Source organism: Nicotiana tabacum, chromosome 23 (assembly GCF_000715075.1).
Source record: "Nicotiana tabacum cultivar K326 chromosome 23, ASM71507v2, whole genome shotgun sequence".
Classification (NCBI taxonomy): Eukaryota; Viridiplantae; Streptophyta; class Magnoliopsida; order Solanales; family Solanaceae; genus Nicotiana; species Nicotiana tabacum.
In genome coordinates this window covers 120,073,599-120,217,777 of record NC_134102.1, presented here as the reverse complement: position 1 = coordinate 120,217,777, position 144,179 = coordinate 120,073,599, and the positions used below count along the sequence as shown (strand labels likewise).

The 144,179-nt window shown below is 39.9% G+C and overlaps 5 protein-coding genes and 1 long non-coding RNA gene across 6 annotated transcripts; all 6 read left to right on the top strand.

Annotated features, from left to right (window-relative positions):
- The first annotated feature begins 65,257 nt into the window (after positions 1–65,257).
- On the top strand, positions 65,258–68,890 carry LOC107787791 (large ribosomal subunit protein bL19c). Its single transcript, XM_016609396.2, has 5 exons — positions 65,258–65,506; positions 65,600–65,896; positions 66,058–66,144; positions 66,246–66,379; positions 68,617–68,890. Exons 1-5 carry the CDS (start codon positions 65,483–65,485, stop codon positions 68,723–68,725), a joined length of 651 nt encoding a protein of 216 aa, XP_016464882.1. The 5' UTR covers positions 65,258–65,482; the 3' UTR covers positions 68,726–68,890.
- A 4,336-nt stretch (positions 68,891–73,226) lies between these two features.
- On the top strand, positions 73,227–78,611 carry LOC107787792 (vesicle-associated protein 2-1). Its single transcript, XM_075245828.1, has 8 exons — positions 73,227–73,271; positions 73,951–73,966; positions 74,737–74,807; positions 74,911–74,992; positions 75,692–75,801; positions 75,902–76,021; positions 77,551–77,625; positions 78,285–78,611. The coding sequence occupies exons 1-8, from the start codon at positions 73,227–73,229 to the stop codon at positions 78,417–78,419; spliced, it is 654 nt and encodes a 217-aa protein (XP_075101929.1). The 3' UTR covers positions 78,420–78,611.
- A 1,357-nt stretch (positions 78,612–79,968) lies between these two features.
- Positions 79,969–92,450, top strand: LOC107787793 (uncharacterized). Its single transcript, XM_016609398.2, has 15 exons — positions 79,969–80,545; positions 80,630–80,691; positions 87,810–88,823; positions 88,917–88,983; positions 89,080–89,142; positions 89,672–89,735; positions 89,860–89,953; positions 90,044–90,127; positions 90,207–90,296; positions 90,391–90,418; positions 90,717–91,238; positions 91,337–91,398; positions 91,636–91,745; positions 91,833–91,920; positions 92,007–92,450. Exons 1-15 carry the CDS (start codon positions 80,107–80,109, stop codon positions 92,310–92,312), a joined length of 3,093 nt encoding a protein of 1,030 aa, XP_016464884.1. The 5' UTR covers positions 79,969–80,106; the 3' UTR covers positions 92,313–92,450.
- Positions 92,451–93,702: 1,252 nt separating this feature from the next.
- On the top strand, positions 93,703–97,094 carry LOC107787794 (bax inhibitor 1). Its single transcript, XM_016609399.2, has 6 exons — positions 93,703–93,955; positions 95,172–95,315; positions 95,437–95,528; positions 96,208–96,394; positions 96,497–96,652; positions 96,804–97,094. Exons 1-6 carry the CDS (start codon positions 93,839–93,841, stop codon positions 96,855–96,857), a joined length of 750 nt encoding a protein of 249 aa, XP_016464885.1. The 5' UTR covers positions 93,703–93,838; the 3' UTR covers positions 96,858–97,094.
- A 14,674-nt stretch (positions 97,095–111,768) lies between these two features.
- On the top strand, positions 111,769–114,414 carry LOC142177483 (uncharacterized). The gene is made up of 2 exons (XR_012705955.1): positions 111,769–112,424; positions 113,765–114,414. It is a non-coding gene; the product is annotated as an uncharacterized LOC142177483 (long non-coding RNA).
- Positions 114,415–139,528: 25,114 nt separating this feature from the next.
- LOC142177352 (uncharacterized) lies at positions 139,529–140,059 on the top strand. The gene has a single exon (XM_075245827.1). The coding sequence runs from the start codon at positions 139,529–139,531 to the stop codon at positions 140,057–140,059; it is 531 nt and encodes a 176-aa protein (XP_075101928.1).
- The last annotated feature ends 4,120 nt before the right edge of the window (positions 140,060–144,179 follow it).

Below are 144,179 nucleotides of genomic sequence, written 5' to 3'. Positions count from 1 at the left end.
GATGAATTTGGACTTGGGCGTATGTCCGGATCGGGTTTTGGATGATCCGGGAGCGTTTCGGTGCCTATTGTGGAAGTTGGCATTTGGGGAGAATTTTATAAATTTGGGTCGAAGTGCATTTCAATGTTATCAATGTCCGTTTGGGATTGCAAGTCTGGGAATAGCTCCATATGGTGATTCTGGTATTGGGATCTCGTCCGAAAGTGGATTTAGAGGTCCGTAGGTCATTTTGGAGTCATTTGACTAAAACTAGAAATTTGAAGGTTTTTGAGGAGTTTGACCGGAAGTGGACTTTTTGTCGGGGTTAGAATCTGATTCCGGAAGTTGGATTAGGTCTATAATGTCAAATGTGACTTGTGTGCAAAATTTGAGGACAATTGGATGTGATTTGATAGGTTTCGGCATCGATTGTAGAAGTTGAAGTTTCCAAGTTCATTAAGTTTGAATTGGGGTATGATTTATGATTTCGATATTGTTTGATGTGATTTGAGGTCTCGAGCATGTTTGTGTTATGTTATGGGACTGGTTGGTATGATTGGACGGGGTCCCGGGGGCCTCGGGTGTGTTTCGAGGTGCTTTCGGACCAAAACAGAATGATTTGATGCTGTTGTATATGGTATCTAGTATCCTTCTTCGCGAACGCGAAGGGAGTACCGCGTTCGCGAAGAGGAACTTTGAGGCTGCTAGGATTTGGCCTTCACGAACGCGAAGGTTGAGACGTGAACGCGATGAAGAACTTGAGGAACCTACATGAACGCGAGTGGGGAGTTGCGAACGCGTAGAAGGAAATGAGGACTGGGCCTGAGGATGTTTGGTCTATGCGAACGCAGGGCTGGGTATGCGAACGCAAAGCAGTGAGGGCGGAAAGCTTCACGAACGCATCGTGAGGAACGCGAACGCGAAGGGGAAATTGGGTGCAGTGTGTCTTTGGCCTTCGCGATCGCGATGGTCTTTCCGTGATCACGAAGAAGGGCGGACCTTGGGTAGTGAAGTTTTATATATGGGATTTGGCCATTTTCCTCCACATTTCATTTTGATTGGGCGATTTTTGGAGCTTTTGAAGAGGAGATTTCATCATCTATTATGAGGTAAGTAATTCCCGCACATTATGAGTTAAATACATGGTTTATATATGGATTTAGACATGGAAATTTGTAGAAATTGTGGGGTTTTGTTAGGAAACCTAGAAATTTATATTCTTGGATTTTGATCACAAAATTTGGGCATGAAATGGGGAATAAATTATATATTTGAGTTCGTGGGGTTATGGGTAAAGTTTATCCTCGAAACCTTTCAAAATCCGGGCACGTGGGCACGAGGGTGATTTTATCAACTTTTCGAACGGAGTTGGAAATTGTTATAAAATGATTAATTATGAGTATTAGAGTATATTTTGATTCTGTTGCGTCATATTTGACTAGTTTTGGAGCGACAGGCATCAGTTTGAATTGTCGGAACGGCTTTGGAGCCCGTTATGGAATTTCAGAGCAAGGTAAGTCTCCTTTCTAACCTTGTAAGAGGGAATTAACCTCATAGGTGAACTAAATTATTGTGTGCTCTATTTGTGGGGGCTACGTACACACGAGATGAAGAGAGTCTATACGTAGCTATTAGCTATGCCTATGTCCGGGTAGTTTTAGGCTCACATCATGCCTTGTTGATATTGTTATTAATTTATTTTTATTGTCTTCCTTGAGAGGGAGTAAGATTGAGTTTGCTTATTAATTGTTTTGAAAGGAGTTGAAATTGAAGAACGTAAGATTTAAAAGGGTTCATTTGAACTTTGTAATTTCGAAAAGGATTGAGTAATGCTATAATAGCTTAAGAAATCTATGTGTAACCGCGTTGCATGTATGTTTCGCGAGCGGGGTAATTTCCTTAAAAAGCTACAAGCTGAATTTCCCTTATTTTGAAAAGAATCAAGAAAGAGATATGATTTTGATGTTAAATTTATATTTGACCGCGTCGCAAGTATGATCCGCGAGCGGGAAGATTATTTAAATTTATATTTGACAATATCGCATGTATGATTCGCGAGCGGGGTATTTCCTTTTACCACTCTTATGGGATCGAGTCGTTTGCCTGTAAAGAGGAAAATTGTACTACGTATTTTATACTTGTTTGTTTCATATATTTACGTTGTCTCATATTCATTCACTTCTTTACTGTACCTGATATTATCGGATCACTAGTAAGTGTCGAAGTCGACCCCTCGTCACTACTTCTTCGGGGTTAGGCGGGATACTTACTGGGTACGCATTGATTTACGTACTCATGCTACACTTGCTGCACATTTTTGTGCAGGTACACATATGTTTAGCGGCCTTGTGGGAGCAGAGGCACGATTATGGCGGGGACTTAGGTGAGCTGCAATCTATCTGACGCTCCGCAGCCAACAGAGTCTCCTTCAGAGTATTGTATTTTCTTTCCTGTCCAAATTTGTATTCCGGACAGTTATTGTATTTTATTTTAAATTCCTAGAAAAGGCTCATGCACTTGTGACACCGGGTTCTGGGATGATTATGGGATGTTCAGTGTTGAAATTGGAAAACCTTGCTATTTATTCTGTAAATTCATCTTTTACTAGATAAATTGAAGTAAATTTTACGATTTCAAAAATATTAAATGAGAATTTAATTAACTATTTAGTGTTGGCTTGCCTGACAGTGGTGTCCGGCGCCATCACGACCTCTAACGGATTTTGGGTCGTGACAATATGGTATTAAAGCACTAGGTTCACTTAGGTCTCACGAGTCATGAGCGGGTCTAGTAAAATCTTGCAGATCGGTACGGAGACATCTATAGTTATCTTCGAGAGGCTACAGGGTTGTTAGGAGCACCTTCTTGATTCTCATCGTGCGATTTGATTCCTTTGAGGCTTATGCCTTCATTTCCTTCCCATTCAATCTTATACGACATGAAGCGCTTGCTATCGATCGAGAATTGAGGAATTGTAATGGTACTACAGATGCGATGCGGGATGTTTCTCCTTGCCTAGTTAATTGGGCTATTGTCGTCGCCTTGCGGAAGGATATTCTGTCATTTTAGCTCAGTAACTGTACTTCTGAGATGCTTTGAGGCTATGCACAGGTTGCTATGATGCTCATGAGTTGTAATCGCACGGTATTGATGTTATGGTAGGATGCTTGCCTATGTGTCGGGGCAGTGAATGACTTGGAAGGAGGTTTACTTAGTGCATGGTTTCGAGATTCAGTATCTTATTTCGGCGGAGGAAAAGCAATTGGCCTATGAATGTCCAGATTTAGGTTGATGTTGAAACGAGGCTTGGTATTTTCTAGTGTGATGGAATCTTCATCCGAGGTGTGGTGTCGTCGTTCCTGATTGAATGTGTTAAGTTCGCCGGTGTTATGATTCTCTTCGATTCGACTTTGGGCAGGGTAGCATATGGGTTCTGTGGTAAGATGACTACACGCATTAAGAAAGTTTAGAGTGATTTGGGATTCATGGTGGACCGTGACTAGGTCTACAGACTTGATTTGGAATATTGGCTGAGATATTGAGGAAGATTGGGTGTGACAGGAGGGAGGTTCTTGATATGAAAAAGGTTACAACATGACTTTGGATTGGAATGTATGGTTGCACCTTTAGTTGATGTCCATGAGGAGTGAACGGACCTGTACAGCTGGTAAATGAGCACGGGCTCAGGATGTGTTACTGATTTTGTAGTTATTGTACCTAGTGCAGCGGCATTGGATAATGTTGGCATGGAATTTCCACAGGTGGGTTATCTCTTGTGAGCAGGTTATCGGTTACGTGGTGTTGATGGGGCTATCATGAAAGAATTCTACTGGTTATCCGTCAAGATGTCAAATATGTGAATGTGGTTAGTGATTCAGAGTATTCATGAAGGGTCAAATGGAAGGATTTCTAGCAATTTGGCGAGTTGGTTGTGCAAGATCGGTTCAACGATGAAGAAAGAATCTTGTCGGGTTCTAGAGTTATGCAATGGTAGCTTCAAGCTAAGTGGGAGAGTTCCACCGCCTACAGTTGGATTGCATGGTCGGCTAATTGTGAGATTTCTGGTTATCGACATATTGGTGGGATATTATGACTAAGGAAAGGGGTCATCAGTGGTGATTTGGGCAAAGCATTTGAGGAATGTGTGCTATAATTGGCCTTATCGATTCATGTTCTGGCTTTGGGAAGACTCAGAGTTTATGTTTCATATAGATGTGATGTACAAGGAAAGCGATTCAGTCGGGTGCTTATTGAGAGAGTGTTCATGTGCTAGCAGAGCCTTGGAGTGTTCTATGTTACCTTCGGTCTGCGGTGTAGTATTGGAGGAATGAGAGCAAATAACTTCAGACTCATAGAGGAATTATCAGAATGGGTGTACCAGTTGAATATGTGAATAAGCCCACAAGGAGGGTATGAGATGGTTCGTGGGATTTGAGGTAGCATGGTCTCGTGATTCAAGGCCACTCAGGATGAATGCGGATTGAGTTCGTTATATGTTGACTAGAGTTATTATTATTTCTAAGACAAGTTGAGGATAAGTTAGAAGAAGTCGGATCGGTTAGACATGGTTGAATCGGCATTATGGTGGCAGTGATCAGTTCCTCCAGCGTGATTATATTATGCATGTGATTTGTGGCGGGACGTGCGAGGCTTGACGACCGCCGTAATTGATTGTATTTTGATTCATTCCAGTATTATGGCATGTTATGTGTAGATGGATCCCGGAAGAGTTATGGTGGTTTAGACCACTACTTGAGATTGGTATTTTTTGCGGATATGAGAATTTAGTCACGTGTTCCAGTGGTTCTATTGAAATGAGTTAAGTAAAAGGTTTCTATATGATGAAAGTGTTTACCCTATTAGTGGTTCAGGAGTTATGATGAAATTCTTGTACTCTTGCGTGTTGGCGTGATTTAGTGCATCAAGTGGCATGGGATTCGAAAGTCGAGGATTCGAGATTGCGGTTCGGTGTTGTCAAGGATGTCATGAGCTCGGATGAGCAGGAAAAAGTATTTAGATGTTTAAAATAAGATGGTATTGTTTTCGATGTCACCTAAGGTCGATGTCATGTGTAAGAGGCCTTGTGTATTGATTTGTGGATTCTTGATTTGCTTTACAGCTTTAGTGTGGTCGGTGGTATGGATGTGCAGACTTGTTACCTAGTGCGGAAGATCGTGGGAGCGTATCCCATGGGAAGAAGGTACAAGTGTGACATGTAGTCACTTGATTGAGTGAATATTGAAACCAAGTATGAAGATTGTAGTAATATCGCTGATTCGAGAATCTATGCCTGGAGGGCGCTCGGTTCACTTGGTTGTGGACTATAGAAGTTTGTTCCGGTTATGATGGTTGTTCTTGTGTGTTATGGGAAAAGGGGTTATTATGGATCCTTGAAAGGTTATTAGCCTAGTACGGTGCGATCAGAATCAGCTTGAGGTTAGTGGATGGATTTAAATATGAATATGGGCTCTATATCAAGCCGGATGTGTTCATTTCAGCATAGTGCTCCTTATGGAGGAGTATTCGGGTGTTGGATGTCGTTTCGTCGTCGGCTATTTCATGTAATACTATATTGTGCCGTGTGAGTTGTGAAACGGCTTGGTAAATTTCTTATGTGTTGAGGTTCCGCATAGCGATGGAGTTATGTAAGCAGGATGGCTCTCGAGATTCAAATCATATATCACACCTTAGTTGTGCTTGAGTCTTGTAGCGTATGGCACTATATGTCTCCCCAGGGATGGTATTATGCACTTAGCGTGCTTGTGGCCGATATTCAAGTATTTGGTAGTAATGAGCATTCTAGCTCGGTAAGTATCTCTTTATGTAGATTTTAAGTGTGGATCGGGTGACACGCCGCCATGGGTATGTTGTTTGGATTGGGTTGCACGCCGCAACAGTGGAATGTTGATTACAGTCCCTTATATCTAGTTTCGTGTGTTTTGTTTTCCATTTTCTGGGGAAGGTCCATAATACCTTTTCGGTTGTATTGTAGTTGTGTGGGTTGAGTAGTCCCTTCTAGAGATTCATTTTCCTTATGTATCACGTTCGAGTTTATAACTTATTGGCACATTGCGGCATCATATGAGACTTCTGGTCATGTCTGGGGTGGCTTGTTTCCTGAGCAACTTATACTGGGTGAGACGAGATTTTTGGATCTAGGATCATTGCGATCGGATTATATGGAGTATATTAAAGACCAAATACCATTATTTGGTTCATAATGGGGTGATGATTCTAGTCAAAGGGAGAGATTCAATGATTTGTTGACTCTGCATTTGGTTATGAATTTCTACACATCCCTTCCGTCGTGGCGGTATTGCAAGAGTTGGAACAAGACTTATATATGTCATGAGGTACATTGTGAGCATCAGATTCGTGGAATTTCGGCTATTGTTATCAGAGGATGTTATTATGGTCATGTGAGTTATGCAGTGCATAGTGTGAATTCAGCAAAGGTATGCAATCATGTATCGGTGCATCGTGTAGTGATTGATACGGTGTTCGTATGATGGGAACATGCCTGGCAGAGAATTGTAGATGTTGGAATTGGACTCTAAGGCTTATTTGGCTAACTAAAAAGGGAGAATCTTAAGACTGGCTCGAGCTAGTGTGCTCAACTAAGTTGTGGCAGCACGGGTAAGTGCACGAGGTATTAAACAGTGATTTCGGACAACTCCAGCGCAGTTCTTAGCACGTTCGAGGACGAACGTATGTTTAAGTGGGAGAGAATGTAACGACCCAATAGGTCGTTTTGAGCTCTATTATGTCGTTCAACAGTTTGAGGCCATGTGCAACTTCTCTTCAGGTATTATGACTGGTACGCGTGGTCAGAATTGAAATTTTGGAAGTTCAGAGTTGATTTGAAAAGAAAATTCTCATTTCGGAAACTTTAAGTTGGAAGAATTGACTAAGGTTGGCTTTTTGAGTAAACGATCTCGGAATCGAGATTTGAAGGTTCCAACAGGTTCGTATGATGAATTCGTACTTGGACGTATGTCCGGATTGGCTTTTGGATGACCCGGGAGCATTTCGGTGCCTATTCTGGAAGTTGGCATTTTGGGAGAATTTCAAAATTTTGGGTTGAAGAGCATTTCAATGCTATCAATGTCCGTTTGGGATTCCGAGTCTGGGAATAGCTTCGTATGGTGATTTTGGTATTGGGAGCTCGTCCGGAAGTGGATTCGAAGGTCCATAGGTCATTTGGAGTCATTTGGCTAAAGCTAGAAATTTGAAGGTTTTTGAGGAGTTTGACCGGAAGTGGACTTTCTTATATCGGGATCGGAATCTAATTCCGGAAGTTGGAGTAGGTCCGTAATGTCAAATGTGACTTGTGTGCAAAATTTGAGGACAATCGGACGTGATTTGATAGGATTGTAGAAGTTGAAATTTTAAAGTTCATTAAGTTTGAATTGGGGTGAGATTCATCATTTCTATGTTGTTTGATGTGATTTGAGGTCTCGAGCAAGTTTGTGTTATATTATGGGACTGGTTGGTATGATTGGTTGGGGTCCCGGGGGCCTCGGGTGTGTTTCATGGTGGTTTCGGACCAAAACGGAATGATTTGTTGCTGCTATATATGATATCTGGTTTCCTTCTTCGTGAATGCGAAGGGAGTCCCGCGTTCGCAAAGAGGAACTTTAAGGCTGCTGGGATTTGGCCTTCGCGAATGCGAAGGTTGAGACGCGAACGCAGTGATGAACTTGAGAAACCTACGCGAACGCTAGTGGGGAGTCGCAAACGCGTAGAAGGAAATGAGGGTTGGGCCTGAGGATGTTTGGCCTACACGAACGCGAGGCTAGGTATGCGAACGCGAAGCAGTGAGGGCGGAAAGCTTCGCGAACGCGTCGTGAGGAAAGCGAACACGAAGGGGAAATTGAGGGCAGTGTGTCTTTGGCCTTCGCGATCGCGATGGTCTTTCCGCGATCTCGAAGAAGGGCGGACCTGGGCAATGAAGTTTTATATACGGTATTTGGCTATTTTCCTCCACATTTAATTTTGGTTGGGCGATATTTGGAGCTTTGGAAGAGGAGATTTCATCATCTATTATGAGGTAAGTAATTCCCGCACATTGTGAGTTAAATACATGGTTTATATATGGATTTAGACATGGAAATTTGTAGAAATTGTGGGGTTTTGGTAGGAAACCTAAAAATTTGTATTCTTGGATTTTGATCACGAAATTTGGGCATGAAATGGAGAATAAATGATATATTTGAGTTTGTGGGGTAATGGGTAAAGTTTATCCTCGAAAATTTTCGGAATCCGGGCACGTGGGCCCGAGTGTGATTTTATCAACTTTTCGAACGGTGTCGGAAATTGTTATAAAATGATTAATTATGAGTATTAGAGTATATTTTGATTCTGTTGCGTCATATTTGACTAGTTTTGGAGTGATGGGCATCAGTTTGAATTGTCTTAGCGGCTTTAGAGCCGGTTATGGAATTTTGGAGCAAGGTAAGTCTCCTTTCTAACCTTGTAAGAGGGAACTAACCCCATAGGTGAACTAAATTATTGTGTGCTTCTATTTGTGGGGGCTACGTACGCACAAGGTGACGAGAGTCTGTATGTAGCTACTAGCTATGCCTATGTTCGGGTAGTTTTAGGCTCACATCATGCCTTGTTGATATTGTTATTAATTTATGTTTATTGTCTGCCTTGAGAGGGAGTGAGATTGAATTTGCTTATTAAATGTTTTGAAAGTAGTTGAAATTGAAGAACGTAAGATTTAAAAGGGTTCGTTTGAACTTTGTAATTTCGAAAAGGATTGAGTAATGCTATAATAGCTTAAGAAATGTATGTGTAACCACATCGCATGTATGTTTCGCGAGCGGGGTAATTTCCTTAAAAAGCTACAAGCTGAATTTCCCTTATTTTGAAAAGAATCAAGAAAGAGATATGATTTTAATGTTAAATTTATATTTGACCGCGTCGCAAGTATGATCCGCGAGCGGGGAGATTCCTTAAATTTATATTTGACCGCGTCGATCGTATGATTCGCGAGCGGGGTATTTCCTTCTACCACTCTTATGGGATCGAGCCGTTCGCCTCGGTAGGATTTATGTACCACAATCTCATGGGAGCTGGCCGTTCGCCTCGGCAGGTTAATAGATGCATCTATGGTTCGCGTCGTTCGACCCTCGGCAGTGCACAGTTTACATTTATGTTGGATCGGGCCGTATGCCTCGGCATTTCCTATATATATATTATCCTTATGGAATCGTGCGTAACGTTTGGCAAGAAGCCAGTGTATCTGAGGGTTTTTCCCTGATTTGGATTATGACAACCTCTTTGATAAAATCCACTATATCTAAATATATGCTCTGGTTACGGAGGGAACTTGCTATATATATATACTCCGGTTACGGAAGGAACTTGCTAGTTGAAAGCGTGAGTAAATTGTAAAGAGGAAAATTGTACTACGTATTTTATACTTGTTTGTTTCATATATTTACGTTGTCTCATATTCATTCACTTCTTTACTGTACCTGATATTATCGGATCACTAGTAAGTATCGAAGTCAACCCCTCGTCACTACTTCTTCGGGGTTAGGCAAGACGCTTACTGGGTACGCGTTGATTTACATACTTATACTACACTTGCTGCACATTTTTGTGCAGGTACACATATGTTTAGCGGCCTTGTGGGCACAGAGGCGCGATTATGGCGGGGACATAGGTGAGTTGCATTCTATACGACGCTCCGCAGCCAGCAGAGTCTCCTTCAGAGTATTGTATTTTCCTTCCTGTCCAAATTTGTATTACGGACAATTATTGTATTTTATTTTAAATTCCTAGAAAAGGCTCATACACTTGTGACACCGGGTTCTGGGATGATTATGGGATGTTCAGTATTGAAATTGGAAAACCTTGTTATTTATTCTGTAAATTCATCTTTTACTAGATAAATTGAAGTAAATTTTACGATTTCAAAAATATTAAAATGAGAATTTAATTAACTATTTAGTGTTGATTTGCCTGACAGTGGTGTCCGGTGCCATCACGACCATTAACGGATTTTGGGTCGTAACAACATGGTATCAGAGCACTAGGTTCACTTAGGTCTCATGAGTCATGAACGGGTCTAGTAGAGTCTTGCAGATCGGTACAGAGATGTTTGTACTTATCTTCGAGAGGCTACAAGGCTGTTAGGAGCACTTCCCTTCTTGATTCTCATCGTGCGATTTGATTCCCTTGAGGCTTATGCCTTTATTTCCTTCCCATTAAATCTTATGCGACGTGAAGCGCTTGCTATTGATCAAAAATTGAGGAATTGTAATGGTACTACAGATGCGATGCGGGATGTTTCTCCTTGCCTAGTTAATTGGGCTATTGTCGTCGCCTTGCGGAAGGATATTCTGTCATTTCAGCTCAGTAACTGTACTTCTGAGATGCTTTGAGGCTATGCACAGGTTGCTATGATGCTCATGAGTTGTAATCGCACGGTATTGATGTGATGGTAAGATGTTTGCCTATGTGTTGGGGCCGTGAATGACTTGGAAGGAGGTTTACTTAGTGCATGGTTCCGAGATTCAGTATCTTATTTCGGCGGAGGAAAAGCAATTGGCCTATGAATGTCCAGATTTGGGTTGATGGAGTAACGAGGCTTGGTATTTTCTAGTGTGATGGAATCTTCATCCGAGGTGTGGTGTCGTCGTTCTTGATTGAACGTGTCAAGTTCGCCGGTGTTATGATTCTCTTCGATTCGCCTTTGGGCAGGGTAGCATATGGGTTCTGTGGTAGGATGACTACACGCCTTGAGAAAGTTTAAAGTGATTTGGAATTCATGGCAGACCGTGACTAGGTCTACAGACTTAATTTGGAATATTGGATGCGATATTGAGGAAGATTGGGTGTGACAGGAGGGAGTTGCTTGATATGAAGAAGGTTACAACATGACTTTGGATTGGAATGTATTGTCGCACCTTTAATTTATGTCCATGAGGTGTGAACGGACCTGTACAGCTGGTGAATGATCACGGGCTCAGGATGGGTTACTGATTTCGTAGTTATTGTACCTAGTGCAGCGGCATTGGATGATGTCAGCATGGAATTTCCACATGTGGGTTACCTCTTGTGAGCAGGTTCGCGGTTGCGTGGTGTTGATGGGGCTGTCACAAAAGAATTCTACTGGTTATCCGGCAAGAGGTTGAATATGTGAATATGGTTAGTGATTCAGAGTGTTCATGAAGGGTCAAATGGAAGGATTTCGAGGAATTTGGCGAGTTGGTTGTGCAAGATCAGTTCAACGATAAAGAAAGAATCTTGGCAGATTCTAGAGCTATGCAATGGTATTTTCAAGCTAAGTGGGAGAGTTCCACTACCTACGGTTGGACTGCATCATCGGCTAATTATGAGATTTCTGGTTATTGGCATATTGGTGGGATATTATGACTAAGGAAGAGGGTCATCAGTGGTGATTTGGGCAAAGCATTTGAGGAATGTGTGCTATAATTGGCCTTATCGATTCATGTTCAGGATTTGGGACGACTCAGAGTTTATGTTTCATATAGATGTGATGTACAAGGAAAGCGATTCAGTCGGGTGCTTATTGAGAGAGTGTTCATGTGCTAGCAGAGCCTTGGAGTGTTCTATGTTACCTTCGGTCTGCGGTGTAGTATTGGAGGAATGAGAGAAAATAACTTCTGACTCATAGAGGAATTATCAGAATAGGTGTACCAGTTGAAGATGCGAATATGCGCACAAGGAGGGTATGAGATGGTTCGTGGGATTTGAGACAGCATGGTCTCGTGATTCAAGGCCACTCAGGATGAATGCGGATTGAGTTCGTTATATGTTGACTGGAGTTATTATTATTTCCAAGACAAGTTAAGGATAAGTTAGCCATGGTTGAATCGGCATTGTGGTGGCAGTGATCAGTTCCTCCAGCGTATTGAGTTATGCATGTGATTTGTGTCGGTACGTGCAAGGCTTGGGCGGTCGCCGTAATTGATTTTATTTGGAGGAATTCAAGTATTATGGCATGTTATGTGTAGATGGATCCCGGAAGAGTTATGGTGGTTTAGACCACTACTTGAGGTTGGTATTTTCTGTGGATATGAGAATTCAGTCACGTGTTGCAATGGTTCTCTTGAAATGAGTTAAGTAGAAGGTTTCTATATGATGAAAGTGTTTACCCTATTAGTGGTTCAGGAGTTATGATGAAATTCTTGTACTCTTGCGCATTGGCGTGATTTAGTGCATCAAGTGGCATGGGATTCGAAAGTCGAGGATTCGAGATTGCGGTTCGGTGTTGTCAAGGATGTCATGAGCTCGGATGAGTAGGAAAAATATTTAGATATTTAAAATAAGATGGTATTGTTTTCGACATCACCTAAGGTCGATGTCATGTGTAAGAGGCCTTGTGTATTGATTTGTGGATTCTTGATTTGCTTTACAGCTTTAGTGTGGTCGGTGGTATGGATGTGCAGACTTGTTACCTAGTGCGGAAGGTCGTGGGAGCGTATCCCACGGGAAGAAGGTATAAGTGTGACGTGTAGTCACTTGATTGAGTGAATATTGAAACCAAGTATGAAGATTGTGGTAATATCGCTGATTCGAGAATCTATGCCTGGAGGGTGCTCGGTTCACTTAGTTGTGGACTGTGGAAGTTTGTTCCGGTTATGATGGTTGTTCTTGTGTGTTATGGGGAAAAGGGTTATTATGGATCCTTGAATGGTTATTTGCCTAGTACGGTGCGATTAGAATCGGCTTGAGGTTTGTGGATGGATTTAAATATGAATATGAGCTCTATATCAGGCCGGATGTGTTCATTTCAGCACAGCGCTCCTTATTAAGGATTATTTGACCGTTGGATGTCGTTTTGTCGTCGGCTATTTCACGTAATACTATATTGTGCCATGTGAGTTTTGAAACGGCTTGGTAAATTTCTTATGTGTTGAGGTTCAGCATAGCGATGGTGTTACGTGAGCAGGATGGCTCTCGAGATTCAAATCATATATCGCACCTTAGTTGTGCTTGAGTCTTGTAGCGTATGGTGCTATCTGTCTCCCCGGGGATGGTATTATGCAATTAGCATGCTTATGGCCGATATTCTGGTATTTTGTAGTAATGAGCATTCTAGCTCGGTAAGTATCTCTTTATGTAGATTTTATGTGTGGATCGGGTGGCACGCCGCCACGGGTATGTTGTTTGGATCGGGTTGCACGCCGCAACAGTGGGATATTGATTACAGTCCCCTATGTCTAGTTTCGTGTGTTTTGTTTTCCATTTACCGAGGAAGGTTCATAACACCTTTTCAGTTGTCTAATTAGTTGTGTGGGTTGAGTAGTCCCTTCCAGAGATTCGTTTTCCTTATGTATCACGTTCGAGTTTGTAACTTATTGGCACATTGTAGCATCATTAGAGACTTCTGGTCATGTTAGGGGTGGCTTGTCGCCTGAGCAGCTTATACTGGGTGAGACGAGATTTTTGGATTTGGGATCAGTGCGATCTGAATATATGGAGTATATTAAAGAGCAAATACTATTATTTGGTTCATAATGGGGTGATGATTCTAGTCAAAGGGAGAGATTCAATGATTTGTTGACTCTGCAGTTGGTTATGAATTTCTACACATCCCTTTCGTCGTGGAGGTATTACAAGAGTTGGAACAAGACTTATATATGTCATGAGGTGCATTGTGAGCATCAGATTTGTGGAATTTCGGCTATTGTTATCAGAGGATGTTATTATAGTCATGTGAGTTATGCAGTGCATAGTGTGAATTCAGCAAAGGTATGTAATCATGTATCGGTGCATCGTGTAATGATTGATACGGTGTTTGTATGATGGGAACAGGCCTGGCAGAGAATTCCGGATGTTGGAATTGGACTCTAAGGGTTATTTGGCTAAGTAAAAAGGGAGAATCTTTAGACTGGCTCGAGCTAGTGTGCTCAACTGAGTTGTGGCAGCACGGGTAAGTGCACGAGGTATTAAACAGTGATTTCGGACAACTCCAATGCAGTTCTTAGCACGTTCGAGGACGAACGTATGTTTAAGTGGGAGAGAATGTAACGACTCGACCGGTCGTTTTGAGCTCTAGCACGTCGTTCAGAAGTTTGAGGCCACGAGCAACTTCACTTCAGGTATTATGACTGGTACGCGTGGTCGGAATTGAAATTTCGGAAGTTCAGAGTTGATTTGAAAAGCAAATTCTAATTTCGGAAGCTTTAAGTTGGAAGAATTGACTAAGGTTGGATTTTTGAGTAAACGATCTCGGAATCGAGATTTGAAGGTTCCAACAAGTTCGTATGATGATTATGTCCGGATCGGGTTTTGGATGACCCGGGAGCATTTCAGCGCCTATTGTGGAAGTTGGCATTTCGGGAAAATTTTATAAATTTGGGTCAAAGTGCATTTCAATGTTATCAATGTCCGTTTGGGATTCTGAGTTAGGGAATAGCTCCGTATGGTGATTCTAGTATTGGGAGCGCGTCCGGAAGTAGATTCGGAGGTCCGTAGGTCATTTTGGAGTCATTTGGCTAAAGCTAGAAAGTTGAAGGTTTTTGAGGAGTTTAATTTGAGATCGGGGTCGGAATCCGATTCCGGATGTTGGAGTAGGTCCATAATGTCAAATGTGACTTGTGTGCAAAATTTGAGGACAATCGGACGTGATTTGATAGGATTCGGCATCGATTGTAGAAGTTGAAGTTTCAAAGTTCATTAAGTTTTAATTGTGGTGTGATTCATGATTTCGATGTTGTTTGATGTGATTTGAGGTTTCAAGAAAGTTTGTGTTATGTTATGGGACTGGTTAGTACGATTGGACAGGGTCCCGGGGGCCTCGGGTGTGTTTCGGGGTGGTTTCAGACCAAAACGGAATGATTTGCTACTGCTGTATCTGGTATCTGGTTTCCTTCTTCGCGAACGCAAAGGGAGTCCCGCATTCGCGAAGAGGAACTTTGAGGCTGCTGGGATCTGGCTTTTGCGAACGTGAAGGTTGAGACGTGAACGCGATGAAGAACTTGAGGAACCTACACGAACGCGAGTGGGGAGTCGCGAACGCGTAGAAGGAACTGAGGACTGGGTCTGAGGATGTCTGGCCTACGCGAACACGAGGCTGGGTATGCTAACGCGAAGCAGAGAGGGCGGAAAGCTTCGCGAATGCGTCGTGAGGAACGCGAATGCGAAGGGCAAATTGGGGGCAGTGTGTATTTGGCCTTCGCAATCTCTATTGTCCAACTCGACTGAGCTGAAATCCAACACATGAGCCAGGTCACCGTGATACTTCCGGAGCATAGAAACATGGAATACCGGATGAACTCCTGCTAGACCGGGAGGTAAGGCAAGCTCATAAGCAACCTCCCCAATACGCCGCAACACCTCGAATGGACCAATGAACCTTGGGCTCACCTTGCTCTTTTTTCCAAACCTCATAACGCCCTTCATAGGCGAAACCTGGAGCAAGATTCGCTCTTCAACCATGAATGCAACATCGCGAACCTTCCGATCCGCATAACTCTTCTGTCTGGACTGGGCTGTGCAAAGTCGCTCCTAAATCACCTTCACCTTATCCAGGGAATCCTGAACCAAGTCTGTACCCAATAATCTAGCCTCGCCCGGCTCGAACCAACCCACTGGGGACCGACACCGCCTACCATACAGAGCCCCATACGGTGCCATCTGAATGCTCGACTGATAACTATTGTTGTAGGAAAACTCCGCAAGTGGCAAGATTTGATCCCACGACCCTCCAAACTCCATCATACACTCACGTAGCATATCCTCTAATATCTAAATAGTGCACTCGAACTGTCCGTCCGTCTGAGGGTGAAATGTTATGCTCAGCTCCGCTCGAGTACCCAACTCATGTTGTACGGCCCTCCAGAACCGTGATGTAAACTGCGTACCCCGGTCAGAGATGATAGATACCGATACGCCATGAAACCCAACGATCTCGTGGATGTAAATTCGAGCCAACTACTCGAAAGAATAGGTAGTCATCACAGGAATGAAATGAGCTGACTTGGTTAGCCTATCCACAATCACCCAAACTGCATCAGACCTCCGTTGAGTCTGTGGGAGTCCAACAACAAATCCATAGTGATCCGCTCCCATTTCCACTCCGGAATCTCTAACTTCTAAAGCAACCCACCTGGTCGTTGATGCCCGTACTTCACATGTTGGCAATTTAGACAGTGAGCCACATACTCCACTATGTCTTTATTCATCCTCCTCCACCAGTAATACTGCCTCAAGTCTTGATACATCTTTGCGGCACCCGGATGAATGGAGTACCGCGAACTATGAGCCTCCTGAAGAATCAACTCTCGCAAACCATCTATATTGGGCACACATAACCAGTCCTGCATCCTCAATGCATCATCATCCCTAATAGTGACGTCCTTAGCATCACCGTGTTGGACCGTGTCCTTAAGGACAAGCAGATGGGGGTCATCATACTGACGCTCCCTGATACGATCTTAAAGAGAAAACCGAGAGACCACATAAGCCAATACTCGACTCGACTCAGAAATATCCAATCTCACAAACTGGCTGGCCCAGGCCTGAACATCCAACGATAATGGCCTCTCTGCTGCTGGTGGATATTCTAAGCTCCCCAAACTCTCTGCTCGGCGACTCAAAGCATCGGCCACCACATTGGCCTTCCCGGGATGGTACAAAATGGAAATATCGTAATCCTTGAGCAGCTCCAACCACCTCCGCTGATGCAAGTTAAGATTCTTCTATTTGAACAGATGCTGCAAACTCCGGTGATCGATGTAAATCTCACAAGGTACACCGTACAAATAGTGTCGCCAAATCTTCAAGGCATGAACAATAGTTGCTAACTCAAGGTCGTGGACAGGATAGTTCTTTTCATGCACCTTCAGCTGTCTGGACGCGTAGGCAATCACCCTACCGTCCTGCATCAACACCGCACTGAGACCAATCAGCGATGCATCACAATATACCGTATAAGACACCGAACCTGTAGGCAATTTCAATGTTGGGGCTGTAGTCAAAGCTGTCTTGAGCTTCTGAAAGCTCTCCTCACACTCCTCTGTCCATCTGAACGGAGCACCCTTTTGGGTTAGCCTGGTCATAGGTGCTGCAATAGATGAGAAACCCTCTACAAATCGATGGTAATACCCCGCCAAACCAAAAAAACTCCGGATCTCTGTAGCTGAGGACGGTCTGGGCCAACTCTACACTGCTTCAATCTTCTTCGGATCCACCTGGATCCCATCACTCGATACTTCATGACCCAAGAATGCCACTGAGTCTAGCCAAAACTCACACTTTGAAAATTTTGCATATAGCTTCTTTTCTCTCAAGGTCTGAAGCACAGTCCTCAAGTGCTGCTCATGATCCTCCCAAGTCAGGGAGTACACCAGAATGTCATCAATAAACACAATGATGAATGAGTCAAGATAAGGCCGGAACACACTGTGCATCAAGTGCATAAAAGTTGTTGGGGCATTGGTCAGCCCAAAAGACATCACAAGGAACTCACCGAGTCCTGAAGGCAGTCTTCGGGATATCTGGCTCCCGAATCTTTAACTGATGATAGCATGAACGTAATTCAATCTTGGAAAACACTCTGGAATCCTGTAACTGATCAAATAAGTTATCAATACGAGGCAACGGATACCTGTTCTTCACTATGACTTTGTTCAACTGGCGGTAATCAATACACATCTGCATAGAACCATCCTCCTTCTTCACAAATAAGACAGGAGCACCCCAAGGTGACACACTGGGCCGAATGAAGCCCTTATCAAGCAACTCCTGTAACTGCTCCTTCAACTCCTTCAATTCAGGAGGAGCCATACGATATGGAGGAATAGAGATGGGATGAGTGCCCGGCAACAAATCAATGCCAAAATCAATATCTCTGTCGGGCGACATGCCCGGAAGATCAGCTGGAAACACATCTAGAAAGTGCCTCACTACTGGAACTGACTCAACTGTAGAGGTGTCAATACTGACATCTCTCACATAAGCTAGATATGTGTCACACCCTTTCTCAACCATTCGTTGAGCTTTAAGAAATGAAATAACTCTGGTGGGAGTATACTCTAAGGTACCTCTCCACTCTAATCGCGGTAATCCTGGCATAGCCAGCGTTACGGTCTTAGCATGACAATCAAGAATAGCATAATGGGGCAACAACCAGTCTATACCCAAAATAATATCGAAATCTACCATACTGAACAATAATAAATCAGCTCTGGTCTCAAAACCACTGATAACAATCAAACACGACCGATACACGCAGTCCACAACAAGAGAATCTCCCACAAGAGTAGACACATAAATAGGGGAACTCAAAGAATCCCGAGATACACCCAAATACGGGGCAAAATAAGAGGACACATAGGAATATGTAGAGCCTGGGTCAAATAATACCGACGAATCTCTATGAAAGATAGAAACAATACCTGTAATGACAGAGCCAGAAGCAGCTGCCTTTGTACGAGCTAGAAGAGCATAATATCTGGCCTGGCCTCCCCCTCTAGGGCGACCTCGACCTCCCCAAACTCCACCTCGAGCTGGCTGAGTAGGTGGGGCGATAGCTGGTGCTGGAATCATAGCCTGAGTACCCGGTGGAGCACGTGGTGGCTGAGAAGTCTATGGAGGTGCACCCCTCCTAAATCAGGGGCAATCCCTCACCACATGGCAGGTGTCACCACACTCAAAACAACCCCTCAGAGGGCATGGCTGATGTGACTGACTCGGGCCAGGTCTGCTGGACTGGCCGCTAAAAGCACCCCAAGCAGGAAGCACACTAGATACTGGCGGTGCATAATAAGGCTCCTGGGGCCTAGTATGGGCTGGAACACCACTGGCAGCTTGAAGAGTTGAATGAACGGGGAGACTCACATAACCCCTACCATGTCGAACTGTAGCTGGGGCACGAGTAGCTGTAAGTGCCAGACTCTTGATACCTCTTGGACTCCCTCTCCTCTCTATCCTGGGCAAGCATGCCCTTCAATCTCCTAGAAATACTCACAACCTGATGGTAAGAAATATCCATCTCCAACTCCCTAACCATACTAATCCGGATAGTGGGGTGGAGTCCCTCAATAAATCGCCGAACCCTCTCTCGAACTGTGGCAACCAAGGCCGGTGCATGTCGGGCCAAATCACTGAAGCAGACTGCATACTCTGACACAGTCATAGCACCCTGGCACAGCTGCTCAAACTCCGTGCGCCATGAGTCCCTGAGGCTCTAAGGGACATACTCTCTCAAAAATATGTCTGAGAACTGGGTCCATATAAGTGAAGCTGCCTCATCCGGACTACTCAACTCATAAGCATGCCACTACTGATAGGCTACTCCTCTAAGCTAGAAAGTGGTAAAAGAAATCCCACTCGTCTCTGCTACGCCCATAGTACGGAGAATACGATGACACTCCTCCAGAAAATCATGAGCATTATTTGTAGCCAATCCGCTGAAGGTAGGTGGGTGGTACTTCTTGTACCTCTCAAGTCTGAGCTGCTCCACCTTAGAAGCGGTTGTCCTAGTCTCACGCTGAACTGGAGCTATCGACTGCATCGGTAAAATCTCTGGAACCTGGTCGGCCTGAACCCGCTGCTCTAGAGTATCAGCGACAGGAGTTTGTGCTCCTCCCCCGGCCTGAGATGTGGCAGGAGCAAGTGGAATCAATCCAGCCTGAGCTAAGGTGCTGAACATGCTCAGAAACTGGGCTAGAGTCTCCTGAAGAGCTGGTGCAACAACATGTACCTCAGGTGTCTGTCCTCCAGCTGGAGCTACTGGGGGCTCCTCTGTCGCCGCGCGTGCGGGTTCTCTGGCTGCACCGGTGGTCGTCCTCGGCCTCTACCCTAAACCCGGCCTCTCGCGGCTCTAGTAGGGGGCACGGGTGCCAGATCATCAGATCCTCCGGTACGAGTCCTCACCATCTGTGAGAAAGAATAGAATACAGAAGTTTAGAATTTTTGATGTCAATGAATTTCGCACGACAAGGAATCAAAGAAGTATAATTCTTCCTAACAGTTCCATAACCTCCCGAAGATAAGTACAGACGTCTCCGTACCGATCCTCGAGACTCTAATAAACCGGCTTGTGACTCACGACACTTATGAACCTAAAGCTCTAATTAGGGGTGGGCATAAAATCCGAAAAACCGAATTCCGAACCGAACCGAATTAATTTGGTATTTCGATTTCGATATTTTGGTTTATTTAGGTACAGAAATTTCAGTATTTCGGTAATTCGATACGATATACGATATTAGATTTTTAATATTTCGGTATTTCGGTTTAGTCAAGCTCAACTTTATTTTTGTTGCTGCATAGTTGCAAATGTCGTAGATCACAACTTTTACTGTTGTCAGGTGACTTGTTTATCACCCAATATGGGCTGGGTTAATCCATGGGGAGCCCTGATATTTCCAATCAGTTTTAGTTTATTAACAGTCCATTTAGATAAAATCCGAATGATTGCTTAAAACACTTGCCTATCTTACTAAAATGAAATCTGCATTGGTATATCCAAAATGGTTATTTTTTCTTTGTGAAATGTCCCAAAGTGATGACTAGTCTTATAGCAAAACTTGATTTTACCTTTTTTGTACAACCTTTTCCCCGTTCTATTCTAAAAATATAGAAATAGAGAGAGTAAATTGTGTACTGATGTCTTATTCAATACTAAGGTGTTAAATAATTATATTCTTGACTATCATGCAATAGGATATTTGGCATACATGGTGTACTGGTGTTAATGTAAATAATTTGTGACTGAATAAGCATAATTCGGATGTAACAACATAATATTCTTAAATATAGCATCTCTACTCCTAGAATTTTAAAATATTGGAATTTAATTAAACATTAAGAATATAAAATATGTAGAGAGCACATAGCTTTATTTACAAAATAGATGCATAGAAACTACTCTTGTTCTGAATTTCCTAAACTTTCAATAATATTCTATAAACGTGTTTTATACATCATGACCTTTGCAAAAGATACTTACTTTATTTCAGTTTTTGTATAAAAAGAATCGTAAATTAAAGTTTTTTCGTTATCAAGCTGACTGAACTGTACTATTACGGATTACAGTGATGCTCCGTATTACGTCGTATGTCCCTACGGCCGGTGCCTTCATTGAAATACTCTTGTCTGAAATACTCTTGTCTAAAAACCTAATATGCAATTCTACCAAGATCACACTTTTTGTGCCTCAGGTGAAGCTTTTTGACCTTTTGTTTGGGTTATCAAGTCATCGAAAGCTTTTTTCTACAGATACACCAATTTATGTACCATTTTTTTTTAATTAAGAAACAAACAAAAATTTTGATTCTATATCAGATTGATCTTTGGTGGAATCTCAAACAACATGGATTACATTAGTTAATGGAGTGGGGGAGACACTAAAGATTTGGTTTAAACCGAAACCGTACCGAACCAAAATAAGAAATATCGAACCGTACCGAAATATTTTGGTACGGTATTTGGTATATACAATTGATAAACCGAATACTGAAATATCGAACCGAAATTCTTAAATACCGAACCGAAGTACCGAATGCTCATCCCTAGCTCTAATACCAACTTGTCACGACCCAAACTCCCTCCGTATAACGTCGTGACGGCACCTAGTCTCTACGACTAGATAAGCCTGACAAATTGCGAAAAATAACAAACGAAAGTAAAACTTGGAAAATAACAGCAGTGGATAATTGAATAACTAGTAACAATGCAACTCGGCACGTACAATAATCAATACTCTATAAATACACAGTCTTCCCAAAATCCGGAACATCACGAGTCACAAGCTACAGAAGAAAAACCAGTATCTCTATACACTAGAGTCTAACAAAAGAAGTACGGAAGGTAAATGACATAGGAGAGAATAGAGGAGGACTCTGAGGTCTGCGGACGCGGCAGATATATCTTGAAGTTTTCGTACAGCAGCAAGCACTCTCAGCTAATAGCGGGGCTGATAAGAAGTACCTGGATCTGCACACAAAATATGTGCAGAAGAGTAGTATGAGTACACCACAACGGTACCCAGTAAGTACCACGCCTAAACTCAGTAGAGTACTGACGAGGTCAGGTCCGGACCCTACTGGGATATAATAACAAGACATATGATATAATAAAAATGAAGTAAAACGGAGAATTTAACATAAGGAATTCACAAAAAAATAACAATACACAAAAAATATGATAACAATAGGGGCCCTCCCGAGATACCGTCTCGTAGTCCCAAAAGTAAATATGCAAGAAGATATCCCAAGATACCGCCTCATAGTCTCAAAAGTAAATGTACAGGGAGAACTCCCGAGGTACCGCCTCGTAGTCTCAAAAGTAAACGTGCAGGGAGAACTCCCGAGGAACCGTCTCGTAGTCTCAAAAGTAAATATGCAGGGAGAACTCCCGAGGAACCTCCTCGTAGTCTCAAAAGTAAACACAGAGCTCAATCTGATAAATACAACATTTAACAGCAAGATTTCTATAGTTATATTAATAAAGAACAAGGAAAAATAGGAAGTCAACTAGGCATGCTTCACATAGTTCAATTAAGTAGTTAAAGCACATAGACATGCGATATTAGACTAAACAGGATAGCTACACATATTGGAATAGCTCAATTAAGAATGAAAACAGACTAATACTCATTTAAATTGTATAACCCAATTTAAAGGAAAAGAAAAACATATTACTACTCAGTAAAATAAATCGGATTTTACAACAAATATCTCATGTATGTACTCGTCACCTCACATACACGGCGCTCACATATCACAACAGTACCAAATCCTAAGGGGATTTCCCCCACACAAGGTTAGGTAAGCCACTTACCTCGAACCAAGCTCAATCAACCGGTAACAATGTCTTTTCCACGAATATCCGACTCTGAATGGCCCAAATATAGCCAAAAATAATTACATATCATAAATACAACTATAATAAACTAATCTAATTAATGAAATCAAGACTTTAACAAAAATTCCGAAATCCTTCCTAAAAGGTCGACCTGGGCCCATGTCTCGGAACCGAGCAAAAATCACAAAATCCGAAAGCCCATTCACTCATAGTCAAACCATACCAAATTTATAGAAATTCGACCTCAAATGACCACTCAAAACCCAAAATCAAACTCTTCAATCCCTAGCCTCAAACTCCCAAATTACACCTTAAATACACACTAACTAGGTGAAAAAATAAATGGGGACACAAGATTATGGATCAAAAATAAGCACAGGGGACTTACCTCAAGAAACCCATCGAAGCTTCTCTCAAGAAATCGCTAAACCCGAGCTCAAAATGTTAAGCAAAAATCGCGAACCCTTGCATTTAAGTGTTCTGTCCAGAAATCTCGCACCTGCGGGTCCATAGTTGCACCTGTGACGCCGTACCTGCAGAATTTCCATCATAAATGCGGAAATGACTTAAAGGTAATAGGTCTGCATCTGCGAGCAATGGGCCGCACCTGCGGAATTCTTCCGCTTCTGCGATCCCTCACGCCCAGGCCCCTTCCGCTTCTGCGCTCCATCTTCCGCATCTGCGGATGCGCAGATGCAGTTATACCTCCGCACCTACGACCTCTGGCCTCTTCCTTCCAAACCGCACCTGCGCCCATTGGCTCGCTTCTGCGGGCTAGCATATGCGGTCAATGTTGCGTAGGTGCGATTACACCAAGTGCAGCTGCTTCAGCTATTCTTCCAAAATCAAATTTGATCTGTTAACCATCCAAAATCAACCCGAGGCCCCCGGGACCTCAACCAAACATACCCACTAGTCCTAAGTCACCATATGAACTTATTCGAGCCCTCAAATCACATCAAACAATGCTAAAAACACGAATCACCCTCCAATTCAAACTTAATGAACTTGAAACTTCAAATTTCTACAATTGATGCCGAAACCTATCAAACCACGTCCGATTGACCCCAAAGTTTGCATACAAGTCATATTCAACATTACGGACCTACTCCAACTTCCGGAATCGGATTTCGATCCCAATATCAAAAAGTCCACTACCGGTCAAAATCTCCAAAAATTTGACTTTCGCCATTTCAAGCCTAAATGAGCTACAGACCTCCAAAACACAATCCGGACACGCCCCTAAGTCCAAAATCACCTAACGGAGCTAACGAAACAGACAGAACTCCATTTAGGACTCATCATCACATAGTTCCGACTACGTTCAAAATCCTAAGACTTAAGATTCCGTTTAGGGACTAAGTGCCCCAAATCATTCTGAAACCACAACGACAACCTCCCGGTAAGTCACATAAGCAGAAAAAGGTACGGGAAAAACAGTAAACAGGGGATCAGGGCTATTACTCTCAAAACAACTGGTCCGGTCGTTACAGAAACACCGCGTCTGCGATGATTTCTTCGCACCCGCGGTAAAACTTCCGTACCTGCGATGTCCGCGCCTGCGATGGATTTCTTCGCGCCTCCGGTCTTCGCACCCGCGGCAAAATTCTTCGCACCCACGGTGCCTGGCCAGCCCATTTATTTCCGCTTCTCCGACTCACGCCTCACTTCCGTGAGCTCACACCTGCGGCCCTCTTTTGCGCAGGTGCGATCGCACCAGATACCCAACTGCTTCAGCTCCTCCTCCAAATCCAAATTCGATCCGTTAAGCATCCGAAACTCACCCGAGGCCCCCGAGACCCCATCCAAACATACCGACGAGTCTTAAAACATCATACAAACTTAGTCGAGCCTTTAAATCACATCAAACAACGCTAAAAATATGAATCACCCTCCAATTCAAACCTAATGAACTTTGAAACTTCAAACTTCTACAATAAATGCCGAAACCTATCAAATCACGTCCGATTGATCTCAAATTTTGTACACATGTCATAATTGACATTACGGACCTACTTCAACTTCCAAAATCGAAATCCGACCCCGATATTAAAAAGCCCACTCCCGGTCAAACTTCCCAAAAAATTTCAAATCCACATCTGGGCACGCCTCTAAGACCAAAATTATCATACAGAGTTATTCTCAGACTCGAAATCCTAAATGGACATCGATAACATTGAAATACACTTCAACCCAAATTTATGAAATCCTTTCCAAAATGCCAACTTCCACAGTAGGCGCCGAAACGCTCCCGGGTAGTCTGAAATCCAACCCGGACATACGCCCAAGTCTGAAATCATCATACAAACCTGTTCGAATCTTCGAATCCTGATTTCGAGGTCGTTCACTCAAAAGTCAAAATTTGGTCAACTCTTCCAACATAAAGCTTCCAAATTTAGAATTTTATTTCCAAACCAACTCTGGACTTCCCGAAATTAAATTTCGACCACATGTATAAGTCATAACACCTGAAGTGAAGCTACTCAAGGTATCAAATAGTAAAATGATGCGCTAGGGATCAAAACGACCGGTCGGGTCGTTACATTTTATGTTTGATCGTTTTTTTATCATATTTCTTTTATGTTTCTGATATTTACGAAATATGATCCACATAGTATCAAAAACTATTTTCAAGAAAATTATATGAAAATAACAACTCCAAGATAGAACGATAAAAAATCATGAAATGCAGCAGATTATACAGCTTGTAAAAATAATTGTGCATCAAATAATTGTCCTGTATAAAATACTGGATAATATGATTTCACATGATATATCTCCAGCTTAATATACAGGAAGCAAAAATTTTGAAGTCTTTAATTTCAGCAAATTGTTATGGATATAACTTCTCCATTGTTTTACACTCCTCTATTTTTTTATAATATACTAGCTTATATCGCTTCATAAGTAGCATTTCCAGCATAATATACAGGAACCATTAATATTTATATACTAGAATAGCATCAATAAAAAATATAAAATCTAACTTATTATACATAAAAACACACCATGAAAAATATAAACTCCAATCCATTAATCTTTATTTCAATCAATAAATTGCTTGAATTCCATAAAAAAAATTTGGATTGTAGACATCCAGGATAAAATACTGGATAATATGCTTTCACATGATAGATTTCCAGTATAATATACAGGAAGTATTTAATTCGAGCAAATTGTTATGGATACAACTTCTTCATTATTTTACACAGCTCCATTATAATATACTGGCTTATATCGCTTCATAAGTAGCATTTCCAGCATAATACACAGGAAGCAAACAAAAATAAAAACTCCAGCTAATTATACTAGAATAGCATCAACAAAAATTATGAAATCTAACTTATTATACATAAAAACACACCATAAAAAATATAAACTCCAATCCATAAATGTAACGACCCAACCGGTCGTTTTGATCTCTAGCACATCGCTCGATGGTTTGAGGCCATGAGCAGCTTTACTTCAAGTATTATGACTTGTACACATGGTCGGAATTGAATTTCGGGACGTTTGGAGTTGATTTGGAAAGAAAATTCTAAATTCGGAAGCCTTAAGTTAGAGGAATTGACTAAAGTGTGATTTTGAGTAACGATCTCGGAATAGGGATTTGAAGGTCCTAGCAGGTTTGTATGATGATTTCGGATTTGGGCGTATGTTCGGATCGGTTTTTGGATGCCCCGGGAGCGTTTCGGCACCTATTGTAGAAGTTAGCATTTTGGAAGAATTTCCATAAATTTGGGTTGAAGTGCATTTGAATGTTATCAATGTCTGTTTGGAATTTCGAGCCTGGGAATAGCTCCGTACGGTGATTCTAGTGTTGGGAGCGCGTCCGAAAGTGGATTTGGAGGTCCGTAGGTCATTTTGCGGTCATTTGGCGATTTTGAGAAGTTCGGCCGGGAGTGAACTTTTTTATATCGGGGTCGGATTCTGATTCCCGAAGTTGGAGTAGGTCCATAATGTCAATTATGACTTGTGTGCAAAATTTGAAGTCAATCGGACGTGATTTGATAGGTTTCGGCATCGAATGTAGAAGTTGAAATTTCTAGAGTTCATTAAGCTTGGAATGGGATGCGATTCATGAATTCGACGTTGTTTGATGTGATTTGAAGGCTCGACTAAGTTCCTAATGTGTTTTAGGACGTGTTGGTATAATTGGTTGAGTTCCCGAGGGCCCCGGATGGATTCCGGGTGGTTAACGGATTGAATTTGGAATTTGAAGAAGGGTTGAAGCAGTTGAGCATCTGGTGTTACCGCACCTGCGTGAAGAGGGCCGCAGGTGCGATCCCGCAAGTGCGGGAAAATGGCTCGCAGAAGCAGAAGGGGCAGGCTGCTGAGAACCGCAGGAGCGGAAAGATTTGCGCACCTGTGAAGGCGCAGGCGCGAAGAAGGTAACGCAGGAGCGTACGCACTGATGCGCCGCATGGAGCGCAGGTGCGAGAATGTTAGACCGAGCTGGAGCAACACCTGCTATGAGATTTCCGCAAGTGCGGGACCGCAGATGCGGCCAAGGCACCGCAGGTGCGAACGTCGGGGCTGGGCAGTGTGTTCTTTAAAAACGAGGGCTTGGTTCATTTTCACCCCATTTTCTCCATGAGAGCCGGTCTTGGAGCGCGTTTGGAGCTCATTCTTTGTCATCAATGCCAAGGTAAGTGATTCCCACTTATTATAAGTTAAATACATGGTTTGTATAAGGATTTAAACATGAAAATTAGTATAATTGTGGGGGTTTTGGTAGAAGACGTAGAATTTGGTATTTTTGAATTTTGACCACGAAAGTGGGCATGGAATTGAAAATAAACTATATATTTGAGTTCGTGAGATTATGGGCAAAGTTTAGCTTCGAAAATTTTTGGAATCCGGGCACGTGGGCCCGAGGGTGATTTTTATTGACTTTTCGATCGGGGTTAGAAATTGTTATAAATTGGATTATATTGAGTATTTGAGTATATATTAATGGGTTTGCATAATCATTGGCTAGTTTTGGAGCGTTGTGCATCGATTCAAGTTGTTTAAAGGGCTCGGAAGCCAGTTATGAAACTTTGGACCGAGGTAAGTCTCCTTCATAACCTTGTAAGAGGGAATTAACCCCATAGGTGGATTAGATGAATGTTTGTACCTAATTGTGGCGGCTACGTACGTACGAGGTGACGAGAGTCCGTACGTAGCTACTATTATGCTATTGTCCAGGTAGTTTAGGACCCGTATCATGCTATACTTGGAATGTTTGTGCCCTTACATGCTAATATAATTACTTAGTCATGACAGAAATTGATAAAAGAATTGTATAAGGTTAAATTCACTTACTTGAAGTTTTGTGTGAGATACTTAACTGTAAATGAGAAACTTGTATTTTTTTAAAATAATTGTTATTTGTGGATCGGGCCGAGTGCCTCGGTAGTAAATAGATGCATCTATGGTTCGCGTCATTCAACCCTATGGCAGTGCACAATTTAAATATTTGTTGGATCGGCCGTACAAACTCGGCATGATTTGCGCATGCTTGTATTGCTTGCCTTGAAATTTATAAATAATGATATTGCCTTCTCGGCCTGAGTTAAATTGTTAAATAATGGGAGATAAATTTGGAGATTTCTTAATTATAAAAGAACTACTTACTTACTTCAAAATATTGAGCATGCAACCGTTCATATAATCCATACTTAATTATATCATTGATATCCTATTTATAGCCCATAGTAAGTGTCGAAGTCGACCCCTCGTCACTACTTCTTCGGGGCTAGGGGATACTTACTGGGTACGCGTTGATTTACGTACTCATAATATACTTACTGCACATTTTGTGCAGGTACATATATGACTAGTGTCCTTGTGGGCGCAGAGGCGCAGTTATTACAGGGAATTAGGTGAGCTACATCTTATGTACGACCCGCAGCCAGCAGAGTCTACTTCAGAGTATTTTATTTTCTTTCCTGTCCAAATTTATATTCCGGACAGTTATTGTATTTTATTTTATATTCCTAGAAAAGGCTCATGTACTTGTGACACCGGGTTCTGAGAAAATTATGGGATGTTCAGTATTAAAATTAGAAAACATTGTATTTATTCCATAAATTCATCTTTTACTATATAAATTGAAGTAAATTTACGATTTCAAAATTATTAAAATGAGAATTTAATTAACTATTTAGTTTTGGATTGCATGACAGTGGTGCCCAGTGCCATCACAACCTTTAACGGATTTTGGGTCTTGACAACATGGTATCAGAGCACTAGGTTCACTTAGGTCTCACGAGTCATAAGCGAGTCTAGTAGAGTCTTGCGGATCGGTACGGAGATGTCTGTACTTATCTTCGAGAGGCTACAAGACTGTTAGCGTAATGTCCCGGCCGGTCGTTTTGAGTATTATAGCCCTGTTTCCCCATTTACTGCTCAAATTGTGAATTACAGTTGTTATTTGGCTTGCCGGGGTAATTGGTTTGGTCTGGTGAGGTTTTGAAATGATTTGGAGCACTTAGTTCCAAGATTTAGAATTCAAGTTGAAAAGGTTGATCGGATGTTAACTTATGTGTAACGACCTGGAGAAATTTTGCTAAGGAAATTAAGGTTTAGTGGTGCCGAGGTAGATCAATTAGTACAAAGATTATAGAAACGGCTCAGACTTTTTGGGTTGAACGATGCACCGATATGTAAAGGAAAATTTTGTCGAAAAAAGGACATTTCTGTGACCACTATGCGGTCGCAGAATCACTCTGCGAACCGCATAATGGTCGCAAAGTGGATCAGGAGAGGGGCAAGATTTGAGGAAAATCTGAGGTGCACTATGCGACCGCAGACCTGTTTTGCGGTGCATTATGCGACCGCAGAACAAATATGCGGGCAGCATAATGACCGCATACCGGGTCAGTAACGCCCAGCTTTGGAGGCCAAATTATGCGGCGGATATGCGGACCGCATACCTGTTATGCGATCGCATAACTGCATCTGAGCTTCCACTCTTTCTAATTTTTTACCCGACCCAACTTCGATTTATAGCCCTTGAAGCTCATTTTTTAGCCAAAATCTGATATTTTAGAGAGAGGTGAGAGCATTTTAGAGAGAAAAAGTGAAAACTTAGTTATTTATCCATCAATTCATGTTCAAGGTTTGAAGATTTCACAAGGATCTTGCTAGGGCTTCAAAGAGGTAAGAATTTATTTCCCTAATTCTTCAATTTCGGATTTGGAGTAAAGATGGGTGATTAATAGTATGATTCTTGGGTGTAGAGTATCATATATACATATCAATAAGGTTGTGGAAAGATTGTTAAGTTCAAATGGGTAAGGATTGGGTTGAAAATGGTAGAAATCTTCATAGACTTTAATTGAAGATTTGAGGGTCGAGTTGATGTCGGATTTTGGTAAAATTTATATGGTTGGACTCGTGGTTGGATGGGCGTTCATATTCTGTAACTTTTGTCGGGTTCTGAGATGTGGGCCCTACGGGCGATTTTTGAGTTAATTTCGGATTTTATTGGAAAAATTAGTATTTCCTTATTGAATTAATTATAATAATTTGTATTGATTGATTCGAATTAATTGTGGTTAGATACGAGGCTTTCGGAGACCAATTCTCGTGGCAAGGGCATAGCGGAATAAATAATTACACGGGTTGAGATAAGTAACAATTATAAATCTGGTCCTGAGGGCATGAAACTCCCGATTTTGGTATCATGTGATTATTCTGGAGGTGGCGCACATGCTAGGTGACGGGCGTGTGAGCGTGCACCGAGGGAATTGTGACTTGGTCCATCCCGGGAAACTGTAAAGTTGAATAATTTATTGTTAGCTATATGATCTCTATGTGTTGAAGAAATTTGACTATAAATCATGTTAGAAATCATGCTTAGGCTATGTTATAGTATTGTTGAGACATGTAGAGGTCGCTTGCTTATTGAATTATTTGCTAATTGATGTCTTGTACTCAGTCATGATTTTTCTTGCGTATTATATCTCAGTCTTTCTGGATATTTGTTGATATACTATGTTATCTTTGTTTGGGCTGATCTTTGTGATTTCTGAGAGCCCGAGAGACTTGAGAGGTTGAGGACTGAGTAAGGCCGAGGGCCTGTCAGTGAGGTAAGGATATTATGGAACGTGAGTTGTCCGTGCAGGATATTATAGCACGTGAGTTGTCCGTGCAGATTATGGCGCTTGGGCTGTAGGAGCCCCTCTGGAGTCTGTACATACCCCCAATGAGCGCAGGTACCCATTGAGTGTGAGTGTTGAGGGCTGAGAGCCGAGTGGTTGAACTGTTGTGATGAGCTGAGTGGCTGTTGCCTGAGAGGTTGTACTTACTTTACATTTGTTGTTGCACTTGGTTTCTATCTGTCATTGTTGTAAAATCTCTGAAAGAATTTATATCCGGATTATTTGAAATTGAACTGTATAAAATTGATTTGACTTAAACTATCGGATTTGAAAGCATGTCTATTCTTTGCAGGAACTACTGAAAGTGAACTATTACTGTGTAGCTCGTCATTATCTTCAGTTCCTTAGTTATTATTGTTACTTGCTGAGTTGGTTGTACTCATACTACACCCTGCACTTCGTGTGCAGATCCAGGTGTTCCTGAACATAGCGGGTGTTGATCATTTCGCGCAGTTGACTTTCAGGAGATTTTGAGGTAGCTGCCGTGTTCCGCAGACCTTGTCTCTCCTTCTCTATCTCCTTGTTTACTGTATTTGGTCTCAGACTATTATAGACCGTATTTTCCAGACTTGTACTCATATTAGATGCTCATGTACTCAGTGACACCAGGTTTTGGGAGTGTTGTATCGGAAATTGCTAGATCTTTGGTATTGTATTAAACGTTATATTTTTTAAAATTTAAAGAAAATCATGGGTTATTGATGTTGTCGGCTTGCCTAGTACTGAGATAGGCGCCATCACAACAGGTTAGGATTTTGGGTCATGACAGTTAGGAGCACCTCCCTTCTTGATTCCTCATCGTGCGGTTCGATTCCTTTGAGGCTTATGCCTTCATTTCCTTCCTATTCAGTCTTATACGACGTGAAGCGCTTGTTATAAATTAGGAATCGAGGAATTTTAATGGTACTACAGATGTGGTGCAGGATGTTTCTCCCTTCATATTTGATTGGGCTATTGTCATCGCCTTGAGGAAGGTCGTTCTGTCATTGCAGCTCAGTATTACTAAGGTTTTGATGTTTGGCATTGATTGTTATGACGATTCGTGCATTACTATCGCACCGTGTCTGTGTAATGGTAGGATTCTTGTCTATGCGTCGAAGCAGAGAATGACTTAGAGGGAGGTTTACTCAGTGCATGATTCAGAGATCCAGTATTTTATTTCCGGCGAAGGAAAGGCAATCGAACTATGAATGTTCAAGTTTGGGTTGACTGAGTAGCAAGACTTGGTATTTCGAGCATGGTGGAATTTTCATCTGTGATGTAGTGTCGTCGCCCTGGATTGAATGTATTAAGTTCGTTGATGTTATGGTTTCCTTCAATTTGCCTTGGGGAAGGTTATTATAAATGGTGCTGAGAAAGCGGCTGTCAGAGGTCGCAGTGTGCAGTAGTTCAGGATCGAATCGGCATTCCCGATATTGATGGCTCAAGAAAGATGATTTCCGAAAGGGTTTAAAGTTGGTAGCGATCTATCGGTCCAAGTGCTACAGAGGTAGATTTTGATTTAAGGCAACAACAAGGCAGCGAAGGATGAGGAAGGACATGTGGGAGGCGTCTTGTGGTGGTTAAGTTCCTAGAAGGTCAAGTGCGAGAAGCAAAAGTCGAGTAGTTTCTTAAAGGAGAGGGTTTGACCAAAGTGGGAGAGTGGCAAGGTAGCATATGGGTTACGGGGTAGGATAGTTACACGTCTTGAGGAAAATTTGGAGTGATTGGGATTCATGGTGGACAGTGACTAGGTCTACGGGCTTAATTTGGAATATCGGCTGCTATATTGAGGAAGATTGGGTATGACAGGAGGGGGTATCTTATTATGAAAAAGGATACAACATGACTTTGGATTGGAATGTATTGTCACACATTTAGTTGATGCCAATGAGGAGTGAACGGACTGGTGTAGCTGGTGAACGAGCTCGGACTTAGGATGGTCAACTGATTTCGTAGTAATTATACTCGGTGCAGCGTTGTTGGAGGATATCGGCTGGAATTTCCACAGGTGGGTTATCTCCTGGGAGCAGGTTAGCGGTCGCGTGGTGTTGATGAAGCTTCTGCGAAGAATTCTACTGGCTACCCGGTAAGAGATTGAATATGTAATTGTGGTTAGTGGTTCGGAGTGTTCATTAAAGGTTAATAGAAGGATTACGAGGAATTTGGCAGGTTGATTGTGCAAGATCATGTCAATAGGAGATAAGGAACCTTGGTGGGTTCCAGGGTTATGCAATGGTAGCTTCAGGCTAAGTGGGAGAGCCCCACCGTCTATGATTGGATTGTGTAATTGTCAACTAGTGCAGTTTCTGGTTATCAGTATATTGATGGGTTGTTATGACTAAGGGAAGAGAACATCAGCAGTAAATTGAGCAAAGGATTTGAGGAATGTGTGCTATATTTGGCCTTTATCGATTCGTGTTCAAGTTTGGGGAAGACTTAGAGTCTAGGCTTCGTGTGGAAGTGCTGTATAAGGAAAATGATTCAGCTGGGTGCTTCTTTGAGAGGGCATTCATGTGCTAGTGGAGCCTTGGAGTTCGATTATGTTCAGGACCAAGTCAGAGTGGGTGACTCTCAACAATGGTCCTAGTAGGTTCAAAATTTAAGTGTGGTGCCTAAGGATTTTGAGTCTGTAGTATGGTTAAGTATTGATCTATTGCAGCGGATTATAAAAGTGACTTGGAGTGTTCTATGTTATCTTCGGTATGCGGTGTAGCAATGGAAGAATGGGAGAAAATAACTTTGGAATCGTAAAGGAAATATTAGAATGGGTGTACTAGTTGAAGATGCGAATGTGCGCACAAGGAGGGTGTGAGATGGTTCGTGGGTTTTGGGGACAATGTGGTCTCGTGAAATGGGATCACTCGGGATGAGTGCGGATTGAGTTCGTTATATTGATAAATGAGCTGTTGTTATTTCTAAGGAAGATCCAGAGTAAATTAGGAGAAATCGGGTTTGGTTAGCAATGGTTGAATTGGCATAATGATGGCAATGATTAGCTCCTTCAGTGTGTTGGGTTATTCATGTGATTTGTGACGGTACGTGCGAGGTTTGACGGTCGCCGTAACCAATCTTATTTGGAGGCTTTCGAGTATTATGGTCTATTATGTGCAGATGGATCCCGAAGGGGTTATGGTGGTTTAGACCACTACTTGAGGTTGGTATTTTCTACGGATATGAGGATTTTGTCGCGTGTTGCGATGGTTCTCTTGGAATAAGTTAAGTAAAAGGTTTCTATGTGATGAAGTATATACCCTATTAGTGGTTGAGGAGTTATGATGAAGTTCTTGTACTCTTGCGCATTGGCGTGATTAAGCGCATCAAGTAGCATGGGATTCGAAAGTTGAGGATTCGAGATTGCGGTTCAGCGTTGACGAGGATATCATGAGATCGGATAAGCAGGAAAAAGTATTTAGATATTTAAAGTAAGATGGTATTATTTTCGGCGTCACCTGAGATTGGTGTCATGTGTAAGAGGCTTTGTGTATTGATTTGCGGGTCCTTGATTCGCTTTACAGCATTAGTATGGCCGGTGGAATGGATGTGCAGACTTGTTATCTGGTGCGGAAGGTCGTGTGAGCGCGTCCCACGGGGAGATTGTATAAGTGTGACATGTAGTCACTTGATTGATCGAAGATTGGAGCCAAGTATGTAGATTACGGTACTATTGTTCATGTGAGAATTTATGCTTGGAGGGCGCTCGGTTCATTTGATTGTGGACTGTGGAGGTTGTTCCGCATATGATGGTTGTTCTTGTGTGTTATGGGGAAAAGAGGTTATTATGAGCCCTTGAAAGATTATTAGACTAGTACGGTGCGATCCGAATCAGCTTGAGGTCCGTGGATGGATCTAGATATGAATGTGGGCTCTATATCGGGCCGGATGTGTTCATCAGCTTAGAGCTCCTTGTGGAGAATTATTCGGACGTTGGATGTTATTTCGTCATCGGCTACTTCATGTAATACTATATTGTGTTGTGTGAGTTGTGAAACGGCTTGTTAATTTCATGTGTGTTGAGGTTCCGCATAGCGATGGTGTTGTGTGAGCAGGATGGCTCTCGAGATTCAGATCATATATCGCACCTTAGTTGTGCTTGAGTTTGGTAGTGTATGGCATTGTCGGTCCTCCCAGGGATGGTATTATGCACTTAGCATGCTTGTGTCCGATATTCGGGTATTTGTTTTGTAATAATGAGCATTCTAGCTCGGTAAGTATCTCCTTATATAGATTTTATGTGTGGATCGGGTGGCACGCCACCACAGGCATGTTGTTTGGATCGGGTTGTGCTTCGCAATAGTATGATGTTGAGTACAGTCCCCTATGTCTATTTTCGTGTGTTTTGTTTTCCATTTTTCTGAGGAAGGTTCGTAACACCTTTTCAGTTGTCTAGTTAGTTACGTGGGTTGAGTAATCCCTTCCAGAGTTCATTTTCCTTATGTATCACGTTCGAGTTGGTAGCTTGTTGGAACATTGTGGCATCACATGAGACTTTTGATCGTGTCTGAGGTGGCTTATTACCTGAGCAGCTTGTACTGGGGTGAGACGAGATTATTGGACCCAGGATCAGTGCGATCGGATTATGTGAAGTATAGTAAAGAGCAAATACCATTATTTGGTTATAATGGGGTGATGATTCTAGTCAGGAGGAGAGACTCAATGATTTGTTGACTCGGCAGTCAGTTATGAATTTCTACACGTCTCTTCTGTCATGGCGGTATTGCAAGAGTTGGAAGACTTATATATGTCGTGAGGTGCATGGTGAGCATCAGATTCGGGGAATGTCGGCTATTATGATCAGAGAATGTTATTATGGTCATGCGAATGTTGCGGTGCATGGTGTGAATTCAGCAAAGGTATGCAGTCGTGTTCCGGTACATCGTGTGGTGATTGATACGGTGTTCGTATGTTGGAAGCAGGCCTGGCAGAGAATTCCGAATGTTGGAAGCTTATTTGCCTAAATAAAAGAGAATATCTTCAGATTTGATAAGCTAATGTGCTAAACTGAGTTGTGGTAGCACAGGTAGGTGCACGAGGTGTTAAACAGTGATTTCGGACAACTCCAGTGCAGTTCTTGGCACGTTCGAGGACGAACGTATGTTTAAGTGGGATAGAATGTAACGACTCGACCGGTCGTTTTGAGCTCTAGCACGTCGCTCGACGGTTTGAGTCCATGAGAAGCTTCACTTCAGGTATTATGACTTGTACGCGTGGTCGGAATTGAATTTCGGGAAGTTTGGAGTTGATTTGGAAAGAAAATTCTAAATTCGAAAGCCTTAAGTTGGAGGAATTGACTAAAGTGTGATTTTGAGTAAACGACCTCGGAATCGGGATTTGAAGGTTCCAGCATGTTCCTATTATGATTTCGGATTTGGGCGTATGTTCGGATCGGGTTTTGGATGCCCCGGGGGCGTTTTGGAACCTATTATAGAAGTTAGCATTTTGGAAGAATTTCCATAAATTTGGGTTGAAGTGCATTTCAATGTTATCAATGTCCGTTTGGGATTCCGAGCCTGGGAATAGCTCCGTATGGTGATTCTGGTGTTGGGAGCGCGTCTAGAAGTGGATTTGGAGGTCCGTAGGTCATTTTTGGGTCATTTGGTGAAAGTTGGAAATTTGGATAATTTTGAGAAGTTTCACCGGGAGTGGACTTTTTGATATCGGGGTCGGATTCCGATTCCGGAAGTTGGAGTAGGTCCGTAATGTCAATTATGACTTGTGTGCAAAATTTGAGGTCAATCGGACATGATTTGATAGGTTTCGGCATCGAATGTAGAAGTTGAAATTTCTAAAGTTCATTAAGCTTGGATTGGGATGCGATTCATGAATTCGACATTGTTTGATGTGATTTGAAGGCTCGACTAAGTTCGTAATGTATTTTGGGATGTGTTGGTATAATTGGTTGAGTTCCCGAGGGCCCCGGGTGGATTCCGGATGGTTAACGGATCGAATTTAGAATTTGAAGAAGGGTTGAAGCAGTTGAGCATCTGGTGTTACCGCACCTGCGTGAAGAGGGCCGCAGGTGCGATCCCGCAGGTGCGGGAAAATGGCTCGCAGAAGCAGAAGGGGCAGGCTGCTGAGAACCGCAGGAGCGGAAAGATTTGCGCACCTGCGAAGGCGCAGGCGCGAAGAAGGTAACGCAGGAGCGTACGCACTGATGCGCCGCATGGAGCGCAGGTGTGAGAATGTTAGACCGAGCTGGAGCCACACCTGCTATGAGATTTCCGCAAGTGCGGGACCGCAGATGCGGCCAAGGCACCGCAGGTGCGAACGTCGGGGCTGGGCAGTGTGTTCTTTAAAAACGAGGGCTTGGTTCATTTTCACCCCATTTTCTCCATGAGAGCCGGTCTCGGAGCGAGTTTGGAGCTCATTCTTCGTCATCAATGCCAAGGTAAGTGATTCCCACTTATTATAAGTTAAATACATGGTTTGTATAAGGATTTGAACATAGAAATTAGTATAATTGTGGGATTTTTGGTAGAAGACCTAAAATTTGGTATTTTTGGATTTTGACCACGTAATTAGGCATGGAATTGAGAATAAACTATATATTTGAGTTCGTGAGGTTATGAGTAATGTTTATCTTCGAAAATTTTTGGAATCCGGGCACGTGGGCCCGAGGGTGATTTTTATCGACTTTTCGATCGGGGTTAGAATTGTTATAAATTGGATTATATTGAGTATTTGAGTATATATTAATGGGTTTGCATAATCATTGGCTAGTTTTGGAGCGTTGTGCATCGATTCAAGTTGTTTGAAGGGCTCGGAAGTCGGTAATGGAACTTCAGAGCGAGGTAAGTCTCCTTTCTAACCTTGTAAAAGGGAATTAACCCCATGGGTGGATTAGATGAATGTTTGTACCTAATTATGGGGGATACGTACGTACGAGGGGACGAAAGTCCGTACGTAGCTACTATTATGCTATTGTCCGGGTAGTTTAGAACCCGTATTATGCTATACTTGGAATGTTTGTTCCCTTACTTGCTAATATAATCACTTAGTCATGATAGAAATTGATAAAAGAATTGTATAAGGTTAAATTCACTTACTTGAAAGTTTGTATGAGATACTTGACTGTAAATGAGAAACTTGTGTTTTCTTGAAAATAATTGTTATTTGTGGATCGGGCCGAGCGCCTCGGTAGTAAATAGATGCATCTATAGTTCGCGTCATTCGACCCTCTAGCAGTGCACAGTTTAAATATTTATTGGATCGGACTGTACGACCTCGGCATGATTTGCGCATGCTTGTATTGCTTGCCTTGAAATTTATAAATAATGATATTGCCTTCTCGGCCTGAGTTAAAATGTTAAATAATGGGAGATAAATTTGGAGATTTCTTAATTATAAAAGAACTGCTTACTTATTTCAAAATATTGAGCTTGCAACCGTTCGTATAATCCATACTTAATTGTATCATTGATATCCTATTTATAGCCCATAGTAAGTGTCGAAGTCGACCCCTGATCACTACTTCTTCGGGGTTAGGGGGGATACTTACTGGGTACGCATTGATTTACGTATTCATACTATACTTGCTGCACGTTTTGTGCAGGTACATATATGACTAGTGGCCTTGTGGGCGCAGAGGCGCGGTTATTATGGGGACTCAGGTGAGCTGCATCTTATGTACGACCCGCAGCCAGCAGAGTCTCCTTCAGAGTATTGTATTTTCTTTCTTGTCTAAATTTGTATTCCGGACAGTTATTGTATTTTATTTTAAATTTTTAGAAAAGGCTCATGTACTTGTGACACCGGGTTTTGGAAAAATTATAGGATGTTCAGTATTGAAATTGGAAAACATTGTATTTATTCTGTAAATTCATCTTTTACTAGATAAATTGAAGTAAATTTACGATTTTAAAAATATTAAAATGAGAATTTAATTAACTATTTAGTGTTGGCTTGCCTGACAGTGGTGTCCGGCGCAATCACGACCTTTAACGGATTTTGGGTCGTGACAATATATATTTATTTCTATCAATAAATCACTCAAATCTAGCGGAAAAAAAACTGGATTGTACACATCCAGGATAAAATACTGGAGAATATGCTTTAAGATGATAGACCTCCCGCATAATATACAAGAAGAAAAATTTTAAAGTATTTAATTCCAACAAATTGTTCTAGATATAAATTTTCCACTGTATTATAATATACTGGCTTATAGTGCTTCATAAGTAGCAATTCTAGCATAATTTACAGGAACCAACATAAATAAGAAACTCCAGCTAATTAAACTAGCATAGCATCAACAAAATTATGAGATCCAACTTATTATTCATAAAAACATACCATAAAAAATATAAACTCCAATCCATATATTTTATTTCAATCAATAAATCGCTCAAATCTACCAAAAAAAACTGGATTGTACACATCCAGAATAAAAAACTGGAGAATATTCTTTAAGATGATAGACCTCCAGCATAATATACAGGAAGCAAAACTTTAAAGTATTTAATTCCAGCAAATTGTTCTAGATACAAATTTTTCATTATTTTACACTTCTCCATTATAATATACTGGTTTATAGCGCTTCATAAGTAGCAATTCCAGTATAATTTACTGGAAGCAACCAAAATAAGAACTCCAACTAATTGTACTAGAGTTGCATCAACAAAAATAATGAAATCTAACTTATTATACATAGAAACACACCATAAAAACTATAAACTCCAATCCATTAATCTTTATTTCAATCAATAAATAGCTTCAATTCCATAAAATAAAACTGGATTGTACACATCCAGCATAAAATACTGGATAATATGCTTTCACATGATAGATCTCCAGCGTAATATACAGAAAGCAAAACATTTTGAAGTCTTTAATTCAAGCAAAATATTTTACATATCAATCAACAAAGTATTCATATTTTATATATGATGCAAAAACTAAGTTTATGAATGTATTTACACTTAAGGATAACCAAGTGCTAAAGGACATTTACAAAAGTTATTTTCATTCTCTCCATAATCATCACCAACCACCTCTGGAGGAGTTGAATACCCTGATTTGTGTTTCCAATATGCATGTCCCCATAGACTTAAACCAAGATAGTCACGATAATATTTGATTGTAGTGGGCACAAATGTCATAACATCTTCACCCTTCATCAACATATCAACATATCTTATAACAAATGCACCACAACTTTTGTTTCCTTTATGTTTTGGTGCTTCTTTCCAGTGAACCACAAATGGTTCATATACATGCCCAAATGTAGGATGCAAGTCACCAAATTTACAATGCTCCAAAATCACAGGAATGAAATGATTATAAGGAAGAACCTGCTCCACTATAACATTATACTCATCGCTTTTATACACCGAATCATATACATCTATGGTCTTTTCATTCAAGTCTAATACTGCCAGAAAATAATGAGTGCTAGAATCTAATGGAATTTCACCATTTACCAAAACTACAGGAAGTCGAACCGGACAGAAAACATTTTTAACAGATGTTCATGGAATCCCACATTTACGATTCTCACCCAATATATACTAACAAAGCCCAAATTCCAGTCCGGAAGGGTCATTCCAAAATTCAAACTCATTCCACCCTTTTGGATTATTAGTCCAATCCTTATATGCAAGATCCAAAGTATCGTCAAAGCCCGCATCAGTTGTTGTCGAAGCAAATGGATAGTCATTGATGTGATATATATGCTTCTTCCTCAGATAATACAATAAAACATTTATGTTCTGAATAAAAAACATAAATAAATTTATGTCAAATATAATACAAAATAAAATCATGAATTCACAACGTAAAAGAGATATGCATACCATATCATGAAAACAATATGTATCATCTACAATCTCTTTAAAGAACATTCTTGACTGAATTTTCTCATTGTAAAGTTCATATGGCTTTGCTTGTAGTAAAGGATGTACTTTGTAAATATCAGTTACTCCCCTAAAAAAACATAGACAGAACAAATATGAAAAATACAATAACAAAAGAATTATTAATAACATCTAAATCATATAAAAATACAATAAACAAATCGCAAAACTTACTTTGGAAGACGACTTTTTCTCTTGTGTTTCTTTTAAATATGTTTCAAAATTTTCCTCCACCTTTCTCATTACTTTCCAATAATGCCAGCAACATTTACGAACATATTTCAAACTCTAATTAACACCTTCACTTGTACCCTTATATGGAGATTTTAAATGCCAACTGGCATTACGAATTCTTTTTCCTCTATCAAGCAGTTCTTCTACTACATATGCACTTTTTCCAAACTGTGTTACTTGTCCTCCTGCAACTTATTTGCCTTTATAGGAGCCAAAATTTACTTTTTCATTTTCAGCTTCTACCTCCTTTATATTTTTTATTTCAGATTTCAAAGTGGGTTGCAGATCAGAATGATCATCCAAGTGAGCAACAGGCTTAACAATTTTAAGAGCAGAAACATAAACTCCCTAATCCACACTTGAATATAAAATAATCTTTTTATCAGAATCATTTTTCTCCATATCAGCAGCAACAAATTGTTCAGCAGGGTCATTATCAATAAAAGCACTGATGTTGGTAGTACCATGATCTGCTGCATTATCACTTGATTGACTTGACAGAGTCAAAAAATTAAAATTAGGGCACGAATCCACATATTTCCTCTCTTTTTTCTATTATACGATAATTTTCGCTTCTGCAAAAAAAAAACAAAAAAGAAATGCAGAGATTAAGGTCCATTATAATATTTTACAACTGTTAAATAAAATAATAAAACTGCTCACACTAACCTGCTGAATCTTTTCAATAATTTCATGAACAGTAAGAGGTGCTTTTTCTATCAACACCCTTTCATTTCCTTGCAGATTACCTTCACTTTCTTGCATGCATATATCAGAAAGAGTTGCTAGACCAGTAGATACATGTTGCCTTTCCTTTGGTCCAGATGGTGCGTTCAAGTTTGATATAGAAATATGTTGTTCCTCTTCAGGTGAATCCAAAATTATATTCCGAGGTTCAATATCGCGCAAAATAGCTTCAACATCTGTACCTCCTGTTACAGCATCTGTTCCACTTCCCTGAGAGAGTACAAGTACGCTATTTTGCAAAATATTTTGACTGGACTGAGGTATGAAATGCGCATATGTCCCATAATTTATTTTTCTAATAATAGCATCAATATTTATACCAGTTGTGAGATCGGTTTCATCTGGACTACAGTGTGCTCTTTCTTCATCACAAAAAGGACCTTTCACTATATCGGATCAGTACATTTGATATTTTGTCCATCGTAGACTGATTCAATATCCATGGCTGATAGCATTGATGACGCAGCTCCGCTATTTTGCTTATTATCTTGACTGCACTGTGGTGTTAAAATTGGATATGTCCCATAAACTATTTTTTCCATGATAGCAGCAACATCCGTACCAGTTGATCGAACTTGATCAGGTGCACTACATTCTACTCTTTCTTCATTACAAGGAATTTTTACTGAATTTCCATCACGTCCTGCATGTTCATTAGTAGTTTCTTCATCACAAGAACCTTTCACTAAACGTCCAACAACTGCTGCAGCTTCATCAGTACCTTTATTATTTTGTCCTCCATGGATTGATTCAATATCCATGACCGATGGAATTAATGATGCAGCTGCGGTATTTTGCAAAATATCTTCACTACACTGTGATGTAAAAACATCATATGTACCGTCAGCTATTTTTTCAATGATAGCATCAACATCTGTACCAGTTGAAAGAACTAGTTCAGTTGAAAGAACTAGTTCAACTGCAGTACAGTCTGCTCTTTCTTCATCACAAGAAGGACTTTTCAGTAAATCTCCACCAGCTACTGCACCTTCATCGCCACCTTCTTTATCTCGTCCTCCATGAACTGAATCAATATCCATGACTGATGCCATTGAGGATGCAAATGTGCTGTATTGAAAAACATCTTGACTGCACTGTGGTGTAAAAAGTGGATATGTTGTCACGACCCAAATACCTAACCAGTCGTGATGGCACCTATCGTGGAACTAGGCAAGCCGACATTCTCAATATGCTTTAAATATATAACAGAAGTGAACTAAAGCAATTAAACTAACTGAAGGTTTATATAATAACGGGGTAAAAACCCAAAACACAAATGCGGAATGATAGCCCGACATCAGGGTGTCACTAAGTCATGAGCATCTAACAACCAATCTAGAAAATGGAGTCTACTACAGTCTGTGCCAAATGCCAATACAAGAGAGAAAAGATAATAAGAAAGGAGAAACAAGGACTGCGGACGCCGGCAGCTACCTCGCAAGTCTCCTATAATTAGCCCGCGCACGAAACTCAGCGACCGCCAGAACAGTACACACCTGGATCTGCACATAAAGTGCACGGTGTAGCATGAGTACAACCAACTCAGCAAGTAACAGAATTAAATAAGGAGCTGAGAAGCAGTGACGAACTATATAAAAAAAATACAGATCATTCCAAAAGTTTTCAGTAAAGAGTAAACATGCTTTCAAGTCCGGTGATATAAGTCAAATCATTTCGAGCTCAAGTAAAATAGATATGAATCTTCCAAAAATTTCACAACAACAACAGATAACAACTAAGTGCAATAATAAATAAAAGCAAGTACAGCCTCTCAAGGCAACAGTCGCTCAACTCATCTCAACAGCTCATACTCACGGCCCTCAGCCCTCAATACACACTCTCAATAGATACATGCGCTCACTGGGGTGTACAGACTCCGGGGGAGTCCTTCAGCCCAAGCGCTATATTGCTGCGGCGCGCAGCCTGATCCATTATTGTTGCGACGTGCAACCCGATCTAATACTTATTGCGGCGTGCAACCCGATCCAATATACCTCACAGCTCGCAGCTCGCAGCTCGGCACTCAGGCCCTATCTCAGTCACTAACCTCTCCAACCCCTCGGGATCACAAAATATCATAATAATTTGCCCAAACAGAAAATACAACAGGTATCAACAAGAAATTAGAGTGAATGGAGATATAACACACAAGTAATATTGTGACTGAGTACAACACAACAATTAGCAGTCAATTCAATAAGTATTCGACCGCCGCGGGTCCCAACAGTGATATCATATGGACTAAGCATGGTTTCTAACATGAAAGGCATTCAATTGCTCAAAGACAAGGAAAAACAAATAATAACAATGGCTATTCGACTTTACAGTCTCACGGGACGGACCAAGTCACAATCCCTCACGGTGCACTCTCACACGCCCGTCACCTAGCATGTGTGTCACCTCCAAATATTCACATCATACAAATTCTCGGGGTTTCATACCCTCAAAACCAGATTTAAGACTATTACTTACCTCAACCGCACAGAAATCCTACTCCGAAATGTCCTTGCCTCTCGAATCGGCCTCCAAATGCCCCAAATCTAGCCACAAACAGTACGAGGTAATCAATATTGGCTAAAAGGATCAATTCCAAAAGAAGACTACTAAAATATAGTCCAAAATTCGAAATCGGCTCAACCCGCCCCCCGGGCCCACATCTCAAAACCCGACGAAAGTCACAAAACCCGAAAGCTCATTCACTCACTAGTCAAACCATACTAAATTTATCAAAATCCGACCTCAATTGCCCCTCCAAAACCCCAACATTCAGTCTCAAATTCCCAAGCCCTAATCTCCCAAATCTCACCTCAAACACTCACAAACTAGGTGTGAAATCAGTGGAAAAATACCATTATTGAAGATAAATAGGCACAAGGAACTTACCTCAGTGATTACTCTGAAATCTCTCTCGAAATCCCCAAAATCCGAGCTCAAAAATGATGAAAATGGTGAAAACTCTCGAAGTGTTCTATTTATAGGTTTTGCCTAGACTTATCGCACTTGCGGCTCCATTTTCGCATATGCGGGCAAAGCCCCGCTTCTGTAGAAAAATCCCTATACTCAACCCCCGCTCCTGCGATCCAGTGACCGCATTTGCGGTCTTCACGGGTGCAGGAAATACATTGCACCTGTGATCCAAACTCGCACTTGCGCCCCTAAATCCGCTTCTACGACCATCGCAGGTGCGGGAATGCCATCGCACTTGCGTCCTCTGCCTAGGCCCTCCTCAGCCGCATATGCGGCTCCTCCTTCGCTTCTGCGGGCTCGCACCTGCGGTTCCCACTCCGCTGGTGCAGTTACACTAGTAGCAGCAGCTTCAGCTACAATTCCTCAACTCCCATCAAGCCGTTAACCACCCGAAATAACCTCAAGGCCTCCGGGACCTCAACCGATCATACCAACAAGTCATATAACCCCATGTAAACTTAGTCGAACCTTCGAATCACTTAGGACAACATCAAAACACCAATTACACCCGGATTCAAGCCTAAAGAACTTCTAATCTTTCAAATTCCACAAACGACATCGAAATCTACCAAACCACGTCCAATTGACCTCAAATCTTACACACAAGTCAAAAATATCACCACGAACCTATTCCAACTTCTAGAAATTCAATCCGACCCCGATATCAAAATTTCCACTGCCGGCCAAAATCGCCAAAATTTCAACTTTCGCCAATTCAAGCCTAATTCTTCTACGGACCTCCAAATCACATTCAGGACGCGCTCCTAAGTCCAAAATTACCTAACAGACCTAATGGAATCATAAAAATTCAAATCCGAGGTCGTTTTCCCACAAGTCGATGTCCGATCGACTTTTTCAACTTAAGCTTTCAATTAAGAGACTAAGTGTCTCAATTCACTCCAAAATCACTCTGAACCCAAACCAACCAATCCGGTAAGACATAATACAGCTGTAAAGCACAAAAGAAGCAGAAATGGGGGAAACGGGGTTATAACTCTCGAAACAACCGATCGGATCGTTATATATGTCCCATCAGCTATTTTATCCATGATACCATCAACATCTATACCAGTTGTGAGAACTGGTTCAACTACATTACAGTCTGCTCTTACTTCATCACAAGGACCTTTCACTAAATTTCCATTAGCTGTTGCAACTTCATCAGTAACTTCTTTATTTTGGGCTCCATGAACTAAATCAATATTCATCAGTAACTTCTTCATCCTGTTTGTCACCCGACAAATGAGCAGAATCTCTATTAGAATAATTCTCTCCACCAGCATCACCACCTAAACAATTTAGATCAACATCTCTATCAGAATATTTCTCTCCATCAATATCATCTCCTGGTTCATTACTTTCACTATTTCCATGTTCATTACTTTTGTCATGTTTTTCCTTTGAAAATCTGGAACAATCTCTTAATTCATTCCTTTCATCTTCATCATTCAACAAGCCATGATGATATTTATGTTTACTTCCTTCATTAAAATTTTGAATGAATTGTAAAACTATATCAAGATTCTCATTAATAACATGTAACAATGAATAAATAATATTAACATACAATATATAATTATACCAACAAAATCAACACTAAAAAAAAAAAAGAAGCACCAAACTAGTTAATTACCTTAACAGACTTATCAACATGTGTCTTCATCTTTTTTCGAGTAGCTTTAATATTTTTCTTCATCTTTTTCTGAAAATTAACCTGATCTGCACGTATAATGTCTTCAACTTTGGCTGATACCCCCTGAAAAGAAAAGAAAAATGAAAGTTTTAGTTTCTCTGCTAAGAATTTCAGCATCATAACACAGGAACATTCTTATCGAGTGTAAAAACAATTCAAGAAGGCTAGCATATAATTTTGTATTGTAGGTTATTAGAATTGAAAAACATGGTGAAATAAAATATATTATACTTATCCAGTATCATATAATAATAGAGTATATTATGATTATCCAGTATATTATACTAATCTAGTATACGATAGTAGAAATTAATTATAATCAAGACTAATTAAAATCAGAGAAACAACAACTTACATTCACAATGTCGCTAACATTAACTTTTGATGAATGTTGGAGAAGATATGATGGATTCACCTTGAAAACCTTAAACTTCTATTAAATAAACAAAAAGATAAACAATTAGATTAAAACAAAATATATGAGCAAAGAAATATGATAAAATGTCAAATACTATTAACTTACATTTGCATTTGTAAAGAAATCATTATAAAGTGTGTCATATTTTGGACATCCAATGCTTGAGTAAGACAACATCCTAATTGGCCCCCCCGATCCTTATATTTTGAAAATTGACGGAAATCATTAAACACTTCCATTATCCATACATTGGACAAAAATGGGAATTCAAGCGCCGTATAAGATGGGATCCTACCAATTGGTTTCTTTTTCACTGACTCAGTTGTTAGAAGATGAGACAAATTATCAATAAACTCATCAAAACAGAAACTGCCCCATGGAAAAGAAACACAAAGCTCTTCGTCGTCTATGATTTTCATAGAATGATCACTTATATTTCGACCTTCAAATTTACCCAATAGAACGACTTCTAGTAGATAAATCTGAGCAAGCTTTACTGCATCTTTCGCAAACCTCGACATCAACACATACATCATATGTTGTACCATCACGCAATCGAGACCGCTTTTGCCTAAATTTATACAAAGTCTCTACCTTCAAACCCTTTTTCACTTCAGAGAAATACCGTTCCTTCAAACGGTTCACTCTAGCGTCAACGAAACTATAATTGGATGCCTCAATCTTAAGTCCGGTAATAGTGTGGAAATCATCTTCTGTAAATGCTATATCATGCCCAAAAACTTTAAAAACCATTTTGCTTTTATTCTTGTAGAAAAGTTGAGATAACAACACACAATGAGTCAACTTCCCTGAATGACTCTATCACGACCCCAAATCCACTAGTCGTGATGGCACCTAACCCAACCCGCTGGGTAAGCCAATTAACCTCTAACCAATTTCAATAACAATTAATAAAGCGATTAAGTAAAGAAATATCTAAATCTTATACATTCTCCAAGAACTGGTAATACAAATCATGAGCTTCTAAGAATAGAGTTTACAAAGCGGAAATGACATAAATACATAGTCTGTTTGAATAGTACATAAACAGAGTTTTATAGATCTAAATCTACCACGAACAAAGGGCAGCTACAACCAGGACGCAGGTACATCTTCAATCCAGCTGCCATCGAACACAGCAACATCAATAGCCAATATCTGCACGTAAGGTGCAGAAGTATAGTATGAGTACAACCGACCCCATGTAATCAATAAGTAACAAACCTAACCTTAGGTTTAAAGTAGTGACGAGCTTGCACCAAGGTCGGGTCCCAACTTCAATAACCAATAATAGTTCATAAACACATAAAACAAGTAATACCAGAAGTAACTCAACAATCAAATGTTCAACAAAAACATGATTTCTGAAAATAGTTCCGCCTTTCGAGTAATTCAATGAAAACCCAAATCATTTACTAGAGTTACCAAAAATATGAATAAGTTTGAAAATAATAATTTTTCCAAAATCCTTTCCATAATAAATAAGATGTTTCATTTTCTTTCCAGATAACCACTGTAAAACAAATGCATCACTATGCTCATCTGTCAACATGTGTGAGAAATCATGAATGATGTGATACCGTACAGCATGAGAAAAATACATCTTTATGCATGTATGTCATGTGTGCATGTCAACGCAATATATCTCAGATATGAACTCATGTACTCACACTCTCAAAGTACTCAATCTCACTGTCTCGCATTCTCTCTCACTATGCTGCGGCGTGCAGCCCGATCCATATATATATAGTCGAGTGCGCTCACTGTGGGTGTGCAGACTCCGGAGGGGCTCCTACAGCCCAAGCACTATATTGCTGCGGCGTGCAGCCCGCTCCAATATTGTTGTGGCGTGCAACCCGATCCAATATTATTATGGCGTGCAACCCGATCCAATATATATATATATATATATATATATATATATATATATATATATATATATATATATATATATATATCCCGCCTTGTTGTGGCATGAAACCCGATCCATATAAAATATAATCAATATCATATGCTGCAGCGTGCAGCCCGATCCCAAAATATCACTCTCACTCAGGCCCTCGGCCTCATTCAGTCATCAATCTCTCCAGTCTCACTCACGGGCTCACAATGCCATGAAACTAGCTCGATAACAATGATATGATGTATCAAGAAAATACTAAGACTGAGATATACTATGAATAAATAAATATGACCGAGTACAATATATCAATGAAATCAGTGAGATGACAGCAAGAAACGACCACTATTGGTCCTTACAATATCAGCATAAAGCCTAAACATGATATTTAGCATGATTAACAGCTACTTTATCACATGGTGATAACACAGATATCAACAAAATAGGGCCACTATACAATGCCATGGAAATAACGGAATCACAATTCACAGGGTGCACACCCACACGCCCGTCACCTAGCATGTGCGTCACCTCAATACCAATCACATAACACGTATTTCGGGGTTTCATACCCTCGGCACTAAGATTAGAAGAGTTACTTACCTCGAACAAGTCAATTCCAATATCGAGCAAGCCAAGCGATGCTCCAAAATGCCATCCCGCGGGTTCTGGCCTCTAAATGGCTCGAAACTAACCAAAACCAACTCAAATACATCAAACAATGCTAAAAGAACTAATCCCGATCGAAAAAGATCAAATCTTAAATCAAAAGCCCAAAAACGGCCAAAAGGGCCCGCATCTCGAAACCCGACAAAATTTACAAAACCTGAAATCCCATACACTCACGAGTCTAACCATACCAAATTTATCAAAATCTGACACCATTTAGTCATCCAAATCCCCAAAATCCACTCTCGTATTTTCAAGCCCTAAAACCCCAAATTTCACTTCAAAATCTCACTAATTAGGTGGGGAAATCAGTGAGGAAACATGTTTTATGATCCAAAACGAGTACAAGAAGCATAGCTCAATAATCACCTCGAAAATCTTCTCCAAAATCGCCTAAGTCCGAGTCCAAAATGTTAAAATAAGACTAAAATTATGAACCCTTGCTTATAAACCTTCTGCCCAGACTTTTAACATTCGCGGGCCTATTGTCACACCTGCGACGCCTCATATGCGGTGAAAAATGCCGCTTCTGCAGAAGTCACTTGAACCTCTAGGGCCCGCACCTGCGCTCCAGGTTCTGCACCTGCGAACGCACATCTGCGGCCCTGGCCTCGCTTCTGCGGAGTCAATCACTCCTAGTTGTCCCCGCACCTACCTCCACTTGTCCGCATCTGCGCTACCGCATGTGCAGGAATTTCTTCGCACCTGTGACCCCTGTTCTCCATGGCTTGCTACGCTTCTGCGGCCAATTGTCCGCATCTGCTCCTACTCTTCCGCAGATGCGGAAACACCATAACCAGAAATCTTAGCAAAATCCAATAATGAAGTGATCTGAACCCCGTCCGAAACTCACCCGAGCCTCTCGGGACCCCGTCCGAATGTACCAACAAGTTCCATAACATGATACGGACCTACTCGAGGCTTAAAAATACAAATAACAACATCAAAACGATGAATCACACCTCAAATCGAAATCTATGAACTTTGAAACTTCAAACTTCCACAACTGATGCCGAAACCTATCAAATCACGTCCGATTGACCTCAAATTTTGCACACAAGTCACATTCGATATTATGGACCTGATCCAACTTCCGGAATCGGAATTCGACCCCGATATCAAAAGGTCCACTCTCGGTCAACCTTTCCAAAATTTCAACTTTCATCATTTTGAGCCAAATTCAACCACGGACCTCCAAATCACAATCCGGACGAGCTCCTAAGTCCAAAATCACCCAATGGAGCTAACGGAACCATCAAAATTTCGATCCGAGGTCAAATTCTAAAAAGTAAAACTTGATCAACTCTTTCAAATTTAAAGCTCCCTAGTTGAGAATCATTCTTCCAAATCAGTCCCGAATAACCTGAAAACCAAACCGATGATTCACACAAGTCAGAATACATTATATGAGGCTACTCACGCCTGTAAACTACCGAGTGAAGTGCATATGCTCAAAACGACCGGTCGGGTCATTACATCCTCCCCCACTTACACATACGTTCGTCCTCGAACGTGTCCAGAGTTGTTCTCAAAGCCATCAAACTGCCGTATAACCTTGCCATGCACATAACCGGGGGTAATCTCACGTCACCCTATCCCATATAGGCCCGACAACACAACATAACTGTAGTTCCTTAATTCAACCTAGCCCATAAACCTTAGAATCCAATTTCCAACATCCACAATTTTTATAAGATTAGAATCTCGCATCTACACACTGTATAAGTCTGAACAAGTTGTACCAAGCCGCAACCATAACCCAAGATACAATCGCATGATATACCACATAACTCAAATACTCGAAGCAATGATTTCTAATCACAGTAGCTGCTCAAACAACCCAATTCCGGTAATAAACCTCATGTCAAACCAAACCTCGTCCTAAAACCTTCGTATACTGTCGATGATGAAAGAAACACGCGAAACTCATAACCATTTATCAGACCAACAAGTCATAGAGCTCCGTCTCCTTCTACAAGAATTATAGCCAATTTCTAAGCTGACTTTCGATATTATCCTTCCAAATATACCACAATCAAATCCTATAGCATCCATTCTAGGTCCAATGACCTCATCTTATCCAACACGACCACTCTAGTGACATGCAGCTCCCATACAATCTAAAGCCACAACCTGTGCAATCCGTGCACCAATAAGCAACATTCCAAATGTACTCAATCATGGAAAAATAACTCAAACGAGAGAACCGTCCCGCAAGCTCATCAAGTACCACCACCACGAAATGCTTAAACCCATCACACACTATAGAACCATAACACACGAATCTAACACAAAGGATCATATTTCCACATAACTCTGCTATAACGCGCGACCCTATCCAAATACTGGTCCATATGAAATACCTCAAGCCACCCTGCTAAAAATCAATAACCATGCGCAATTCGACATCAAGTACTCAAAGTGCATTACCATAACCACGGAGAAGCAAATGACACCATGCCCCACAAAACCCAAAAGAACATAACCAATACTCCATCAACCAAGCAATACCCAATACTCTTCTCGCTTAAATTCCGCTATAAGGCCACAATAGAACCGCACCAAGTGTGCATACAGCCAACGAATCACAAACCCTCGTAGCATAGCAGAGTAACTCACAGAACCTATCAGAAACCGAATAAGCTCAACACCAACCGAATGGTACATCCCTCAACAATACCAGTATGGAGCCAACCAATCTGGCTTGGTGTAGAATACACATCCTGATTGGGCCTACCAATGGATCCCCAAACCAACTCCGGGCACCCATAATTAGATAAATAAACCTCTGAAAGCCCACAATGACTGAATCATAACACATACTATTATCTGGCTAGCTTCGGCCATGACCTTACAGTCCACAACCATGAAATAATCTGCTCCTGAGAACTCCAGTCTCCAAATCCATAAAACACACGAATCAACATAGCTTATCCCAACTCCACTGCCAGAATATCTAACACATCTCTCATACACGATCATCCCATGAGGAATACTTCTAAAATTCTTCCGTGCCACATAGCAAAATTTGAATATCAACAGTCGATCAACCAGAAGAGTGTCGCAGTACCAGTGAAGTATCCATACATCAAAACACATTGCCCCTTCTGAAATGTATACTCTCATCAAGCCATACCGATTAGTAATATCATTTACCTAGTCATCTGAATCCGTCTATGCTGCCTACGAATTTATGTCCTTCCCTTCAAAACTGAATTGTGACCTTGCACATGCAAATCTCAATCCCACACTACACACCGCGTCTACCATGCCATCCTATGAAGAGTATCAAAATCTCATAATCAACTCTGAATCACAAGCAGAATACATACCCGGTCAGTCAGAAACCTTCCATTTGATCTCATCTCGGAGAAACTCCCAATACGCAACATATTCCTCACACCGGTAGGAAATATACTCCTCAAATCGTGGTAAAAACCATTGAGAACTCTTCGAAACCCATTTGCACACAACCAAGCTATCAGAACCGAATCTCTCTAACTCAACCCAGCCGTGCAAGTCGCCAAAACCCAAGAGCATTGCCACGAAACACTTGTGGAGACTAGCCACATCGTAAGTACCCAAGGAACCGATTATATCCATTACTGTGCTAACCTAACCTACAACCAAGTTGTCCTATTTCTCCAGGTCCTTTCCAAATTGCCTTCAAATTGATACTTTTCCTTGCTAGAACACCATGATCCTTAACCAAAATTCACCACACAAGAGGCCCTAGTATAAAACCACAACGCCCCAAGGCCCATAAGCCGCTGACTCCTCTCTTAAGCACCCCAAAACGCCACAACCGCGGCACCCACTCTAAAGAGACCTTATGTGAACCTAAAACTATTTTTTTCATATTCTTGATACTGAATTGCATAATCCACAATGATATAAAAATGCCACAAGTCTCGACACCATCCCATGCAAATATCGGATCCTAGCCATATACCAATCCGAAATTCTCAATTTCTACATATAATTCTTGAACCCATTAGAACCATTCTCGAGAGTCATCCACTCTACTCAAATATCAATTAAACCAACCAAACGGAACGAATGACCTGTGCCCTATTAGCACACCAATACCCAAGGGAATAAAGAGTAACCCACACTCTTAAGCAACTGAGCAAATTCCTACTCCATGTACACTACATCCTTTGTGAATAACCACTCAATTATTTTATGATTCCCATATACCTATAGAGTGCAATACAACTTGTATCCAGAAATTTCTTTACCCGAGTCATCTTCGATCTCAACCCCTGCAGTCATAGCTGATTCACTAATATACCCCGAACCAAAACCAATACCACACACAACTGTGCAATCAACTCGTCGATAGCAGACTCCCCCACTTGTCTCAAAGCCATGGAATAAAACATCTGACTACTTACAATAACCATACCCTATTACTACCATAATACCACAATGAGATTCTACTAAATCCTTCATCCGCTCATGCAACACAAAACATCTAGTACCTCAAATCATCTGCAAATCTCGCGTTCATCTTCGTGATGGTTAAGCCAACTTCCACAGGCAATCCAAACTCAAATTGCAACATATATCATTCACTAGTAAAATAGAACTCTCTACAAAACTTCATAAGGACCACATAACCTCAGGACACCTCGCAGGAGATAATCTACCTGCTCTGCCTCAAACTGACATCTCTCTATACCCTTCCATAGTCACGACTACTACGTAATCACTTAATCTTCTTAATTTCGAACTCATCAACAAGACATTAGAATCTACTTTACTCCACAACTAAACAACATGAGAGATCCCTCAACACACCAATAACTCGAGACCATATGCCAAATCAAGACAGAAATCAAACACCCCATAGTCCTTTCTACCTCTCAAGTAAACTCTTTTTGTCACATTCGAACGATCAGAACACATCTCGCAGTCACATCATACTCACAACATAGCCATTTCACCATTCATCGAGCCACAAATTCCTCTAGTTGGGATATTACCGGACAAATGAGTCCAAATATACAAGTTACCACTGAAGTTACCGAGCTCAAGCTGCGGTCTAACCATGGCCTCAAGTCCTCAAGACTGGCCCATCACCAAAACACAGAATACACATCTCAAACCTCGTTCATAGAATCACAAGCCAGCGATGCACATCTGATACCGAGCGCTCATGTGCGCATACGAATGCGTGGAAGGAATTCAAAGAGTTATACTTCAAGCTGAATCAGTGTTGCACGATAAGGAAAGAAAGATGGGAAGTATATCCTAAATGTCTTGTAGCCTCTCGAAAATAGGTATGGATGTCATCATACCGATCCACAAGACTCTACTAGACACTTGCTCATGACTTGTAGAACCTATGAACCTAGAGCTCTGATACCCCATCTTGTCACGACCCCAAATCCACTAGTCGTGATGGCACCTAACTCAACCCTCTAGGTAATCCAATTAACCTCTAACCAATTCCAATAACAATTAATAAAGCGATTAAGTAAAGAAATATCTGAATTTTATACATTCCCCAAGAACTGGTAGTACAAATCATGAGCTTCTAAGAATAGAGTTTACAAAGTGGAAATGAAATAGATACATAGTCTGTTTGAATAGTACACAAACATCGTTTTATAGATCTAAAGCTACTACGAACAAGGGGCAGCTACAACCGGGATGTAGGTACATCTTCAATCCAGCTCCTATCGAACACAGCAACATCAACAGCCAATAGCAGCACGTAAGGTGCAGAAGTGTAGTATGAGTGCAACCGACCCCATGTACTCAATAAGTAACAAACCTAACCTTAGGTTGAAAGTAGTGACGAGCTTGTACCAAGGTCGGGTACCAACTTCAATAACCAACAATAGTTCATAACAACATAAAACAAGTAATACCAGAAGTAACTCAACAATCAAATGTTCAACAAAAACATGATTTTTGAAAATAGTTCCGCCTTTCGAGTACTTCAATTAAAACCCAAATCGTTTACCAGAGTTACCAAAAATATGAATAAGTTTGAAAACAATAATTTTCCCAAAATCCTTTCCATAATAAATAAGATGTTTCATTTTCTTTCCAGATAACCAGTGTAAAATAAATGCATTACTATGCCCATCTGTCAACATGTGTGAGAAATCATGAATGATGTGATACCGTACAGCGTGAGGAAAATACATCTCTATGCTTGTATGTCATGTGTGCATGTCAATGCAATGCATCTCAGAGATGAGCTCATGTACTCACACTCTCAAAGTACTCAACCTCACTGTTTCACATTCTCTCTCACTATGCTCAAGGCTCAGCACACTCAATCACTCAGCGCTGTATAATACCCGTTGCGGCGTACAGCTCGATCCACACACACACACATACACACACACATATATATATAGTCGACTGCGCTCACTAGGGGTGTGCAGACTCTGGAGGGGCTCCTTCATCCCAAGCGCTATTGTCATGCCCCAACCTCGGGAGGCGCGACTGGCGCTCAACCGAGTGAACCCGATCGAGCAAATATGTTAGATACTTTCTACCTAACTCACCCATGATAAGAAAAGGCATGTTTGTTATTAGCTAAATAGTAGAAGGACCATATGCATAGACATTACTAAACCATTTCATTTTTGCTACTTCCTGTTAAGCTTCAAAAGGCATACATTTCGTGATTTAGTGGAATAGAAATCCAAAATACAACATAATCCGTTTGACCTTTCTAGCACCCACGTACAACCCACATAGTGTCTACGGAGCCTATAAAGATACAAAAGAGAGTCAAGATGGTGTCGGCAACAAGGCCTCGGCTATACCTCAAAAGTGACCACAATATAAACAAAAGGTATAATACATGACCCCGGAATGAAATGGGGCTCACCGATTTCGCTGAGAAGAGGATGCAGCACTATCTGTAATCAACGATGTTTGCTATGCAACCAGTTGCATCTATTTAAAGATGCAGTGTTGTAACGACCCGGCCGGTCGTTTCGAGAGTTATAGCCACGTTTTCCCCATTTTTAATTCTTTTTGTGTTTATCAGCTATATTATGTTATATCAGATTAGTTGGTTAGGGTCCGGAAGGAACTTGGAGTGAAATGAGACACTTAGTCTCATAATTGAAAAATTAAGTTAGAAAAGTGAACTGGATATGGAACTATGTGTAAACGATCTCGGATTTGAATTCTAATAATTCCAATAGCTCTGTATGGTGATTTTGTGCTTAGGAGCATGTCCTAAATATTATTTGGAGTTCCGTAGAGGAATTAGGCTTGAAATGCCGAAAGTTTAATTTTTGAGAAGTTTGACAGGGGGGTTGACTTTTTGATATCGGGGTCGGAATCCGATTCTGAAAATTGGAATACCTCTGTTATGTCATTTATGACTTGTGTGCAAAATTTGAGGTCAATCGGACGTGATTTGATAGGTTCTGGAGTAGTTTGTAGAAATTAGAAATTTCAAAGTTCATTAGGCTTGAATTGGGGTGTAATTCATGGTTTTAGCATTGTTTGAGGTGATTTGAGGATTCGACTAAGTCCGTATGATATTTTAGGACTTGTTGGTATATTTGTTTGAGGTTCCGAGGGGCTCGGGTGAGTTTTGGATGGTTAACGGGTTGGATTATGGACTTGGAACTCTGTTGGAATTTTTCTGACGCACCATCTGGTTTCCTTCATCGCGAGAGCCTCGCGTTCGCGAAGAGGAACTGAGAGGCTGGCAATATTTGCTCTTTGTGTTCGTGAAGAGAAGAACGCATTCGCGAAGGGTGGACTGGGTGTGCATCACGAACGCGAGAGGTGTTACGCGTTCGCGAAGAAGAGAGGAAGCAGCCAAGGACCCCAGACAATTGGTCTACGCGTTCGTGTAGTGAGGGGGAAATGAAGCATCGCGTTCGCGATGGGTTGGACGCGTTCGCGTAGAAGGCATTGAGGCAGAGGCATTTTGTGCTTCGCGAACGTGAGGGTGATGTCGCATTTGCGAAGGAGGAATATGGACGAGAGTTATTTTGTGCTTCACGAACACGAGGCACTGACCGCATTCGCGAAGAAGAAAAGTCTGGGCAGTGAGTTTAAGTTCTGAAAATGGCACTTCGTCCCATTTTCAATTTTTGACGATTTGGATCTCGGGTTTGAGGCTATTTTGGGTGATTTTCAGAGAAAACAATGGGGTAAGTGTTCTTAACTCAATATTGGTTAAATTACCCGAATCCATGGTTGTTTTTATCATTTAATTGGTGAATTGAGTTGGGAAAATTTGAAAACCCTCTTGGTTTAAATTGAAGATTTGAGGGTCGAGTTGGGGTCGGATTTTGGTAAAATTGGTATGGTTAGACTCGTGGTTGAATGGAATTTCGGATTTTATAAATTTTGTCGAGTTCCGAGGCGTGGGACCCACGGGCAATTTTTGAGCTAATTTTTGAATTTTTATGGAAAATCATTATTTTCTTATGGGATTAATTCTAATGAATTTTATTGACTGAAACGAATTATTTATGACCAGATTCGAGGCGTTTGGAGACCAATTCACGAGGAAAGGACATTGCGGAATAAGAATTTCACAGCTTGAGGTAAGTAACGATTGTAAATCTAGTCCTGAGGGTATGAAACCACAGATTTCGTATCATTTTACTACTTTGAGGTGACGCACATGCTAGGTGACGGGCGTGTGGGTGTGCACCGTTGGGAATTGGTGACTTGGTCCGTCCCGTAGCAACTGTTAAGTTGCATATTTTGTTGAAACTATATGATACTCATATGTTTTAGAAAGAGTTTCTGTAAATTGGGCTGAATGCCATGTTTGGGCCTTGCGCCAGTGCTGTTTGGACCCTTAGGGATTGTTTCTTACTATCCTCTCATTATTTTCGATTGAAAATCTATACTCAGTCATGTTTATACTTGTTTACCGCATAACTCAGTTTTATGACTCTATTTTGAAGCATATAAATGTTTTGGGCCGAATGCCCTGTTTTACTGAAATGCCCGAGTGGCTTGAGAGGTTTATGACTGAGTGAGGCCGAGGGCCTGATTTTGTGAGGATGAGTGTGGATAGAGGCTGCCTGCCTGCAGCATACTTTATTATTATAGCACGTGAGTTGTCCGTGCAGCACGTGAGTTGTTCGTGCAGCACGTGAGTTATCCGTGCAGCACATGAGTTGTCCGCGCAGATTATAGCGCTTGGGCTGAAGAAGCTCCTTCAGAGTCTGTACACACCCCTAGTGAGCGCAGGTACCTACTGAGTGCGAGTGCCGAGTGCTGAGTGACTGGGAGGTATGAGTGATTGTGAGGTATGCCCGAGTGGCAAGAGTGATTGTGAGGTATGTCCGAGTGGCACGAGTGACCGTGAGGTTAGCCCGAGGGGCTGTATATGAGTGATGTTTTGCCCGAGGGGCTGTTTATGATTTCGTCATTTTTGCTCACCTTTGCATTTTTCCTCTGTCTGAAAACTTTTGAAAAATATCTTTAAATGATTTTTACTGGAACTGGGTTAAACGAGATGTTTTGATTCAAATCCTGATTTTAAAAGCATGTGGTATTTTACTGAGATTTCCCAATATGAATGTTATATACTTTATTGCTCGTCACTACTGCTCAATCTTTATTTATTGTTGTTACTTACTGAGTTGGCGTACTCACGTTACTCCCCGTACCTTGTGTGCAGATTCAGGTGTAGCTAGACACGGTATCGGTTATTGAGTGTTCTGGTCGTAGATTTTCTTGGAGATAGCAAGGTAACTGTTTGGCGATCGCAGCCCCTGCTCTTCTCCCTCTTATCTTCCTCTAGTTGTATTTAGTTATTTTCCAGGCTGAGTTAGCCTTGATATTGTTAGACAGTTTGTAGTAGATGCTCATGACTAGTCACACCCCGATGTCGGGCTTTTCATTCTGCACTTTTATTTTGATTGGAACTCCTTTACGAAGGTTTTTATGTTAAATAACCTTGAAATTATCTTTGAAATGAAAAAATCGATTTGATTTGGAAATGAGTCGGCTTGCCTAGTTCCACGATAGGCGCCATCACGACAGGGGTTAGTTTGGGTCGTGACAAGTGCCCCCGGCAAAAGGGACATTAGTACCGTCGAATAGCACTAGTATGTAAAGCTAAACACCAACTCAATAGAATGAATAATAATACAAGAAAAACAGTGAAGAATTCGATAAGGGCTTCAAATAATATAGAAACAACAATGTTAAGGATCATATACATTTTCAAGTCAATTTCCTTATTATTAGGCTGGGTGACCTTTAATACCAATATTCCACAAGTTACAATACCTCCGTATTCTTACATGGAGCCCGATCTCGGCCCGATCGGCTAGGCCATCTCATTTGATACATTACCACAATTTCATTATAATTTCCAGCATAATACCATCATGTGTGCGTCATGGCGTCCGATCACGACCCGATCGGTTAGGCCATCTCATTTGAGACATCAACCATTTTCATAATTTCATCCACAATACCACCGTGTTCTTACACGGAGTCCGATCTCGGCCCAATCGGCTAGGCCATCTCATTTGAGACATTACCTTTTTCAGTCAATCATCTCACATCGTACTCTTTTTGTATACTTTAAGTTTATTGGCACTAGGGATCACAATTACAAAGTCAATCTTGGCACTTGGCCGTATTTCATAGTTCCGGTCCCTTTTTTCCACATTCAAATATCATTATCACTATCAACATCAATAGGGCTACCTATGCAAGACATTAATTCACATATGAGCAGTTTGGGAAATCTTAGGCACATAGAGGCCTTTCATACAATTTGGTATAACAACCTTTATTTCGGTCTTGACATGAAGTTTTAACATTCCTAACACATATTCCGCATTTTGAACATATTCTCAAATGGAAAGATGACATGATGAAGCATTTAGAATAAACATTGAACAAACACCCTTCGACACAACCACATTAGGAATAGCCAATTCAATAATGATCAAGGACTTACTCCAGTTACATGAACACCGTGGGGTTCGATTCTAAGAAGAAGAGGGTTTAGCCAACATACCTCAATCGTGCTTCTCAAACTCTAAAATTACCCACAATTCTTAGCAACTTCAATCTATTTTAGAAATATAACAAGTTGGACCAAATTAGGAAGATGAACATGGTTTTAGCTCATTTGAGCATATTAACAAACACTAGGTGTGCAGTTTTAAGGCCTTTTTTGTAGAAGATTCCATCATTTCCCCAACCCATTCTCTATCATTTTTAGCTCACAATCTTCTCACATACTACAAGGATACATGCATGCATAGTAAACACTCTCATCCCTATGAATTACCTTACTAATGGCCTATTCTAGTTACATTTTAAAATTAAGAGTTTGGGTGATAGAATCTTACCTCTTAGGAAGAAGACCTGGGTGCCTCTCTTGATAATCTTCAAGATTTTAAGTGAGAATTGAAGAGCAATGTGATGAAGATCACTTCTCCCTCTAGGACCCTCTCTCTCACTCTAAAAATATCAGAAAATATGATCAAAATGGTCTATGGAATGTGTTTTAACGGAATAGGGTCGGGTTTAAAAACTCCAAAATTGAAGCTTCGAAACAGGTTCTGCGGTCACATAGTGGTTATGCGGTCTGCGAAATGACCGCGAAAATGGGTGCCAGAGCTGGAAAGAAACTGACCTGGTCTGCAGTCACTATGCGGCCCGCAGACCAGTTCTGCGGTCGCATAATGCACCACAGAACGGTTTCGCAGTTGCATAGTGCACCACAGAACGGTTCTGCGATCGCATAGTGCACTGCAGAACCTCCCTCCGAAAAATCCCAAGGCGGGATATGCGGCAAGAATGGGGCCCACAAAATGGTTATGCGGTCGCATAATGGCCTCAAAATTGGGCATCAAAAATGCCCCAGAAATCTGCCCCACTCTGCGACCAGTCTGCGGTCCGCAAAGTGGTTCTACGGTCGCAGAAATGCATACTTTTGCCGAACATTTTCCTTCAACTCCCCAACGCACTGTTCAATCCAAAAATTCCGAACCTTAATATAACCTCTACGCCTATTTTGGCATCACGGAAATCGGGTTTTTAGGAAAAATTTTACGGGGCCTTACAACTATATTGCTGCGGCGTGTAGTCCGATCCAGTATTGTTGCAGCGTGCAACCTGATCCAATATTGTTGCGGCGTGCAACCCGATCCAATAATATAACCCGCTTCAATATTGTTGCGGCGTGTAACCTGATCCAATAATATATATATATCCCGAAGGCTTGTTGCGGCGTGCAACCCGATCCATATAAAATATAATCAATATCATATGCTGCGGCGTGCAGCCCGATCCCAAAATGTCACTCTCAGTCAGGCCCTCGGCCTCACTCAATCATCAATCTCTCCAGTCTCACTCACGGGCTCACAATGCCATAAAACTAACCCGACAATAATGATATGATGTATCAATAAACAACAACTGAGACTGAGATATGATATGAATGCATGAATATGACTGAGTACAATATATCAATGAAATCAGTGAGATGACAGCAAGAAACGACCACTATGAGTCATAACAATATCAATATAAAACTTAAACATGATATTTAGCATGATTGTCAGCTTAACTGATTTATCACATGGTGATAACACAAATATCAACAAAATAGGGCCACTATACAGTGCCATGAAAACTACAGAATCACAATTCACAGGGTGCACGCCCACACACCCGTCACCTAGCATGTGCGTCACCTCAATACCAATCACATAACACGTATTTTGGGGTTTCATACCCTCAGCACTAAGATTAGAAGAGTTACTTACCTCGAACAAGTCAATTCCAACACCGAGCAAGACAAGCGATGCTCCAAAATGCCATCCCGCAGGTTCTGACCTCCGAACGGCTCGAAACTAACCAAAAACAATTCAAATACATCAAACAATGCTAAAGGAACCAATCCCGATCGAAAAGGATCAAATCTTGAATCAAAAGCCCAAAATCGGCCAAAAGCCCAACCCGGGTCCGCACCTCAAAACCCGACAAAATTTACAAAACCCGAAAACCCATACACTCATGAGTCTAACCATACCAAATTTATCAAAATTTGACACCATTTGGTCATCCAAATCCCCAAAATCCACTCTCGTATTCTCAAGCCCTAAACCCCCAAATTTCACTTCAAAATCACACTAATTAGGTGGGGAAATCAGTGAGGAAACATGTTTTATGATCCAAAACGAGTACAAGAAGCATAGCTCAATAATCACCTCGAAAATCTTCTCCAAAATCGCCTAAGTCCGAGTCCAAAATGTTAAAATAAGACTAAAATTATGAACCCTTGCTTATAAACCTTCTGCCCAGACTTTTAACATTCGCGGGCCTATTGTCACACCTGCGACGCCTCATATGCGGTGAAAAATGCTGCTTCTGCGGAAGTCACTTGAACCTCTAGGGCCCGCACCTGCGCTCCAGGTTCTGCACCTGCGAACGCGCATCTGCGGCCCTGGCCTCGCTTCTGCGGAGTCAATCACTCCTAGTTGTCCCCGCACCTACCTCCACTTGTCCGCATCTGCGCTACCGCATGTGCAGGAATTTCTTCGCACCTGTGACCCCTGTTCTCCATGGCTTGCTACGCTTCTGCGTCCAATTGTCCGCATCTGCTCCTACTCTTCCGCAAAAGCGGAAATACCATAACCAGAAATCTTAGCAAAATCCAATAATGAAGTGATCTGAACCCCGTCCGAAACTCACCCGAGCCTCTCGGGACCCCGTCCGAATGTACCAACAAGTTCCATAACATGATACGGACCTACTCGAGGCTTAAAAATACAAATAACAACATTAAAACGATGAATCACACCTCAAATCAAAATCTATGAACTTTGAAACTTCAAACTTCCACAACCGATGCCGAAACCTATCAAATCACGTCCGATTGACCTCAAATTTTACACACAAGTTACATTCGACATTACGGACCTGCTCTAACTTCCGAAATTGGAATCCGACCCCGATATCAAAAGGTCTACTCCCGGTCAACCTTGCCAAAATTTTAACTTTCGCCATTTCGAGCCAAATTCAACCACGGACCTCCAAATCACAATCCGGACGCGCTCCTAAGTTCAAAATCACCCAACGGAGCTAACGAAATCATCAAAATTCCAATCCGAGGTCAAATTCTAAAAAGTCAAACTTGGTCAACTCTTTCAAATTTAAAGCTCTCTAGTTGAGAATCATTCTTCCAAATTAGTCCCGAATAACCTAAAAACCAAACCAACAATTCACACAAGTCAGAATACATCATACGGGACTACTAATGCCCGTAAACTACCGAGCGAAGTGCATATGCTCAAAACGACCGGTCGGATCGCTACAGACTCACTTCATTCAACTCTAAAAACTTCCCAAATACATTGTTCTTCAACACATCCATTTGAGTTCCGGACAAAAAGGATGAAATAATTTACTTAAAATTTCGATCGGCTTTCCAATAACAATCAGCAGGAAACCACTCCTTAAAGTCATAAAATCTATCTCCCTCCTAAAATTAAAATACAACACATATAAGCAACATTTCATATAATTTTAAGATAAAAACTTGAACATTTCAGGAATACGTACCTTCAATATACTACTTGAAGATTCCATTTCTATAAAATCATGAAAACAAAGAATATTACAAATTAGACTAGTAAACACGATCAGAATCCAATATATAAAACATAACTAAAGTATAAACAGAACTCATTTAGTATAAAGTACTGAACAACAAAGCCTACAGATGACAGTCTTCCAGTATATTATACTGGATCAAATTAATTAGAAGCAATAAAACTCCAGAAACAAATACTGGGGTATAAAGAAAAAACATAATCAAAGAACATAATAAAAAAAGATAAATAATCATTCAAAAAAAGTAATCACAAATAAAACAAAACTCTAGTCTAAACAGAACTCATCCAGTATAACATACTGGACAACAAGCTTACAGATGGCAGATTTCCCGTAAAATATACTGGAATCAAACAAAACTCAAGTATATTATAATAATCATAAGTATAACATATTGGAGGACAAACATTCAGATGACAGACTTCCCGTATAATATACTGGACAAAATTTATTATAAAACTCCATAAACAAAAAAACATAATCAAAAACCATCCAGTATAAAATACTGGGAAACAAGCATTCAGAAGACAGATTTCCCGTATAATATACTACACCAAATTTATTACAACAATAAAACTCCATAAATAAATATTGGTCTAGAATTAAAATACATAATATACTGGAACTAAATTTATTACAAAAAAAAATCAAATTTATAAATATGAAGTCCATCACATTGTTCTGGATTTCAAGTTTTAACAAGAACTCGAGAAATCTATAATGCAGTTGAAGCAAAAAAAAATACTTAAAAATTAACCCTAATATACAAAGACAAAAAAAATATTTGAACAACTTATCAAAATAAATTACGCAATGATTACAACATTAAAACATAAAACTAATAACATAGTGACAAAATTATCAGAAATAAGAGAACTACTGAACAGAGAAAAAAATCGTAAATGTTAAAATACCACAAATATTTAAACGCTAACAGTACGAAAATCAAACTTAAAACTAACGAAACAACAATAACAACGAAAATTCAAACACATTATTGTAAAAACAATACTCACCCAGACAATTTTGAAGAAAATTGGACCTAACCCAGACTAAATTTGAAGAAAGTGCTCTCACGAAAGCGAAATTCGTACACTGTTGTAAAAAAAAAAAGAGAAGAGCGATAAAAAATAAAAAGTAACTAAACAGGATCGTTAAAAAGTTCAAGGGTAATTATGTTATTTACTAATATATTTTAAGTTAAAATGGCTAAAAATCGATTACATTAGCGATGGTGGCTATTTTTGGATAGCCAGCCGTAAAAATGGCTACGCCATGCCATTTTAACAAGATCCGAGGACCCGAATACCCAGATAAGCAAAACGCAGAGACAGAGAGATTTCTGCAGATAACAACGTTAATAGGATAAGGCGTTCTTCCTTCCTTTTTTCACCATTCACTACTGTAACACATCTTCTCCATTTTCATGAATTCTACCTCCTTCACTTCTTAACATTAACAAAAAGAACCCAAAAGTTCCTCATTTCTTTATACCAGAAAATGGGTTCCGTTGTTCTCCCTCAGGTCTGCAACCCTTCTTTCTTTTCCTTATTATCAAGTTTACCAAGATTCTTGCATTTTTGTGTTAAAAATTTATGCTTTTATTGAATTTTACAGGCATTATTTGTAGTTCCAAGAAACCCCACAACATGTACACCAAAGAAGCTAGCTTTTTCAGCCTATGTCTCTCGTAGACCCTCTCAGTTGAATTTGTCATTGTTTTCACACAATTCAATGGGGCTAAGTTCAAAGTGGGAAAGTCGTTCTTTTGTTGTTAGAGCTGAAGCTGAAGCTGATTCTCAAGGGGAACCAGAAGCTGTTGAGACAGAGGAAGTTGCTACAGCAGAAACAGCAGTTGCAACTGAGGAGAGGCCACCGTTTAAGCCGAGAACTAAGCTTGGAGATATAATGGGGGTATTTGTTTAAACACCACTCTTTTATTTTTCTAATTGTTTCAATTTACTCTTGTTTGAATTGTGTATAGTTTTTGAGTTTGGCGTGAAAATGTATATACTGAGGTTTGGGAAACTTAATATTAAGCTAATTTGATGAATGTTGCATTATTGTTTGAGTAGATATTGAACAAGCAAGCAATTGAGGCTTCAGATGCTGTAAGGCCTATACCAGATATTAGAACTGGTGATGTTGTTGAGATCAAATTGGTAAGTATCTGTATGTTGATGGTGTTTTTTTTTTTTTTTAAATTGGTTTGAGGTAGAGTTACCCTCAAAAGTTTAATTGGAAGATGTATATGAACTTGTAGGAAGTCCCAGAAAATAAGAGGAGGTTGTCTATTTATAAAGGTATAGTCATTTCAAAACAAAATGCTGGTATTCACACCACAATTCGCATTCGGAGGATCATTGCTGGCATTGGAGTTGAGATTGTGTTCCCAGTGTTAGTCTTACTCTTCATATTTTAATTTGGTGGCTTTGCAAGTTTTTCTTATGGTTTCGGTTGTGTATACTTATTGAGTTGGAAATCCGCATTTGTAATGTTTCAAGTAAAAATGAGGTAGAGGTATATGATATGCCACTATTCAGATAGTATATGCTTGCGGCTCTAAGTGACATTCACAATGTCAACCAGCAAAGACATTCCGAACTGTCTGCTGGTTTTCAGATATTATGTTTTATACTTAGCACATTAGCATTAAAGTAGCAGGCAGCTATTTGAATCCCTTGGCCTATTCTATCAATGGTTATCTTTTACTTGGACAATTTAAAAGGGCAGCATTGTTTACAAAGCATCCCACGTTCACGTAGTGTTCGGGGAAGGGCCGCACCCAAGGGGTGTGATGTAGACCCCTAATGCAAGCATTAGTGGCTATTTACACGGCTCGAACTTGTGATCTATAGGTCACACGGAGACAACTTTACCGTTGCTCCAAGGCTCCCCTTCTACTTGGACAACTTCTTGCTGGTAAACATTTTATTCCTTACTATGTCAGCTCACTATCAGCAAATAAAAGAGGGGGTATATAAAATGTGACAGCACTCATGATTGATACAATTTCTTGGGCTTGAAAATCAGATGTCAAAGTGATCTTCAATCTATTTAAGTTTAAATTGGAATACCTGAACAGGATTTGACTGAATATCTAAACCCACAAATCTATTGACCACCACTTGGTTGCTGTGTAGACTACTTCCTTGTCCTTTAGCTACGACGTAGGACATGTTGAAGGGAAAAAATCAGTTTTTTTAAGTTTTCCTTTTCGGCAGTGGGAGCAAAAGTAACAAATAACATGGAAATAATTGTAGAGAGTTTGAGTGAATTGTGGTCACTTTAGGGGACTTTGGCTGATTTGTCGTTCTGTGTCTCTCCTCCTTACCATCAAATCTTCTCTTGTCAAAGTTTACCACACAGAAATGGATTACCATCCCTCCATCACTATCATACTTGAACTATTAGCATCCTCAGAAAGCTATTCGATTTCAGAAAGCTCTTGAAGGTCTGCACGTTTTTTTTCTTCGCACACAATATCAACTCAAGAACCTCTATACCCTTTAAATTCTGGCTATTCTTGAACGAAACAACCACCGATTAACTAAGTAGACTGGCAAGTCGGGATTGGGCAAATCTTCTTTGTCCCACAGCTCTCCTCATCACAAATATCCCGTTTGTCGTTCAGCGTCTACCTTTCTCTTTGTTATGCCAGATGTGCAAGTTACTGCTGATGTGATGAAATAAAATTGATGAATGGTGTTACACCTTTCGTTGAAATATGGGAAGAATATGGTCTTTATACTTCTATGGATCATTCTTGTTTCCCATCTGATATTGTAGTTTAAAACACTTCCCTATGACAAGACCTATTTCGGTTTTCATTTTTTCCTTGGGTTCTTTTGATCATGGCTGCCATCGTTGTCCAAGTAAGAAATTAGAAAAGTAGTGGGAGGACCGTTTAATTACACACAGTTTTCTAGGGAACAAAGCCCCATCTTGCTAAAAGTTTAGGGATTCCGATATGTGATTTACGTTAAAAATTTAAAAGGATCTCTGGAACGGAACACAACCTTGAAAACAACCTGATTATTCGTCCTGCCTGGTGAGTTGCTCTTATATTGGATATCAGAGGCGAATTTAGAATTTGAAATTTATGGGTTCCTACAACAACCTTAGGTAAATTTACAATAATAACTAGGTTCACAGTCAAATATTTATAGATATTTAGTGGATTTTTTAATACATATGCATTGTCTAGGCAAAAGTTACTTCGTAATCTGCCCCTGTTGGATATCTTCTTTTTTGTCTCCTTTAAAATCTTGGAGACATTACTTGAATTTGGAGTATCATCTAGAAATGTAATCTTAACGTCCTTTTTGAGGTGTCCCATAGTTTTATGTAAGTTTCTTCCATCAGAATATCAGATGAAAATAACAAGTTTCTTCTGTCAAATATGTGCATGTATAAATAAGTAATGTGTACTCAACATGTGTAGATGGCATGTTAGATTTTGAATTTGACCTACTAATTATGGATTGGGTCAACTTCCATTCTTGTATTCTTGATCCATGTCTTCACTCCACACCCTTGTGGGATATTAGTGTTACAGCATATTTTTTTATGCTTACATAGTCAAGAAAATATGAACTTATTATTATCATTCTCCTTTTTACTTTTCATGACAGGTATTCACCAAATATCAAGGAACTCAAAGTAGTTAAGCACCGAAAAGTCAGACGGGCAAGATTGTACTATTTGCGTGACAAACTCCCCAGGCTCTCTACTTTCAAATGAGAATCCTTTAGTTTGGCCCCTTTCTACTGTCCTTTTCCTTGATAATTTTGTTCCTTTTCTTTTGGCAATTGAAAGTCCATGTAAGTGTAATTTACATCAAACATTGGTAAATAGGTTGTTCATTTTTGCTTAATTTTTTCTCCAATCTATTGAAACTTTTTCGACATACTTGCTCCTTTTCAATATGAATGATGCAATCGGCTAGTTGGAGAGTTAAATGTTCTTTTCTTTGATTATGATATTGTTCGCCGTTTTCTATAGCTGTGGCGCTGAAGAATTTGTGCTGCTGCCTTTGCCGTTTCGGGGGCGCCAAGCTCCTGCACTTTGTGCTCTGCCGCCATTGGCGTTTTAGTAATTGGTGCCTTGTGCCCTTCTAAATACCATTTCATAATTCCTCAAAAAATTACTGTTTTGGCTTCAAATCGCGCGCATTCTTTTTAAATTACTTTCGATTGACTCCTATACATATAAGCATCATAATTAAGCTCAAGCGTCAATACTCACATTAAAGTTAAATGTAGTATAGCAATTCCTTGTACGCTTTAGATCATATCTAATTAATTGAGACAGAAGGACAGTGAATTAGACCTTGCCATCGGGCTGGGATGTCAATTCTGAAATTCCAAAAATTAGACAGTCCTCTCAAAATTGGCCTTCTTGATTTTCATGGCATTTAGATAAAATCTTGTGCTTCTTCATATCCTCTATGTACTAATGTCGACCCTTTTGGTGACAAAAATGGCAAAAGTTACGGGCAAAACTAATTTATTAAGGGACATATCCAAATAATACAAATGAGCTGGAATGAAAGTGTAAATAACTGTCTGGTGATATACTGTCGGTTGTTTACACATTTAACAATTCTTTTTGAGATATACAGAATCACTCCACAGTAGGTAATATGCAAAAGAGAGTGATAAGAAAATTTGAGTAGATGCTCCTCCTAATTATATTAAACAAATTAAGGATGATTACCAATGCTAAAACTGTTTTTTTTATTAAAGAAAAACTGATAAATTCGGATATGTTTGATTCAAATATATCCGAAAGATCAATATTTTAATTCGGCACTCAAATATGGAATAACAAGCAGCAACAGATGTATTAAACGACATAAAATAATAGTGAACGAGTCAGAAACAAAATGGAAAACGTCGAAATTAAGCTAACACGTCGAAGACAACAAAAAAACAAAATGAACTAACACGAATATGCTGATGATGCCTGGTATAAATCAAATAATTTAAATAAGGACACATAATTTTAATGTATTTTTGTTTGTACACACTACGCTACTCATACTTCATTTAGTGAGATTATATTTTATTGTTGTTATTGTATAGCTAATTTAAAAAAATCACAAATAATGTATTTATTAATGACCCGACTAGTAAATTTAACCATTATTAAACTACTAACTGTAATTAAGTGAAAAAGTTGAGGACAAATATATATAATCATTACATTTATTGATATGACTTGAGTAAATTTTAGCCATTATTAAATTATTTAATCGAAGTATTAATAGCCGTATTAATTATTAATTAATCCGATGAATAATAGAAAAGAGGTGGGCCCCAGAAAATAGAAGGAGCAAGCAGTCCGAACATTCGCTTTTGAATCGGACGTCACTGTCCGCACACATTCGCCATGTGTCACGCCATCATTTTTACCACCTCCCCTCCCTCTCTTTCCTCTCTTCCCCTTTCCCTTGCCCCTCACCTCATTATTGATGATTGATACCCCATTACCCCCACACCCATACCACCCGCACATACCTGTATAAGAAACCTTCATAACATAACTATTCACTTTCCCCCCTCTTTCTCTTTCTTCTTCTCTCAAAAGCTACACAGATCTTTCAGGTAAAATTCCTTCTTCTGCTTTTTATTTTCAACGGCATTTCTATGATCATCAGTTCTTTTTTTTTTTAATTACCTTTTATATATATATATATATATATATATATATATATATATATATATATATATATATATATGCATTTGAATTTCTTATCTGTTTTGTTATTGGATGCATTTTGGTAACCTAGGGTTTGTGTGTGTATGTTTATGTTTTGTATTTTTAAGGTTCGGTTTGATAGGGGGCTGATCAGCTTGAGGTTCGTAACCATGACTGGTACTACTAACCAGTTGATATCTGTCTCTCTCTCTCTCTCTCTCTCTCTCTCTCTCTCTCTCTCTCTCTCTCTCTCTCTCTCTCTCTCTCTCTCTCTCACACACACACACACACACACACACAGATTTTTGTTTCCATTTTTGCGGTTTTTTATGCTTTTGTTTTAATTTTATGTCTTGTGATGAGGAAAGTTATTATTTTTGATTTGGTAAATTGCAATTGAATGTCATTAAGGTGTTTCAAAGACGAAAATAGAACGGCCTGTAGAATGTGTTGTATCTAGACATTGGGATAAAATGTGAGAGAGAATTAAAAGAAGATGGAGAAATTTGAGGGCAATATGCAGAGTGAAAAAGTTGTCAAATTTATGTTTTATTAGCACTTACAGACTAATGTATTTGAAATTTTATCGTAAAATTATGAGCTTTGTGGTGAAATCGTTCAGAGGAAACAAAAAATGAGTTGCTCACACTACGATCTGATTGCTGATCAGATCTATTTTTAAGCTTATCTCGTGGTTGGGGGAGGGTCAGGGTGGCGGCAGGAAGAGGGTACACGAGAGTAGTCATAAGTTGCAGAAGTGAAAGAGATTTGAAAGGATTTCATGTAAGGATTTATGGTTTTTGTAGTTAATGTTTTCTTCTCGATTTATTTGTACAAAATATTAGCTCGCTCAACTGTGAACTTGACGGAGCCAAAAGAGTGATTGTTCATCCAATATATTAGGATGAGTGTGAGATATTAATCAGTATAATTGAGTTAAACCTAATATGCAGACATAATTTCTTCTGCTATTTTATGTGTCAAACATGGAAGGCAAAAACTTGGTGCTAGTAGAAATGGACTTGTGAAGTCAGAGCTGTATGAATCCTCTCTCTATATTTTGCGGTAAGAAAGATAATTTTAATAATCATAGTACTATGTGGGTGCTCCAAAATATTTACAGTTCAGATAATGCACAAAGGAACTATTCTCCATGTTGTCCTAAGTTGCTTCTTCTATCCCTCCCAGCTTTGGAAGTTCTCCTTGAGTATATTAGGCATAGCACACTGCATAAAGATCGAGGAATAAACGCCAGACATACCATGTCTTGCTGCAGTTATAAAAAAGTGATTGGAGGACTCTGGAGCACATTCATATGTAATATCTTAGTTACATGGAAGCAACCTCCTCTGTCATGCCTTTTTTATAGCTAACTTTCCAAAGCAGGGTACTTTAGTGGAGCTCTTTTGACTTCCTAATGACTTTGCAAGGCCACTGTGTTACTCTCCTGCATTGATCAACAGGTTATAAGATTTCCTATTCTTCCTTGCTTTCCAGTGTGAGATGTTCCCGTCAAAAGATGTGACTTCTGTTTTTCCAGCTTTAGAAGAAGTAGCAACACTCTTTCAATCTCCAAATCCTGGAGATCTCTTGTGAAATTAATTTGCCACCCATTTTCATCTCAGATATCTGCAAATTTACGACAATCTGTAATGCGAAGGTATATAAGTCTGGAATTGTTGCTTCAGGTGCACTGTTCCACCCACAGATCTAATTACAGCATTATTTTGCTTCACTGACCTCCTTAAGCTTTCTAAACTAAGGATTCTCTCAAGTAATTTGCCTCCAAAATGCCACTCATAGGAGTATTCCCCGGTTTTGTGGATTATCCTTATGACTTTTCCCTTTCAACAATTTTCTATTGTAATTCTTGTTCTATATGGAATATATCCAAAATCACTTGATAAGGAGACTTCTTTTTGTTACTTTCAAGTTCATTACCCCTATTCGGCTATTCCTCCATGTCTTTTTGGAGCTATCATTGCAGACCATTTAACTAGATGCTGTTTCCTCTTCTGAGCTTTATCGTCCCGCAGGAAGTCTTCCTTTTCCCACCTCATTGGCATCTGAATATGTTGGCAATTGGCATACACCTATTACTCCCTCAATTTCATTTTTGTATGGCGGTGTTTAATTGGGGACCAAGTATTAAGTAAGAAAAAGAAAGACTTTTGACACATAAGCTAGATGTATATAACATACCAAAATAGCCTCCGAAGTTTTGTGATTTAACATGCCATGTCATTCCTATAGAGTAGTTATTAAGGACAAAATGAGAAAGTAAAAATTAAAGAGCTTAAAATATAGAACTCAGGGACGATGATGCAGAGCAAACAAAGCACGACTGAAAGTGCGTTGTTGGATGGTGACATGATGCTGATTCGAAACATGTCGTTGGACGGCACCATTGCTTGACTGAAAATGTATCATGAACAGTGACATGGCACTAACTTGGACGGGTCGATGAATGAAGTCATCATGTTGACCCGAAACGTATCATGGGACAGTGATGTGGTGCTGACTAGCGGTCGATTGGAAAGCCATGTCGCTGGACAGCTGTGGATGGGCAAATGATATATTGAGATGGGTAAATCATATTAAGCACTATATTAAGGGGCCTTGGATCCTCTCTCCACTATAATTGAAGTTTGTATATATCATTATTAAGTTACAAATATAAAGAAAGCTAGGAGAGTTATGATTGGCAAATGTGCTAGCACGTCTTTCTTCATGCAATTTAACTATGCAACAACAACAACATTTATGCCTCAATCCCAAACACACGACATGATATTCTTTTAAATGTCCGAAAGAATGTTCAGTACCTTTTTATTTTGCAATGACAATAAACATAGGGCCTCACATTGTTAGATTGTATCTGTGGCAAAGTGTTTTATTACATGAGCAAGTGTAATTCACGATCAAGAGTGATATCAGCAACGACAACAATTATTTTGGTCAAGAAGAACAAGGATAGGTTTTTGCTTCTTTTGGAATCTGTAAATGGTTACCAGCACAACCTTTGTGCTGGGCTTCTTTTCTATAATACATAACTGTTACCTTTGTAAAAAAAACAATTATTTCGGTCAAGATAGAGAAACTGATACAGTAGAAAGGAATATACATAAACATGCATCATCTATAGAGAGTATCATGTGAGATATGACCAGATAACAAGTTTGTACCTCATAAAATAAAAATAATACAATAATGAACAATATTCTAACTTTATTTAATTAGCTTAATTTATTTTTTGATCTTTGTAGGCTCAAACAGACAAGAGTGGGTTGCTCTAGTGGTAAGCACCCTCCACTTCCAACCAAGAGGTTGTGAGTTCGAGTCACCCCAAGAGCAAGGTGGGGAGTTCTTGGAGGAAAGGAGCCGAGGGTCTATCGGAAGCAACCTCTCTACCCCAGGGTAGGGGTAAGGTTTGCGCATACACTACCCTCCCCAGACCCCACTAGTGGGATTATATTGGGTTGTTGTTGTTGTTGTTGTTGTAGGCTCAAACAATATTAATCATTTTGAATTCAAGTACTGGGTCACTAAAATAGTATCGATATTCATGAGATATTCTATCTTCAAATGACAAACAATTACTTTTTTTATACTTTATTTTGGTTTTGTAGCTGAAACAAATATTTTAAGAATATGATACTGTAAATTTTTTATATCAAAATTTACTATTTTGGATACAATTTTTTAAAATTATTGACACAAGATACCACACACAACAAATGTGTCCAATGGCTAGGTCCTCCAATAACGATTCAAAAGGAGAAAAAAAGGTTGCTCCAATAATGTTCATTGGCAATTAAAAAAATAATTTTCTTATGCAAAGGAGCTTATTCAACTGTAGCACATTTAGACCAGCAAAAGGATCGGGATCTTTGTACTTTACATGTTTGTTTTTTGATTTTTTTTCTCAGTAAGTTCTTTGGGCTGCACTAAGAAGTTGTTTCTTTTCTTCCTTGTTTGAGCCTTTTGTTGGTACTTTGCATGGCATACACTTTCATACATTACCTAATTACTGCTTGGCTTTTCTGTGTTAGTTGAGCTGGAGAAACAAAGCTACTGTGATCTTAAAGTTACAAACAGCACAGAGCACTGTGTTGCTTTCAAGGTACTTTATCTCAATTTGACAAAATCTCACAATTCCGTCATCACTTCTTTAATGACTATTACAACTCATATCTAGGTATGTCCTGTATCATTTTCTTTGTTAGGTGAAAACTACTTCTCCTAAAAAGTACTTTGTTCGGCCAAACACGGGTATCATACATCCCTGGGATTCATGTTTTATACGAGGTGCCACTCTGAATCCTGAAGTTCTATTAAAAGCACCTTAATATGTTATAGCGCAGTTAGCTTTGAACGTTGTAGCAGAATATTTGGGCAAATATAAATAAGAACAGTTGTTGATATCTTGGTATATAGCAAATGTACGCACAAATTGTTCAAATATTGGCTTGGATTAGCTTACTCCCTTGCTGATTGGATAAACTCAGCTAGGATAAATTTGTCTTTCAAAATTCTGACTAGGAATACTTTAATGGCTTACAGTGATTTGTTTCGGCATAGCACAATCTTCTTTCCTGTTAATTGTTTGTCATGGCAGATACTACCCTTTATTTGCCATGATTTTTACATCCTTCTTATATGATGAGAGTCTAGGAACAGGGGTATTATACTAATCATATACTAAAAAAAAATCCTAGAACAGGTATTCTTTGACAATTGTTTTTACAATTTGGCCATTTGTCATCTGTAACGTGGAAATCTAATGTGATGTCTTTATTTACTACGAGTATGCCTATGCAGTTGGATATCCATTTGGTGCATCTCATCGTACTCACGATTTTCATCTTGTAACATCTCAGTATTCCATGCAGTTTGTTGTCCATCCTGACATCCTTTTATGGTTTCATTTATCAAGAAAAATGAAATGACATCGTTTTAGTGGTTGGTTTACATCCTATGTTGTTCTTAACTTTGTAATGTCTCTAGTCACCCTTCAAGCTCAAAAAGAGTACCCTCCAGATATGCAATGCAAGGACAAGTTCCTCCTACAGAGTACTGTTGTGAATAATGATTCTGACGAACTTTCTCCCGATACTGTAAGAATTTGGATGGCTTTCTGTATTATGCTTAAAGAGAGAATGTTTGTTATCTTTCTTTTTTTCACTTTATGCTATTGATGGACATTTCTGAATCCAGTTTAATAAGGATAGTGGAAGAACTGTAGAAGAGTGCAAGCTTAGGGTTGTTTACATCTCTCCTCACTCGTCTCCTGGACATTCTGAAGATGCGTTTAAACAAAGTTCTGATGTCAACTCTGTAAGTTCTAAATTCAAGCTCACAGTCTAGTTTATTTTCATGTCCTTGTTTTCTTCTTCTAAAAGTTATGCTGCTTATTTCTTGGTATATAATGACATAAAGTTTCTCTAAAAACTCCTGGAGATTTTGAGCAAGTCTGTGTCATTTATAACTTGTCATCTTTATTTTTTCCCTTTTCCCTTTCCTATATGTGAGAGCCACGTGTTGCTAGATTTCATAAAGCCAGTACTCTTTCTACTTTCCTGTGGATGTTCATTTTGAATGTCTGGCTGTCTCTAGATTTTGGGGTTTTGGAGGGGGGTTTTGGGGGGGGGGGGTGATTAGGTGCTTTAGGTTGTTGCTTTAGTTTGTGACGGGGGGTTAAAGATATTTTTCTGGATGAAACCGGTGAATGGCAAAAAAAAAAAAAAAAGAATTGAAGAGAGGACAGTCTATGATTATTCTTCTGCTTTTTGAGGATAAAATGGTTGTCAAAGAGCAGATATGTACCCATCTCATCTCACCTGATCGTCTTCTTTGCTCATAACAAATCCGAAGAAGAAATGTTTAACCATTAAGAAATAGAAGATACTACTACTTTTATTTCATAAATAGCCGTTTATGTCAATGGCTATTTCCCTCCCTTGAGAAGAATGGGAATCAAAGGAGTTCGTGGGACCTGATAGAGGAAATAGGGTGGTATAAGGTTTACTTGACTATTAGGACGTCAAGGATAACAAAAAACATTGATGAATTTTTTTTGGATAAGTTTGTTATTGGTCTTTGTGAAAACATGATTGCGAGCACTTTTTTCCTTGGTGGTGGAGATACTCGTTCTCCCTGCTCCATTGGAACTACTTGAGGAGAATTAATTTAGAATGGAATATCCTTATTGTGTGACCCTATATGGAGGTTTCCATGTAAGACAAATCCCGAAAAAAAGGAGCAATTGCTATTATTATTTTCAAACAGGATTTCTTTTTGGGAAAGTTGTCTAGACCCATCAGTCACTTGAAATTCAACATGACCTGCTTTGATCTTCTCACCCATCAGTCACTTGAAATTCAACATGACCTGCTTTGATCTTTTCACACATCCCCATAGAACCTGGTCAATTCATGGGCCATATACCATTTTGGAGTAACTTTTCAGAACCATGTTGCTTTGTATCCCCAGTTAATGCTAGATGAAGCTTTTCAAAATAGATGGTTCTACTTCTCCAGTTTGGAAAAGAGAACCGTAACTCTAGATGTTGAATTTGGTGGTCAATTTGTCGACAAAGTACTTCCCATTTAGCTTTTGTTACTGATAGGTGTAAAGCTCCCTAATCGATATTCTGGGCGAACAAATATTCCGCGACTTTCAAACGGTTTTTGCTTCTAATCATATGGAGACTTTTGTTCTCTCATTAAAACTTTTAGCCAGTCTTGCACATCATGTAGGTAGAAAAGAATTATCTGTAATCATAATCCCAAGTTTATACATGAGATAGAGAATTTTATCTTAGTCCCAAGTTTGATACCATACTATATGCTTTCGCTTTGATATAGAGTCAAGCATTGCAGCGTGCCAGAGATGAAAGGGATGCAGCTTTCCGACAAACACAGCAGCTGCAACAGGAAGTGGTTAGTGTACTTTACATTGTCCTATTTATTTAGTTGTTATAATTATTCATCCATGTATAGGTATATGCTAGTCCAAATTAATACTAATACATTAGTACATAAGGTGGCTCCATATTCAGAACTAACTGATCAGATTAATCCTAGCTGATACACGAAAAAGCAGTAGAAGATAAATTGGATGCTCATACTTGACTTGCTAGTAGTTCATTATAATCTTGGGTCCTTATCCACAGTCATTAGATAAGGCCAAAAGACGTAATAGTTCTGGGAACCAAAAAGAGAAAAACGAAAGAGTTGAAAATACTGTTTCACATGGGGAGGAATAGTAACTTGCTTAGACTTAGCTTGGCTTTATTTGAAGCAGGCAGGGATTATGCAAAAAGATTTAGACGTGGAACTCAACTGGCTGCATAGAAAAACTATACATCAACCTAATAAAAAAGAGCACAAGAAGAAGATAGGTATAGATCAACAATAATAATCTTACCTTTTGAAATTTCTTGTTTATCTGGATCTACGACTAGCATTGGTGATGGCTTCATTTGTCCATAAATTAATTCTTCGATTTTGAAACTTCAGTTAAAATTTCTATCATCTTGCATATATCCGTCCATATAGTTGGCCACTATTCTCATGTATGTTGCCTCACTAACCTGCAGGAAGTTTTGAAGAGACGAAGAACTCGGAGAGGTGATGCAGGCTTCTCTCTAAAGTTTGCACTCGTTGTGGGAGTCATTGGGATAATGGTTGGATTTCTATTTAAACTGTTGATGTCTTCACCTTCTACAGAATAGCTCAAGTCCCTCCGTTGGTGGATTACAGTTTTTCTTTTTCAGTTTACTGTATAATTTTCTAGTGTTGGTGAACTGAAGAGCTCGCTGGCTCTGTTCTTTCTGTGTAAATTGATCAATTTTTATGATACTTTGTATTCATTCTCACCATTTTTTCAGTTCATATAAGTTCTCTTTTCTTTTGTTTCTTGAAAATGAGCGGTTGTTCGCCTGTATCATGTGCCACAGTGCCAGAATATTGCTTAGAGTTGATTTTACCTTAAACGTGGGACCATTAGTTCCCATTGCGAGCATTGGTTGCCATGTTCCTTCCTTAATATCTGTTGAATTGGAGTAATTAAATATCCTTGATCTCAATTGTTAAATTTTCATCAAAACAACCAGAGTAGATCAACTAATGAAATACATACACAATACAAAAAAAGTCAGTTTTGGCAGTTTGAATACAGCCAAGGGAAAAATGGGTCTGAAGGCACATATCAGCGATCAAAAGACTTCAATTCAAACCTTTATGTCACAGAATAATTTCACTGATATTCTGTCCCTGTTGTCAATTGAAATTTACTTACTGCCTTGTTCATCACGTTGAAAAGAAAAAGGAAAAGAAATGTTTCAACACTGGGTTTGACGTAAACGATTATGTCTTAAATTTTATGCACTTTCCACGGAAATTAGTTATTTGATAGTTATGAAATCTCGTTTACAAGCTTTTTCTGCAGTACAATTTGCTTGTATTGTATGTAAGAGTTAATCATAGACTATAGTACGACGATACCATGTTCAAGTGGAGAGCTAAACAGAATTAAAACTTCAACATCACAGTTTAAGAAGTTCTTCATAAAACACAAACAAGATCAGGAAAACAATCAAAATTTTTGTCCCTTAAGCTAAGACAATAAAAATGTGATAATATGATTGAAAAAACATATAATTCGTTAACCACTCATAAATTAAGAACTGAATTGATTTTCACTCGACTTTAAATGAATATATAAAAGAACAATGGTTCACCATATTTATTGGGTAAAATTCACAAATAAACACTTTTCAGCCCCTGCAATTGAAAAAACTATTGTCTTGGAGTTTCAAAAAATTTGAAACTCCAGAATGGTGGCTATTTTTTTTAAACAGAGCCGAAAAATGGCCAGTGGATACTATTTCTAATCTTTTAAACTAATTAGGTTGGGCTCACGTTTTAAATACATTCGGGCAAGTGTACAAATAGTCATTCTCAGGGATGCTATTTAGAAATTAGCTAATATTTATTTTGTCCTAAAATTTTAAACTAAAAATCCTAACTTCAGGACAATTCAAGACGTTTTTGTCCTGAAAATGTGAACTTAAAAACTGAAATTAAGAATGCACTGGCTAATTCTTAAATAGCAACCCTTTAAAGTGGCTATCTGGTGTCATTTCTACAAATATATTAGCTTAATTAAAGGGCCAGCCCATGTTCAATAACAAAGGCCTGATAAGAAATGCATTTAACTTATATTTAATTTATCGTTTCAATTTGAGATAAATATATTGGCGGGATTATCAAACCCTACAGCAAATCATTTTCCCGCTCCTCTCTTTCTGTCTCTACTCCCCACCACCCACCCCCAATTCACTCATCTCTGGAACTCTTTTCACTCATTTCTCTGCAAATTAATCACATGCTTTTCTCCACCTTCAGATCTGAAAATCAATGGAATTTCAACTAACCTCATTCTCCGCCACCACCACTACTGATATTTCCGACCTACAAAAAGCATGGCATATTTTCGCTCTTCTATTATCAACAGGACGACCAGCTCGGCCGTCGGAGCTTTCATCCAAATGCACCTTATTTTCTACTTCCCCGGAATTCATCGAATTTCTCTGTTTCATTCCTAATTCTCCTCTCCATTTGACGAGCAATTACTTCGTCACTTTTTCTCAATTAGGATTTGTATCAACCGTGAAATTCTTCGCTAATGCGAATGTGTCTCCGGCTTACGTACCTCAGCTGGAGTTTCGAGGTTTCCAGATGAGACGAGAGAGTGAGTGTGTATTTAGGACTTACTATAGGAAAAGGAAGAGAGCTAGATCGGAGGTTGAGTATTCATACGTGGTTACTAAAAGAGGATGCTTCAACAATTTTGACGGTAAAACCTGTTGATTCCATAAAAATTTAATTTTGTTGATTGAAATATCACAACTAATTTGAGTATTTTGTTTGTTTATTTCAGTTGAGCAAGGAAGCCAAGTGATGGTGAATTTGCCTTCAATGACTCGGAGGATTTGTGGACAGGTAACTAATTCGGTGCTTTTCGTATTTTAATTTGAGAAGATGTGATCATGTCTAGTTAGCTAAGGTGTACTTTTTGCTAATATTTAGTCAAACCTTTGTAGAATTAGCATTATCAGTCATGGATGAGATAAGAACTATGTTACTTATTAAAAAAAATGTTAATGAGCTTGTTAATATGCTGTAAAAACGTCAATGTTTTCTAATTTGAATTTGGTGAAAAAATTAGGAGTGTCTAGATTTGGAGTAAAGTGATTTGTCTGATTAATTCGCGTGTAGCGGATTTGGAATTTAGGATTAGCTTTGATACAATGCAAATGCAGACTCTACATTTGGGATATCAAGGCCTATTTTAGATCTCATGCAATTTTGAGTTAGACGGTAGGGTTAGGAGAGTTTTTCTGCATTTTGGGGCATTATGTTATTCCCGGTCAATATTGCTGTATTTGTAAATATTAATTCTGCAAAATATAAGTTAACGTAATGAAACAATAATAATAAATTCGAGCCCACTGAATTCACAGTGTTTCCTTAAGGAATTTAATCCCCTCCTAGTACCCAAGGTAATGGATTATTTCCTCCCAGGATAGAACGAATAACACACTGGTGTAGCGGTACTTCAAACCCCAGTGTTTCGGCGAACACAAAGTTCGGTAGCAAATCACACTTACAGTTGCTTTGTTTGAAGTTAAAAAAAAACAATGCAGAACGAAGGAGTATATACTCAGAAAAACGTATGGAAGTTCTGAGAGGAAGGAGTGCAATGTATAGCCAATTTGTTGAGCGAATTGTATGTTGAGTTGAGTTTTTCTTCAACATTTGCTACTCATATATATAGCAGCCAAGAAGGAGTGCAAGACCAAACGTCCACCCTTCATGGTGGATCAAGCATTACATATTTGTGGAGCAAGCACTTCATATTTGTGGAGCAAGCACTTCATGGTGGGAAGATCATTATCCGGCTGCCAAATTATCAATACACGGATTGAAAAATATCCGTTTACAAATACGGATAATCTTACGTTAATATTTACTATTAACAAATAAATTTGGTCCAAAAAATTAATCAATCAATCGATCATTTGACCAAATCCGAATCCGAATCCGAATCCGAATCCGAAGCCGTAGCCGTAGCCGAAGCCGAGCTGAGCGAGCGACGACGACGATGGCGCGAGGCTTGCTTTCTTCTTAACTCTTTAAGAGCTACAAGAAGAGCAATTATATATATACCCACCAAAAATGTCTTCCACTTCTAATATGGGACAATGTCTCATTGTTAAGAGGGGGAAACTTAAAATTTTACTCAAAATTTTATTTTCCCTCCATTTCCCATTCACCCTCATTTTAAGAATATTACATCTTAAAAATAAAACCTCAACAATCCCCCACATGAATGGGGAATGGCTATATCACGGAAGTATGCATGAAAAACTGTGTGATTTACAAGCAAGGATTAATTGCATCTGGATAAGTAGGTTTCCCTTTGAACTTTCCGTAGTAAACTTATGTCGGATATACTCGGTCAATCGGTAGATTTGATATCTTTGAACCGTCGATCTTTGGTGTATACCTAGACAACCATAAGTCACACAATCAACCCTTAACCGTCTTTGGTTCTCATTGTTGTGTTCGTTTCAGCCATGAACACCGCCTGGTTTCATAAGTGCGTAGAGAACTGGCCTTACAAAGTTCTCCTTGAAGCGGCTCACACTTCACACTTAAATAGGTGATTCCTAAACGTGTCATCCTGTAGATACACTATTTGATATACCCCGTATCAAATTTAGAAATCATTAAAAAGCCTTAATGCTTTATCCTTGGTACTGAACATTGTCTCATCACGAGAATGGACTAAAATTTTATTTGACAATGTTGAACCGTTATTAATGACTTTGTTTGATCTCTTTGAACCTAGATCTTGGGATCTCCAGTCTTCTAGGTAGAGTTACCGCCACAATGACTTGTTCTCGGCCATAGCCCCATTCCCTTGATGATTTCTCAACTACCTCTCTAGTTAGGCCTTTTGTAAGTGGATCCGACACATTATCACTTGACTTTACATAGTCAATTGTGATAATTCCTCTAGAGAGTAATTGCCTAACGGTTTTATGTCTTCGTCGTATATGACGAGATTTACCGTTATACATGACGCTCCCAGCCCTTCCAATTGCCGCTTGACTATCACAATGTATGCATATTGGTGCCAACGGTTTGGGCCAAAATGGAATGTCTTCCAAGAAATTCCGGAGCCATTCAGCTTCTTCACCGGCTTTATCTAAGGCTATGAATTCAGCCTCCATTGTAGAGCGGGCAATACATGTTTGTTTGGACGACTTCCAAGATACCGCTCCTCCACCAATAGTGAATACATATCCACTCGTGGACTTAGAATCAGTTGAACCGGTGATCCAATTTGCATCACAGTATCCCTCAATCACCGCAGGGAAATTACTGTAGTGCAATTCAAAGTTCTGGGTATGTTCTAAATATCCCAAAACTCGTTTCATTGCCATCCAATGAGATTGGCCTGGATTGCTCGTATATCGACTCAGTTTACTTATAGCACAAGCTATGTCTGGTCGTGTACAATTCATGATATACATTAAGCATCCCAATACACGAGCATAATCTAATTGTGATATGCTTTGGCCTTTGTTCTTTGCTAATGCAAGATTCACGTCAATTGGAGTCTTTGCAACTTTAAAGCCCAAGTGCTTGAATTTTTCAAGTACTGTCTTAATATAATGAGATTGTGACAATGCCAGACCTTGAGGAGTCTTATTGATCTTAATTCCCAGAATTAAATCAGCAACTCCCAAGTCTTTCATATCAAACTTGCTATTGAGCATACACTTAGTAGCATTTATGTTGGCAATATCATTACTCATTATCAACATATCATCCACATATAGGCAAACAATGACTATGTGATTTGGAACATTTTTAATGTACACGCATTTATCACATTCATTTATCTTAAAACCATTTGACAACATTGTTTGGTCAAATTTCGCATGCCATTGTTTGGGTGCTTGTTTTAGTCCGTAAAGAGACTTAACAAGTCTACATACCTTCTTTTCTTTACCTGGAACCACAAACCCTTCAGGTTGTTCCATGTAAATTTCTTCCTCCAACTCTCCATTTAAGAAGGCCGTCTTAACATCCATTTGATGAATTTCAAGACCATACACTGCAGCTAATGCTACTAACATCCGTATGGACGTAATTCTTGTAACTGGAGAGTATGTATCAAAGTAGTCTAGACCTTCTCGTTGTCTATACCCTTTGACTACGAGCCTTGCCTTGAATTTATCAATAGTGCCATCATCTTTGATTTTTCTCTTAAAAATCCATTTAGAACCCAAAGGTTTATTTCCAGGAGGAAGATCAACCAATTCCCATGTATGGTTGTTCAATATGGATTGTATTTCACTATTGACTGCCTCTTTCCAAAACAATGATTCCGAAGAAGTCATAGCTTCTTTAAATGTTTGAGGCTCATTCTCCAATAAGAAAGTCACAAAATCTGGTCCAAATGAAGTAGACGTTCTTTGACGTTTACTACGTCTTGGATTCTCCTGATTACATGTACTTTCTTTTGTTTCTTCCCGAGGTCGTTTAGATCCTTCACCAAACGACTCACATTCCTTTTTATACGGATATATATTTTCAAAAAACTCAGCATTATCTGATTCTATAACCGTATTATTATGAATGTCGGGATTTTCTGATTTATGAACCAGAAATCGATATGCTTTACTATTTGTCGCATATCCTATGAAAACACAATCAACGGTTTTCGGTCCTATCTTTACCCTTTTGGGTTTAGGAACTTGCACTTTTGCCAAACACCCCCACACTTTAAAATAATTCAAGTTGGGCTTCCTTCCTTTCCATTGTTCATAAGGAATGGATTGTGTTTTGCTATGGGGCACTCGATTTAATATTCGATTAGCCGTAAGAATGGCTTCCCCCACAAGTTCTGTGGCAAACCAGAACTTATCAACAACGCATTCATCATCTCCTTTAATGTGCGATTCTTTCTTTCCGCAATCCCATTAGATTGGGGCGTGTAAGGGGCTGTTGTTTGATGAATAATTCCATATTCTAAACATATTTCTTCAAAAGGAGATTCATATTCACCACCCCTATCACTTCTTATCATTTTTACTTTCTTGTTAAGTTGCGTTTCAACTTCATTTTTGTATTGCCTGAATGCGTCTATTGCTTCATCTTTACTATTCAGTAAGTAAACATAGCAATATCGAGTACCATCGTCAATAAAAGTTATGAAATACTTCTTTCCACCGCGAGATGGTATTGACTTCATGTCACAAATATCTGTGTGAATTAAGTCTAAAGGATTTGAATTCCTTTCAACTGACTTATAAGGATATTTAACATACTTAGATTCCACACATGTTTGACATTTTGATTTTTCGCATTCAAACTTGGGCATTACTTCCAAGTTAATCATTTTCCGCAAGGTTTTATAATTGACATGACCCAAACGTACATGCCATAAATCATTTGACTCAAGTAAGTAAGAAGAAGCTGAAATATTATTATTATTTTCAACAACCATTACATTTAGGTTGAAAAGGCCCTCGGTGAGGTAACCTTTTCCCACAAATATTTCATTCTTACTAATTACAACCTTGTTGGATACAAAAACGCACTTAAAACCGTGCTTAACAAGAAGTCCAGTAGAGACTAAATTCTTTCTCATTTCGGGAACATGAAGGACATTGTTCAAAGTCATGACCTTGCCAGAAGTCATTTTTAGAAATACCTTCCCATATCCTTCAACTTTTGCTGTTGAAGCATTTCCCATATAAACTGTCTCTCCGGGTTCAGCAAGAGCATAGGTAGCAAAAGCCTCTCTAACTGCACAAACATGGCGAGTGGCTCCTGAATCAAACCACCACAGTTTAGGATTTCCCACCAAGTTACATTCAGAGAGCATGGCATACAAGTTATCAACATCATCATGGTTTACTACCATGTTTGCTTGACCTCTTTTCTTGTCTTTCTTCGGAGCACGACACTCCGTAGATTTGTGTCCGGTTTTCCCACAGTTGTAGCAGTTTCCACTGAACCGCTTCTTGCTTGGGTTGTATTTCGGACCAGAAGCCTTCTTCCTCTTTTTGTTAGCTTCAACAATATTTGCTCCCATTATTGTTGAATTTCCACGGCCTCTCCTTTCAGCAGCTTTATTGTCCTCTTCGATTCTCAACCGAACAATGAGATCTTCAAGGGACATTTCCTTTCGTTTGTGTTTCAAATAATTTTTGAAGTCCTTCCACAACGGAGGCAACTTCTCAATCATTGCTGCTACTTGGAATGCTTCGTTGATTACAAGACCTTCAGCAAGTAGATCATGAATAATCACTTGCAATTCCTGGACTTGAGTAATAACAGACTTGCTATCTATCATTTTGTAGTCCAGAAATTTTGCGGCAACGAATTTCTTCATCCCGGCATCTTCAGTCTTATATTTCTTTTCAAGCGCATTCCACAATTCTTTGGATGTCTCCATGCTACTGTATACATTATACAGATTATCATCCAGTCCGCTAAGAATATAATTCTTGCATAAAAAATCAGAATGCTTCCACGCTTCAATCACGAGAAAGCATTCATTATTTGGAGTTTTATCCGGCAGATCAGGAACATCTTCCTTGATGAACTTCTGTAGACATAACGTAGTTAAGTAGAAGAACATCTTCTGCTGCCAGCGTTTGAAATCAATCCCGGAAAATTTTTCGGGTTTTTCTGCCGGTGCCAACGCCGGTGTTCGGCTTGTCGTTGCGTTGGCAGTCGCCATCGGAACAGCTTGGTTTTCGTTTTCAGTCATCATCTTTTTCAGAAAAGAATGACACAAACAAACGTTTAATACACGTTTTCAAATTGGAGTAAAAATCACGTAGATTTTAATATCCAACAAAATGCCACGAAGGCTTAACTCTCCAAAACGGGAGTACACAAACCACAAAGGTTTTAGTTTGCAGAATAATAAGAATAACACAAGTACAGAAATAAATATTAAATTCCTTAAGATTGTTATTCCCGGTCAATATTGCTGTATTTGTAAATATTAATTCTGCAAAATATAAGTTAACGTAATGAAACAATAATAATAAATTCGAGCCCACTGAATTCACAGTGTTTCCTTAAGGAATTTAATCCCCTCCTAGTACCCAAGGTAATGGATTATTTCCTCCCAGGATAGAACGAATAACACACTGGTGTAGCGGTACTTCAAACCCCAGTGTTTCGGCGAACACAAAGTTCGGTAGCAAATCACACTTACAGTTGCTTTGTTTGAAGTTAAAAAAAAACAATGCAGAACGAAGGAGTATATACTCAGAAAAACGTATGGAAGTTCTGAGAGGAAGGAGTGCAATGTATAGCCAATTTGTTGAGCGAATTGTATGTTGAGTTGAGTTTTTCTTCAACATTTGCTGCTCATATATATAGCAGCCAAGAAGGAGTGCAAGACCAAACGTCCACCCTTCATGGTGGATCAAGCATTACATATTTGTGGAGCAAGCACTTCATGGTGGGAAGACCATTATCCGGCTGCCAAATTATCAATACACGGATTGGAAAATATCCGTTTACAAATACGGATAATCTTACGTTAATATTTACTATTAACAAATAAATTTGGTCCAAAAAATTAATCAATCAATCGATCATTTGACCAAATCCGAATCCGTAGCCGAGCCGAGCGAGCGACGACGACGACGGCGCGAGGCTTGCTTTCTTCTTAACTCTTTAAGAGCTACAAGAAGAGCAATTATATATATACCCACCAAAAATGTCTTCCACTTCCAATATGGGACAATGTCTCATTGTTAAGAGGGGGAAACTTAAAATTTTACTCAAAATTTCATTTTCCCTCCATTTCCCATTCACCCTCATTTTAAGAATATTACATCTTAAAAATAAAACCTCAACACATTATTTGGAGGCTAATTGCAGCTCTTCATGAAGTTCCCATGCTTCAACTTTGCCTGGGTTCAGTTGGTGGTCTGTATGTCCTGGTTAAGAGTATTCTCATGCAAACAACTTCAAAAACGACTGACAAAAGATAAAATGCTTCCTTTCTGTTACAGGCATATCTCCCCAATGGCAGTTTGAGTTGTGGCATGAATCAGTTGACAAGAATACCAGTGTCATTGGCTTGCGACTTCAATAGAGTTTATGAGATGTTCAGAACTTCTTCGATAATTGAAGGTAGTGCCAGACCATCAAGTTCTAGACTTAAATGTGTTGAATATGAATGTGAAGAGGAGATAGACAAAGGAAAGAACAACAACAACAAAAGAGAGAACAGTTGTAAAACAAATTTTGTACATAAACCTATCTGTAAATCTAAAATTCTTAGTCACAGCGTGTTCAACGCCCCTAAATCAACCGCAGTTGAAAGTATCACAGATCCCGTACTTCAGCTAAAGCCACTTCACATTAGTTCATTGGAAACCACATGTACCAGTATAACTGCTGAGACGGTTGATACAAAAGAAAGCAAAATAAACTCTGACATAAATTCCTGTACAAAAGTGGACAAAGAAATGGAAATTCTGCTATCTGCAGCTGATACTTCAGTCCAAGGTTTTGAAAAGATGACTCAAATGGAAAATTTTGTGGAAGGCAACGAAGAAGAACCCGCTTCTTATCCTGTTAATAATAGAAACATTAACTGCACTGAGATTCATCCAGCAAAGGCGGACAAATCCCCTCAAGATACTCCTTTAGAGAATGCTACCATGGGATGCACGACAGCATTTCTCCACATGGAAACAGCAAAAACAGATATGCCTCCACAGAATCATGCCATCTTAGTGCACACACAATCTGCGGGTCAGAAGCAGCTCGGAAAATCATCCCCTAATTCTAAACCCTTTCAACGGGATGTACTAGATCACAGGGAGCAAAGGTCTTCCAAGGCACTGAAGATTCACAATGCTGCCAGTCTGCTTCTCGACAAAGCGCAACTCAGAAGAGATGCAAAGTCAATCCCCATGAAACTGAAGCACACACAGAACTATGACTTGGGTGTGAGTATTATAGAGAGGAATGGAAATCCAAATGAAAATGGGGAAAATTTCGTATGTAACTCCACAAAAGTAAGCTCCTGAGCAGCATTTTATTTGACTTGTGTTTGGCGAAGTTTCCCGCTATAAATCATGATGTAAAACATTGAGGTTCTTGTTTTGTAGAATCAATCAGAGCAAAAACAATTGCCTAACCTTGAGTTCTATACTGTGGAGGACGAAGAGGGTTCAGGTATTTACCTGTGAATGGCTTTCAATCTACAACCATGATTGTTCCGATGTTTTTATCAGTTCATGGCTTAATCTATCCTGATGACTGTATTTGCAGGTGGTTATGGGACAGTGTACAGGGCAAGGAGAAAGAGTGATGGAGTGAAGTTTGCAATTAAATGTATGATGTGCAAACTGTTGCGCTTATTATACTAAATTTTAATTTCTTTGATCTGTACTATGGATTACACTGGGTTTGTTGTTGTTTGATCTGTACTATCTGAATACGATTATCTTAGAGATCCTTTAGCAGTTGAATGATGTTACATTCTTGCATATTGTTGAACCTGACTTGTTAACTTTCGTGACAAGTATGTGGAAAGATGTAGCTGGATATTCTTTTATTTTACTGAGCAAGGTCAAAGGTAGAATATATTGAAGTATAGGTTGAAGATGCATCAAAAGATTTGAGGCATTCTTCTGTCTTCATTTGCTTTATTTTGCAAGTTTTAATCTCTAGATCAGTGTGGCATTGGTTAAACTCTTGTGCATTGTTTGTAAGCTGAAAAGTTGTTTCATTATCAAAGAAATGGTAAAATTGAGCATCTCTGCTCTTTTGGCATTGAGTTTCTCTGATACAAATCCATGTATTTCCCTAATGTTGCCTTGGGGGTGATCAATAATTCGATATGTTGATTCTGACTTTGCAGGTCCTCACCCAAATGCTAACAAACAACATGTCCTTAATGAGTTGAAGATGCTGGAGCGCTTTGGGTAATGATATAGGAGATTGTTTTAAGGAACCATGGATACATACTCGTGAATATATGCCTATATATTGTATCTATAAGTATATCTGTACTACGAAATTTCTTCTAAGAAATTTGCTTTATGACAGGGGAAAGAACTTTGTAATTAAGTATGAAGGATCATTCAAGAATGGAAATTCTGATTGCCTTGTTCTAGAGCATGTCGAGCATGATAGACCAGAGGTCAATTCTCTTTTACTTTTGAGTTATCTAGTTAAAATGTCAATATAGTCATTATTTTTAACATGTTTACTGTCATGTTTCAAACTTAAGGTCTTGAAAAGAGATATAGATGTTTCCCAGCTCCGGTGGTATGGCTATTGCATGTTCAGGGCACTTGCTGGTTTACACAAACAGGTGAGAGTATCAGAAAAGATGCAGATGAACTGAATGGCTTTCCTGAAAACACAATTAACTTCTAATTTCTTACATGCAGGGTATTGTTCATAGAGATGTTAAACCTGGAAACTTTCTTTTTTCTACCAAGGCTAATAAAGGTTACCTCATTGACTTTAACCTTGCCCTGGTAAGTAGGGTATTCAACTTAGTAGAAATTTTCCTACCTGCTATGTTGTTGACCATGGACAATCTAATTACTCTTTTTCCCATATGTTGCATAGGATCTGCACCAGAAATATGGAACATCAGGTACTTCCTCTTTGTGCTGATTAATGTTCTTAGCTTGATAGATGTCTTGTGCTTTAGTGTTTCCAATTATGATTTTAAGTCTCTTTAACAGAAGAAAGAAAGCTTCGTTAAGGTAAAAGATGGAAGAAATTCAACATTATCCCAAGCTCACTATAAAACAAGAGAAGACCCTAAGGCTGTTTTAACTTTTTAACTCCCAATAATGTTGCATACTTCGTGTTCAATCTTTATCATTTTCTCCTTTCTTGTGGATCAACCATTGAAAGTTCACTAAGAACTGTATATGTCTAATTCACAGACAAGACAAAGTTGAGCCACGCCACAAGCTCTAATAATGGTCCTATACCCGTTGCCAAGTCTCTTCCTCCAATTAAACAAAGAAAATACATTGCAAAACCTGAGGAAGGCATCAAACAGGAAGCAGGAAAAGGCATTAAGTCTCTAATACGACCCAAAAACCTGAAAAGGAAGGCTGACCAAGAAAAGATCAGCGCAGATATTGCATATAGGAGTATTAAAAAAAGTCAAGGTGCTGATGGTTCGGGGATAACCTCAGCAAAGGATGCAACAAGCAATAGGACACCATCAGCTGAAAGGTTGAGAGAACCCCTTCCATCTCAAGGTAGGAAGGAGCTGATTAACCTGGTGCAAGAAGCACTTCAAGGTTCAAATCATGGAGAAACGAATGGTCCAACTTCCAAGAGAAAAAGGGTTGCTGCAACTCCTGGAAAAGCAGAAAGGAAGTATGTTTACCCAACTCCAATGCCATTGCATTCATCTGGAATTGCCATTGGTGGTGCTGGTTTGCTGAAAAGCAAAGGTCTGTTATTTTGGGTAACTAGATCTGGTCTACACTGTGGTTTCATGTTTTACTGGGCCTGAGCTTCTGCATTGAGTTTAATTTTCTATTGTTGCCAGGGGACGGGAAACACAAGCGAGAAGGACCATGTGTTGGAACTAAGGGTTTCAGAGCTCCAGAGGTTAGCAATTAGCTATTTGTGTATCCATTTACCTTGTTATAACTTTGCCAGTCCCCGTATACTCATTCATGCTATACTCTAAATTTAAGTTGAAATAGTCGGGAGTCATCTTATTTACACCTTCATAGTAAAATTTAGATTAATTACATACATAATCAAGAATTTCATCATCATCATCATCATCATCATCATCATAATATTTTGCTTATTCCAGCCTCATGATCGTTGCATTTGCAGGTGCTATTCCGATCTGTACATCAAGGTACAAAACTTGATATTTGGTCAGCTGGTGTCACCTTACTCTATTTCATTATTGGCCGAACACCATTTGCAGGAGATCCTGACCAGTGAGATTCTTTGTCTATATTCACTGCCATTGAACAGTAATAAATGATTCAGAGAATTTGCTAACCAATCTATATTTCATTTATCAGGAACATAAAGGAAATCGTCAAATTGAAAGGAAGTGAAGATTTGTGGGAAGTGGCCAAACTACACAACCGAGAATCTTCATTTCCAGCGGTACTAATAGTTCCAGTTTTTCTTGCACTGTCCTTTTTTTATTAAGCTCCATTCATAGCTCTGAATAGTTCTTTACCATGAAACAGGATTTATTTGACCTAAAATCTCTGTCGCCTGTAAGATTACGAGATTGGTGTTTAAGAAACACCCGAAAACAAGGTTTTCTAGAGATCATTCCACACTCACTTATCGATCTTGTGGACAAGTGTTTAACTGCGAATCCAAGATTGAGGATTAGTGCAGAGGAAGCCCTCCGGCATGAGTACTTCTCTCCATGCCATGAAGCTTTGAGAAAGCATAGGCTTTATCGTCAAGGGCTCAGCCAAGAGATCCAAGACCCAGTGTCTACACTTCCCTTACCAGAAAATTCTGAAACATGTGGAGTATTGTAAACACAAAGTGCATCTAGCTTCTCTTCTTTCTTTAATCTGTAGTGATGTAAAAATAGCTAACTAAAGAAAGTAAATCTTTCAGCAAATCTAGAATTTAGTTGTGTATTCATATATATATTTACTGTTGTATTCTAGCATTCATAGAAACTTAAAGCCATTGTGCATTAACATTTGACAACTACCTAGACCTGGTGTGCAATAATAATATGGAACTGTGGAAACTGAAGTGGAACTTTCATTGAGCTTGCTCGGAAGCGTTTCACAGGTTTAAGGTGAGAATGTGAAGTGTGAACCATTAGGTTCGTTGATAAGGTGTGGTATTAATTTATACCATCAACCTAAAATAATACTTTTATGTTCATTTTTACTTAACACGTTTTAACTATTTACACCCCTTAAAAAATAATAAATGAAGTGTATAATTTATCATGATACCCATATTAATTGATGCATATTTTATTAGATTTGAAAAAATGATTTGAAATGAGTAATAAATACTGCGGGTATAACAGAATTTTTTTTTTTGTATTTTCTTGATATGCTTAAAGTGACAAGTAAAAATAAAAATTTATTTTTAGTATACATGCAAGTAAAAGTGAACGGAGGAAGTATAAATTTAGTCCGAGGTTTAATTTTGGATATCCCATCTTATCCCATAAAATTTGGTGTTATTTTATTTCACTTTTCGTGAGATAAATTAGACGAGGAATTATAATTCCTGAACTATAATCCTGGAATAATTTAGTCTGCGTACCAAATGATCTTTAGTTTATTTGCACGAAAAGGCAGGGTTTCTTTCCTCATTTTGTTCTTTGAGGGTTCGGGGAAGCTTGTTTATGTATTTATGTTTTATACTCCCACCGTTCTAATTTATGTGAATCTGTTTGATTGGGCACGAAATTTAATAAAAAATGAAGACTTTTGGAATTTGTGATCCTAAACAAGTCAAAAAGGGGCCAGAGTATTTATGTGATTATAAAAACTTCTCATTAAGGATACAATTGTAAGTTTAAACTAAATTATTATCAAATTTAAAAATGAATCACTCTTTTTGGAACGAACCAAAAAATAAAATATGATCGCCTAAACTGGAACAGGAGTACTTATTTTCCTTCTAGGATTTAACACGCTTTTTGCAATCTGAAAAGGAGTAAAAATATGTAATATATATGACATGGCAAGCTTCAATTGGCTGAAATGCGTGGAAACGTGTAGTTGACACCCAGTCAATTCTACCAAGTACCAGCTTCTGGTCCTTAGATATTTTGTAACTTAGCATATAAGTAATATAAATTTGGTTTTCTCTAGTTCCTTCCGGAACCAATGACCCAATAATTCCCTTTACACTTAATGTTATAAAATATTACTCTTTTCCTTCTAGAAGCAACGAAATATTCGTGAAAACTCTCACCTATATAAACACATCTTCAACGCCTTTCGGGCAACGACTTCGCATTTCCGGTATAGCACTGTTTACACGTGAACTCTGAAAAAAATATTCTCTGCTCGCTCCTGAGATTTTCCCAATGGAAGGTTTTACCTCGTTCTTCAACTCGCAATCGGCGTCGCGCAACCGCTGGAGTTACGATTCTCTCAAAAACTTCCGCCAGATCTCTCCTCTCGTTCAAACTCATCTCAAGCAGGTCCTTTCCTTTTCTTTTATACTGTTAATTTTCTTAATTTCGATTGAGATTTGATATTTCTAACGGTACTATCTACTTCAGTCTTTGTTATTGGTGTTTGTTTCTACTTTTTTTCACTGCTTTGACGGTTTATGAATATTTGAACTTATTCGATGAGAAGAATCAAGTTCTTTTGCCCTGCGGTTACGTTTGAATTATTTGTTAGTTCGTTGAGAACTGCCCTAATTTTTACTTTTGCTTTCGTGACGTGGAAAGAAGCACAAACTGAATTGAAATTTATGAGAAATTTGTGGAAGCCCTAATTATTACCTTTGCGTCCTTGGCCTGGTAAGAAGAGTAAAATAAATTGAAAATCATGACTAATTCGTTGAAGGTTTATTTGAATATTTCTTTAATTTACTAAAATTTGATAATATATTGAAATGTTACTAGAAACGCTTTGGTAACTAATTGTAAAGATTTTAAACATAAAACAGTTGATCACCGGCATAAGTGAAAAGAATAAGATTACATAGGTTAAAAGGAGCTTTAACGTTAGATGTGTGCCTATGTATCAATTAAAACTCTTGTAAAACAATTAACATCAGAAGACTGTTCGTGGATCAGCATTTTGATTGATTAGTTTTTGAAGTTGTCATGCCAAATTTTGAGAGAGTGTATATTTACGTATCAACGTAGGAGCTATACTTTTAGACGTGTACCTATGTATCAACATTATTAATATCAGAAGATTGTCTTGAATCGATGTTTTGATTGATTAGTTTTTGAAGTTGTCATGCTAAATTAAGAGAGAACTCTAATTTTACATTGAATTATTGTGTCAATGTATATCTACGTATCAACAAAAGCTTTTAGACGTGTACCTATGTATCTTCGTGAATCAGTGTTTGATTGATTAGTTTTTTGAAGTTGTCCTGCCAAATTAAGAGAGAACTCTAATATTACACATTGAATTGCATCAATGTATATATATGTATCAACAAGTGAGCTATGCTTTTGTACATTTACCTATGTATCAAGCAAAAAAAGGACTCGCTTTAGATAATTAATATCAGATTGAAGTCATGCCAAATTAAGAGAGAGCACTAATTCTGCATTGAATTGTATCAATGTGGAAGAATTTGGTACCGCATATTCTTTTCCAGTGTTTTCTAATATATAGAGTTTTATCATGACAAGTGTCTTGTCCTGGTCTTGATTTCTTTCATGGGTATAGGTCTATCTTACTCTATGCTGTGCTTTAGTAGCATCAGCTGCTGGGGTTTACCTTCACATTCTTTGGAATATTGGTGGCTTACTCACAACACTGGCTTGCATGGGAAGCATGGTGTGGCTTTTGTTGAGTTCTCCTTATCAAGAGGTAATCACTAGCTTTACTGTCCTTTAGCAGTCCCTCGTTATGGCCTTCTTTATTTCTGCAATTTTGTGGTTATGCTGATTATTGAATTTGAATTGATACTTTTGTTATTGTTGGTGAGCAGCAAAAAAGGGTGGCACTTCTGATGGCGGCTGCACTCTTTGAAGGGGCTTCTATTGGTCCTCTGATTAAAGCGGGCATTGACTTCGACCCAAGGTGTGTGTCCTTCAATATTGTCCCTTTTCATGTTTGAAAATATTGCTTCTGTTTTCTAGTGTGTTAGTTTTGAGTCTTCTTGTGCTAAACCTAAACTTTTATGAGTTTCTTCTCGATTTGGGGTTTTTAGCATCTGATTTGGAAGTAGCATCTGATTTGGAAGTGGGATTTCTTTGTGTGTGGTCTAAGGTGTTAGTTTAGGTCTCTATATTTGCAATGCTTGATCTGAATTGCAACTTCTGCTTGTTTGGAATGCATCTCTCCTGGCTCCTTCTTTTGTAACGCAAATTTAAGGATGAGAGTTTATCCCTTCTAAATGCAAAGGCACTAGAATATTTTACCCTTAATTTGTTTGTGTTTTAAGGGGGGAGGGGGGAGCAAAGGGAGAATAAAATGAAAGCTCGTCTGTCTCAAGGCTGTACATCCAACCTAGTTCAGCTGGTGGCTGCCTGAGCCTCGAGTTTAACTGATTGACATAGAAGTGCCAAGTGACTGTTGCCACTGCCTTTCTCATTACTGTACTCTTTTCATAGCCTATGTAATTCTGTATGGTTGTGTATTGTTTTAAGTGCATATACAGCTAGATTCTGCAAGTCATATAGTTTAAAACTGATTTTAACAGCTTTAAGGTTTACATCCTTGGGGAGGCACATCTGATTCTTACTTTCTTCCTTTGCAGCATTGTGATTGGGGCTTTTGTAGGTTGTGCTGTGGTATTTGGTTGCTTCTCAGCTGCTGCCATGGTGGCAAGGCGCAGAGAGTACTTGTACCTTGGGGGCCTTCTTTCATCAGGTGTCTCCCTCCTCTGTTGGTTGCAACTGGCGTCCTCCATCTTTGGTGGTTCCATGGCCCTTTTCAAGTTTGAGGTATATGCTTTGTTTCCTTCATGCTGCGGTGTTGCCTTTTAGCATCCTTTATTTATAAGTTGCTCTTAACATTTTATTCCCTTAACACTTGTTTTATGGCAGTTGTATTTTGGGCTCTTGGTGTTTGTGGGCTACATTGTTGTTGACACCCAGGAGATTATTGAGAAGGCTCACTTGGGTGATTTGGACTACGTTAAGCATGCATTGACCCTATTTACAGACTTTGTTGCTGTCTTTGTGCGTATTCTGATCATCATGGTAAGGAGATATTTCAGTTCTTATACTATATTAAATTCCTACGTGATGAAATGCCTGGTGTTTCTATGTTTTGGCTATTGGAATGATTCTTTGTTTTCTTTTGTTTCTATGTTTTGGCTATTGGAATGATTCTTTGTTTTCTTTCTTTCAGCTGAAGAATGCATCTGAGAAGGAAGAAGAGAAGAAGAAAAGGAGGAGAGACTAGATTGTCATAGCTTCTTTAAAGAAACTATGACAAACTCTGTGATATGGGATCTGCTTTTTCATTTACTTCTGTTTATCTCGACAAACATGTTAATAGTTTGGTACTAGCTTTAGCTTAGATTGTGATACAGTGTTGTGTGGCTTGCCGCGATGGCTGCGATGGAAACATGTGGCTATGTTTTGGAATTTTGACATCTGATAACAAAAGTAATTGTGATAAGCCTAGTTTCTTTTTCTATCTCCTTTCTCTATTTCTTTGTTTCGCGTTATCAGTTCTGTGCACAAAAAGCTGGTTTTACTTGCTGAATGATCCTGTATTTTCTTTTCCCCCTATTTCTCTGATGATGTTTTAGCTTTCTTTACTATTTTCTGACCTTAGGGACCAGGCGTAGCCTTTGCCAGAGTTTCAATATTAGCATTTGAGTCGTCGAATGCAAACTTGGGCTGGAACTCGGAGATGTTCTGATTGTGGGATAGATGGGTATAAAATGCAAAGTAATTTTAAAAAGAAGTATACAATAGTACTTTGTTACTAATATTTGGAAGAGAAAAATGGACTTAGGTCTTAGATTACCCGAAGCTAAATGGGTCTTACCTCTAACTTAAGAAATTTATAGTTACGTTTGCCTCTAATGTCTTGTTTATATGCATCTCGTCGTGCATTATTAGGTGTCCAAAGCTGATAGTGTCATAATTTCTTTTATCACAAGCTCCTTTTGCATAACTTATCCAAAAGCTGCATGAAAAAACTACGGAGATGGTCCAAATATACTCCTGTACTTTCGAAAATGGTCTAAGAATACCCCTCGTTATACTATTGGGTTATCTATACCCCTGCAGTCATACTTTGGGTTTAAATATACCCCTCATTTAAACGGAGGGACACGTGTCATCGTCTTATTGGCCAATTCTAAATATCTCCTAATTAATTAAAAATACTCATTATCCATACCCGAAAAATAATTTTATAAAAGCAATTTGTTTTTTGTAAAAACTGAAAAAAACTGATTTTTTTTTTTACTAAAAACTGAAAAAAACGAAAATATTTTTTTTTTCATTTTTTACAAAAAAATCTGCTTCAAAACAAACTGAAAAATATTTTTTAAAATAATGTTTTTGTAAAAACTGGATAACAAAACTGAAAAATAATTTTTTAAAGTAATTAAAAACTGAAAAAACTGAATTTTTTTAAACTAAAAGCTGAAAAAAAGAAAATATTTGTTTTTTCTGTTTTTACAAAAATATTACTTTAGAAAATTGCTTTTTAGTTTTTATTTTTTAGTTTTTACAAAAAAAAAATTGTTTTTAGAAATTATTTTTCAGTTGTTTTTAGAAGCAATGTTTTTCTAAAAACTGGAAAAAAATATTTTCGATTTTTTTAATTTTTAGTAAAAAAAATATCAGTTTTTCCCTTTTTTTAATTGCTTTAGAAAATTATTTTTCAAATTTTACAAAAATATTGTTTTAGAAAGTTCTTTTTAATGCTGCTAGGTTTCTGAAAAAATTTCTTAAATTTTACCTATTTATTTTTTAACTAACACATGAACCGAACTTGGAAGTGGGTACTTATTTTTTTATTTTTTTTCACAATAGGTGGAAGGTACTAAAATGCGTTCGGATTTTGCTAAACTAAATGGAAAAATGAAGGATAATAGTTACTCTTTTGTTTTGTTTTATATGACTGTTTACCCGTAAAATTTGATAACAATTAAACTTATAATATGGTTCTAAGGATACGTGATTTTACTTAATACCAATTGATAAATATGAAGATTAATAACATAAATGAACTATAAAGTAAAGCAAACCAGTGTTAGAATGGAACTCAGCCCTCGAGTTTGGATACCCTCGAACTGGTTGATGCCAAGAACAATTAAAATATAACAAGTTGATGAACAATAGTATAAACGAGAAAGAGAATTATATTTCTTTGATATTTTGATATCTGTGAACAATGTGTCTTACAGATGATTAGAATCCCCCCCTCCTAAATATTAGAGGAATTTCACTTATGGTATAATTCTAATTACAGAAGGAAATCTCATGATTAACTAATTAATCGTTTCTGATTTGATCCGTTCCGAAATTTACGCCATGATCCTCGACCAGTCACGGATATCTCGCCTTTCTGTTATTGTGTTATCTTCGATCTTGCTCGATGTCTGTCTCATTTGGCTTCGATCGCTACTAGCCTCGATCTCGACAGGTACCTCGATTCTGAACTCGGTACCTTATCCTCGTGGTTTAGTCTGTTGCGTTACGAGGCCATCATTCGATGCAACCTCCCGGTCTCGGTAAAATAGTAAAATCGGATGATCCCGATTTTAACCGTTTACAGATAGTCCCCTCATTTTTTGGAGTAAAATGACAAAAAACAAATTGAGCCTTCGATTTTCTACCTCGACCTGTCATGACGTCATCCTCGTGACGTAAGCGACGAGAGTGACCGAAACGTCCTGTCGGTACAGTTCCCCAAGTCATTAATGAGTGTCAGTTGGTGGTCGGCCACTAGTGCCTTTGAACCGTCGATGTGAATCCAATAAATAGACCCTTTTCTCATTGATTTAAACTTTACTTTCACTTCTTTCTAATATCCAAAGTTTTTACATCTCCTAAGTTCTTCCCTTTTACAAATCTTAAGGTTTTGTTGTTAATTCTTTCTCAAACGTCAAGTCCTATTATCTTCCTCTTCTTCAAACTTACACAAAAATGGCAAAAATATCGAAAATGGTACAACAAAAAGATGCTGCTTCACATGAATCGTAAGTACCGTCTCACTGTTAGCTTCCATGCATTATTTGTTCCTTTGTATTTTCTCATTGATGTCTTTTTCCATGATGTAGCGGTCGCTTGGATGCCCCGTGCGATTCCTAACCTCGAGAGTTGGGTTCAGAACTTGGCCTCGACCTCTAAATACGTCGAGCGCTCATGGCGCAATTTAGCAAAGGGCCGATGGGAGGCCAAGACTCATGGTAAGCCCACTTTTTGTGTATTTGATGATTTGATTAAGCTGCCACTCTTCTACTTATTCAATTTTCTCGTGTACAGGCCTGGGCAAGGATGCGGTCATGAGGCCTCCGTCTGGTGAGGAGGAGACTTCGACCCCGGTTCCGAAGCCGGCGAAGGATAAGAAGAGGAAAAAGACCTCAACCTCCGAGGATCCAAAGACTAAGAAGAATCCGGTTCGTGAGCCAAAGAAAGATACTGTTGCCCTACTTGCGGATGTGATTCAACGGCTAAGGGAGGAAGAAGAAGAAAAAGATGAAGACGATGGCTCGGAACTGGTGGCCCGAGTGAAGAAAAACATTGAGGCCCCAAAGGACGCTGAGTCGGTGGTGGTTGAGGAGATTTCATGCCGAGGGGGTCTTGGAAAAGGACTTGAACAAAGTCCCCAAGTCATTGAAGATCGAAGATGCCTCCCGCCGAGATGAGCAAAAGGCGGGTATGTCTGAAGGGGCCGGCTCCGAGGCCCTTTGCAGTGAGGAGAACGCCCCAAGTGGCTCACTTGGGCAATAGATATTAGAGACTCGCCAATTCTCCCTACGTTTTTCGAGGAGGCAATTCGGGAGGCCCAAGCTCTGAGGACTCCCGAAGTAGACGGGGTCCATAGAGGGGAGGACCCCTTCCGTGGTTACTTTATCGGGGTCGAGGATGCTACCGACCTGAATGAAGCATCGAGTCTCTTCGATGAGGCTCAAAAAGCCTTGAATCGGGTGAATCTTAACTCCCTTTATCGATATCATACTTAGTTTATTTCTTCTCTTATTGTATAACTTCCTTTCTTTTTTCCGTATAGGCTTTGGCGCTCCATCATGAGGCGTTTTCAAAGTCCTGAGCAGAGCTGAGCCGATGTGAGGCCGACCTCTGAGGGCTCACGGAGGAGAGAAATTCCCTTAAACTTCTCAGTGGGTAAAAAGAAGAGGAGATCAAGGACCTCCGAGCCGAGTTGGCCAAGGCTCACCAAAATCAGACCGACCTGATCGAACAGGTAATGAAAATCTTAAAAGCTCATGGGCTCAATTCGGGAATGGTGGCTAACATTTCAATCTCACTGATGCGGACCGCTTTGCTAATGGACCGAACGGTGGCTAATAGACCGTTTTGCTACGAAAAAAGAGGCTGCTCGAGCCCAATTGTCATTGGTCGAAAGTCAGCTTCGATGCATGAAGGAGAAGAGCTCAACTCAGGCAAAGAAAATAAAGGAGCTTGAGACTCGATTTGCTTTCGAACTTGCAAAGGCCAAATTTGAAGCCGAAAAGGCAAAGTCCTAGGCAGAGGCGATCGTTGCCGTCTTTCGGGCCGATGCTGAAGCCGCTCAAATCTAAGCGAGAGAGGCAGCTAAGATCGCTCAAAATCGAGCACATTGGATTGCTGAACTCATCAAATGCCAATCTCGGAGGGAAACCCTCAAGGAGATCCATGCTCGAGGTTTCGATCTTACCGATGAGATAATGAAGGCTAAAGAGCATGAAGCTGATGCTAAAGCACTGGCCTCTTTCGATGATGATGATGATGATGGCAGCAAGAGCGAGTCCGAGAATGGGGAGGACCTCAATGGAGAAGAAGTTACCCCTGAGGAAAATTAGGAATCTTAGGCTTTTTTCTTTTTTGATTTTTTGTGCGGGACCCTGATCGGTCCTTGTAAATATTTTCGTATAGATAAAAGATCTTTTTTCTCTTTGACTTGTCTTTTTTCTATTTTCTGCCTTGTGAAAATTCTATTTCATTCATGCCTTCATGCCTTATGGAGATTTTGCTCACAAGTTTGGGACTTTAGGCCACTAGACTGAAGTCGGACCAGTGTAGTCTTTAAAATCTAGTGAGTACTTTCTCGAACTTGAAGTAGAATGACCCTTAGGTTTTAGTTGAGTAAGGACGATTTCTCGAACTCAAAAAATAAAATGGCCCTTAGGCTCTTGAATTAGGCCGATTTGGCCTCAAAAGTGTCTTTTCCCCTTTTTCGGCTTGAAAAACTAATCATAAAAATTTGTCATGCCTTAGCACGAGATAAATTTGTACCCATTAGGTTTTTCGAGGATTGGTGTTATCAAAGTCCTTTGCTTTGTTATTCCTTAGCACAAAATTGTCCGGGAGTTCGAACAATTCGCTATCCCTTAGGGTTTTTCGAGGGTCGATATTATCGAGACCCTTAGTAATTCACCCGAGGGTTGCCTTTTTTAACCGATTTATGAGAATATTTGAAGGCCTATTTTATAACGGAATTCGAACGTCTCAGAACCGTGTTAATTTGGTCGTAACCTTTAGTTTGGGATTTGCCCCTTAGGCTTGTTTCCCTGCTATACTTCAAACTCGTTCGAAGTGTCAATCCCCAAGTGGGGTGGTCATGGCCTATAAAATCGAGGATTGCCCTTTTAAGGTCTTACGATTTCGAGGTTTAGTAATTCGATCATGTTGGTTTTTTGGACAGCAGTCCCCGAGTATAGGGTAAATTGCTTGAACTTCAGTTGTGATCGGCCCTTAAGCCAGTTTACACAATAGATTATAAGTATAAAATTGTAAAGTATAAATTTCTCTAAAGCATGGAACATCTGGCAAGGAAAAATACTTCTTTCAATAGATTATACATGCGTACATGTTTTTCCATTAGGGCTCGAGTAATCTACATGGACACGGTTCATTTGACCATTTGGTCCTTTACCTATCGAGACCCTATCGACACGAAGTATTTTCATTGTAACTATCCGAGAGTGATGCCCCCCAGTATTCGAGGTTGATTGTAAAGGAGCCTTGGAAACTGTTGAATTGCTCTAAGTTAGCACGAACAATGGTTGCCTCATTAAAAACCTCGCCGGAAAAACCCATTTGGGACAAAAATCAGTCTAAGGGAAAAAGAGTACAGAGCATACTTTCAGATGTAGGGACTTTGTGTTTGAAGAATCCTTTGGTGTCTTCGATTAAACACCTGCAAATGGTTAGTATAAAATATAAATGAAAATGGAAAAGGTAGTACTTTAGCAGTAATATCGTTTGAGGAGTGATATGTTCCAATTATTTGGTAATTATTCGCCGTTCATCGTGCCAAGTTTGTAGGATCACTTTCCGATGATATCGAGGACCTGATACGGTCCCTCCCAGTTAGTGCCAAGTTTTCCTTCGTTTGGGTCTCGAGTATTGAGGGTGACCTTCCGTAGAACCAAGTCCCCAATTTTAAAGTGTCGAAGATTGGCTATTCAGTTGTAGTACCTTTCGATCCGCTATTTCTATGCGGCCATTCGAACGAGGGCGGCTTCCCATTTTTCATCTAGCAATTCGAGGCTTGTATAGCCTCATGATTTGACTCTTCCGTTGCGTATCGAAACTTGACGCTAGGTTCCCCGACTTCAACCGGGATCAGAGCTTCGGCGCCATATACTAAAGAGAATGGTGTTGCCCATGTACTATATTTTGACGTTGTTCGATATGCCCAAAGGACTTCGGGCAATATTTCTCTCCATTTTCACTTAGCATCGTTCAATCTTTTCTTTAGATTTTGAATGATAGCCTTGTTTGTCGATTCAGCCTGTCCGTTCTCACTAGGATGATATGGCATCGACATGATCCTTTTTATTTTGTGATCTTCGAGAAACATTGTCACTTTGCTACCGATGAATTGCTTTCCATTGTCGCATTTGATCTCGGCAGCCATCCCGAATCGACATATAATGTGGTCCCAGATGAAGTCTATGACTTCTTTCTCTCTAACTTTCTCGAAAGCCTATGCTTTAACCCACTTAGAGAAATAGTCAGTCATAAACAAAATAAATTTAGCTTTACCTGGGGCCGATGGCAGAGGGCCGACGATATCCATTCCTCATTTCATGAATGGCCATGGGGATAAGACTGAGTGGAGTTGCTTTCCGATTTGGTGAATCATCGGCGCATACCTTTGACATTTGTTGCACTTTCGAACAAACTCTTTTGTATCCTTTTCTATATCAGCCCAATAGTATCCTGCTCTGATGACTTTGTGAACCAATAATTCGGCTCCAGAATGATTTCCGCATGTGCCCTCGTGGATTTCTCGTAGGAAGTAGTCAGTATTTCCTGGTCCCAAACATATTGCCAATGGTCCATCGAACATCCTTCTATATAGTGTTCCATCTTTGGCCAATGTGAATCGTGCGACCTTCGTACGTACAATCCTCGATTCCTTAGGATCCGATGGAAGCTTCCCGTTCTTTAGGTACTCGATATATTTGTTCCTCCAATCCCAGGTCAGACTTGTGGAGTTGATTTCAGCGTGTCCTTCTTCGATTACTGACCTTAAAAGTTGTACGACAGTCCCTGAGCTAATTTCATTGTCTTCGACTGATAACCCCAAATTTGCAAGGGCATTAGACTCGCTGTTTTTTCTCGAGGCACATGTTGTAGGGTCCATTCTTTAAACTGATGTAGAGTCACCTATAGTTTGTCCAAGTACCTCTACATTCGATTTCTCGAACCTCGAAGTTCTGTTGACTTGGTTTACCACAAGCAGGGAGTCACATTTGGCCTCGATGACCTCTGTTCCCAAACCTTTATCTAGCTCGAGACCTGTAATCATGGCCTCACACTCGGCCTCATTGTTAGTTAACTTGGAAGTTTTGATAGCTTGTCTAATTGTATTACCCGTGGGCGGTTTCGAAACAATGCCTAGCCCGGACCCCTTCACGTTCGAAGTGCCGTCTGTGAAGAGGGTCCACATCCTCGATGATGTACCCGACTTTAATAATAGTTTCTTTTCGACCTCGGGTACAAGGGCTGGCGTAAAGTCGACCACGAAGTCCGCTAATATTTGAGACTTGATGGTCGTTCGAAGTCGATACTCGACGGCCCATTTGGCCAATCGGCCCAAAAGTTCGGGCTTATGCAAAATATTGCGAAGGGGGTAAGTAGTCACCACACAGATCGGGTGACATTGAAAATATGGTTTTAATTTCCTAGATGTGTTTATTAGGGCAAGTGCTAATATTTCTAAGTGTGGGTACCGGGTCTCGGCCTCACCTAAAGTTTGACTAACATAGTAAACAGGAAATTGCATACCTTGCTCTTCTTGAACTAGCACCCCACTTATCACAATTTTCGAGACTGATAAGTACAAGTAGAGTTGCTCATCCGCTTTCGGAGCATGAAGCAGTGGCGAGTTCGAGAGATACCGCTTTAATTCTTCTAATGCTTGTTGGCATTCCGGGGTACATGCAAAATTGTTCTTATTTTTGTGCAGTGAGAAGTACCTGTGACTTCTATCTGAAGACCTTGAGATGAATCGGCCTAGGGCGGCTATGCGCCCTGTTAATCTTTGTACGGTCTTAACATTGTCCACGACTGTGATGTCTTCGATTGCCTTGATTTTATCGGGGTTGATTTCGATCCCCCGATTTGATACTATAAAGCCTAGGAACTTGTCCGAGACAACCCCGAATGCACATTTCTCTGAGTTGAATTTCATGTAGTATTTCCTTAGTATATTGAAGGTCTCCTGCAAATGTGTCAAATGGTCCTCTGCTCGCAGGGACTTAACTAGCATATCGTCAATATAAACCTCCATTGATTTACTTATTTGTTCTTCGAACATTCGATTTACTAAGCGTTGATAAGTGGCACCAGCAGTTTTTAGTCCAAACGACATTACATTATAACAATAGGTGTCGTACTTAGTGATGAACGAAGTCTTTTCCTGATCCTCCGGGTTCATTTCTATTTGATTGTACCCGGAGTAGGCATCGAGAAAACTAAGGATCTCATGGCCGGCCGTGGCATCGACCATGCGGTCGATATTTGGCAGAGGAAAAGAGTCTTTAGGACATGCTTTGTTTAAATCTTTATAGTCTACACACATTCTAAGTTTATTTCCCTTTTTAGGGACTACGACTACGTTTGCTAACCATTCGGGATATTTTACTTTCCGAATGGATCCTATTTTGAGAAGTTTGGCTACCTCGTCCTTGATGAATGTATGTTTTACCTCGGACTGGGGTCTTCTCTTTTGTTTTATCATGTGGAACTTCGGGTCCAAGCTTAGTCGATGTGTAGTGATCTTCGGCGGGATCCTTGTCATATCTAGGTGGGACCAAGAAAAATAATCCATATTATTGATAAGAAATTTAATGAGTTTTTCCCTGAGCTCGGGGGTTAACCCCGTACCCAGGTATAACTTTAGATCGGGTAGATGCTCGATCAATATGACTTGCTCGAACACTTCGACTGTCGATTTGGTGGCGTCGAAATCCTTGGGGATTATGAGGGATCGAGGGGTCCAATAGTCATCGTCCCCGTCCGTTCCCTGCTTCTCCGACTGAGTCGAGCCTGGTTGCTATGGTTGCTATTTAGCTTACTATTTTCCTTTGGACTCTGATCCCTTTGTTGACGAAAGTGCCGATACCGGTATTACTTCATCGACCGCGAACATCTCTTTGGCATCATGTTGTTCCTCATACACCGTTTTTACTCCATTCGGTGTTGGGAACTTCAGCATTTGGTGAAGGGTTGAGGGGACCGCCCTCATGTTGTGAATCCAGGGTCTTCCGAGTAGTGCGTTGTATCTCATATCACCCTCGATCACATGGAACTTTGTTTCTTGAATAGTTCCGGCTACATTTACTGGTAGGATGATTTCACCTTTAGTTGTTTCACTCGCCATGTTGAAGCCATTGAGAATTCGAGCTGTAGGTACGATCTGATCTTGTAGGCCGAGCTACTCTACGACCCTCGATCGAATATTATTGGCCGAGCTTCTTGGATAAATTAATACATGTTTAACCTAAATTTTATTCATAAGGATAGAGATTGCCAAAGCATCATTGTGGGGTTGTGAGATTCCTTCTACTTCCTCATCATTGAGTGATAAAGTGCCTTCTAGAACATAGTCTCGAGTTCATTTTTCCTTGGTGATTGATACTTTAGTGCGTTTGAACACAGGCCCTTATGGAATATCGACCCCACCAATGATCATGTGAATCACGTGCTATAGTTCTTCATGCTCGTTTTTCCTGTTTGCATCCCTGTCTCTGGAATGGTTTTTAGCTCGGTCGCTCAAGAATTCTCGAAGGTGACCTTCGTTGAATAGACGGGCCACTTCCTCCCTTAGTTGTCTGCAGTCTTCGGTTCTATGACCATGTGTACTATAGTATCTGCATATTTGATTAGGGTTTTTTTGGGATGGATCAGTTTGTAGGGGTCTGGGCCATCTAGTATCTTTGATTCTCCCAATGGCTGACACAATACACGATGAGCAAAAGGGGAGGATGAAGTCGCAGGAGATTCGGTAGAGGAGATAGAGCTGGTAAAGATGACCAGCAGAAGCCTCAACAGAGATAAAAGCGAGGATCTGGAAGAGAGGGTCAACTATGGCAGTGACTGAGGGGGACTTGTTCTGTGATAAACAAATGACTTCAAACAAGAATCTCAGGGCATCCAAAAGAGGTGAACCTGAGAAGGGCAGTAAGAGTAAACGTTCAAGTATTGGTGCTATGACCAACAAGGTGGAAGATCCTCCCCTGGTTCGAATCACCCTGAATGAAGAGTGGGCAAACAAGATGCAAAACATATCATAAATGTTGAATTCTAAGAAAGATGGGGGGTGGGGAAAGTAAAGGCCAAAGAATAAAAGACAAATAAGGGTTGCACAAGACGAAAAACTAGAGGTAGCGCTAAAGTGCGAGGGGAATGTAAAAACAACAATAGTTCCACATGAAGGTCCTTATATGGAATGTCAAAAAGATCGGTAAAGTCGAGAAGCATAGAGAGGCCAAAGATTATATAAGAGCACAAGAGGCAGATTTGATTGGCTTGGTGGAAACCAAAGTGAGGAGTGGAAGGGCAGCCAGAATTACCAGATGCTTGGGAAAGAATTAAAGTAAATCCATTACTATGGAGAATGAGTAAATAAGTTTGACGAGTGTAAGGGCTAGTAAGACCTACCCGCTTTATTGAGCATTCTCATTCACTGAAGCAACTTGAACAAAATAAAAGTAAAAGAAAGAAATTCATTGACTTCGAAAAGGAGGTCAATTAAATGAGTACTAACTCTCTTCTATTACTTTGTTGTACCAGGTTAACAAGAGCTGACCCATCACTGCCCTTAGATAAGAAGAGAAGAAAAGCTCTAGAGTAAGGGAAGGGAAGCCTCACAATAAGAGAGACTTTCTATCTTGCCTAGGCTATTCGATAGCGGATATAGTGGATTAGTTAGTAATGCCTAAGGTAACCCATTCAAAAAGTAAGAACGCCCCATTCCTACTCCCTCAGTAAAGAAGAAGACATCTATTTAATACCATTCTTATCTTTCTTATCTTGATCTAACGGCCTGGGAAGACCCATAAAGAAATAAAGAGAGAACTCAAAGAGCAACTGCAACCTATGAGCGGATAATAGCAGCGGATATATCGCTTTCTGTTTCCGCTCTATCTGCCAAGGAAAAATCCCGGTAAAGGGAACCCCGACCCCGAGAAGACCGTACGCATGTGCAACTAATTCAATTGGACCGATTATGAACCCAAGAGCGGATAAGAGTACTCATACTATAGGACCGGAAGCTCTTACAACATCAAGGCAAAGAATAACTCCTATTGGAAGAAGAGCGTTTACGATCAGAGCTAAAAGAGTGGGAGGGGATGAAATAGTAATAGCCGCTACTTCTGTCTATTGCTATCTTCTCATCTGGGGAAACCGCTAAAAATGATTGAACATGTGGGAGGATCCGAACGAATTCTGCTTTCATTTCCCCCGCATAGAGCACTGAGTTACTTACGTTACGGGCATGCTGCACTCTAGGCGGCTAAGAAGGCTCGCTAGACCAGCAGCCAGACTAAGAATGAATGTGTAATGACGGTGATTCCATATCGGGTTCAATAAATAATTGAATGTAGAAAGTGGATCCTAAACAAAAAAGGAGTCCATGACCCCTTTTTAGAGATGCGTCGATGCTGAAGTTGTATTCTGATAATCGTGGTGCTTCTGTGGGATCGACATGTTTATCGAAGCCACTTTTGCTCATGAGCCCTCGAGAGTTATGTCTTCGATCGTTCCTTCGATCATTCCGGAAGGGATTGCATCCTGGGCTACTGTTTCTACGATCTGCGTTGTATGGTTGGTACCGATCTCTGTTCGACCGGGGTTCTCCGTCAATATCCCTTTGAGTTCTGCTGATGGGCATGTTTGGATAAACGAAACCGGACGGGGTCCCCCAATTGATCATCCTCGACCCTGATCTTTGACTGGTACCGATTATGTACATCGGCCCAGGTTACCACTGAATATTCAATTAAATTCTGCTTTAGCTGTCGTGATACCTCTGAACTTCGTTCGTTCAAACCTTGAGTAAAGGCTTGAAAAGCCCAATCGTCTGTGACCAGTGGTAGTTCCATGCGTTCTATCTGGAACCGAGATACGAATTCCCTCAATATTTCGTTGTCTTTTTGTTTCACCTTGAAGAGGTCCGACTTCCTAGTCGCAACCTTTATTGCTCCGGCATGTGCCTTTACGAAGGAGTCTGCAAGCATGGCAAATGAATCTATGGAATTAGGCGGTAAATTGTGGTACCATATCATTGCTCCTTTCGATAAGATTTCTCCAAATTTCTTCAATAGAACAGATTCAATCTCATCGTCTTCCAAGTCATTCCCTTTTATTGCGCATGTATAAGAAGTGACATGCTCATTAGGGTCGGTGGTCCCATTGTACTTAGAAATTTCTGGCATTCGAAATTTCTTCAAAATAGGTTTCGGAGCCGCACTTGGAGGGAAAGGCTTCTGTACGAATTTCTTTGAATCCTTACCCATTAGAATCGGCGGTGCCCCCGGTATTTGGTCAACCCGGGAGTTGTATGTCTCTACTTTCTTGTCATTTGCCTCGATTTTCTTTTCTCCCGATTCAATTCGTTTAGTGAGCTCCTCGAGCATTTTTATAACGGCGGGGTCAGTCCCCGATTCGTTGGCATTCGACCTTTCCGGCACAGGCTCGGTCCTGTGGATGACTTCTGGTTTGATCCTATTCGGTGTCCGGTGCTGATTTTATAGTTGTGCTATAGCGGCTTGTTGAGCCTGTAACATTTCGAATATCAATTGGAGGCTAACTCCACCATCTTCTCCGCCCTGCGTACCTCGACCACCTGATCGAACTTCCTTGCGTATGATTCATTCGGGATCAATGCCCAAATTTGCATTTAGGGCGACATGTAAACTGACATCGACGGGACTTGCAATTGGTTCTCCCTCGAGGTCAGCCTGAGGCGCCTCGATCCCTAGGGCGGCTATATTGTCATTTTCCCCGTGAAATCCGAGGCCGTTGTCACCATGTGTAGGCATTGCTTATGAGTTTGACACGTTTATCCTGAAAACAAAGATTCTTACGAGAACAAGTGTAAAGTAGTGTGTGTTATCGGAATCAGTATTAAGCAATCACTATTATCCTCGGCCCCACGGTGGATGCCAAACTGTTTATCCTTAAAATTGGATAACAATTAAACTTATAATGTGGTTCTAAGGATACGTGATTTCACTTAATACCAATTGATAAATATGAAGAGTAATAATATAAATGAACTATAAAGTAAAGCGAACCAGTGTTAGAATGGAACTCAGCCCTCGAGTTTGGATACCCTCGAAATGATTGATGCAATAACAATTAAAATATAACAAGCTAATGAACAATAGTATAAACGAGAAAGAGAATTATATTGCTTTGATATCTGTGAACAATGTGTCTTACAGATGATTAGAACCCCCCCTTAAATAGTAGAGGAATTTCACTTATGGTATAATTCTAATTATAGAAGGAAATCTCATGATTAGCTAATTAACCGTTTCTGATTTGATCCGTTCCGAGATTTACGCCATGATCCTCGACCAGTCAGGGATATCTCGCCTTTATGTTATTGTGCTATCTTCGATCTTGCTCGATGTCTGTCTCATTTGGTTTCGATCGCTACTAGCCTCGATCTCGACAGGTACCTCGATTCTGAACTCGGTACCTTATCCTCGTGGTTTAGTCTGTTCCGTTACGAGACCATCCTTCGATGCAACCTCCCGGTCTCGATCAAATAGTAAAATTGGGTGGTCCCGATTTTAACCGTATACAATGAAATTTAAAAAATAAAAAAAAATGACATTATCACTATTAGAGACCAAACAACTTGTTCTTAATTGCAGCTCTTTCATATGTTGTTTAATTCTTCTTAATTATGAAACATTACTCTAGTTTATATAATTTTTATGGAATTCTTTTTAAAAGATTTAAAATAATGTTCGAATTAAGACAAAAATTTCGTAAAACTCTGATCCTCGTACTACCTTATTGAATGAAGTAGAGTATTTATGTAGTTGGTAAAAAAAAACAAAAAAGAAAGTCGAGACTGAAGTTGAACTCTAATAATTGCAATTCTAATTACATTTACATTCAATTTTTTGGGGGAGAAATTAAAAAATAACCAGATTTACAAGTAGTAATTGAATAATAGACACAGTTTCAAAAGTAATAGAAATTAGCCATTTTTATGTAAAAATAAATTTGAACGAAAATACTGTTCAAAATCCGAAAATTATACTCGAACTCAGTATAATATGCTGGAGTTCTAGTATAATATACCGGTCCAACATAATATGCTGGAAGTTCATACACATGTGCTCCAATCTCCAGTATATTATGCTGGAACTTTCCGCGTGTTGGAGTTCCAACATAATATGCTGGAAGTTCATACACTGGTGCACCAATCTCCAGTATATTATGCTGGACCGGTCCGTATTGTAACAAAATAGTGGCTATTTTTTAATGACTTTGCAAACGTTGGTTATTTTTGAATTACCAATCCGAAAACTGGCTAGCCCGTGCTATTTTTACATTTTTTTTTTCCTTATTCACTGAGTCCTCCAATCATCAAATAAATTTAATTTAAAAAAAAGATACTCCCGTAAATTAAAAACAGAAAAAGACGGGTCGAAGCGGATCATATTTGCAGAGCAGCCCGAAGCGACCACTTTAATGGTCCATATATTGCAGTAAAACGGAGAGAGTTTTCAGTCTTCTTCTTCAGCTTGACCGTGAATTCAATTCCTCAAACTCGAAAACATAAATTTACAACAGCAAATTTTCTGCTATCCTCTAATTAGAGTTGTGAAATTTGTTTATTAAAGAAGGCAAATGAAGAAGCTTATAGAATTCGTGAGAAAAGCAATGTTCTATATTAGGGTTCTATCAGGTTACGAAGAGCGTAGAATTTGATTTTATCGCTTACAATTTCAACAGCGTCTCCAACAGATTCAAACTTCTTCATTCCTTTTTTTTTTGTTGCTTTTTGGTATTGAAATTGATTTTTTTTTTTCTGTTTTAAAAATATAAGGAAAAGAAATTTGAAAGTTATTGTTATATTTGGTCAAGCAGTATGAACATTCCTTATCAATGTTGTAATTGGATATTGTTGGCAAAGTTAGAGTCTTTTAGGTGGAAAATTGCTTTGCTTTTTGTTTCCATTTTGATCAGGCGGAGGAGAGGAAGGAAAGCAGCAGTAAGGAAGATTCCCGAACAGATTATTCTATCAGAAGTTAAGCGCATGGTAGAAGAGATGCAAGCTTTAAATAAGAAGTTAGAAGATACTGTAAGCTCACAATATTCTGGAGCCTTATTCTTTTGTTTCGTAGTTATTATACATACTGTCGTCAATCACCTTAATAGTCCTTTTTAACACTTCAGCGATGTCTTAGTGTCGAGTGATTAGTTTATAATAAGCTTGTATCAATTTGGTAGAATTCTTTAACACTTCAGCTGTAACGGACGTACTAACTGAATATGGGCCCTAATAATTTGTGTCCCCTATGATTTTACCTTCATATGAATTTGTTTATATCGTGTTATTCTAGGAAGCTTGTTTGATTTCACTAAGTGTAATACATCTTGACAACTACTTTATCAGCCCTAATAAACTAGATCCACTTTGGCTGGTGCATTTTTGAGACTAAAATGTTCGTGTAGCTTACTATATTGAAAATGGTAGAAAAAGTGGGAGGGTATAATAGTTTAACATGTGAAAAAGTGAAAATAAGTTGAGAAGATGTCATTTAGTTTTAATTGAATTGACTTCTGAAAAGGAGTTATATTAGTTTGAAACTTTGAATTGCCGGAGGGAGAAAAAATCGGTCAATATTTTTTGAGACAGACGGAAAAAGTAGTTGTGTGGAAGCCTTGCTTTCCTTTTTTGCTTCAGTTTGCAGTAGCAAAGTGTCAAGAGCTCTACTGACATCAATCTACTTCTTTCTGGACTGGTGTTTCTTCTAACTGCTTTGGCGTCTCTTTTATTTTCAATCATGGCCAATACCACAAATGAGTCCTCAGACAAAGCTTGCACTTCTTACAAAGAAAAAAGAAACTGCATTTGCTCTCTCTTTCTTCCTCCCTCTCCAAATCAATCTCCTTTTTCTGGTTGTCTAGACACTCTTTCTAGTTCCTTTCTCCTTTGTCTACACATTCACTATTTTCGGAAAATCTGGACTCCTAGACTTCCCTTTGCTTTCCGCAGACGGGCAATTCAATGTAATCACAAATGGAAGGTGTTATTTTTACAGGCAAAATTGGAGCAGATGTTAATCTGCCTTTGGAGTTTCCAGGTTCAACTGGCTGACCTAGTGTGGGCTTGAAAACATCGTTTTTAGCACAGAATCTCTCTGTAATATGATTTGAATGTATACTTTGAAGCTTGAAGAGCGTTTAGGGAAGAAAAAAAAGGAGGGGCCATGCAACTTAGCCAACAAGCTCATGAGTTAATCAGTTCTTTATACTTGAATATCTGTTGAATCACTTGTTATGTTTTGGTGTCAGGAGGACCTTAATTGTTCTGAATGCAAAGTAGGGTTGGTTTCAATAGCTGCTACTTATATATGCCCCTTGTGTTATTGAAGATTTTCTGGTCTATTGCTTGATTAAACGGTTGAGTATTTTCAGGAGGTTGCTATAAATGAATATTTTAAGCCTTTTAGACCAGCAAGCAGAGGAAGTAATGAAAATGCAGCTTAAGGGAGATGAAAGGAGAAAAGATGAGCTGATGGAGGCCATGCAGAGGCAAGCACTTCTTGAGATGGCTAATGCAGAGAATCTAAAAAACATGCAAATCCAGGGCACAGACAAAAATGTCCAAAGAGAACATCCACAGAGACTCGATCAGAAGTAAGATAGTTTTGTAGAGTATTAGGTTCATGAAATTGGTACTGTAGGAGTTCATATAATTTTGCATCTCAGAATGTCATTATTTTGGCAATGCAAGAAAGAGGAATCTGATGAGTTTGTAACAAAAATAGGGAGAATCCTCCTCGTTCATTCAATGACATTTGCCATTTTTTGTAGAATGTTTTACACTCTTCCTGCAGGACGTTGTCCGTTCCCTGCAATAAGGTGTTCTGTTCCTGTAAAACCATCTCGAGTTCTGCTTCATCTTAGTCAGAAGATTAGTTTCATTCTGAGAATTGTTAGTTTCATCTATTTGAAATCACCTTGGTTGAAGGCCCTTTGATGTTAAAAGCTTGGTCATTATGTTTCTATTTGGCATGTTCAATTTGAATGATTGATCAACTTTTATCATAATGAGATTTCGAGTCATTATCTCAGGTTCTTTTTTTCCCTGTAAGAGGCCAGATTCAAGAAATTACCTGTATTTCTTGGCAATGTACATTGCCACATTTCCCTCCTTCGAAAGAAGATGTGTGATTAAGATCTACAGATGGGGAACTTCAAGCTCAAACCCTCTTTTGTTCGGTTTAATTCGTGAAATACAAGTCATTAGAACCATTGATGGGCCTGCCCCTCGATTGAGTATGGAGAACGGAGGTACATAATATCATGATCTCTTGAAGATTTATAAAATGGTCTAGAATATTGAGTGGTATTTTCACAATAACAAATTAATAAACTGATAATAACTATAATACCAGTAAGAAAAGGAAGAAAAAAGAGTTATATCTGTAATATAAGCGAATCTAGGATTTTTAGTCAATAAGTGAAGACTAATCATTGCATCCATCAATAGACCTACGGCTTAACTTGGAACTGTATGCCCTCTTCGAGTAACACTGGAGCTAGAATTTGATTCAAACACCAGCCTTTTAGTTTGTCATTTTCAATCTGTTGAATCCCTTTTCTTTTCTCATTGTACAACGCAAAGAACAAAAGTGATAAAAGCAGATAAAGAAGGAAACTTCGAAAGATTTTGGGATCAATCAGCGCTGCGTCAAACCTACATAACTTATGGGAACTCCAAAAACGTAGGACAAAAGAGTCAAATTGGCAATCCTAGGCATAGACTGTCACTTTGCTTCAAATTAGGTTTCTTTGAATCTTGTGACGTCCACATAATCAAGGGTCCAAATTGCGTTTAAAGAGGACCTCAGTTGTTAAATACAAGAAAGGTGTGTTAGGAAGGGCAAATTTTGACAAAGAAAAAAGAAAGAAAGAAAAGTAGACACTGCTATACAGGTTTAAGAAGTTTTATTTCAAACATGGGCTTGCCTTGGGAAAATTTTGGACATAGATAACTTGGCATTGAACCAGGCTGCCGAAATCAAGAATTTCCTATTCTAGATAGTAACTTATCTTTGTTTAGCTCCTTTACGAGTACATATCATAATTAAGATTGTCTTTCTATGTGTGTGGAGGGTCTAAACAAAGACTCATGATCCCAAAAATTTGTAACTTCTACATTTCCCACATAACTATGAACAACAAAGAGCTCCAAGAATAGTATCCCATTTCCCCAATAAAAAAGAATAGAAGGTGCACATGATAGATCTCAATAATATAAATTACTCCCTCTGTCTCATATTAACAGTCGTGGTTACTAAAAATAATTATCTCAAATTATTTGCCATTTTAGAAGTTCAAGACAAAATTAATTTTTTTTTTTTTTACCCTTAGTAATAATTATCCTTGAAGACTACAAACACCTAACTTTGTTCAAATACCAATAAAGAAAAATTAAATATTAAGACATGAATAAGAGTAAAGTAATCATCCTAATAAATTTTTCTTAAGGGGCATGTACAAAAAAGTCATAACAGATATTATGAGAGGGAGGGAGCTAGTAAGTAATAGAGGCCAAATCACCCCAAATACATTTCCATTGAATTTTCTCGCTTTATTGTCTTTCCACATTAACGGTAAGAGTTTTCTTACAAAAGATATCTTCATACCCAGAGCTCGAATTCGAGATCTTTATACTTACCACTTTACTACAACCTTTATCGGTGTCCTCCTTCTTGTCAAACGTCTTGGTTGTCTCATGTCATCACTAAGAAAGAAAAAACTCAAGTTGTCTCTGATTGGCTTTTCAGTTTTCCTTCCTGTATCGTTTTTAATTTCTAATTTCGTGGACATTCAAATGGAAAATACAAGATATTGTGGATATAATACAACCTTTAATCATTTTTTTGAAAAAAGATAATGTTATGAGTCAAAGAATGCTCGATGAATCCACAAGAAAAGAAACAACTTTTCTATTGGCGTACCTTTAATACCTTATTCATTTGTCTTCTCTTGATTCTTACTCGTTTTAGACTTGACTTATTAAAGATCAAAGAAACAATAAATACAAACAAAAAAGAAATACTCATTTGAGATAATAAAATAAACATAAAAAAGAGGAAAAAGATTCCTTATCTTATCCCATTTGTAGAGAGGAAATAATCAAATTGCTATCCATGGAATTTTCTTTCAAGTACATCAAGATAAGAGGGGAAGAAGACTTCTTTACAGTAACTCCCACGACATTTTTACCCTCAAAATCGGATAACAATTAAAGTGATTTTAAGGATACGCGAATTAATTTAATACAAAGCGTTAGATTATTTTTTTTTTCCTGTTATTAGCTCTTTCTCTTGTTCATCAGTGCTGGCCATAGCGAGTCCGGACCGAGGGAAAATATTTCAATACTTCAATGAGGTTGGAATTATCCTCCTCGTATGGTTTGAATCTATTTTATCTTTCTTTGTTCAATTTGACTTAATCTATCGCTTTGTATCAAATTAATCCGCGTATCCTAAAAACCACTTACAAATTTAATTGTTATCCGATTTTGAGGGTAAACAGTTTGGCGCTTACCGTGGGGCTAAGGATAATAGTGGTGATTTGATACAAATTTCTATAATACACCCTACTTCACGTTTGTTCTTTGAAGTGTCTTTGATTTTAGGTCTGCATTTAAGAGGTCGAACTCCCAATCTGGCTCTCTAAACGCGAATGCTGAGTCTGGCCACCATGGCAAGAACAACAATATAGCGCCCGGTAACGAGGTTCCCCCCGCCGATCCCAACGGAATTTCGGTCGCTAACCCGATCAACGCCAGCTCACATGTGGCCATCAACACGAATTTGCCCATTGATCCTGAGAACAGCATCTGCGGGGGAGTCCGGTCGGTAGCTCAAAATGCTTGTGACGGTGAAGGATATGTGATCAGCTTACGAGTGATTTTCGAAATGCTACATGCTTAGCAGGTAGCGATAGCCCAACTGCAAAACTGAAGTCAACGCTCCCAGTAGAGTTGAGCCCGAATCATCCCGGGAAAACACTCGCAGAAATAAAGTAGCCGTAGATAGGCCAAATGAAGCTGAACCCTGAACCAACCCTGAAATAATAAAGATGATTGAGGAATTGAAAAAACGGGTGGAAACGAGAGAAAAGAAAATCGAAGCCAACGACAAGAAGGTTGAGTCTTACAACTCTAGGGTCGACCAAATACCCGGAGCGCCACCGATATTGAAAGGCCTAGACTCCAAAAAGTTTGTTCAGAAACCCTTCCCTCTGAGCGCAGCCCCGAAATCGATCCCTAAAAAGTTCCACATGCGTGAAATTCCTAAGTACAATTGAACAACCGACCCAAATGAGCATGTGACTTCCTACACGTGCACCATCAAACGGAACGACTTGGAGGATGATGAGATCGAGTTTGTCCTGCTAAAAAAGTTCGGAAAAAACCTGTCAAAGGGAGCTATGATATGGTATCACAACCTGCCCCCAAATTTCATTGACTCATTTGCTATGCTTGCAAATTCCTTCGTAAAAGCACACGCCGGGGCTATCAAGGTCGAGACAAGGAAGTCGGATCTTTTCAAAGTGAAACAGAGGGATAAAGAGATACTCAGAGAATTCGTGTCCCAGTTTTAAATAGAACGAATGGACCTGCCTCCGGTCGCAAACAATTTGGCCGTTCAGGCCTTCACCCAAGGACTCAATACTCGTAGCTCGTTGGCTTCGCAGCAGTTGAAGCAAAAACGGTAGAATATCTGGCCGTAACTTGGGCTGATGTGCATAACCGATATCAGTCAAAAATTAGAGTCGAAGATGATCAGCTTGGGGCTCTCCCGGGTCTGTTTATCCTGTCCGAGCTAGTGACAGACCTAAAAGAGAAATTGATCGTGAACCAAGGCCAAGTAAGGATCGATATCAGCCGTATAGAGGGGATCGAAGGGGTAAAGGATCTGGACGAAACCCTGTGAGAAATGAAAGGAGAAGTGATCAGAATCAAAATAACCGGGGACTCATGAGCAAAACCGGTTTTGGCAGGCCCATCGGGCGTAAGGAAGCACCGAGGTTATGAGAGTATAACTTCAATATCGATGATGTTGCTATCATATCCGCCATCGGATGCATCAGAGACACCAAGTGGCCTCGACCTCTACAGTCCAATCCAGCCCAAAGGGATCCTAACCTAATGTGCAAATATCATGGCACTCACGGCCACAGAACAGAGGATTGCCGACAATTAAGAGAGGAAGTAGCCTGACTGTTCAACAACGGATATCTCTGAGAGTTCCTGAGCGATCGAGCCAAGAATCATTTCAGGAATAGAGAATCTAATAAACAAATCGAGCAGGAGGAACCTCAGCACGTCATTAACATGATCATCAGTGGGCCGACGTTCCCCAGTGGCCGATGCTGCAACGCACCAAAGTATCCATCACAAGGGAAAAATAGACTCGGGATTACGTGCCGGAGAGAACTATGATATGGTATCACAACCTCCCCCCAAATTCCATTGACTCGTTTGCTATGCTTGCAAATTCCTTTGTAAAAACACACGCCGGGGCTATCAAGGTTGAGACCAGGAAGTCGGACCTTTTCAAAGTAAAACAGAGGGATAAAGAGATACTCAGAGAATTCGTGTCCCAGTTTTAAATAGAACGAATGGACCTGCCTCCGGTCGCAGACAATTGGGCCGTTCAGGCCTTCACCCAAGGACTCAATACTCGAAGCTCGTTGGCTTCGCAGCAGTTGAAGCAAAATCGGGTAGAATATTTGGCCGTAACTTGGGCTGATGTGCATAACCGATATCAGTCAAAAATTAGAGTCGAAGACGATCATCTTGGGGCTCTCTCGGGTCTGTTTATCCTGTCCGAGCTAGTGACAGACCTAAAAGTGAAATTGATTGTGAACCAAGGCCAAGTAAGGATCGATATTAGCCGTATAATGGGGATCGAAGGGGTAAAGGATCTGGACGAAACCCTGTGAGAAATGAAAGGAGAAGTGATCAGAATCAAAATAACCGGGGACTCATGAGCAAAACCGGTTTTGGCAGGCCCATCGGGCGTAAGGAAGCACCGAGGTTATGAGAGTATAACTTCAATATCGATGATGTTGTTATCGTATCCGCCATCGGATGCATCAGAGACACCAAGTGGCCTCGACCTCTACAGTCCAATCCAGCCCAATGGGATCCTAACCTAATGTGTAAATATCATGGCACTCACGGCCACATAACAGAGGATTGCCGACAATTAAGAGAGGAAGTAGCCCGGCTGTTCAACAACAGATATCTCTGAGAGTTCCTGAGCGATCGAGCCAAGAATCATTTCAGAAATAGAGAATCTAATAAACAAATCGAGCAGGAGGAACCTCAGCACGTCATTAATATGATCATCAGTGGGCCGACGTTCCCCAGGGGCCAATGCTGCAATGCAACAAAGTATCCATCACAAGGGAAAAATGGACTCGGGATTATATGCCGGAGGGAACTATGATATGGTATCATAACCTGCCCCCAAATTCCATTGACTCGTTTGCTATGCTTGCAAATTCCTTCGTAAAAATACACGCCGGGGCTATCAAGGTCGAGACCAGGAAGTCGGACCTTTTCAAAGTGAAACAGAGGGATAAAGAGATACTCAGAGAATTCGTGTCCCAGTTTTAAATAGAACGAATGGACCTGCCTCCGGTCGCAGACAATTGGGCTGTTCAGGCCTTCACCCACGAACTCAATACTCGAAGCTCGTTGGCTTCGCAACAGTTAAAGCAAAATCGGGTAGAATATCTGGCCGTAACTTGGGCTGATGTGCATAACCGATATCAGTCAAAAATTAGAGTCAAAGACGATCAGCTTGGGGCTCTCCCGGGTCTGTTTATCCTGTCCGATCTAGTGACAGACCTAAAAGAGAAATTGATCGTGAACCAAGGCCAAGTAAGAATCAATATCAGCCGTATAATGGGGATCGAAGGGGTAAAGGATCTGGATGAAACCCTGTGAGAAATGAAAGGAGAAGAAATCAGAATCAAAATAACCGGGGACTCATGAGCAAAATCGTTTTTGGCAGGCCCATCGGGCGTAAGGAAACATCGAGGTTATGAGAGTATAACTTCAATATCGATGATGTTGCTATCGTATCCGCTATCGGATGCATCAGAGACACCAAGTGGCCTCGACCTCTACAGTCCAATCCAGCCCAAAGGGATCCTAACCTAATGTGCAAATATCATGGCACTCACGGCCACAGAATAGAGGATTGCCGACAATTAAGAGAGGAAGTAGCCCAGTTGTTCAACAATGGATATCTCTGAGAGTTCCTGAGCGATCGAGCCAAGAATTATTTCAGGAATAGAGAATCTAATAAACAAATCGAGCAGGAGGAACCTCAACACGTCATTAACATGATCATCAGTGGGCCGACGTTCCCCAGGGGCCGATGCTGCAACGCACCAAAGTATCCATCACAAGGGGAAAATGGACTCGGGATTACGTGCCGGAGGGAGCTATGATATGGTATCACAACCTGCCCCCAAATTCCATTGACTCGTTTGCTATGCTTGCAAATTCCTTCGTAAAAGCACACGCCGGGGCTATCAAGGTCGAGACCAGGAAGTCGGACCTTTTCAAAGTGAAATAGAGGGATAAAGAGATACTCAGAGAATTCGTGTCCCAGTTTTAAATAGAACGAATGGACCTGCCTCCGGTCGCAGACAATTGGGCCTTTCAGGCCTTCACCCAAGGACTCAATACTCGAAGCTCATTAGCTTCGCAGCAGTTGAAGCAAAATTGGGTAGAATATCTGGCCATAACTTGGGCTGATGTGCATAACCGATATCAGTCAAAAATTAGAGTTGAAGACGATCAGCTTGGGGCTCTCCCGTGTCTGTTTATCCTGTCTGAGCTAGTGACAGACCTAAAAGAGAAATTGATCGTGAACCAAGGCCAAGTAAGGATCGATATTAGCCGTATAATGGGGATCGAAGGGGTAAAGGATCTGGACAAAACCCTGTGAGAAATGAAAGGAGAAGTGATCAGAATAAAAATAACCGGGGACTCATGAGCAAAACCGGTTTTGGCAGGCCCATCGGGCGTAAGGAAGCACCGAGCTTATGAGAGTATAACTTCAATATCGATGATGTTGCTATCGTATCCGCCATCGGATGCATTAGAGACACCAAGTGGCCTCGACCTCTACAGTCCAATCCAGCCCAAAGGGATCCTAACCTAATGTGCAAATATCATGGCACTCACGGCCATAGAACAGAGGATTGCCGACAATTAAGAGAGGAAGTAGCCCGGCTGTTCAACAACGAATATCTCTGAGAGTTCCTGAGCGATCGAGCTAAGAATCATTTCAGGAATAGAGAATCTAATAAACAAATTGAGAAGGAGGAACCTCAGTATGTCATTAACATGATCATCAGTGGGTCGACGTCCCCCAGGGGACGATGATGCAACACACCAAAGTATCCATCACAAGGGAAAAATAGACTCGGGATTACGTGCCGGAGGGAATCTTGTCTTTCAACGATGAGGACGCTGAAGGGATCATGCAGCCCCACAATGATGCACTGGTAATATATGTACTCGTAAATAAATCTCGAGTCAAGCGTGTGTTAGTTGATCCAGGTAACTCGGCCAACATCATCAGATCGAGGGTCGTGGAACAGCTTAGTCTACAAGATCAAATTGTGCCTATAGTTCGAGTTCTAAACGGATTCAATATGGCATGTGAGACCACTAAAGGGGAGATAACATTACTAGTAAACACCGTCGTGACCATTCAGGAAACGAAGTTCTGCATGATCGAAAGGGACATAAGGTACAATGCCTTGTTCGGGAGACCGTTGTAACGATCCAGCCGGTCGTTTTGAGAGAATTAGACCCAATCCCCTATTTACTGTTCTCTCTATTTTATTTTTGGATTTTGTGACTTGCCTGGAGGTTATATTTTTGGTTTCGGAGTGAAATGGGTCACATAGTCCGTGAAATAGAAGTTTAAGTCATAGGAATTTACCGTAGTTCTAACTGTGTGAAGACTACTCCAGAATAAAGTTTTGATGCTTCCAATAGCTACGTATGGTGATTTTGGTCTTAGGAGCGTGTTCGTATGTTGAATTGGAGGTCCGTAGATCATTTTAGCATCAATTGGCGAAACTTAGAAAATGGGATGATTTTTGAGAAGTTTGACCGGGAGTGGACTTTTTGATATCAGGGTCGGATTCTGATTCCGGAAATTAGAATATGTCCATAATGTTAATTATGACTTGTGTGCAAAATTTGAGGTCAATCAGACTTGATTTGATAGGTTTCGGTGTCGGATGTAGAAGTTTGAAACTTTGAAGTTCATTAGGCTTGAATTGATGTATAATTCATATTTTTAGCGTTGTTTGATATGATTTAAAGGTCGACTAAGTTTGTGTGATATTTTAGGACTGGTTGGTATATTTGATTGAGGTCCTGGGGGGCCTCGAGTGAGTATCGGATGGTTAATGGATCATTTTTTGGGGACTTAGAAGATTTTCTGGACTGGTTCTGGTGTAATTGCACCTGCGCAAGATTGACCGCAGGTGCGAGCTCGTAGAAACGAGCAATTGGGCGTAGATGCGAGGCTGGGGGACTTGGACAGTGGTCATAGATGCTATTTCGCTGTGTAGAAAATGGGCAATTATGAGGGTTTATTTCATTTTTCATTTTTGGACATTTTGAGCTCGGGTTTGACAATTTTTGAGAACATTTTTGAAGGATTTCTTGAGGTAAGTTCCTTGTGCTTATTTTTGATCAATAATCTTGTTTCCCTATTGTTTTCCCCACCTAGATTGTGTGTGTTTAAGGTGGAATGTGGGAGTTGAGGCTAGGGATTTGGAAAGTGTAATTTGTTTGAGGGGCGACTTGGTGTCGGATTTTGGTATTTTTGGTATGGGTGAACTCGATATTGAATGGGTGTTCATATTTTGTAACTTTTACCCAATTCCGAGACATGGGCCCGGGTCAACATTTTGGGCCGAATTTTTTTATTCCTTTCTAAAGTCGTAGTTTCATTATTTAAATTAGTTCCTTGTAGTTATCTTTATAGTATGAAATTATTTTGGCTAGATTCGAGCCGATCAGAGTTGAAAAGTCGAGGGAAATGCATACTACTTGACTGATTGAGTGAGATTTGAGGTAAGTGACTTGTCTAACCTTGTGTGGGGGAAATTCCCTTAGGATTTGGTACTGTTGTAACAATTTGTGATATGTGAGCGCCGTGTACGTGAGGTGACGAGTGCGTACACGCATTGATTATGAAAAATTCGATTCTTGCTGATTTGTCATTTTTTAAAATACATGAACTGATTTGTCATCTTTTAAAATACATTAACTGAGTTGTCTTCTTTTAAAATATATTAACTGAGTTGCCTTAGCATATGTGGTGATCATGTTTAGTCTAGCAACGCATGTCTACGTGCCTTAACGCTTACTTGCAATTTGTGCAACATGCTTATTTGGATTACGAGCTTATCATTGATTTGAATTAAATCTTTAACTGTAAGATTCTTGCTGAAAATTTGTGTTTTTCTTCGATTACCTGCTGCATATTTACTTTGGGACTACGAGGCGGTTCCTCGGGAGATCCCCCTGTACTGTATATTTACTTTGGGACTACTAGACGTTTACTCTGGAGATCCCCCTGTACTGCATATTTACTTTGAGACTACGAGTCGGTTCCTCGGGAGATCCCCTTGTACTGCATCTTTACATTTGGGACTACGAGGCGGTACCTCGGGAGTGCCCCCTGCTGTGTACCTCTATTTATTATGCTGACATTTGTTGAAACTTTTTATTGTTTAAATTCTCAGTCATTTCAAAATTTTATTATATTCTCCGCCTTACTTTTCTTTTAAACCAGTAGGGCCTTGACTTGACCTTGTCACTACTCTACCGAGGATAGGCTTGGCACTTACTAGGTACCGTTGTGGTGTACTCATACTACACTCTGCACATCTTTTTGTACAGATCAAGCTTCTTCCCACCAGACCAGATACCAGTGAGTTGGACCACACGTGGAGACTTCAAGGTATATCTGCTAGCACCCGCAGACCTCGGAGTCCCCCTCTATCCTTACTATGTTGTTTTCCTTATTTTTCTTTAGACTCTGATGTATAGAGACACTTAGTAATTGCTCTCAGAAGCTTTGGACATATTTCTACTGGGTTTTGGGAGATGTATTGATTTTGGAATCGCAGTTTGAATTATATTACATGTTTAGATTTGAGCTTTAGTTTTATTATTCAGTTATTTCGCAAATTGTTAGGCTTACCTAGTCTTAGAGACTAGGTACCATCACGACATCCTACGGAGGGGAAAATGGGATTGTGACAACCGTGGATTCACAACATGAGGGCAGTGCCCTCGACGTTGCACCAGGTGTTGAAGTACCTGACGCCGGGAGGAATAAAAACAATTTACAGAGAACAACCGGCCGTAAAAGAGATATTCGCGGTCGATGAGGTGGTCCCGATATCCACACTTTCTACACCAAAGGATCTCGGTTCGGTCATCATGGGAGAAACCAAATAGAAACTACTAATACCGGCCCCGCCCCAACCGGAGAAGCAGGAGACGGGCGAGGACGACGACTACGGGGTTCCCCGACGATTCTGACGCTACCAAATCAACAATCGAGGAACTGGAGCAAGTCGTACTGATCGAGCACTTGCCCGATCGAAAGGTATACCTAGGCACGGGGTTGAGTCCCGAGCTCAGGAAAAAACTCATCCAATTCCTTATAGCTAACATAGATTATTTCGCTTGGTCTCACCTTGATATTACAGGGATCTCTACGGAAATAACCACTTACAAGCTAAGCCTGGACCCGAAGTTCCACCCGGTCAAGCAGAAGAGGAAACCCAGTCCGAAGTTAAGCATGCGTTCATCAAGGACGAGGTATCTAAACTCCTTAAAATAGGGTCCATCCGGGAGGTTAAGTACTCACACTGGTTATCAAACGTAGTAGTAGTCCCTAAAAAGGGAAACAAATTAAGAATGTGTGTAGACTATAAATACTTGAATAAAGCGTGTCCCAAGTACTCTTTCCCTTTGCCTAACATCGATTGCATGATCGATGCAACGGCCGTCCACGAGATCCTCAATTTTCTCGACGCTTATTCCAGATACAACCAAATTCAGATGGACCCGGGCGATCAGGAAAAAACTTCCTTCATCACTAAGTACGGTACCTACTGCTATAACGTGATGCCATTCAGACTAAAAAGTGTCGGTGCCACTTACCAATGCCTAGTAAATCGGATGTTCGAAGAACAAATAGGAAAATTAATGGAGGTTAAGTCCATGCGAGCAGAGGACCATTTGAAACATTTGCAAGAAACCTTCAGCATATTAAAGAAGTACAATATGAAGCTAAACCCGTAGAAATGTGCATTCGGAGTCTGGTCCGAGAAATTCCTCGGGTTCATGGTATCCAACTGGGGAATCGAGATTAATCCCTATAAGATCAAGGCTATCGAAGATATCACTGTTGTGGACAACGTCAAGGCCGTTCAAAGGTTAACGGGGCGCATAGCCGCCCTGTGGCGATTCATCTCGAGGTCCTCTGACAAAAGCCATAGGTTCTTCTCACTGTTGAAGAAAAAGAATAAATTCTCATGGACCCCGGAGTGCCAACGAGCCTTGGAGGAACTCAAGCGGTATCTCTCGAGCCCACCCCTGCTTCATACTCCAAAGACAGACGAACAACTATACTTGTACTTAGCAGTATCCGAGATAGCGGTAAGTAGAGTCCTGGTCCGGGAAGAGGAAGGTATGTAATTTCCAATTTATTATGTTAGTAGGACTCTAGGCGAGGCCAAAACGAGATACCCTCACCTGGAAAAACAGACGCTCGCTTTGTTAAGTGCCTCTTGGAAGCTAAAACCGCACTTTTAATGTCACCTCATATGTGTTGTAACTACTTACTCATTGAGGAACGTAATGCATAAACTCGAGCTCTCGGTATGATTGGCTAAATGGGCCGTAGAGATCAGCGGGTACGATATCAAATATAGGCCCCAGACCGCCATTAAATCTCAAATTTTGGCAAAATTTGTGGCTGACTTTATGCCGGCCCTAATACCCGAGGTAGAAAGAGAGTTGTTGTTAAACTCGGGGACTTCTTTGGGAATCTGGAGCCTCTTTACGAACAGTGCCTCTAACGCAAAAGGGTCCGGACTTGGCATCATATTGAAGCCACCAACATGCAATGTAGTTAGACAATCTGTTAGGACTGTAAAATTGACTAACAATGAGGCCGAATATGAGGGCATGATTGCAGGTCTCGAACTGGCCAAAAGTTTGGGGGCAGAGGTGATCGAAGCTAAGTAAGACTCCCTCCTTGTAGTGAACCAAGTTAATGGGATGTTCGAGGTCAGAGAGGAACGAATGCAAAGATTCCTGGATAAGTTGCAGGTAACATTACATCGGTTCAAGGAGTGGACTATACAACATGTACCTCGGGATCAAAACAGCGAGGTCGATGCCCTTGCTAATTTGGGATCGTCAGTTGATGACAATGAGTTAAACTCGGGGGCGGTCATGCAACTCGTGAGATCGATAGTGGAAGAAGGTCACGCCGAGATAAATTCAACAAGCCTAACTTGGGACTGGAGAAACAAATATATAGAGTATCTAAAGATCGAAAAACTGCCCTCGGATCCTAAAGAATCGAGGGCTCTGCATACGAAGGCAACCCGGTTCAGCTTGTCCGAAAATGGTACCCTGTTCAGATAAACATTCTATGGCCCATTCACAATATGTCTAAGACCGTGAGATACCGAGTATGTTCTGAGGGAGGTCCACGAAGGCACCTGCGGAAATCATTCGGGCGTCGAATCATTAGTTTGGAAAATAATCAGAGCCAGCTATTACTGGATCAACATGGAAAAGGATGCGAAGGAGTTCGTACGAAAATGCGACGAAGTCAAATGCATGCGCTGATGATTCATCAGCCCGGGGAGTTGCTACAATCGGTCTTGTCACCCTGGCCGTTCATGAAATGGGGAATGGATATCGTCGGCCCCCTTCCATGGGCACCCGATAAGGTTCAATTTATATTATTTATGACTGACTATTTTTCTAAGTGGGTGGAAGCCCAAGCGTATGAGAAAGTCAGGGAGAATGAAGTCATCGATTTCATTTGGGACCATATAATATGCAGGTTCGGAATGCCGGCTGTGATCATGTGCGACAATGGAAAACAGTTCATCGGCAGCAAAGTAAGCAAGTTTCTCGAAGACCATAAGATTAAAAGGATCCTATCAACACCTTACCACCCTAGTGGTAACAGGCAAGTAGAGTCCACCAATAAAATCATACTCCAAAGCCTCAAAAAGAGATTGACCGACACCAAAGAAAAATGAAAAGAAATTTTGCCCGAAATCCTATTGGCATACCGTACTACCTCGAAGTCTAGTACCGGGGCCACCCAATTCTCGTTGGTTTATGGAGCCTAAGCTCTAATACCGGTTGAAGTAGGGGAACCGAGTCTTAGGTTACGATATACGACCAAGGAGTCAAACGATGAGGCCATGAATACGAGCTTGGAACTGCTAGACGAAAGGCGCGAGGCTGCCCTCATCCGGATGGCCGCCCAAAAGCAACAAATTGAAAGGTATTACAATCAAAGATCTAACTTACGACACTTCAGTAATGGGGATATGGTATTAAGGAAGGTGACGTTGAGCACCCGGAACCTGAACGAGGAGAAGTTGGGGCCGAATTAAGAAGGTCCATATCGAATTACCAAGATCACCAGCAAAGGATCATACAAACTCAAAGTAATGAAAGGTGAATGACTACCGAACAACTGGAACGTGGCCCACTTAAAACGATACTACTGTTGAGGTACGACACCATTCATCTGTTTTCTTTACATATTAGACTAACATTTGCAGGTAACGATCAAGGGACGATATGACTATTAGGCCTGAAAGCACGCGTTGCACTCTTTTTTCCTTAGACCGATTTTGTCCCAAATGGGTTTTTCTGTAAGTTTTTTAACGAGGCAACAGTGGATCGTGCTAACTTAGAATCGAAGACCGGAGTCAAGGACCACATCAGTAGTAACCGAGGCCTCTCTATGAATAGCTGCCAATACTGGGGGCCATCACCCTCGGATAATAATTTTAGAAAGGAAAGAGACTTTATGCCTGGACTACCTAGGCTCGGTGGATAGGATTTATTGTAAAGGCCAAACGGTCAAATGAACTGTGCCTACATAGACCCCCCAAGCTCTGACACGAAGCATTTACACATTTGTAACCCTGTATTGAAATGAAATAAAGTTTCTCCTTACCGATAAATATTTTGTCCCTTAAAAATTTCTACATTCGGTCCCCTAAAGATATCGAGCCCAAGGGCAATCTCTGTCCGGATCCAAGAGGTCACCCTCACTTGGGGACTATCGTCCTGGGTAAGCCCGGGTAACTCGGGGTAACGATCCCATTGGGCAATACATGAACTTAAAAGGATACGGTCGTCGAGTAACTTTGGGTGACGAGCCCATTGGGCAATACCCGAACTTAAAAGTCTACGGCCATCCTAGAACGGTTCGGAGACATCCGAGATCTGTAACCAAAACATAAGGCCTTCAAAATTTCTAAATCGGTTCGAAGGTTACCCTCGGCAAAATTATAAAAAATCATAAGTAAACATTTCGGGGAAAGCTTCTGGTCATACCAAGCCCCCCCCCCCTCCCCCTCCCACCAGCCTTAAGCAAAATAGTATCGAAAACGAACAATGTTTGAACCTCCTAATAAGACCCAATTATTACATGCTAAGGCATCCGAAATCTTTGCAATCATAAAGAAAAAGCAAAAAGAATCAAGCTTGAAAATTGCCAAAGGGAAAAAAGCCTTATATATATATATATATATATATATATATATATATATATATATATATATATATATATATATATATATATATATATATATATATATATATATATATATATATATATATATATATATATATATATATATATATATATATATATATATATATATATATATATATAAATTACAAGGCACCTAAGAAGCCTAATCCTCACCGGAGCCCGCCTCATCATAGGGGCCGTCAGAATCCTCCTCGAACCCATCCGAACCCTCGAAATCTTCCTCATCCTCAAAGTATGCCAACTTCTTGGACTCGGCCTCGAGCCTCTTAACATTTTCAAGCTCGACCGATAAATTGAACCCCCGGGCATGAACCTGTTCGAGAGCCTCCCTCCGGGACTGCCACTTCGCATGATCGACTATGGCTTTTAGGCACTCCTGAGCAACCTCAGCATCGGCTTTGTACTGGGCCACCATCTCTTTGGCATCGACTTTGGCTATTTTAGCCACTAACTTGGCTGCTTTAAGCTCCTTGGTGAGGGTTTCCCGATCGGCAACAGTCGAGCTCAGTTGAGATTGGAGCTCTTCGATATTTTGGGACTGTGCCTCTGCCTTCTCCTTCATCGATCGAAGTTGGGCCTCTGCCGAGGCCAATTGCTCCCGGGCTGTTTCCTTTTCATAAGCCAACCAGTCCATCTTACCCTTCCACTCCTCGGCTAGGGCCTTGACTTCATCCATCTCAGCCCGGAGCTGGTCAACCCGATTCACCTTTTGTTGGACATGTGGATTCTGACTGTTAGACACCGTGTCTAGATCATCATCACTAACTTCAAAATGTTTTACCTGTTCCAACAGGTCGGCATGTTCCTTCTGAGCCGCATCCAACTCGGCTCGGAGGCTCTTGATTTCACCCTCGCGTTGCTCGGTGAAAACTTTATACATATTTATTTTCTCAGCAAGCTCTTTGGCTTCGACCTCGAGTTGGCTCATCTCATCTCGGTACCAGATGAAAGTCTAGTGGTGGAGCACTGAGGCCTGCAAATACGAGGAAAGATATTAGAATTATCAAAAAATTAGTTCAAATATCACAAGAAAAATTGGAATCATCAGGGATTATCAAGAGTTACCCGGTTCAGCGCCTGTTGTGCTTCGTTGAACAGGCATGGCGAGTTTATATCGTTCATTTTGGCCTGGTCTTCCTCAGTCACCAAGTAACGAAGGTAACTGGCTATCCCTACGGGGGTGGAAAAAACTCGGGCATCTTTCGGAACGGTGATGATAATTGACCGCTTCCGACCAGGATCCACACTCGGGGCAGGGAACCGGTTGACCAGCCTCGGGCTAGAGTTAGGCCCACCTACCCCCGAGGATGGACTTTTCCTCGGTACCTCTAAGTCACTTAACCTGGTGACATCCTCTGTGGCGGTGGAATACACGACATCAAAAAAATAGCGGAAGGGATCGTCCGCTCCGTGTGCCCCTTTGTTGGGTCATTCTTTCAAAGTTGGGGCCTGATTGTACATCGACTCGGTAAACGAGGGTGATTCGATGATGTCTATCACACCAAGTGCCTCCTTCAAGGCACTACCCGCGTCCCGAAAATCTTCAGCCCCGACCTCCTCATCGATCTCCATGGCCTGAGGCAGATCGGCCTCACGGGTCTCTATTTCAACGTCCCCATGCTCTTCGAGGGGTGACGGCTCGCGGGCTACAAAAATGAAAGGATCTTCCTCTTCGGGCTCGTCCCTAAGCTGATAGAGCAAGTCCGAAGTTGGTACTAGGGAGCTGGTGTTTTCCTTTGGCTTGCGCACTAGCCTTCTCCTTATTTTATTTTTCTCCGAGCTCGGGAAACTCGAAGCCCTCCTCCTCTTCCTCTCGCCAGCTTGCCTCGGAGCAGGAGACTCAATAGGCAAGTCCTCATCCCCAACCGAAGGCCTAAGCTCGACGTTCTTAGGCAAACCTGCAAAGGAAAGTAAAGGAGATAAAGGCGCGATGTTAGAAGAAAACGTTCACTATGACTTATATGGGAAAAGAACCTTACCATGAGAACGGGCCTCCCAACGACCTTTTGAAAGCTTGCGCCATGAGCGCTCGGAGTAGGGCATCTGTGACACAATACCCTCGATCCACTCCTTGAGTCAAACGATAGCATTCGGAACTCGAGCCAAGGCTACAGCATAACAAGCACCGATAAGAAAAGGGAAAATGAGTCATAAAATCAACGCTTAAAAGGAATACTTACATGATGTGTTCCACCTTTCAGGGAACCGCCTCCACTCGGCAGGTACCAGGTCGATGGTCCTCACTCGAACAAAACGTCCTTGCAAACCCCAATCCCGGTCCTCGTCGATGCTCGAGAACGGGGCTTTGCTAGCCCGACGTACTAGCTTTATCAGTCCCCCCGGAAGATTCGGGGACTGTATAAGCGGAGTAGGTGATCGACGGTGAACGAGCACCCATCGATTTTGTTCATAAAAAATCGGAGGAGGATCACGATCCTCCACAGTGATGGATGAATCTGGCCTAGGCACACGTTGTACCTCTTGCAGAAGTCTAAAATGACTAGGTCTACCGGGCCCAATGTAAAGGGATAAGTGTAAACACTTAGATATCCCTCGACATGGGTGGTAATGGCCTCTTCGGGATCGGGAACCACTATGTCTTTGCCAGCCCAGTTGCAGTCTTTTCGGACCGTGGGGAGGACCTCTTCGGTAATTGAGCAGATGTATCTCGAGGCCTCCTCACACCGACCTTGTACAGAGAAAGGCTTCTCAACCTTAAAGTCGTCGGTGACCGAACAGCCACCGGGAATGAACATCTTCAAGGAGGCTCTTCTGCCGGTTCATCAACAATCATATCGGGGACGGTCTCCTCGACATTAGTGGTCGGTCGCGAGGAAGAAGGAGCATCCTTCTTAAGAACAAATTTTGAGGTTTTTTCCATTGTTATGGAAGAAAGAGCTTGAAAAAGATGGAGAAAAAGTAAAAGTTGGAATATTAGACTTGTTGGCTTGGGTAGGAGATGGGTAAAAGTTTTGCAAAGTGCTGAAGAACCTTGGGTAACGGGGGTAAAAATACTAGATTATATTGAAATCCTGAAGGTACGAAGGTAGAAGATTTGGTGTAAAGTGAAAAATGGATAGAAGAGGGGGTATTTATAGGAGTTCAGCGACGTTTCACGTCTAGGGACGGCCGACCAGCGGTTGACATACATTTAATGCCATTATGACTTGACTGACGAGACATTTCGAATATTTTGTCGTTTCTGCCGCGATGTGTCGAAGTAAGAATCAGGAGCTCATGTCGTTTCTCATCGTTTACTCTCCGCGAAACAAGAGGATTATCTGTATACTGGTAAAATCGGGCTCATGGTACCCCCGGTCTCCGACAAAATAAGCCAAGCTCTAGATATGATGACAGGGGACCGAAATCGGGGCAAGAGTCTTATCAAGTTATGGTTCGGAATCGGTCCTAACTTTGAACGACTTTGAAGAACATGGTCGGACAATCAAGCACGACCGACGGAGGGCCATTATACCATGGACCAGCCGGATATACCTCTCGTGCTAAGGCCCGAATAGAGTGCTTACCACCGGAGCCATCGAAATCACACACACCCCCCTCCCGGATTCGGTTCGAGTTCCAAGACCTCGGAAAAGCATTACCAAACGGTTGCACACGACTAACGAAGGGCCGTGATATTCGCGCCCGACCAAATATCACGGCGCGGATCTTGGCCCGTATCGGTAACAGATCAATGATTAATGAAAAAGAAGATTTTTACCCTTTTTAGAATTGTACTAGGGATGAAACGCACCTACTATATAAAGGAGATGATTTTTATTCAAAGGATACGCGGTAACACGTATTCCAAAGCAATACATTATTATTTTTTCTGTTATTAGCTCTTTCTCTTGTTCATCAGTGCTGACCATAGCGAGCTCGGACCGAGGGTAAATATTTCAATACTTCAATAAGGTTGGAACTATCCTTCTCGTGTGGTTTGAATCTATTTTATCTTTGTTTGTTCAATTTGACTTAATCTTTCGCTTTGTTTCAAATTAATTCGCGTATCCTTAAAATCACTTACAAACTTAATTGTTATCCGATTTTGAGGGTAAACAACGTTTTTCCTTCATTATTTTTTCCTGTTTAAATGTTGTGATAAAGTAGTTATGCATGTTAGTTACTGATAGGCTGCTGTATACAATTGAATAAAAAATTGAGGTATACCAAATTAAAGTTTCAGGCTCTTTAATTTCTATATTTGTCTTCCGTTTACTATTTATAGAAAATATTAATGTGATAATTAATACTAAAACTAGTGGTGGAGTGTTAGAAGGAAAATGCAAAGTCTTAAACATATACTTTTGGTCCCATGAAAGAGATTAGATTAGACATAAATATGTCTCATCAATATGAAATCTTTATCAGCTCCCACGGTCCCACCACATCTATTATTTGGATATCTTTCTCTATCTGTCTCTAATCTCATTTTTCTTTTTATCAACTCACTATTTAATTAATAGCATGTTTGGTCAAGTTTCTTCAAAGTCAAAATTGAAGTGTTTTGCCAAGTTTTTAAAATGAAAAAAGGATTTTAAAGTAGAAACAAAAATAATTTTGGAGAAGCAGAAAAAAATAGTTTCTCCAAAAATATTTTTTTGAAAAAAATATACTTATAAGCATTTTTTAAAAATTTGCTTAAACACTAATTACTGTTCAGAAGTGTTTTTCAAATTAATTAATCAAACATGAACTGTTTATCAGCAAAAATACTTTAAAAAAAATACTGAATTTAGAAACTTGGCCAAGCGTGATATAAAGTACTCTCCTCATTCTAGTCATTTACTTTGTCATGATTTTATCTTTAAATAGTTTTATAGTGATATAATTCACGTGACATATAATAAAAAAAATTAGAAGTATTATTTTCTTTCTAAAATTCCGTGTCTAAGTCAAGCATATTTACACGAAATAATACGTGGAATTATGTACTCAACCAGAAATAGGCTGACCCTGCCAGTATTGGATTTGGTCTAACCCCAGGGGTTGGAAATCAGGCCACCGACCTTTGCTTTAACCGACGAAGACATGGATATCACCATCTTTGTGTGTCGTGCTTCAGGTCTTTTTAAAAATAAAAATAAAAATATTTGAAGTTTTTCTATTAATTGAATAGCTAGCCATATACTTTTTAATCGTAAAAGAGACTATTCATCTTTTTTAGAATGATACTTTTGACGGATTATATTGCACAAGGACCTACATGAAACTTCTTGTATTTATTTTGTTTAGTTATATAACTGTACATACACGTAAGCTTAGCTTATGTAAGAACTTCTCGAGGGGTTTAATTAAGGTTTTGAGTGACTTCCCATACTAATTATCTTAAGATTTTTGATTGATGTTCAAAATTTCATTTTCCACGTGATATCAAGCCAACTTTTGGTAAATTCATGCTTGCACTTATGTGTTTGCATCAAATTTAGGTGTTAACTACATAATTATGTGCAAGAAAATATTGAGAGTTGAGTTATACAAAATCTCTTATAGGTTACTGTTAAACAAGAGCATACAAAAGAGTTTATAAAAGTCTTTGGCTTCTATGTACATTTTTTGTCGTAAAGTTTTTGGTGATGTGATGGCCCGCCATATCATCATGCCACATAGGTGCCATTTGGCATATATTAAAGTCATGTGGATGCTTACATAGGAGGAAGACTAGCATTTGTGAGAAGATTCTAGAAAAGTATGGACATTTTCTTTGGAAGACCCTAGATCCCTATGGATTTGCTAGGAAAGTCCTTGAATCTTCTAGGCTTGTAGAGAATTCTAGAGAAAGCCCTTACCTTGTAAATATTAAGGACTTGTGTAACAATTAATATTTATACACTGACCCTTAGGAGACTAGTATATAAAGGGGACCATTTATTTGTAATTTATCAAGCAAACAATTCAAGTTCTCTCTAATACAAAGTTTCTTTTAACAATTCTCTTATGTTCTTTCTAGCATTCTCTTAGCGATCTTGAGTGTAGTAAGGCTGACTTGGCATAGCAAGAACGTGAGCAAGTTGTGCAAGATCCTGAGCGAGTTGTCAAGTGCCGCACGTGTACTTAATTAACCACTAAGGACGTGACAATGTGGTATCAGAGCAAAGGTTGCAACTAAGGGAATGGCGAACGACGTAGAAATTAACGCTGCTAACACCCAAGCCAACATCATCCAGGATACTGCTGGCAAGAGCGGTCGTAACAAAAAGAGAAATGCCACCAACAAGAGCCAGGAGGTGCCACCCGAGGTTGTGTCAAAGGAAGGGCTTACATCCCAAGAACCATCTGCCATTGTGGCGAGCGAGGATGAAGTGGAGGTCCTGCCCGAGGACGTCTCGTTCGGTAAAGAGTGGGTGATGAAGATGAACGTGGTGATGGACGCTGTGGAGATCTTTGGCCAACGCTTGGGGGAGGTGGAAGGCACCCTTAGCGTTCTTGAGGGGCACACTCTTGAAGAGATTGAGAGCATCCTAAATAACTTGGAGGTACGTACACAGACCGAGATGGAACTAAGGCAAACCATCACTGCCTTAGAGTGCAGACTCATGGAGGCTTTGAGTACTATCGATACTATGAAGGCAAAGATAGAGTCACTCGAGGAGCATGTCAATGCTGGCGTAACCGAAGCAGCCAGCAATGTTGTGGTCACGAGAGAGGCCAAGATCGAGGCTTCCAAACCTCCGGTGTTCAAAGGTGTCCCTGATGCACAAGAAGTGAAAAACTTCCTTTGGCACTTGGAGAACTACTTCAGGCACGGCGAAGTGAGGGACGACGAGGCCATGATCAACATTGCAGTGTTGTACCTCTCAGAGACTGCCATGCTATGGTGGAAAAGGAAGATGGCCGACGTGGATAAAGTTCTATGTACTATTAGCACGTGGGATCAGTTCAAAGCTGAGTTCAAGCGACAGTTCTTTCCAAACAACGTCTTGTACGAGGCAAGGCGCAATCTTAGGGAGTTGAAGCAAACAGGGAGCATACGTGTCTATGTCATGGAGTTCACTACCCTTATGCTTCAAATCCCCAACCTGACTAATGATGACTTGTTGTTCCACTTTATGGACGAGTTGCAAAATTGGGCTAAGCCGGAGTTGCAACGCCGGCAAGTCGCAGATATATACCAAGCCATAGTGGAGGCCGAATCATTGATGGATTTCAGGCATGACAAGCACGACAAAGGCAAAGGCAGAGAATCAAAGTTTAACAATGTCAAAGGTGGGGAGACTGTGGCAAAGGCAAGGAGATACAACAATAATACTATAAGACTCAAGATTCCAAAAAGTCGAGTGTCCGTCAGGGCTATGCCGAGAAGAAGGGATGTTACATATGCGGATGGCAGCATATCTTCAGGAATTGTCCGGACCTAAAGAGCCTCAGCGCCATGGTCCGTGAACGGAAGGAGCAACCGCAAGGAGAGAGTTCGGGAACCACACAGTTGGGTATGATCGAATTATGTTGTGCTGTCACGAAGCAATCTATCCAAGCTATCGAGAATGAAAATTAGTACGTGGATCTCACCATCAACAACAAGCCTGCTCGTGCAATGGTAGATAGTGGAGCAACTCATAATTTCGTGACTGAGGTTAACGTAAAGAGACTAGAATTAAAGATTGCTCCAACCAACTTTCACGTTAAGACTGTGAATGCTGAAGTACAGAATGCTCGTGGGGTAGCAAATGGAGTTGGTGTCAAATTGGGAACTTGGAAAGGTATGACAAACTTTACTGTAACCGCTATGGATATCTTTAACATCATATTGGGGAAAGAGTTCTTTAGACATTGTCATACTTTGATCGACCCCTACCTTGAGCATCTCTTAGTTATTGAGCGAGAGGGAGCTTGCATGGTACCTACAGTGACTATGACACACGGACAGAGCCAAGCACAACTCTCAGTTATGCATGTTGTCAAGGGGATCAAGAAGGGGGAGCCGACATTCGTGGCAACCATTACAAGTCTGGTGGAAGAAAATAGTTTTCAAGAGACATTGTCGCCTTGCATAGAGAAGTTGCTTGAGGAAAACAAAGATGTCATGCCCGAGGAGTTGCCTAAGCACTTGCCGCCTAGGCGAGAGGTGGATCACAAGATCGAGTTGGAGCCCGAGGCTAAGCCACCTGCATTTTCCCCATATCGTATGGTACCGCCCGAACTAGAGGAGCTCAGGAAACAACTAAAAGAGCTGCTAGATGTTGGTCACATTTGCCCATCAATGTCAACCTTCGGCGCACCGGTATTGTTCCAGAAGAAGCAGGAAGGATCATTGTGCTTGTGCATAGATTACCGAGCACTTAATAAGGTCACAGTGAAGAATAACTACCCGATCCCACTCATTGCTGACTTGTTCGATATACTAGGGCAAGCCAAGTACTTTACCAATGTGAATCTTCGCAAGGGCTACTACCAGGTTCGCATTGCAGAAGGGGATAAGCCGAAGACAACATGTGTGACGAGATATGGAGCCTTTGAGTGGTTGGTGATGCCCTTCGGCTTAACCAATGCACCGACCATATTTTGCACCCTTATGAACAAGATTTTTCATCCCTACCTTGATCAATTCGTGGTAGTCTACCTAGATGACATAGCCATCTACAGCAATACCTTGGAAGAGCATATGGAGCACTTAAGGAAGGTTTTCCAAGTCTTGCGGGAGAACGAGCTATACATCAAGAGGGAGAAATGCGAGTTTGCACAATCAAAGGTGCACTTCTTAGGCCATGTTATTAGCAATGGCGAGCTACGCATGGACGAGGCTAAGGTACATGCTATCCAGGAGTGGGAGGCACCTATAAAGGTAACTAAGTTAAGATCCTTCCTTGGCCTTGTTAACTACTATCGTCGATTCATCAGTGGCTACTCAGCAAAAGCCGTATCATTGACTGAGTTGCTAAAGAATAACAATCCATGGGTTTGGACGGAGCATTGTCAAAAGGCGTTTGAAGACCTCAAGGCAGCTGTAACAGAGGAGCCAGTCTTGGCATTACCTAAATTTGCAAAGACATTTGAGGTGCATACAGATGCCTCGAATTTTTCCATTGGGGGTGTCTTGATGCAGGATAAGCATCCCATAGCATTTAAGAGCCGCAAGTTAAATGAGACGGAGCAGTATTACACAGTGCAAGAGAAGGAGATGACTGTTATTGTGCATTGCCTTCGTACATGGCAACATTATTTGCTTGGGTTGAGGTTCGTGGTCAAGACCGAAAATGTAGCTACTAGTTACTTTCAGACATAGAAGAAGCTCACACCAAAACAGGCTCAGTGGCAGGTTTTCTTGGCTGAATTTGATTATATGCTGGAGTATAAGCCGGGCAAAGGTAACGTCGTAGCCGATGCCTTGAGCCGAAAAGCCGAGCTTGCTGCAATCACTTCAACAAGATGGGACATTCGTGAGGCTATAAAAGAAGGCATGCAGCATGATCCAGCAGCCAAACAACTTATCGAGTTAGCCAACCAGGGAAATACAAGATATTTTTAGGTCGAAGACGGCCTCCTACTTACCACAGGTCGGCGGGTCTACGTGCCTAAGTTTGGAGACATTAGATGGCGGATCATAAAGGAGAGTCATGACACAATGTGGGTTGGTTATCCAGGACAACGTCGCACTAGGGCCTTGGTTGAGTCAGTCTACCATTGGCAACGCATGCGAGATGACATAGAGTGTTATGTGCAGACTTGTCTTGTCTGTCAACAGGACAAGGTTGAGCAATAAAAATCTGAAGGACTTTTGGAGCCACTACCAGTTGCAGAACGTCCATGGGATAGCGTGACCATGGACTTTATCACTTGCCTACCGAAGTCCGATGATTATGGTACTATTATGGTGGTAGTGGATAGATTTTCCAAATATGCCACCTTCATGCCCGCCTCACCAAGTTGCACTGCCAAGGAAGCTGCCAAACTATTCTTTAAGAACGTGGTGAAGTATTGGGGCTTACCAAGGCATATTATCAGTGATCAAGACCCCCGTTTTACTAGAAAATTTTGGAGAGAGTTATTCAACATACTTGGCATGAAACTGCACTTTTCCACTAGTTTCTACCCACAGACGGATGGACAAACAGAACGACTCAATGCCTTACTAGAATGCTATTTGAAGCATTATGTAAGCGTGCATCAGAAAGATTGGGCAAGGCTCCTAGACATCGCCCAATTCTCTTATAACTTGCAGCGGAGTGAGTCCACGGGGCGGGCACCATATGAGCTAGTCACAGGCCAACAACCACAAACTCTACATTCATTACCAGCCGCGTTCGAGGGAAAGAGTTTGGGGGCTTAGCATATGGCCAAAGGATGGGAAGAGCAGCTTGACACTGCTAAGTCCTACTTGGATAAGGTAGCTAAGAAGATGAAAAAGTTTGCGGACCGTAAGCGGCGTCCCACGGACTATAGAGTTGGGGACATGGTCATGGTGAAGTTTAACCCAAGACAGTTCAAGGCACTACGGGGAATGCATCAGAATCTGATTCGCAAGTATGAAGGTCCATTTAAGATCGTCGCCAAGGTAGGCAAGATCTCATACAAGCTTGACATGATATCATATCTTAAAATCTACCTTGTCTTCCATGCCAACATGCTTAAGCCATATCATGAAGATAAGGATGATCCGAGTAGGGGCCAATCAAGTCGAGCGCCTATGACTATCACCTCCTCGCATAATAGGGAGATTGAGGCTATCATCGATTACCAGGCCAGGAGAAAACAAGGGCAAAAAGCCACATCTATGTTCCTTGTCCATTGGAAGGGGCAACCACCGGAGGAGGGCACGTGGGAACGATATGAAGACTTATGGCAATTAAAAAATAAGACCTGAGAGTTTATGCAGCAGCATTGTGCTGCGGTCGTCGCAACATTAGGTGGGGGAGAGTGTGATGACCCGCCATGTCATCATGCCACATAGGTGCCATTTGGCATATATTAAAGCCATGTGGAAGCTTACATAGGAGGAAGACTAGCATTTGTGAGAAGATTCTAGAAAAGTATGGACATTTCCTTTGGAAGACCCTAGATCCCTATGGATTTGCTAGAAAAGTCCTTGGAATCTTCTAGGCTTGTAGAGAATTCTAGAGAAAGCCTTTGCCTTGTAAATATTAAAGACTTGTCTAACAATTAATATTTACACACTAACCCCTAGGAGACTAGTATATAAAGGGGACCATTCATTTGTAATTTATCAAGCAAACAATTCAAGTTCTCTCTAATACAAAGCTTTCTTTAACAATTCTCTTGTGTTCTTTCTACCATTCTCTTAGCGATCTTGAGTGTAGTAAGGCTGACTTGGCATAGTAAGAACGTGAGTAAGTTATGCAAGATCGTGAGCAAGTTGTCAAGTGTCACACGTGTACTTAATTAACTACTAAGGACATGACAAAATGCTTATATTCTTGTGTAGGGCGTCGAGTCGAGATCTATCTCATAAGGTCATTCTTACACTTGTATGCCCATAATAAATGTGAACCCCAAAATCACCATACAAGTGTAGAAGGGCGTTGAATTGTATAAATTTTTCCCACTTGGATTTGCATAATATAAGGGCTAATTAAATGAATTTACAAAGATTTCAGACTACTCAATCAATTGTCTCAAAATTTTCGATTTGATGTACAAATTATCTGTGGGGCTCAACTAGTCCGAAAATATTCTTAACATGATGTATATTGTACGCTTTGGGCCAAACTCACACGGGTTTCTCTAAAAGGTCTCACAGCATTAAGAGATTCATATACCTTATATGTAGACTCCAAGTCTTTTCAATTACCAATGTGGGACTTTGTTCGCACACCCAATAATCTCCCCCTCGAACTAAGTTCCACATGTCTCACTACCACGATTCACGAGTCAATTTGTGAGATTCACTATGTGCTACCCATATTGTTAGAGTATTTATGGCAACCGAAGCCCGCAACTAACTTCTTTTTATGTGCTCATCTCCAAACTGAGTCTCGCACCATTATTCCGTTGTCGCCATAGTCATCCCGCTGAAGTACTCTTAATATAGTGTGATATTGTTCACTTTGTACCAAGCCCGCGCGATTTTTCCCAAAAGGCCTCAAGATCCATAAACCTAGGGGTGTACAAATGAAACTGACAAATCGCACTAACCCGAAAATCTGAGTCAAACTGAAAAAAAAATCCGGCTATGGTTTGGTTTGATTTGGTTTGGTGTTGGGGAAAAAACGATCATAGTTGGTTGGTTTGGTTTTAACTAAAAAAAGTCAAACCAAAACCAAACAAACCTGACATTATAAGTATAAAAATTTTAAATATATTTAATACATAAAAATATTTATACAGTTTATAAATATTTCTTAAGCCTTTTCATAACTTTATCTTTTAACGTATTATTTCAATCTTGGACTTATAATCTTTGGATGCTCCAATAAGTTTTATAGTCCATAAATATTAGTAACTTAAATAAATCTTAAACTAAAATCTAATCAATACTAATGCTAATAAAAGACATTCAATTCAATTGTACTATGAAGGAAAATAGTTTGGATATCTATTTTTTAGTTTTTCCATGGTTTAGATAAAATGCATCATATTTTTCTTTTAGTATTTATTCATGTAAATAATAGTACTTATTAGTCGTACTTATTTTAGCAACTTAATAATTTTAAATTATGTTTATTTTCGTTACGGCATATTAATAATATTTATTTTATGCGATTTTATTATCTTATTGTTGAATATTTTAGTATAATGCTTGACTCATCTCATATTTATGCATGTTATTTTATTAAAAATACCTTATATAGTTCTGTCTTACTAGGATTAAAGAAATATATGGATATGAAAAAAAATCGAAAAAACCCGAAAACCTCGAGAAAAAATGAGATTAAAAAAATGACTTTTATTGGTTTGGTTTGGTCTTTAGATTTAATAACCCGGCACAATTGGTTTGGTTTGGTTTGATTTGGTAATTGAAAAATTCGAACCAACCCGACTTATGTACAGCCCTACATACACCTTATATGTAGACTTTCAATTTTTTCAGCTACCAGTGTGGGACTTTATTCGTACATCCAACAACCTCCCCCTCGAATTAAGTTTCACATTGGTCTACTACCACGATTTACGGGTCTTCCCCTCGAACTAAGTTTCTCATGGCTCATTACCACGATTCACGGGTTAATTTTAAAGATTTACTATGTGCCACCCACATCGCCAGAGTATTTATGGAAACCGAAGACCGCAACTATCTTCTTCGTGAGTATGCGCCTCCAAGCTCGTAAGGGTAAAGAAACCGAGCCCAGCGCTATCATCCTGCCATCACCATACTCGTCTCGCTGAATCTGGGCTCTGATACCACTTGTTGGGTTCAACTAGTCGGAAAATACGCTCGACATGGTGTGATATTGTCCGCTTTGGGCCAAGCTCGAACGATTTTTCCTAAAAGACCTCACACCTTAAGATATTCATGCACCTTATATGTAGATTCTCGGTCTTTTCAGCTACCAATATGAGACTTTATTTGCACCTCGAATATTATCTTTCACATATTGTACTTAAAGCAATTTTTTTGTACAGAAATCTATTCACTTATTTAATATTCTCTTGATATATAAAGTTAAACAAAAATATCTAATTTGAAATAAGAGAGCAATATTGAGGAGTGAGGACTTTATATAATTCAAAGATTCTTCCTATTAGGACTCTCTAGTCCTTCGGATGTATCCTAAATTATGGAACTATATATATATATATATATATATATATATATAGAAAAATTAGTGTGGTCCTTCCAAAATGATGACATGGACAAAATGAGAAATGGTCCTTGGAAACTTCAAGATGAGTTGATAAGAAGAGTCACTGATAGTATTTCCTTTCTTTTGGCTTTTGGAGTAAGCACCCGTTAATGGCATGAGAAGCTAAATTAAAATTAACTAATACTCCGTCCTTTTAAAAAACATGCATCAGATCAGATGAGACTGATTTGGTTTTGGTGGAGAAAATTAAGATGAGCTACTTGTACTTTTGCAAAATTAATAGACTTCTTTTGTTTCTTCAACTTCTTAAATTAAATTATTTTTTTAATGTTATTTTCTTCAACCCATATAAGGAGTTTCTTTTTACCGGCTTTCAAGGATACTCACATTGTTAACAAGAGCATTGTATATTTGAATTCGTGATAATACAATTTAAGTTGTGATTTTTAAACCATTTGGAAATGTTGTTAATATAATATTTCTTTATATGATATTCCAGTTATTCCTCTTTATTCAAAGATATTTACATATAACCCCATATGCTTCCGATGACATATCGTGATCTTATTATATTTATGCAAGAGTCAAATAAAAAATATGCATATATTAATAACAATTATTAATCGTAATGTGTTTAAACTAGGGGTGATTAGTGGACATGGACGGGGTTGCTTCGGTTTTTATCAAAACCAAATCAAACCAACTATATCGGTTTGGAGAATTTTCTTAGTAGCATGTGATAGTTATTTTTTTAGTCGTTTGACAATAATTTTTCGTTGATGTACATTTTCAAAGTTAACTGAATTTAATAATTAAACATAAAAATCAATATAATACCTATATAATGATACATTTTTAAACTATCGAAATACTACTTCAAATTTGAAAAAGATATAAGAATTTAATAAATCTTGACTTATGAATATGGAAGAACAAAGAGATTGTCGCATTTCACTAATACTTGATAAAAAAGCGATCATACAACCCATTATTTAAAGTTAATAAAAATATACCACTTCATATTTAACTAAATATTACATCCCATAAGAGAAACCCAATATTTCTAGACATTTTTTTAAGATTTTTTTTTTTGAAAAGTCTTAAAAGTATATATAAAATTATATATTTATATGTCGGGTTGGTTCAGATTTTTTACTCAATACCAAACCTAATCGGGTTTTTTCATCGTTTTGGTTTGACTTTTTGATTTGGTGTAGTTTA

Excerpts from the sequence above, each read along its gene's own strand:
- LOC107787791 (XM_016609396.2), top strand. The coding sequence starts at position 65,483 with ATGGGTTCCGTTGTTCTCCCTCAG. Across the intron at positions 65,507-65,599 it reads GTTCCGTTGTTCTCCCTCAG|GCATTATTTGTAGTTCCAAG; the intron begins GTCTGCAACCCT and ends TGAATTTTACAG. Across the intron at positions 66,380-68,616 it reads GTTGAGATTGTGTTCCCAGT|GTATTCACCAAATATCAAGG; the intron begins GTTAGTCTTACT and ends TTTTCATGACAG.
- LOC107787792 (XM_075245828.1), top strand. The coding sequence starts at position 73,227 with ATGTCGCTGGACAGCTGTGGATGGGCAAATGATATATTGAGATGG. Across the intron at positions 74,993-75,691 it reads GGATTCATGTTTTATACGAG|TCACCCTTCAAGCTCAAAAA; the intron begins GTGCCACTCTGA and ends TAATGTCTCTAG. Across the intron at positions 75,802-75,901 it reads ACGAACTTTCTCCCGATACT|TTTAATAAGGATAGTGGAAG; the intron begins GTAAGAATTTGG and ends TTCTGAATCCAG.
- LOC107787793 (XM_016609398.2), top strand. The coding sequence starts at position 80,107 with ATGGAATTTCAACTAACCTCATTCTCCGCCACCACCACTACTGATATT. Across the intron at positions 80,546-80,629 it reads ATGCTTCAACAATTTTGACG|TTGAGCAAGGAAGCCAAGTG; the intron begins GTAAAACCTGTT and ends TGTTTATTTCAG. Across the intron at positions 90,128-90,206 it reads TTGCTGGTTTACACAAACAG|GGTATTGTTCATAGAGATGT; the intron begins GTGAGAGTATCA and ends TCTTACATGCAG.
- LOC107787794 (XM_016609399.2), top strand. The coding sequence starts at position 93,839 with ATGGAAGGTTTTACCTCGTTCTTCAACTCGCAATCGGCGTCGCGCAAC. Across the intron at positions 95,316-95,436 it reads TGAGTTCTCCTTATCAAGAG|CAAAAAAGGGTGGCACTTCT; the intron begins GTAATCACTAGC and ends GTTGGTGAGCAG. Across the intron at positions 96,653-96,803 it reads TGCGTATTCTGATCATCATG|CTGAAGAATGCATCTGAGAA; the intron begins GTAAGGAGATAT and ends TCTTTCTTTCAG.
- LOC142177352 (XM_075245827.1), top strand. The coding sequence starts at position 139,529 with ATGGCCAAAGGATGGGAAGAGCAGCTTGACACTGCTAAGTCCTACTTG.